The 126,573-nt window shown below is 39.7% G+C and overlaps 5 protein-coding genes and 1 long non-coding RNA gene across 16 annotated transcripts; 3 read left to right on the top strand and 3 right to left on the bottom strand.

Annotated features, from left to right (window-relative positions):
• The first annotated feature begins 4,928 nt into the window (after positions 1-4,928).
• CWH43 (cell wall biogenesis 43 C-terminal homolog) lies at positions 4,929-31,188 on the top strand. The gene is made up of 16 exons (XM_035324909.1): positions 4,929-5,109; positions 6,068-6,259; positions 9,804-9,924; positions 10,063-10,217; positions 11,548-11,749; positions 12,939-13,027; positions 14,403-14,657; positions 17,825-17,950; positions 19,929-20,008; positions 21,264-21,369; positions 22,448-22,583; positions 23,529-23,678; positions 25,872-26,016; positions 26,638-26,699; positions 27,779-27,934; positions 29,395-31,188. The coding sequence occupies exons 1-16, from the start codon at positions 5,067-5,069 to the stop codon at positions 29,480-29,482; spliced, it is 2,106 nt and encodes a 701-aa protein (XP_035180800.1). The 5' UTR covers positions 4,929-5,066; the 3' UTR covers positions 29,483-31,188.
• Positions 31,189-34,726: 3,538 nt separating this feature from the next.
• DCUN1D4 (defective in cullin neddylation 1 domain containing 4) lies at positions 34,727-73,658 on the top strand. 6 transcript variants are annotated; one of them, XM_035324292.1, is made up of 12 exons: positions 34,727-34,854; positions 43,267-43,337; positions 44,247-44,286; positions 50,184-50,213; positions 51,568-51,682; positions 59,746-59,837; positions 62,263-62,333; positions 63,258-63,349; positions 64,224-64,332; positions 68,668-68,772; positions 69,207-69,309; positions 69,419-73,658. In XM_035324292.1, the coding sequence occupies exons 1-12, from the start codon at positions 34,830-34,832 to the stop codon at positions 69,472-69,474; spliced, it is 909 nt and encodes a 302-aa protein (XP_035180183.1). In that variant the 5' UTR covers positions 34,727-34,829; the 3' UTR covers positions 69,475-73,658. The 6 variants fall into 6 exon arrangements, with proteins under 6 accessions (XP_035180183.1, XP_035180182.1, XP_035180185.1 ...); XM_035324291.1 differs by having other exon boundaries at positions 69,204-69,309; XM_035324295.1 differs by having other exon boundaries at positions 34,746-34,850; positions 69,204-69,309.
• Positions 73,659-76,794: 3,136 nt separating this feature from the next.
• Positions 76,795-84,814, bottom strand: LRRC66 (leucine rich repeat containing 66). Its single transcript, XM_035324027.1, has 5 exons — positions 84,719-84,814; positions 83,995-84,492; positions 81,452-81,621; positions 80,311-80,641; positions 76,795-79,543 (listed from the first exon to the last, which is right to left on the bottom strand). Exons 2-5 carry the CDS (start codon positions 84,485-84,487, stop codon positions 76,827-76,829), a joined length of 3,711 nt encoding a protein of 1,236 aa, XP_035179918.1. The 5' UTR covers positions 84,488-84,492; positions 84,719-84,814; the 3' UTR covers positions 76,795-76,826.
• A 166-nt stretch (positions 84,815-84,980) lies between these two features.
• Positions 84,981-94,147, bottom strand: SGCB (sarcoglycan beta). Its single transcript, XM_035324035.1, has 6 exons — positions 93,996-94,147; positions 91,779-91,988; positions 90,694-90,879; positions 90,391-90,582; positions 89,084-89,215; positions 84,981-88,017 (listed from the first exon to the last, which is right to left on the bottom strand). The coding sequence occupies exons 1-6, from the start codon at positions 94,017-94,019 to the stop codon at positions 87,814-87,816; spliced, it is 948 nt and encodes a 315-aa protein (XP_035179926.1). The 5' UTR covers positions 94,020-94,147; the 3' UTR covers positions 84,981-87,813.
• Positions 94,148-94,695: 548 nt separating this feature from the next.
• Positions 94,696-109,810, top strand: SPATA18 (spermatogenesis associated 18). Of its 6 annotated transcripts, none has more exons than XM_035324032.1 (12): positions 94,696-95,001; positions 97,314-97,419; positions 97,527-97,642; positions 99,090-99,208; positions 102,840-102,974; positions 103,600-103,831; positions 104,604-104,762; positions 105,313-105,488; positions 107,400-107,523; positions 107,972-108,037; positions 108,246-108,291; positions 108,776-109,810. In XM_035324032.1, the coding sequence occupies exons 1-12, from the start codon at positions 94,915-94,917 to the stop codon at positions 108,781-108,783; spliced, it is 1,374 nt and encodes a 457-aa protein (XP_035179923.1). In that variant the 5' UTR covers positions 94,696-94,914; the 3' UTR covers positions 108,784-109,810. The 6 variants fall into 6 exon arrangements, with proteins under 6 accessions (XP_035179923.1, XP_035179925.1, XP_035179920.1 ...); XM_035324029.1 differs by lacking the exon at positions 94,696-95,001 and adding an exon at positions 95,514-96,578 and having other exon boundaries at positions 107,972-108,016; XM_035324028.1 differs by lacking the exon at positions 94,696-95,001 and adding an exon at positions 95,514-96,578.
• LOC118165780 lies at positions 100,250-118,213 on the bottom strand. The gene is made up of 3 exons (XR_004750236.1): positions 118,203-118,213; positions 105,554-105,560; positions 100,250-100,382 (listed from the first exon to the last, which is right to left on the bottom strand). It is a non-coding gene; the product is annotated as an uncharacterized LOC118165780 (long non-coding RNA).
• Between the last annotated feature and the right edge of the window lie 8,360 nt (positions 118,214-126,573).

The raw sequence follows: 126,573 nt of genomic DNA, 5'->3' as shown, positions 1-126,573 counted from the left end.
CCTGCCCTTCCCTTCCCTTCCCTTCCCTTCCCTTCCCTTCCCTTCCCTTCCCCAGGCCCCGGCCCGCTGCCCGGCCTCCACCGCCATCTTCTGGCCGCGGCCGCCGGGGCCTCGTTGCAGAGGCTGCGACAGGTTCCCCCTTCGGCCATTTCAGAGCGACCCGCGTTGCTTATCCGCTTTGGTTTGAACGCTATGATTAGGCAAGTCGATAGATTTTTATTTTGCGCTTTAATAAAATCTGTCCTGTTTCTTTATTTTACCGTGAGACAGTCGTTTTCAGTAGAGTAGCCTAAATGACGATACAACACTTCAGTGCTTATCATGAAATTAATAGCTTGTGAGATCACCATTACACTGCCTTCCCTTGCATAACCTCAGTGTCTATATTTCATAATAAACATGACAGGTAAGTCACGGTTTACTTTTCTTAGGTCCAAAAAGGCTTACAGCCTCCAGAAATCCTGGCTATTTGAAGCCCCTTTCCCCAGAGTATTATCTCACTCTTACCAGCCAAGCCAGATCATTGGCTTTGCTGCTGCAAAATGTCCTCTTTGTGTGGGGATTTGGCAAGAGTTATGTCCTACAACAGCTCTTATAAATCCTACTCTTATAGGTTAAAACCTACATCTCCTATGACCTATGAGGTATCCTTTAAATCACACAGGGAAAGAAAAAAAGAAAAGAAAAGAAGAAAAAGAAAAGAAAATAAAAAAAGAAAAGAAAAGAAAAAAGAAAAGAAGAAAGTAGATACTGCCTATATCCTGTTGTGAAAAACAATATTATACAAGCAAATCCCATGTGGTTTGAGTCCCTAAAAAACACAATTATTTCTTAGCTTGTTCAGCTTAAACTGGTTATAAAATGAAAAAACACTGGAACAATTTCCTTGTGGGACATATTTGTTCCTGGAAGTAGCATTTGCTTGGATTCTTGTACCTTCTTGTGCAAAAGTGCCTATTAAAAATCAGGTTAGAATTCTTTTTAGTTTGAACTTGGAAGACAGTTGGTTGTCGTAATTGAATATGTCCCTCAAACACTATTTTTCCTCAAGATTTACCAGAAAGTACCTCAGAGCTATGAAAATGGACAGAACTTGATAGATAGAAACCAATAAATGCAGGTGCTTCAGATTAATAAACACAAAACAAAAAAGAGATCCTTGACCCTCCAAGGAAGGCAAAACAAAACAAAACACCTTTATTTAAAAAGATTAAAAGCAAAACAAAACAAAACAAAACAAAACAAAACCATCAAAAATAAAACAACCAACAGGGAGTTCAATGCTTGGCTGTGGAATTTTCTATTATCAGACTACAAGGATGTCAAGGTGCTGAGACTTCACAAAGTGAAGATAAGATGTACAGGATTTGTGGCTGCTTCTCCGAAGAACCTTTTAGAAAACCCTGCAGGTTTGCCAGGATCCTGAAGTTCATCACATACACCAATGGCAAAGCTTTCCCATTGTGCATATTTAACATTAACACTCCACATATGCATACAGCAGATGAAAGAACAGGAACTATTACAAAGCATGATAAAAATGGTTTGTTGGTCTATTAGAAAAACATGAAGACTGTTAACTGCTTGAAAAATATCCCCAAGAAACAAAGACCTGAAGTAATGCAAGCACAGTGTGGTTAAAAAAAAAAAATATCAGTAATAAAAGCATTTAGAGCATGGAAAACCACATAAGAATTACACTGTAGGGCATTGTTCTCATGCTAATGGAAATAGGAGTTCAGGGTGAATGAAAAGACATCAAAAGTCACAGCAGGGAACAGTCAACATACTTCTGAGTAAAACATTAAACTCTGTCCTCACTATGCACAAGAAGTCTTGTAATATTATTTTTAAGCCCTGGCTTATTATCTGATTCTTGGATATGCTTGTTTCTATTTTACATGCAGTCTGGCCTATCTTTCAATAGAGATGAATGGCTGACAATTATCAGATGTTCAAGTTTTAGGTTTTTCACTTTTCAGTGTAAAGAAGGCAGTGAAATGACCACAGGGTTTTGTCTTCTCTAAAGCTGTACAGCTGTATGCATACTTTCTCTTCTACAGCAAAGTCCTGCGATGCCAGCAGATTCAGTGGGGTTATAGGTGCTCAAATCCTCTAATCAGACGTGATTGTACCTGACATTTCTAATACATACTAAAGTGAATTAAGACCCGTTCCACTGAGTACAGTACTGGAATGACTGTGGGGCAATGTTAGTGTATGTCCCATCGTACATTTTACTGAAAAAGGTCTCTAGTGAGTCTCAGTATTTATTAGTCCTGTTTTTATGGCTAATTTACAAGAGGTGAGGTTATGCTTCAGCACAGGTGCAATAAATGAACAGTATTTTGTTGGGGCCAACTTACTTTAACCTTGAGAAAATGACAACCAAGTCTATTTAATGGTTATAAGTATGAAAATACATATGGAGATTTGCATAACAGTGCAAATAATTACAAATTACCAAGCAGTGGTAATGATTAAGAAGTTTAACACTGTTGTGTAAACAGGCACCAAACGACCTGCAAGTCTTTGTGCTTCCACTGCAGCTGTGGCAGGTGCCTAACTCTAAACTCAACCACAACATTTTTTTTCTGATATAGTGTTGTTAACCCTCAACGTGTACTTTTATGCTGTTTTCCTCTATTTCTTTGGCACTTTCTTCTGCTTCTTAATCATGCCTTGTCAGACACATCTCTATTGGGCAACATGCAAAGCGATTTTCTCCCAGGTGTCTGACAGTTCTATAAAATTCAGTGTTTACTTCGGGTTTCAAAACATTCTTGCTTTACAGTTTGAGCCCAAATAAAGCACTGGCTTTTAAAATCACTAGCTTTGGAAAGGTTTACCCCATCAATACCTATTTAATCATGGGGCTGTGAGTTCTGTTAAATTCAGACAAGATTTTATTTCTCCTTCCGTTCAGAGTACATTAAACACTATTATAAAATACAGATGCCCCTTATTCTGTGAGTAGAAACTCTTACTGTAGTTTGCTATCTTAGTTTTGCTGATTTGCCATAATTTTATTCCTGTGTAAATTGAATGCTATTGCTTTATTATTATAAAAAGAATAAAAAACTATACTGAAAAAGCACTCCTATGCATACATGTGTAACAAAACACCCTGTAAGTGTTGAGATTTTATATTTAAGACATCTGTTTTCATTTCAAAATACATTAGACTTAAAAAATCCCCCTTCCCTCCCAAGTGCAGTTGCCTGTATGTTTGTCAGCTCTACAAAGAGAACTGGAATTGTAACTTTGTTATGTTGTTTGAAGCCAAACTTAGTAGCTACTAAGAATTTCAGAGAGAGAGTACTCAGGATACAATGGCTAAATTTGCCAGGAATTGCATTATTTTCATTGCATTATGAGTTTAACGGAAGCCACACAAGCATGTCAGGTTCATGATTCCAAATCTATCTAGTTTTATTGGAACTCCATTCCTAAACCATGAAGCAAGATACTATAATTACAAAAAGCCTTGCAAAATTGTTTCAAATATTTATTGGCTGAATATGTCCTGTGAGCATGACAGTTGTGCTGTGCAGCTACAGAAGCAGCCATGTTCTGTTTACTCTGATCTCACCTTATGTGTTCCCTTGGCATCATGCCACAGCCAGATGAAATGGTGTCATCACCTGCATAATCCCGAACCAGCCATAAATTAAATTTTCTCAAATAAAGAAAATGAAAGAAGCATTTAGTGACACAGATCTTGAAGAAGAGAAAAGAGGAGGGCCATTAAACCTGAGTCTCACTCTTCCTGCCCTAGAGAAGTTGACTTTTCCATCAAAATACTGGTGTTGTTTTTTTTTAGTTTACTCCTATGGATATAGAATTTCACAAGCAAAGCAAAGAAAATGCTTATTATAAGGTTTATTTAGAGTGGGATAGCAGTTTAGCAGAAATTATAAGATACAGCTGGCAGCTTCCTAGGGTAATGTTTGAAGATTAATAGAACTTAAGAAGGCAGTGTATTCCAACAGCAAAAGCACTTCTTATTTCATAGTTATAGATGTTTTATGCCAAAAATGAAATTACAAAAATTAGCTTTTGTTTATGTAAACCTTTTGCCCTAAATTGGCTGTAGTGATCACGGCTAGGTTTGTATAGTGGAGGGTTTCTTCTAAAATTGACAAACATGGTGGCTTAAGCCTCAACCCAGAAATCTCAGCAAACTAAATGCTAATTTTGGTGATTTCTGCAGATCAGGAGCCCTTAGTGAGGGGACATGTCATTCAGGTGGGCGCAGCACTCATCTGGAGACACCACTGACACTCCCCCCATGTATTAAGGGGTAATCAACCATGTATTTATGCAAGCAGCAAGTGAGTCACCTCCTGCTTTCCCCAGCAGCCTGTGGGATGGCAATCCTTTGCCTGTTTTTGTGCTTGCCGGTGGGCGAATGTTCCTTCAGTAGCGGTGAGGCAAGATCTACTCATGCTTTCTTGTCACCAAGCAGTGAAGAATAAATTTGGGGTGTCCATTTCTAACTCGCAAAGTGTGACTTCCACAAAGGAACACCTGGTTTAACCAAACATCTCCTCACATCACATTGACTCTGCCATCCCCTCACCACGGTGCCATCTCAGCACATGCCTGGCCACCACGAGCACCTCCAGCTGCACCTCTGCTGGGGCTTGCCCATCTTCGCAGCTGCCCTGGGGGCTGCAGCGTGGTCAGCGTTCGCCCTCACCAGCACGGGAAAGAAAGAGGAGGGGAAAGGAGCAGGGGAAGGGAACCCCTGTCCTCATATCCTCAGCCCCCAGCAGCCGGAGGCGTGAAGGAGCCGCCATTTGTGCCAGCGACGGCTGCGCGGGCTGAGGCGGGTGAGCAGCGGCTGCTCTGGGGGAGCAGCTCCCTCAGCCCCCTTCGGAGGCTGTGCCGTGCCGGATCGAGCCGTGCCGAGCCGTGCCGGGCACTCCAGCAGGCGTCGCTGCGGCGCCCGGTCCCTGTCGGCCGCGTGCCGGGTGAGGCGATCCGGGCGGCGCCTGGCACTCGGCTCCCTGGCGCTCGGCTCCCGGGCGAAGAGGGGCCGAAGCCCCAGGCGAGGCGGAGCGATGGGCGCCCTGTGGAGGGACGCTCTCTCCGAGAGCCTCCTCGGTAGGTGGCGGCGGGTCCGGGGAGAGCCTCCTCCCCTCACGGCCGCGGAGCAGCCGGCGTGCCCTGGGGGGGACGCGGCGGGGAAGGGGCGAGGGGCCGGGAAGGCTTCGGCTGAGGGGAGCCGGGGGGCTGCGGGGCGCTCCTGAGGGGCCGCGGGGAGATGCCGCCGGCGAAAGGCGTTTTAAAATAAGATCACCCCTTGGAAGTGAATAAACGGCCGCTGGTTAGCGTTCTTTAGGTTTAGACCATTACACTTCCCCTTTTTTCTAGTGCCTGTTGACCCTTGGGTCAGTCGAGGAACCCTTGCATGCTGGCGGCTGATGTTTGCACAGGTGTTCCTAGGAGCAGCATTGCCCTGACCTTGTAGGACCCTGCAGCCCTGAAGGTGGTCACCCTTGGGTCACACTTGGGGTTTCTCAGCCTCAGGTGCTTGGTGAGCCTCCTGGAGATCCCACCGAGTGCCTGAGCGAGGTGTCTTCAGGGGAGCGGAGCAGAACGCACTGTGCTCACAGCCACACCGGGGCTTCTCTGGTGTGCAGAACCAAACAGCCTTTCAGCACCGACACCCAGCCCGTGTGCTGTGTGAAATTTAGTAGAAAGATCCATCTAGCCACCCTCTGAGGAGCCCTGGGGTTGTGGGTGGGTTACTTCTTTAGGCAGCTCTGTTCGCACTGAGTGCTAACCCTACCCTAGTCCTTCTCTGAAGATCGAAATAGGGACCACTGTCACCTGACTTGGAGAAGAGCTGTTTTCTTCTTGCCGTTCTATTTCCTGGGAAAATGTTTGACTTGAAGCAGCAAATATTTCCTCACGGAAAGTGGCTGCCGTTACTGGAACTACTTTCTAATATATTTAGTATTTTATATCTAGAGGTATAAAATCACATATTTTTAGTAATCTCCAGGAAGCCTTGCTACAGAAAATATGTGATGTATTTATTTCTTCTCTCTATTTTTAGGCTACATTTCTTGGTCTCTTTACCATGCTCTGCCACCGATGATCTATTACTTCCCCCTTCAGACGCTGGCACTCACGGGTTTAGAAGTTTTTGCAGTTGCCTTCTTTTCTCCAATACTGTTGATAATCGGTCCTTTTTGGAGGTTGGCTAACAATAAGTACGTCCTAGCCCTTCTGAGACTGACTATGGTTGGTAAGTATGCACTGTAGTGACTTATAGATTCCATATTGTTATCAAGGCATAACAATAAACATTGCAAATTGCCTCAAGACTTAGAGGACTCTGGAAAGACACAGGAATAAGAAGTTCTTGCTCTCACAAACTGGGGCTTTTTTTTTTTTTTTTTTTCTCTTGAGCCTGTGGATATGGTCAGAGGAACATTGTTTGCATCAATTATGTTGGCTTTTAGACCTGTACTGCATAATTCAAGGCAAATCTCATTTCACTTTTATTTCTAGAGGCTTTTAAATTAGTACAAGTAATGCCCAACAGGAAAAAGTTGTCAATATTGCATGGAAAAGAGTAGAGCAGGTGTTTTGTATAGCGGTTCTGTGTCTCTGACAATGGCTAGAGATGAGGTGTTACAGAACAGCTGGGGGCTATGTAACGTAAATGTAATGTGCTGCAAGTGAAATGTTCTTTAATACGTTTACTTTTGAAGCTCTGGAATATATGCTTTTTCTCTTCATTAAATGCAGCTGTATGCCTGTAGCATATTGCTGGGGCTATAGACTCATCCTGAGTGTGAAATGACTCTCATATTCCATCAGTTGCACAGGCAGAACGTTTGATATTAAATTTAAGATACAACTTCCTCACAACCCGTTGCACATGCCCCTTCCTAAGCCAAGACCTGCCGGGATTCCCTCTTTCCCTCTTTTGTCTTCAGCAGACTAGCACAAGTCTTATCTCTTGCTGATATTCTGGAAGTTTGTTGGGAGATTTGGCAGCTACCTCCAGGTTCAGAAGCAGGTTATTGCTAATGAGTTGGCAACACCTGGATGAACTCAGAGGAGATGAGAGTATCCATCCTGCATAGAGGGAAAATGCTGCTGCTAAGTGATGCCTTGCCTCTTTCTGAAGCAGCAGTTCCTGACTTCTCATTTATCAATATAAGATGATAATCAGAGAATCACTTTCCATATGATTTTCCTCTTTTATTGGTAGAAGACAGAACAGGATGATCTTATATACTCTCTCTGCATGACTTTCTTTTCTAAGAATTCCCGTTTCTTATCTCTAGAAATTTGCTAGAATAGAACACAGCTTATTGGTGTCATCAGTTCAGATGAAGAGTAATTTCACTGTGTTATTTTCATTTTTTGCTCTTTCCACCTTATCCATCCTAATACTTCTTTGGTTATGTTTTTAATAAGCTTTTCAGTGAACAGTCTTCTGCTTCACCTTTCTGCAGCAGTGCTCAGTGCATTGCTTTCTACAAAATCTGCTTTTAGAGACTAGTAGCAACGTGTAAGCATTTCAAATTGCACTCTGCATTCCTTCAGATATCACGGTAATGCAAACTCTGCTGTGTTTAGTTAAGATTAGTCCTTCAGATCATCTTGCTGCTGTTACTAGTTCACTTTGCCTAAAGAGATGAAAATTGCTTAAATGAGTGTAATTCTCATTCTGCTAAATAAAGAGCAGTGGTGCGTAAAGTCTGCTGGTTTATGTTTGCTTACCTGCATCACAGGCTCCTGATGATACGAACAAGATATTGAACAAGAAGCTAGCGCCTTTGGTAATAATCTGGGGAAAGGATGTGTTAGTGGAGATTGTCGTGGGAGGACTCTGAAGCTGTAAGCATTCTCAGGCAGGGCTAACCTGAGCATTGCTATACGCAGATGAGATCTCCCCTTCATTCCTGCTTAGGGTGTCTGAAGCCCACAGTGACCATGTCCTTCTGCTGCTTCCATCTCCCAAACACTCCTAATATTGTCCTTCCCTCGGCAACTCTACGCCATATTCTCTACCAGCTCTGCTGTACTGTATTCACCTTTCCTGTTGCTCTACAGTGAGAGTCAGTATTTGGGGAAAATGTAGAAGCATGTTCTTCACCCTCCTTGTCCCTAGCAATGAGTTTAGCAGCTAATGGTAATTCTCACTCTTTACTTTCCTCCCTACTGCAGGTTCTCAGACCACTGTAAGTTATGTGGATGCTCTTGCACAGGCAGCACTGAGCTTTAGGGCTTGCCATATATACCTTCTTACTTGGTTCTCATCACTTGTCTCTTAAATTACTTCTGTCCAATCATACTGTGCTTCTGTCTCTCCTGTTCCTCCAATCTTATTGCTTTCTTTCCATCTTCATACCTAGACAATTCTTGCTTCTTTCTCTTTTTGATCTTTTTTTCCTCTTCTCAGAAAGGCTTCCTATGGGGCTTATTGAACAATGTCAGGCAGAGCAACCCATCCCATGCAATCATTATTGTTCACGTTTTTTTTATCTTTTCAGGAAGATTTATTTTCTCTGAAGCTTTTCTTTTGATTTTTGTATCCTTTCACGCTACTTGATTTTGTGTTCTAATTAAAAAACACAGTACAACAAGAAACAAACCTTCTTCTAGTGTCTATTTGAATCTATGTCTTCAGACAACACATGGAGTGGATTTACATGTTTGGATAGATGTATGTACATTCTGGGTGTACTTGCTGAGCAGCCAAAGGTGTGCAATGTAAGCATGCAGACCCATGCTAGCGTTAATCTAGCTAGCACAAATGACAAAAGATTTGAAGAGGCAGTTGTGGATTTTAGCACAACGTAGCAAAAGAAATCTGTGTGCATACACACAACCTGTGCTGAAGTCCATGTAAGCACGTCATTCACTACTCTTGACTATTTCATTCTGACATTTTTGCTTTTAGCTTTGCATCTTTTGCTGTAAGTGGAATGAGGAAATAGTTGGAAGATTCCTAGCATGCATTGCCAGGATCAGCAGCTCCATTTCTACCCTTCCTTGCTTAATGCCTCATGATGCTTGACTCATACTTTCTTAGCAAATGGCTGCTAGCAAATTACATTGCTTCTCCCATTGCTTGCTGCTAGTCAAACTTTGTCCCTGGGCCAGAATTTGACGCACTGACTGAGAAGTTGTGAGAACGTGCATGACCCACTTGGGTCAAGCACGTGACTACACTTGGATTGTAAACCTGCTAGCTGAGTTTGAAACTGCCGATAAAGGTGAGGTCATTGTGCCTCGGGAAATGGGGGAGATGCACACGCAGCATCTCCTCAGGGGCTGGAGGAGTCATGGTTTTCAGTAACAGGATGGAACAGGCTGCTGCTGCTGGCTCTCAAGCAAGATACTGGGCCAGAGAAAGTCTTTTTTGCACCAGTCAAATCAATTCACTAGTAATCCCTATGCAATGTATGGTGGCTGCTCCTTTCTAAAAAGGATAAACCTCAAATTTTATGGCTTTTGAATTATGTGCATGGTTCTGGAATATCTGTCTGCTTAGATTCTTGACCATAAGTATTTAAAGTAAGACATCACTGGAGTCTTGGATAATCTTTTTTAATCTTTTTTTTTTTTTGTGTGTGGTAATTACTATAATGTAACCAGTTCCTATCCAAAACTTTCTTTGGTTTGTTTAAAAGTATGTAGTGGCATTTGTTCTCATATGAATGATGTAGCCATTCAAATTACAAACAAGATTGAACTAATGCACAGGAAATCCTTACTACCTGATCCCCACTGCCCATTAAAGGAACCTCTGTGTGTGTCTTTGTTTGTAGGCAGCTTAGCATCGTACCAGGCACCAAATGCTCCGATTAGACTCCTCATCTTGTCTGCAGGTGTTTCTTCCTCGTTGCTGGTTCAAACAGTAACGTGGTGGTCAGGAAACAGTTTACAAAGGTATTTCTTTTTATACTGATGGCATGATAAATGACATCTTTCTATCTTAAAAGGTGTGGGCTTTTTTTTTCCCCCCCTCAAAAAATAAGGTCATTTTTACCCTCAAATGCATCGGTATTCTACAACTGATTGTTACAGGTTCATCAGGGTATGGGGCTTCATACTAGGCAAGATAATGCTCCTTGTTCTTCGCATCTGGTATACGTCACTGAACCCAGTCTGGAGCTCGCAAGCTGCCAACACAGTCATACTGACACTTGGTTTTATAGCAGCGGTGGAGCGAATCTATTCAGGTAAGTGCATTGTAGCAAAGAAAGCAGTTATGAAAACATCCTACAGGAAACCTATCCGTGTGTACCTTTTTTTCCTTATTTTTTTCCTCAGCAGTCTGTTTTTAGATGAGATGCACAAGCAGTATAGACTTTACAAACAACAGTGCTTTCATCTTCCCATAACATGGCAGAATCAGTGTCACAATTCATACAAGCTGTAGTAAGTTGGAAATACCAGCTAATTGCAGTATCAGTAATGCAGCAGTAAAACAAACAGAAATAAGAAACCTATAATAGAAATATCAGACCTATAAACCCAGAACAGATTGTCCTTTCTCCAACAGAAAACATTGTTGTGTCACTGTTAGTTTCTTAATTCAGTCTGCTGTTTCAGTTTCTCTGCCACTGCATATTCTTTGACAGAGACAAGGCAAAGAGGAAGAACAGCTGATGTGGCAAAATAATCATAAGAAAATGGAAGTGTGCGCTAATTGTCCTCAAAATTTGCCCAAGTTCTTGGAGTGTCTGGACAGAGTTACACAGCAGTGGGGGCTGGCATAGGCTAGTTGCTCTCTTTAAAACTGTGAAGGTAGCATTGCCAAGGAAGACAGCGAGGCTGGGTTGGTTAGTTAGGGCAGCTCATGTTAAATCCGCAGAAGTGCCTTCCTTCTCAGTATAACCTGAATGAATTAATTGAAAGGTAAAACCTTGTCTATGTGTAAGTGGCTATAAATTGTCATCATGTGTATTGTTTGTAGACCTGTATTGCATGACACAAGCAAGCCTCGACTTTCATAATAATTTAGAAAGTGAATCTACTGCAGGAAATTAGGAAGGGAATCTCTTATTCCTAGGTGGCAAAAGATGTCTATGCAACTAAAGGCACTGCTTTCTCCTTAGATGAGTCTCAAGTGATCATCTCCTTAGATGATCTCAAGTGCATGGAAAAAGGAGAAGAGAAGGAAGGGAGTTTTCTGGCTTCTCTGAAACTCTAAACTCTGATAAGAACAAAACCCGACACTTCCAAAGAACAGAATCCTCTGAACAAATTCTTATAACTTTTCTGCTGATTTCCAAAGCCAATTTAACAATTTAAATTCCAGTAGTATGAAAGATAATCATAAATCATATGAGCAGGTTGCCATTTTTGTACACTTAAGGTCAGTAGCTTTTCCTGACAGACCAAGGGAGATTTTTTTTCTTTTATCAATTTTCATGAATGATCAGATAAGTTAGCTTTTGTGTCTGAGCCAGTAATTTATTCTGGTAATTTTGGCTATTTCTTTTTCTCAATAACCCTTTTTGTTCTGATTTGACACTTTGCTGAGCTATATTCTTATTCTTAATCTAGGTGGAGACAAGAGGAAACAAGAAGCAAACAATACTGGTAATGGAGTCAGAGAGATTGTTTCCCAGCCTAATTGGCTTTTGTCAGGAATTGCTTTTGGCAGCCTCATGTTCCTCACCGTGTGGATATTTGGCGAGGTCTCGCTAATTTCTAGATGGGCAGTAAGTGGGCATCCACACAGAGGTCCAGATCCTAATCCATATGGGTAAGTGCCTGTTCTTGTTTTTTTGTTTTTAATGATTTGAACAAAACAGTAATCAAAACCCAGTGCCGTAGTGGGTGACAAAACTCAACCAGATCAATTAACTTTGCTTATTCTTGCCTAAAGGAAGAGGACAGACGTGTTAAATTTCTTATGCATTAAATTTCCATGCATGATTGGAAGGGGCTTTGTTACTAGGGAGAGGACAATGGTATAAAAATGAGTATAGAACAGAAGGTACTTCATGCAGAAGACTTGTGGATAGAGGCCTAGGAGTATTCACTCAGTCCTTCTTTTTCCTTCTTACTCCTTGTTTTCAGATATTTCTCAGCATTACATCTATACAAAAAAAATCTTATATGTTTTGTGTTCTAGAATGATTTTTATTTCAACAATAATAAAACCTGATCTGCCACCCTGCAAAATGATTTTTAAATTAGGACTGAAATTGAAGGACTTATGAATGAGGTGTATATACATCAGGCAGTAAATGAATTTAGTGGTTGTCTTCATTGAAAAGGTTGTACAAAATGATATACCTTGGAGATGCATGCAGATAAAAACCCAAAAGCAACAGCAACAAAACAAAAAGTGTGCAATATTAAAGGATATGCCTCTGTAGAAGTTTTAGGCATTAAGAATATAGTTTTAATGCTGTGACTTGCTCACTCACGTTCCAAAATCTAGAAAGAGAGTAGATTAGTTATTCTGATAAACACCTATGTGTAGCTGCAGGTGAGATAGTTCATAGTTTGGAATTAGCACTCACAAGAGCCGCTCAAGATTGCGAGCCATCTTAGATGCTGCAGGGTCCCTATCTGAAGTGAAGAAAATGCTTCTGTTCAGAGAGGATTTCTCTCTCTCACTTGATCTGAGGAATTTTTTTTTTTTTCCTTTTGTACCCAGTACTTCAGCGATAAGCTTCTGCTGCTGAACACAGCTTGCTTATCCACTATGATAAACTGCCATTATTTTCCAGATGGTTTTTACAACCAGTAAAGGGGAACTAGTGTAGCAGGGTGTGAGATGAAGGTATTTTGTGCTCACAGTGAGAACTATTTAATATAAAAGGATTATAGAATAATACCAACCATCCTCACTTGTATGTCTAAAAGTTTATTTTTGAACATCAGGTGTTTATAAAATTACAGTAATGTACAATTTCTTTTCCTTTTTTTTTTTTTTGTATCAGAGGTACAGTTCTGTTGGGCCTGGCTCATGGACTAATGCTTTCATTTTGGAGTTGGTCTTCTGTTGCCAATTTTGCCTGGTTTCTTATAGGTAGGAGCAAATCTGGAACAGAATTTTTGTTTCTATTACCTTATTCCTTTTAGTCATGCCCTCGCACCCTATGCTGCTTGTCAGCGAAGTCCATCGTTAATCAGAGCTTCCTTTTCTCTGTCACTGCCTGTAGCATACCCACGTCCGCCCAGTTGACTAAAGGTTGCAGGCTGAATTTCTAGGCAATTGCAGAGCAGCGTTGTTCTCTTAGGAATCCCCTGCTGAGGCTCTGTTCCCAGGTGCAACATCTCAGTTCTCATCATCTGCATTGTGTAAGCCTACATCTAGGTTTCCACAGGAGGCACAGTAGCTTGTAGCATAAAGAGCATTTCACCTGAAGGTAGGGTTACCTGCTTTCTTAGTTGCCAGGATCTCCAGGCAGCAAAATAATACGAACATCGAAGCAGTTCTGCTGAAGTAATGTATTTGTGAATCAGTCTGCATACAGCAGGTCTTGGCTGATGGGAAAAGGGATCTGAGTGCTGGATCTAGACATACGTTTTCAGTTGGAAGGAACAGATTTGCTGTGGAGCAAGTCAGAGATGGAAATTGTTCTGCTCTTGACTGGTGGAGAAGTGTGTTTTTCCATACTTTCTCAGCATGGATGTATGGATACAGTTTGGTGTAATTTGTAGGCCCCTCTAACAGAAATTTACTGGTATGCAAGCTGTTGTTGTTGTTGTTAAGTCTGTTTTTTTTTTTTTTTTTTTTTTTGGTCTTAGCTATTTTAGCTAATTGCTTTTGGATCTTTTTATCCAGAAGACAAGGCAGTACTTTCTACAAAGGTTTAGTAGTAATTGGGACCTCAAAATATGGAGCCCAAAGGATGTGATGCATTATGATTTGCTTTTTTCTCATTCACCTTCTCTTTTGGAGCATTCAAGAGCTAACACTTCCAAATTATTCTCTGCAGCCTTGAAAACAAGGAATTTAATGCAAACTGCGTTTCTCCTTGGACTTTGTGGGAGCCAAAATAAAATACCAAATATTGGGAAAGCCTTAGTAAAGACATGAGAGTTTGGCCATGCTTAAACCATCATTTGCCCTGATAATTTACCTTTAGGTGTAGATGCTAGGCTTCAGAGATCTGTATTCAAATTGTAATACAGTTCTTGGTGAGGTTTCTTTGCAGTCTTTTTGCTGCACCGTTGTCAGCTTGAGAAGCAAACTTGAAAAGAATGCAGCTCTGAGAAAAGTGAGAGGCTAGTTTTGGCTTTTGGGAATAACTGACCTTCTACTGGTACAGTTCTCATGTCTGCAAAGCACAGTTGTATTTCACAGTCTATTTTAAATATCTTTCCTAGAGAGAATATTTAAAGGAAGAGGACAGATAATACAGCTGACTGACTCACTGTTCTTTTCTACCCCTTTACAGGTACAGTGTCTTCAGCTGGTCTCCTGTATTTACAGACCTGGAGTGCTGCTGTTGCAGGCAATATTCTTGCTGTCTTTACGATGTGTGTGTGGCCTCAGCTGGCTGGACACTTTGTTAGCTGTCCGCATCCTGCAAAAGCCATGAGTACAGCCATGTTTGCCTATGTTCTTGAATTATTCTTCTGTGTATGGTGTACAGCTTATAAATTTGTTCCTGGAGGAATTTATGCCAGAGAAAGCTCCCATCTTCTTTTAGGTACATTTGCTACTATGAACTGCTAGTAATATGCTTGCTTTAGCCTCACATGTTTAAATTGCATCTAGTGTATATTATTTCTAAATGCTCAGCTCCTGTTTGATTTATTCAAGTAAGAGTTTCTATAAGAAAATTATTGAGACATGAAGAACAATCAAAACACACACACGCAAAAACAAAAGCCCAAACCAAAAACAAGGAAAGAAACAAAACCTCACTGCTTGTTTCTTTACTGTTAGAAATAGTTCAAAATGTGGGTAGACAATGGAATTTAGTTGAGGGAAAATGAAGAAGTGAAAAGAAAGCCTGATAACTAAGTACACATCTGAGGAAGAAATGTGTTAATCAGTCACCCTAAAATATGGCTGCTCTGCAATTCAGGGTTTGACTGCACCTGTGTGCTAGCTGCCTTTGATAGCAGTTTGGTACCTCAGGTAACAATGCGGTTGCTGGAAATTCAGGAGTTTAGGAGGGCTGTGAAACATTGCCAGGGCAGTAACATAATTCAGTGCATTATTTAGTCCTGCTCTGAGGACCGAAGTGCAGCATCCTGCTGATCTAGCTAGACTGCATCTGAGACCCGGGCTTTGTTTCCCTGTAACCACCTTATGCTGTGTGGACGTACCTGCAACGTTGGAGGAACGTTGATAGTCCTGCAGTGTCAGAAACATGCAGACAAACAGGAGGGGGATGGGAGAAGAAAATAAATTGTCGGGTATTTGCCAATGAGGAAGAACTGAGGTGAGCAAATATAAAGGTTTTAGCAAAATGTTCCCTTGATGAAGGTGGGGAGGTGGAAGGGAAACCAACCCTTTCTGCTTTTGTCTCCAAAATAATTTTCTTAAAAGGTATTAATGTGTTTCAATAGCATATTTCACCAATCATACTAAGACAATGCTAAACATCGTCTTGGGCTAAGCGCGTGGCACATTCTTAAATGTGATACTTCATCCTATATTTTGTTTCAAAAGGATTAAGGAATGCTGAGTTTGACTTGTTGCTTCAGTGGTTTTATGTTTCAGAAATGCCTTTGCAACCACTTTCCGTCAGTCCAGGTTCTTAGTTTGCATGTAACCCTTCACGTGTTACAGCAATCACGCTGATTTCAGTCTGTTGTGTTCTGAGGAGTGCTCCATTACATTTATTGCAGTTTGCTGTGTTCTGAAAGCAATTTGGGTAGTGTGTAGAAAAGGTTGCCTCAGTTCGTTTCATTTTATTTTTTGGAGTTAATGGGAAGAAAGCACGTGGTAGAGAAATGTCAAATGCTTTCTTGATAATGCTTTGACAAAAGAAAAGCTATGACAGAATCTCTCTCTGTCACTTCCTTTGAAATACACTGGTGATTAAGTCACCTGGCTGGATCATGGGATAGTAACCCAGAGATGGCCTTCTTTAACTTTCTCTTTGGCTAAAAGAAACTGGTGAGCTGACCCTCTCTCAGCTGATGGCACTACATGAGCTTATTCAATCTGAGAATCCAACTTCTGGCTTTTTGATGGCATCTCATAGCTATCAAAGATACACAAATTACACTGTGAGGCTATGTATTTATTGCTGTGCTTCTTCCCTTACAGCCTGGCTTTCTGGCAAACTGCTTGTTTTCTTCTGCTTTCTTTCAGGTGCAAGTGTTGTTTCTTGCTTTCTCCTCCTGTCCCATATCCTGCCTTTCTCTTGCCGCAGTCTGGGTAGGGAACTGCACTGGGAGAAGTGACAATGAAAGTAAGATCATTCTGTTCAAAACTTCTGGGCTACTTTGCTGTGATGTAACATAATGCTCGGGGTTGGATCCCTGGTTGTCCATTGACTTGAATGGCTTTGAAGTAGTTTCCCTTTGAGAAAGGTTTGTTTGGGCCCACTTCTTCATTAGACTAGACCCAGCTTCCTGGTTTGCCCTTAACAGAGCAAGTGAGGGCAATAAGAAAACAATGAGTAACAAATATTTTATCTTCAGCTATAACTCTGAAATATAATGTGGCTTGTATAGTTAATGACACAAAGGTATAGAGGTTGCATACCTTTTCCAGCAGAGCTCTTTGCCATTTCATTAGGCTCCCACATTTTCTTTGCAGGTGATGGAATACTTCAGCTCATAAGGGATGGGATAAGAGGTTGTAATATTAGTCTGCACTACCTATGGAAGGGAAAATGTACCATCACTGTGCATTGCAACAGTTAGTGCCCTGAAGATTTACTAACTTTTAAAATCTAAGGTGGGCTTAGCTGTCTGTTCTTAAAAAGCACAGCTGCTTCTGCTGACTGTGGAGCAAAAGAATACAAGATGCTGCCTCCCATCCTACTGCAGTCTGCTTACACGATGTCAGAATGCACTGTTGAGTTGGTTCCAATTGCTCTTGGAGTGCCTGTATAAAAACGTTACTTTTATCTTGGTGACAAAGCAGTTCATTTGCAGAGTTAAGAGGCATCTAGAATCATATATATATATATATATATATAAAATTTCATCAAACTGTTGCTGTAAGAACTGTAATATGTGTTACTTAAATGCTCTTGCCTGGATTAATTCTGGAAAACTGAAAGCACTGGGCTGATCTGAGAGCTGGAGCTGCCAATGGGAGTCTGGAAGTACTTAGCATGTTCTGCCCGCTGTGCACCAGCCTTTTTGGCCTAGAACCACGAAAATGTAGTGCAGTGCTGTTAAGATCAATCTTTGTGTTTGCTGGCTAAATGTTCTGTGGAATAACGTTTTGTATAGAATAGGTGTTCAGTGGGGTTTTAAATCCTCTTTTAGCTTTGAATTCTTCCTGCAGTGTTACTGTTTTGAAATAACGTTTTTGAAATATTTGTCATTAGTGCCATGCTTCATGTCACAAGCGGATTTTGTTGGAAGCAGAGCTTGTGGCAGCAAGTGCTACAATGTAAATTAAAACTATTAATGTTGAAGTGCTGCAGGCATAGATGAGGTGAATACTGACAATGATGAGTTAGATTCTTTCTGTCAATTAATCTCGTGTTGCCTGCATTACTACATTTGGTATGGCATTTATCTGTTTGGGCTCTGACTGAATTGTCTTTGTTGGTGAAGCTGTAAGGTTGAATGTAACACAGCAGCTGGGAGTTTATGAATGATGCATGTATAAGCAATGTTTAATATGCTAAAACTCTATGAAAAAAAACCACCACCAACAACAACTGACATATTTTTACAGGTTTTATTATGTTATGCATTGGGCTAGACTTTCTGACAGGATCCAAGAAAGACCTTAACTCCATTTTTGAAGTGAAAAGCAACCAAAAGCCACTGTTCAAAAGGAGTAAAAAGTATATTAAACTATGTAAGTATAATTTTTCTCCCTCTCATCCATGACTCCAAGAATACTGCTTGAGGTAAAAGAGTACAGCAGTGCAGTGCTTTGCTCAGAAAGGTGGGATTTGGTGCTGGTTCTAGAGCCAGACCTGAGGTCGATACTGCCCAGGTTCCAGTCTCTCAGTGTTTTGAGATCTATTGCATGTGTACACAGAAGAAAGACTTGTCAGCCTGTGCAGTATGTTGATTTGGGCATGGCAGCCCTTTATGGAGCTGTGTTGGCTGGCTGGAAAGGGGATGAGTCCTGGATGGCTCAGGAGCTGCTCTTCTGTGGGAGGAAGCAGTCCTGCAAAGCTGATGGTGAAAGACATCCCTACCCCACCCTGATTCCCTGCTGTGCGTTCAGACCAGGCCCGTCATGAAACTTTTGTCATCTGCCTGTGAAGTTTCCAGATAGTATGTTTCAGGTCTGATTTTGTTTTTCTTAGGTTTTGAAAAGAAACTAAAATATTTTGTTTTCATTATGCATTTTAAACCTCTGGAATTCATCCAAGTGATGCTTTCAAGTATTTGGCTGTGGTTATTTGAGCCTCAGATTTGTTTTCATTGTTAACTTTTTTTAAAGAAATCATGCAGCATTTTTCTGCTCTATTGATATTGTAAAGTTTGGTAAAAGAAAAAATGGCTAGTGGCTAGGGCATGATAACCCCAGAGATCAGGATGCTAAATGTATGCTCCTGCATCTTTTTTTTCCTTCTGTGATTTTGGATCAAATTACCTATCATCTCTGTGCCTCATTTTACCCTGTTTGGAAATTGGAGGCAATATTGCTTCCCCATTTTAAAGGGCTGTTTCTGAAAGCTTTGTGAAGTTCTTTACCCTAAATACTCAAGGGCCAGAAGAATATCAAATAACATGTTTGTGTATTAGAGGAAATGTGAGCACCAGTGCAAGTGGTTTAAACATCACTACACATAAAAACATTCCACGAAAGTGAGTAAATACTTTAAAATATTGTCTGTGACAAAGCAGAGCCTTTGCTCAGCTAATTTTATGACATTACAACAGTAAGTCCTGTATTTCTCCATCATGCGCAGACTTGTATTTTTTTCTCAGCTTCCCCTTTAAGCACCTTTGCATTTTACAGACCATGAAGTTGCTGAAACATTTAGTAATACAAAGAGCATGTCTGTCCTTCTGACATCATCCACAGTAACATTTATTTAAATCTGATAAAGTTGTTCCAGTAAACTTGCATAAAAATAATTACATGTCTGTTTAAAGATTTGATGAAAGAATAAGCTAGGGTTTTACTGAAGTCATTGTAGATTCTGTATGCCACTGTATAAATGAAATAACTGCAGAGGAATTTGATCATCAAATTACAATGTGCCAAACACTGATGGCTTGGAAGTGTCCACTGTGGTTATTTGGCAGGCGAGAGGAGCAATAGGAAAGCTCTGAATTTGCATGCTGTGAATCCACAGTGCCTTTCCAAGAACCCACTCCACTAATGCAGGTACTTAAACAAGAACTGCCCTGGAGGTCTGGCAGGGATCGTATCTTTCTGACATCTAGAGGCTTGTGAAGTGAACTAAATTTTATTCCACACATTATGTTAATACAAAATAAAAGATGCATGCTACACATGCATATCTTGAACACAGAGAGGGAAACACCGGAAAGTTTACATGATGCACTTATCTCCTATAACATCTTCTTCAGTATTTATGATTTTTAAAATATTCCAGGCAGTGTTGGTGTATTGTATCTGCTCAGCCCATTCTGTTTTCAGAATGGAAGTGTGTATCTGCAAACATACAGATATTAAGTACACAACTTTGGAATGGTGCTATCACTGTCGTGTGGAAATTTAAATATATGCTTTCCCCACTCTATGAGTAGCACACCTTTGAATGACTGTATATCCAGTTCTGTTTAACTGCAATGACAACTTTATTTCCTCTTGCTTTAAAATAAACTTTTCTGTGTTTCTCTGTTTCAAGTGTTGTGGCTGTTTGTTGGTGTTGGTTTGCTAGGATTGGGTCTACGTTATAAAACTTACAAGAAGAAGTTGGGCCAAGGGGTGAGTAGCGTGTTTGTGGAAATGGTAACTTTGAAATATACAGTGAAATGTGCTTGTGATATCTTAGGTTTGTTGGTTGTCTTTATACCAGTATGCAAATATTCAGCAGCAGTAATTCAGAAATGAATATGCAAGAAGTTTACTTTGTGTATTCATGCTGAATATAGGAAACGTTTGGGTCTTTGGAGGTTTATTGTGCTGCTATGAAGGAAATAAAAACATTCTAGAAAGCTGAGAGATTCTTGCCTCATACATTTGATTTGAATATTACTTTTATAAATTAGTTTAATTATATTCAAAACTGGACTGGTCAGTGCCATTAGCAGCTTGATCTTGCATCAGAGAGGTATGCCCGGATAACTTCCTGAGGCCCTTTCTAGCTGAAGGTATTCTTTGTTTCTGTATTTATATGCGTAAGTCTGAACTGAACCTCTCTGACAAGTTGGTTGACCTAGATTAGGCTAATTAAGGAAGTTGGATAAAAATCAGAAGATTCCAGTTTCCTATCTAGTAAAAAATCGAGTATTGCAGAGACATAACAATTAAGATGCTTCATGCTCACAAAGTTTAGCAATTAAGTTACTTATAAGTTGTCTGAGAGTGTTGTTTACTTAGTTAGTAATTTTAACTCAAAATTAGAGCTGTTTTTATCAGACATAAATTAACCTTTCCATTCCACGACATTGCTATTGTAAAATTAAGCTTTTGGTGCAAGTGGTTGCAATTATGAATTAAACTTGTTTTCTTTTGGTGATAGTCCAGAAATGGTCATTTGGAGCTTGCTCTTGACGTGTTTTCCTATTGGTAATCTCTTTCTTAGAGAAGTCTCTGTTGCAGGAAAAGATGCAGGAAAAGATGCACAAAAGATGATGAGAGCTGAGTAGAAAGTATGTGTGTGCGTATACAGTTGGCTTTCTTTTTAAAACTCATTGAGGATTGTAGTACAGAAAATGGGTAGTTACTCTTAGAAAGATGACAATATTCTTGGTCTTTTTCATGTCCATATATTTACTGTTACTTGTACAAATTCATTTTAACTACAGTGACTTTTCTCCTCTTGATAGCAGCACAGATTTTTCTCAAAAATGCCTGAAGACTTTTGTAATCTTGACAGCTTTATTAGGAAAATATATTGGTTAAAATATCTCCTCTTGGTTGCCTTTTATGGCACCATGTATCTGATACTGATGGCTGTAAATGTACAGTACATGGAAGTCTAATCATAATTAACTTTTTTTGCATTTTATTTTTTGAGGTTCCAAAAAGAGACTTCTCTGCTATGATCTGGCCTTTTAGATTTGCATATGACAATTCAGGATGGTCTAATTTGGAAGGATCAGCTAATTTGCTCAATCAGACAGGTAACTGTTTTCCTACTTAATTTATATGTGAGAGGCTACATATGAAGAAACAGAGAGAAGCAAAACATCTAGCTGGCTGAGTCTGTTCTTGCATTAACACAAGATCTAGGGGTTTTCTCCTGAATTTGTGAGCTGTTCCAGTACAATCTCTTCAGTTAAAAAGATATTTACAGAGATGGTCATTTTTTTTCTTAGATATTAAAGAGGTTTTTGGTTGGTGGAAACACTCCGCTGTCTGTATTTTTTTGTTTGATTGATTTTCATTGTGTTGTTTTCTCTTATATTGCTAATGAGTCACTCATTTGTACAGAAATGCTTTGCATAAGTGAAATAATGATAGATAACCTTCCTTCAGGCATGGGCAGGCCTTTCCTAGCTGCTGGGTTCTGTCAGGGACCAGATGTCTTCCTGTACTTGGCAGCTAAATCTGTAGGAGAACCTGTCAGGTGGCAAAACTACACCTCAGTATGTAAACAGGGAGTAACAAGAGTGCCCTGAGAAAGTGAGATGGCTGTGGGTAGTCTGCACTTCATTGGAGCTGGGAACCTTTCTGTTACCGTGCCTGTGTGCTGGTGCCAAGGTGCTGCAGGCTAACGAATTGTTTGGGCAGCAGCAGCCTGCTTCCTCTTGCACACGAGCCTTTGGAATGGAATAAGATTTGGCAGATGAAGGTAAATGCAGACGTACTGTGCAGTGCTTGTTCGTTAAGTTCAGCAGTAGACACCCTATTGTGCTGTTAATCTGTGCACACACAGAATACCTAAATGCTTTTGAAACGCACCACACTACGTATGTGTAGGCCAGCTGTACAGTGCAGTCTAATGTGTCTGGTTATGTGGCAGCTTTGGCGTCCAGGCATGAGGATGTCTCCATCAGAGGCTGTGTAGCCTGTGGCAACTGGAGGTCTGGGCATCAGTTTATTGCTGGCGTAAGACTGGCCCCAGTTGACGCCTAAAGGACTTGTGTCCATCCCTGTGTAATCAAAAGGGAAATAAGTGCATTTTCTAGTCATTTATAAATTGTGTTTGTAGGTCATAGTTATAGATTTGTAAAGATTTTTTTTTTTACCTCATTTTAGGTGCAGATTTTATCACTATTCTGGAGAGCGATGCCTCTAAACCATTTATTGGGAACAACGATCCAACAATGTGGCTCGGAGAAAGACTAGGATTTTACACAGATTTTGGTCCAAGCACAAGAGATCATACTTGGGGGTGAGTCATCATTACGTGTACAGTGACAGTAAATAGAAGTAAATATTCCACTAAAACATGGGAACAATAATCACCATAATCACTTGCTGGAGCTTGTCTTTATCAACATGTTCTGACTCCCTAGCCTTACAACACAATGCAGATGAGGTTTTCTCTTTGTTAAAAGTGATCAGTTCTTGGTGCCTGTGCCTGCAAGCTGCCTTGGTATTGGTGATGCAGGGTACGGCATCCTGGCCCTTAATGGAAGTTTGGAGGTTGGATTTGGAAGTGTGACATTCCAAATTATGTTTCTGATTGGCTTTTCTTGTCAGCTCTGAGAACTTTAGATTTCAGCCTTCAATGTGTGATAGCAGTTGGGAAATGTAACTGCACTTGGAGTAATTACAAATTTTGAATTCATTAACTTCAGCTTGGTAAATATGGTGGGAAATGGACATAGAAAGGCACATGTCTGTTTGACCAGAACTTCTGTGTCTGCTTTTACTTTAATTCTTGACCAGCTACCAGTCGGAGTATTTTTGCAGTCTGGAAAATAGTGGCTTATGATGTGGTGTTTTTTTTAGGGGGACTTGCAGATCTCTGTGGGAGGTGGAACTTCTAGTGAAGTTGCAATGGCTATTTTATTCTTTCTGTATGCGAGGAGAATTCAGTAGCTTTCCAGAGCCTGTATCTTTAAGTGGTACTAAATATGATTATTTTTTTTTTCCTGCACGATTTATGACCGACTCATATCACCTTTGTTACCAATTTCTTGTGAGGTGAGAATGAATTCGCTAATGCTTTTTTAGATGTGTGATTAAGTAATGCTTTAGAGAAAAAAATATCTTAAGTTCAGAAAAATCCTCTAGAGATGGTTTGAATTCTTCTGGTCCCATTTATCTGCTTAGTTCAGATTAGCCATGCTTGTGAACTAGAAAAAGTAACTCTTTGCCTCTTTCCATGTAGCATTATGGCACTGTCAAGGTATCCAATTGTAAAATCTACCCACCACCTTCTTCCATCTCCGGAGGGAGAGATTGCACCTGCCATCTCCATGACTGTCAACTTCACAGGGAAACTGGTTGATTTTGTTGTTGCTCACTTTGGAAATGAAGAGTGGGTATTCTATTTATTTCCTGTTATGTATGTTGTGCAAAGTTAAACATAATTGTCATCAACTTCTGGGGTTCATTTTGTATTCTTTAAAATCTATAGTGCTGGTTCTAGCAATACACATTGGAAAAAATACTGTGACCAAACTAGTGGTTAGAAATTCTAAAGCCTTTTTTAAGGGATGAATGTGTCATGCAAAACTTGGCTGAGCTTAATATCCAACTTAGTAGAGATATGAAAAAAATACTGTTCTGCAAAAACAGGAACAGGGCTACCAGTACATCTCAGGCCACGAGAGCATCCTTCTGACTTTCTGCATCCATTATATTCCACAATGAATGCAGATAGTTATGGATAGCTAGCGTTAATGGACAACTGATATTTATTGAAATAAAAAGTAACAATTCTGAAGCCTCCAGGAAAGGACAGTATCAAAGCAACAGCAAAAATACACGTTCAGGGTCTTTCTGACTATATAAAACTGGAAATATAAAATCTGATCTCTGGATTCTGAAATAAAGAATTATTTTATCAGTAACTCAAATACATAATGAAAAGGACTAAGGTATGTCTTTCAGTTCTTTAAAGCAATGTCTGAGTTACCGTGTAATGAATATTAATAAGGGATAGTTTTGTGATGCTCCATGTAGTTGTATTTTCTATTTGCTGCAATATCTAAAATTATGTTTGTCATTTATTTTAAATTTATTTTAATTTACGGAGTGACAAATTTATGGATTGGGTGCAGAGTATAATAAACAAAGAAGCTGCTCAGAAAGCAGTAGGAATTCTCATTATCCCATACCAAGCTTCCTCCTTCCTTTTCCTTTTGTAGAAACTGTGCTGCAAATATGCAAATTGTTTATAGATCTCCCTTTTCCTAAATATGTCAGGAACCACTCCCAGTCTGAACTCTACAAAGAAATTCCATTCTGTGTTTCACACAGATTAGACTTGCCTCTCTGAAAAAATGTTTGTCAAAGCATAAGAAAATAGTTCTGTATTCCCCTCTCACAGAGGGCTAAGATAAAGATGGAGGAGAAAATAGGAGGAGACACTTGGGAAATAAGCACAAATTAGATTGTGTTTTGAGATTCATGGATTTTATAATTAAATGCCATATACAACTGCTTGTTTTTCATCTGTCATTGCTGCTTAGAATGACGTAAACTAAGATACTAGATAACTAGGGTTTTTTTTTAAAGACTGTTTCTAAAATGTGGGAATATATCAGTGGTGTCCTTTAAAAGAACCAAACTTCTCAAGAGGCATATGTCTAGAAGGAACAGCTAACTGAGCAGGCAACTTTACACATACCTAAGTCAGGCTTCTTTTGAAATGGTCTTCATCTCCTCTCCATCTGTACCTTCTCCCTTATGTGTTTGGTCCACTCAGAAGACTGCTATTTAAAAGCACAGTATTTCAGCTCCTGTCTTCTCAACTTGCCGTCTCAATACTATATAGTCCAATCTACCAAAATATAGAAGAGAATATGCTTTGTGCAACTATTTAAAGTGCAGCATCATGGAAAGAGAAGCATCTTTGCATTATATTATGACAAATCCAAGGGTAGGAACTGGATTTCAGTGCAATATTCATCCTACAGGCTCTGCTTACACTGTCACTTTTGGTCATGTTGGAACTGTTGTGTAAATCTTGTTAAAAAGATTGGAGAATACCCGGCAAATATTCTAAGTGTTAATGGGATGACATAGCTCTTAAGTTATGTCTCATAAATCATGTGACTCAGACTTTAAGACTATTTTATACCACGATCTGTTCATCATAAAAGTAAAAGGTTTTGTTGGCATATGAACTCTTTTTATTTTGCAGCAGTCAGTCTGTACTAGCACAATTACATTTCAAGTGCAGGCAGTGACAAAGCCTCAGATAACCAAAAGAACTTACACAGACACTTCCTAGTAATGAGATAGGTATTAAAAATCAAAACAGAAATAGAAAAAGTTGCTTGTATAATGGTTAGGAAGAGAACCATGATTACATCCACCACTACCACGTGGCTTTTATTCAACACGGTGGTGATCATTTGGAATCGACAAGCTTTCTGTTAACTTCCATATTCTCTAATACTGGGGAATAAAAAAGGTGTCAGACCCATTTTTGGTGTACTATGATATATCAGACAGAATCTGGGCTTGAATATATGTGTACTAAAGTCTTTCCCAATTCTTTCAGAGAGGACTTGGACAGAAAACTTCAGGCCATAGCTGTTTCAAAGTTGTTGAAGACTAGCTCTAAGCAAATTGTATTTCTAGGATACATCACTTCAGCTCCTGGATCCAGAGATTATACTGAATTAATAGAAAATGGAAATGTTCAGGTAATATAAAAGTAGTGCTTCTTTCAATAGTGAGAGAGAATTGTGTATTTAAACATTCAATTTAATGTTGCAATCTGGTAACTTAGACACACAAGAAGGTGCACACAGATTTTCAGATACGGTCTTCAGCTGCCTCATGAAATGCTATAGCGAAGATGGAGTTTTGTGGTGAAAAGACAAGAGACAATGGACTCCAACTGCCATGAGAGAAATGTCAATTAGATGATAGAAGAACAAATCACAATGAGGATTGTCAAGCCTGAGAAGAGAGGCCCAGAGAATTTGTTAAATCTCTGTCCTTGGAGATCTTAAAAGCTTGGCTGCATAAGGCCCTGAGTAACCTGCTCAAAAGGTCCCTTCCAACCTCTAATTCTGTGATTTATTTATTTATTTATTAAAAAAAAAAAAAAACAGTTCTGCAATTTAGCTGTCTGTCAGGAGGTTTAAAAAGTCTGATCTGTCTGTGTCTAGCATAGTGGATTTTTTCCTTTCTACCTTGCTGTCACATCTTAGGCAAAACATTTTTCTACACCAGGTTTATACATTGGTTCTGTAACTGATTTAAAGCCTAACCATAAGGAGTGCTTCTCTTATTTGACTTCTTTTTTCTTTCACTCACAGGATATTGACAATACAGATCGTGACAGATGGTGTAGTTATATTATGTATCGTGGAGTAATAAGGTATGTTAAAGAGGAACATTTAGAAATTGGATTTAAGTATCTTTATGACAATAAATTTTACACCTTTCTGTAGGTAATTGTGTAAGAGTCTTACATCCCTTAACAAATGTGCATGGAGAGTTAGGTATCTTATGAAATAATGTGAAACATTGATCTCAAGAATAATTGGTGTACTTTCAAATATAATTAGCAAAGGCAGTGTTAGTTTCATCCTTCTGTGTCAAAAGCCTTTGGATCTCAACTGCTTTGGTAATATAAGAGTACTTTTTTTCCAAGATCCAAGCTCTGGCTTTGCAGCATCACTCTAAAATGTGAAGGCTAAGCCCTAATTTGTATGTGACACAGAAGATACAAATTATAAACTATGATTGTAGGGTTTGTTCAAGCAAAATGCTGATCTAATCGAACCATGATTTATGCTGGATTTAATGGAAATTTTAACTGTGTAAACCCGTATCAGAGCACTTTCCTCTGCTGGGACCTATGCTCTCCACGTCTTGTAAATACCAAGCTCCTTATAAATCATTCTTTTGGCGATGTATGTACCAGAATGTAATTAAGCTTATTCCAAATTAACTATGTAAATTCTGCAGTGTTAAAGGAGTAAACCCGGTAAACTAGATGACTGTCTTAAGTAACTGTATTGGGTAGAAATACCCCACCATTTGCAATCTCATTGTATTAAGTTATTCATGTCGCTCATGCTTGAATTCGTTTCTTGAATTTCAGAATCTCTTAGAATCTCTTCAGTGAAGTTGGTGGGCTTACAGGATTATGCATATGCTAAAACTGTGTTTTTAAAATTGAAAAGTTTTAAAACTGAAAAAGTGATTAAGTTCCTATATCTAGAAATAATTTTTATTGTCAAGCACTAAAACTTTCTCAGTTGTTCTGCTTGTGACATTGTGTTACCATGCACATGTTTATGGAGCACGTTATGATTTTGGAAGGTGAGATTCACAGACATGAAAAGTTGCATTGATAAGTTAAATAATAAGATTAGGAAAAGGTGTGTGAATTAAGAATGTGGTGAGACTGCTTTGAATTATTCTTCAAGCTAAGTCTTCTTGATCTGACAGGTTGGGCTATGCCCGCATATCTCATGCTGGTTTAAGCGATTCAGAAGTCCAAATGGCTAAATTTAGGATCCCAGATGACTTAGATAACTATGTTGATAATGACAGAATTGTTACTGATCCCAGCCAAGTTCCTGAGGACATCCATTTCAATCCCAGGTCAGTACATCTCATAAGAAGTTAAGGGGATGATGTATATGACATCTAGGAACAAAATAATTCTCAAAGTGGGAGGTACTGGTCCGTACCAATTTAGGAGACAATAACTTCTGATTTGTAATTCCATTTTTACCATTAACTTGGCATGTGCCTTGGGAAAATACATCTGCGTTGCACCATAAATTGAAGGTAATGTTTATTTCACCCAGATAATTAATTTTTGAGATTTTTTGATAGGGATATTTGCCAAGGGGTGTGGCGACTCTTTTTATAGATGATGAGAGATCTCCTACATTTCTCAGCACTTTGAGGATCAGGACCGTAATATACTACTATTTAGAACACAAAATACAATGTATGTGTTAAAATACTTATGCAAAGAGTATTTAAAATATACTATATACCTGGAGCAAATGTCAAACAGAATGCCTAATGCTGTTTGTTACATATGTCCAGAAGAAAGAAGGATGAGGTTTTAAGCTGATGTTATTTTTCTACTAGCATTGCATAACTAAGAGAAACATGGAGAAGGGTGTTTATTTTGGATCAAATATCAGCAGAGAGTCACAAGGTTTGAGATAGATGTTGCCACAGAGTGACAATTTCCAACAATGCTGAACTTACTAAGTTAACTTATTTTTACTTTACACGGTACAGGATATATATAATATATATTTTATATCCACTAACAGTTGAACTTCATTTTTGTTAACTATTCAGTCACTGGTTCTGCCTAAGCAGGGCTTTGCCTAGTCTTTTCCACATGATGAAACTTGCCCAAAGTTAGAATTACACTTCCAAACTTTTCAAAGTTGATTTCAGCACAGACTATTTTTTGGTCCTGATTTCTTTATGGCTGCCTATAAGCAGAAAAAAATGGTCGTCTTTAGAAATAAGTTTAACTTTTTCCCATTAAATATAGTTCATTTGAAGCACAACAGTACTATTTCGGCATGTTAGCACTGATATTTTACTTTTTCAAATCCATCTACTGTAATAGGCAGTGGTCAAAATCTTCAGGTTTAAATACAGGATGAAAAAATTGTCACCGTAATTTTCAAAGAAAAATCTGTGATATTAACAATAGAGCTGAGTATTTGGATACTGTGGAGAGCAAAACACTATGAAGTGTTTTTTTGATCCCAGAGCATAGGATTTTACTGGATAAAAGCCCCCCTCACCTTTATCAGCTGGAGTTCCATGTACAGAGCGCCCATAGCATTAATCCAATCGGTGTAATTAAATGTCTCCATCCTCGGAGACCTCTAGCTAGCCAGCTGACATAGATTATGATTTATATGTAAGTAGGATTATGGTCTATTTCTGAAGCAAGCTATCTAGAACATTAATTATACTATCAAGCTATCTAGAAATATTAATTATACTACAGAAGTGTATGACTTGACCATGTGGGTTAAATCATATTTGTAATGATTTGCTTTCTTGAATATTTTTCTTAGGTTTGGATCTTACAAAGATGGACATAATTATGAGCTTATTCACCACTTTCATATGAGCACTCCTAAATATTTTACACAAACAAATTAGAATGAGAAAATAACATATCACTGGGACCAACAAAGGTTTGTTGTTTGAAACTGAACTAGCAACCAAAAAGACTAGATTTTAAGAAGGAGGAACTCCCATGCTGTATAACATTGAACTTCTGTGTCATAGTTGGTGACTCTCTTCTTTAATGAGTTGTCATTACTGTAAGGAAAGCTGTAAACATTTTGATAAGCTGGTATCCACCTGGGCCAGACATCTGTTTTGTATGCATCCAAGCATGGGTGGGAGCTTGATTTGGAATAACTTCCTCAATTTTATTGAATGTATCCTATACTGTACTGTTTCAGAGTTAAATGGACCTATCCTTTTCAGATATGACCCCTTTCCTCTCCTGGTAGCTCCTTGGAAAAAACACATGCAAGAATAGGCAAAAACTGTGTTTGAACAAGAGTGTGCACTTTTGACTTGAATCTGCTGCTGATCCATATTATATTCTTAAAGAAATTTGGTATTATAGAACAATTTGCAGGCGATTGATATTTACAGTATTGGTGAAAAGGCTGTGACTCTTACTTTATTTACACACAATATTTAACAAAATATTAAACACTGCAATGTTTTTACAGAGGATGAAGTATTTCTGAATAACTATTGTTTATGACCCATGGGCACACTGCAGAATAAATTATTTAAAAACTCCTGCTTACCATGACAAGGTTTCTGTGAAAAGACAAAAGTTGATTGTAATTTTTATTTCTTGCACTTCCAGCAGTTTTCGTTTGCAAATGCCAGTAGCCCTGGTCTCTTCCTTCGCACAGCCTGCATTAGCTGCTGATTCTGGCACCAGTGTTGCACAGTGGTGCTGAGTAACCCTGCTTCTTGCTGCATGCACTGATGCTAGCTCTGACTTATGTCAAGCCGCAGGTTTGCCTTTCCACAGCATGCACAAAACATAACATTAACTTGCCACATTACTTAACATTTTCCACAGGCTGACTATACATACAAGTAGCTTGTAACATGAACAGTTTATTCATGTGAGATGCAGGAAATAGTATTCATAAACATAAAAGCTTGAAACCTTTTATTTTTTTAAACGATTAAAGAAATAGAATCAGGGCATTTTTCAAGAATTCAGGCACCAAAGCACAACTTGTGGTAATAGATGAGGCTATACATCATCTCTGTGTGTAATCTTCAAAGTCAGCTTGCATACTTGAATGGATTTTCAATTTTCACAGGATTTAGAAACGTTCTCCCCTTCCCGAAAGCTAAAGTTAAAATACTCTGTTTCTTTGAGTGGCTTGCGTAACGTAACATTGGTGGATCTGTGCCTCATAATGTCTACATATCCCTCTGTATGCAAATGTAATAAGTATCAACTATATGTCGGCATTTGGATTACTTTCTCAGAATGACTAAGAGAAACTATGACCATGAACTGTATGCATACTGCTAAAGCTAAACCCACACTTGATTTGTCCTTGAATCTGTGCGTTGTCGTAACCCCCTGTGTCTGACTGTTTAGAAAACAGTGCAGTACACCTCTTAGTCGCAATCGCTATGTTTCAAACTATGAAAGAAATGTGCTAGAACAGGTCCTGCTGCAGGGGCGTGTGACTAGTCCTGTTGTTTTCTAATCCCACTCTTTTCATTTCAGCTTACAAAAGGTACTGTGTTATGAAATAAAAACGTTTGTGGATCTCTTCCACTGTACATTCAGAGACATTAAAAAATAAAATGTATAAAATAGTCATGTTTTATTTTCTGAACGTTTGAACTTTTCTTGGCCGTAAAAGGTCTGACTTCCGAATAATATGTATTCTGTTGTACTTCTAGTTCAGTCCTCCCTGGCATTCTGTGCATGTTAGTTAAAGTTGACGGGAATATAAAGGAAGAGACATCATTTCATCAGGAGCCTAACAATGAGAACCTCAGAATAACAAGGACTCTATTTAACTTGTAAGAGAGCAACTTTTGAGGGTAATTGTACTGGATTCTTCAGTAGGGTGGAGACTCAAGAATCTTCTTACAGATGTTCCACTTTGAGCCGTCAACCCAGACATTTCTGTGTCTGGTAAGCCTAGCTTCAGAAGCAGTGGCCCAGGTGTTGTCACAGAGCACTCTGAGACCTTGGAGCTGCAGCTCAGAACTTTTGAGCTAAAAAGGATATGAATTTTTTGTTTCCCATTTCCAAGAGAGGTGTTGCAGCTACAAGCTTACTCAACAGAAGTTGGGCACACCCTTCTGTTGAACAGGAGTTGCTGTTATTGAAACGAGTTGGGTGCAGCTTAAGTGTGCAGGTGAGAGGAGCTCCCACATATCTATCTCACTGAAACAGAATACAGAAAACGTTCCAGCTCCTCTGCTTACAGGGAGGGAGGAAGGGACCTTTGTGGCCCCAAACAAAGGTGCTGCTTGATTTACCTCCAGGGTTCGGGCAGAAATTCAGAGCTGCCCTCTGAATCTTGGCCGCATAAAGCATTCCTAATTATGAGTTAAGCAGATTTTTTTTAAGGATCTCAAACTAAAGTTGAAAACAAACAAACAAAAACACCTAGAAATCTAATTCAAGGATTTAAATAGGAGCATGCAAAAGCCCTGATTTTTTTTTCTTATGTATTTAGAATATTACATTTGTTTGCATGGTGTTACAGAAGGACCCTCAGGGTCAAACTCACGTATCTGTTAAGAAAGGGTAACAAAACAAGCCTTTTTACTTAAGCAATGAGCGTGGTACAAGTCCATGGGACATGGCAATTAACATCAGCTGAAGTACTTACGAGGAGGGATTTGAAAGCTGCAGTTACATAATCTGCAGCTGCTACTTTCTGCCACCTGAGGTCCTCTTTTATCCCCGATCAGTAGTGTACTGCTCATAGAGAACATTACAGTATGTAAAAGAATAACGCACTGTTGAGGTGTTTCATTGCAATTCTGGAAGTGAAAAATCTCAGAGAGGTTACATAAAGCTGTTTGTATTGATGTGGGTATCAGTTACTAGATTTAGAACCATGATTACTGGGTTTCTGGCAGACAATTCATCTCTTTTCTTAAAACACTCCGTACTGTGCTTTGTTGATGATTTATCTGCTTTGTTAATGTTCAGCAAATCCTGCTTTATTAACATTTTTATTTTCAATACAGTTCTCTTCCCCCCTCTGACTTGAAAAACATGTAGTGATTTGTGAGTGTGGTGCCTAAAATGAACTTTCAAGTTCATTTCTAAACAAAGCAAGATGAACACAGGCATTTGGGGGATGCAGTGACTTTAGCAATTAGGAGTTTAACTTTTGGAATCAAAGGATTCTCTCAAAGACCTTTCCATGCCATGCTTTCTACGCAATGTTTCTGATAGTGAAAAAGGTTAAATTAAGTGTCGTGTGCTCTTCTGTCTATATGTTATGCCATGTTTTTCACAGTCTATGGTATTTTTTTATGTTGTTTCCATTTTAAACTATCAAAAAAGGCAAGCAAATTGAAAAAGTAAAGTATGACTTTCTAATTTTTTTAATAATAGTGCCTTTTCACCTCCTTGCGAAGGCCTTTCCAAATGAGTGCAGCTTTAAGTTAGTCCCAGCAGCATGTAAATCGGCTAATGCATTTCTTGCCCCTCCAGGTCTCGGTTAATTATTCCTCTTCTGTGTGTTGTTGGGAGCATTTGCATGTGTGTTTGGTGAGCCATGAAAGGATATTGATCTGGTTGAAAAAAATCAAGGCATAACAAAAATACATATAACTTTTTTTCCTCTTTTTTTTTTTTTGGTGGGGCAGGGGCAGCGTTGTTCTTTGATCCACCACGCTATCGAATTGACCAAGTGGCTTTACTGGCGCAACAGAAAGGTGCCAGGAGGGCTAGGATTAAGAGGCTAATGCCGGAACTCCTTAAACTGCCTGTGCCCCTGAGAGAACGCTTGATGAACCGCGACCTAATCGCTGTGCTTTATTCCAAGTGAAGTGTTTCTGTGTTTTGTAAACTCAGGCTCGAAGAGAGGCTGAGAAATAAAACACAGGCCTGATGACATAACATCTCCCTGCCTGGAAGCTTGTGTAGCAGCTTACACCAAGCGGCAACAAGGGGGCTATTTATTCCTAAGGGGTCTATTTATTCCTTCTTGGGTTTGGAACCAAGGTTCAAAGGTGTGAGCGCTTTGGGGCCTTGCTTGTGGGATGGGCCTTGCCTGGCTGGAGCGTACCTGCCATCGTTCGTCAGGCACATGCAGAAAACAAGTCTCTTTTGTTTTTCCCTACGCATTTCTTTGCAGATTTTTGTGGAGCAGAGATTATGCTTGTGCATTCGACTACTCAAAAATACTTTGAACTTTTCATCTGTCAAATTGACAGTGTGATGTCAGTGCTACGGATAGCAGTAGTTAAAGGAACTGTCGTCTAAGGAAAGATTTGTAGAGCAAAGCAGTATCTTGTCATTTTAGACTTAAGAAGGGGAAAAAGCAAAACAACATAAAAGACAATAATGTACAAACAAATGGCTTCAGATATAACCGAATGTGTGATTTTTTTTTTTGCCCTTATTTTGGGTGGCACCTTCCTTTAGGTTTGTATTAGTTACATACGGCTTGGGTGAAGATTGTGTGTGTGTGTGAGAATGTATTCTTATTCTGAACCGAACTCACTTCAGCGTGAGAACGGATTTTTATTCTGTGTACTTCTCTGGTCAGCGTGCCCCCAGCCGGGCGCCCTGGAGGAATTGTTCCCCTCAGCCCCGGATTACCCCGAGGGTTATCACTGGGTGCCTTGCGGAGTAAGAGCTTGGGCTGACAGGCAGATCTGAATGTCTGGCATGCGGGCCGTTGGAAGTGTCTGAGAAGCGAGCCCCAGCATGTGCAGCTTTAAGTTCATTTATTTTTCCTATTAACCAATATATCCGTTTTTTTCCTGTGGAGCCTGAGCTCCTCAGCCCTCCAACCCCCCCCCCCCCCAACGCCTCAGCCTCCTCGCCTCGCTGCCACAGCAGAGCCCCGCCCCCCGCCTCACTCATCCAATCGCAGCGTTCGGTGGGCGAGGCTCTCGGCCTCCGCATCCAATGGGAGGTGCGGCTGACACAAAGTGGCGTTCTCTGCACGCGCTTTCAAGGCCGGCCAGGAGTGGCAGCGGTCAGGCCCAATTAGAGCAGAGGGAGGCGGGGTTAGCCCACGCTCGGGCCCAATAAGACTGCGGGAGCGGTCCGGGGCAGGCGGAGGAAGACTGACAGCAGCGCGGTCCAATCGTACAGCATAACCTGCGGCCTCCACGGGCGGCGCCAACCAATGGACGCCGCCGGAGGGCGGGGCGGGGAGGTGTCCACACTTGTGCTGTGCGATTGGGAGAGAGGGGCTGAGGGAGCCGGGCCGGGCCGGGCCGCGCCGTGCGTGCGCGCTGCACGAAAATGCACTCGGATGGCGCCGCTGTCAGTGAGTAGCGGCTGGGCCGCCCCTTCTCCTCCTGCCGCCCTCACGGCCGCGGGGGAGCTGCGAGGGGCTGGGGGGGGGCGCGGGGCCGGGAGCGGAGTGGGGCCGTGACGCAGCTCCCCCAGCCGGGGGTGGGGGGGGGGCGGGCGTGGGGGGGGGGAGAACCGCTGGGGGGGATGGGGGGGAGAACGCGGTGCATTGTGGGAGGTGGAGTCCCACCCGCCGCCGCCCCCCTGCGAGGGGAGGGGCCGCGGGACTACAACTCCCAGCAGGCGAAGCGGCGACACTCCCCACCTCCGCCCCTGAGGTGCGCGCCCCGTTGGGGGGCCCTGAGGGCGACGGGCGCTGGGGCGCGATCGCGGCTCCCATCGGGGGGCCCGGCCCGACTTGGCTCGGTGCGGAGCGTAGGGACCGCTTGGGGCGTTGTGTGAACGCGCCTGGGGGCGGCCCGGCTTCCCTGGGCTGTGTGTGTGTGTGGGGGGAGCCCGGCGTGCCGGCGGTTACGGCTGCCGTTAGAGCCCCCGTAACCGCCTGGCGCCCGGCCGGCTTTCTAGAAAATGCCTTCTGGGGGGCCTCGGCGGGGTGCCCTGCCTCAGAAGGACACCCAGAGCACTCCGTTACACGCGTGTAAATTGCTCCTGTAGTGCTCCCACGCTTCCTAAAGTAGGATGGTGAAGGCTGCGTAGTGATTGTTTTAAATTTATCTGCAGAAAGCCAAAATTGTGCCTCATCCTTCAGCTGTTACTGCTTTCCCTGTCAAAACGTCCTTTGGGATATATGGATCTCCCACCTCAATGTATATATATATATATTCCATGTAGCTTGTGGCCTGCTATATGTGGTATTTTAACAAGGAGTGTTTTCCTAAATTAACTTGCTTCATTATCAGTAGATTCATAGCAGTATTTTTTTTTCCACGTTAATAATGCTTGCAGCGGTAAGTGGCAGAACATTCCTTGTGATCCTTCTCTGCCCTTAGGATGTAAGCTGTTGTTACGTTTTTTGCTCATTTGTATTTTCTTTCTGAGACTGAACGTAATGCTTTTTCTCGTTAGATGAGAAACACAACTTTCCTTTTCTCCGTGGCAAACATCTGCTTAAAAATTTCTTGTAACTCCGATAAAAATAAACAGAAATGCTTTCTGTTTGCAAGGAATGCAGTAAGCTGCGTTAGGCAAGTAAGCAGTTCTCCTCTCGCTGCTTCTCTTTATTCTTTTGTACCAGGATGGGTTTTTATTGTATCTAATTTAAATATTAGAGCATTTAATGGTGATGGTGTATTTCTTTCTACAATGAGTAACGCTGCTAACAAGGGCTTCAAGTAGAAGCCTTATTTGAAATGTACCTGTTTGCAAATCCCAGAGAAGCATTTTTTTCATATTGCCTAACTAAAACATTTTATTTAAAATTACTAGCCTGAGATTAAATACAGTATCTCATTTTGGCTCGTAAAGCGGTTTAAAAAAAGAAAGAATAAGCCACATCCTAGTTTGCACAGCGATGTGTATTTTATTTTTAAATACGTATTGTTACGGCCACAAGGCTTTAATTTGCCATTGAGAACGAGCTGGCGTGGCACGTTTCTGTGCCACTTGTTGCAGGTGTGTGGCTGCACAGACCATGGGACTCTGCCTACCGCAGGGGCTCGCTCCTTCCCACGAGATTCCTGCTTCCACTGCCCTGCTGGTCAGGGGCTTTGCAGGAGCACTCTCTAATCCAGTCAGTCAAATTTATCTGGGTTAGCTCTTGCCCCCTACTTACGGTGGCTGAAGTGACACATAAGATGTTTGCCTGCAGTGGATTAGGGAATGTGCCCGTGGTCCCTGCTGTTGGCAAAGCTGCGGGATCTGTAATTTTGGCAGCCGGGGGAAGCAAACAGCTGGGGCTGTAATACTGGGGCCTGGCATGGCTCTCTGTAGGCTGTTGCAGCGCCATCGTGCTGCATAGTGGGTCTGTGTGGTGCTGGATGCCCTGGCAGCACGTGCTGGATCTGGACAGGGTTGCATTTCTGCTGAACCAGCTGGAATACAGGATACAAAGTTTTTATTAGCTTTGTGCCCTCTGTAGGATGACAAACACCACCTAATCTGGTGTGAAGTTGAGAGTGGTGCTGGCAAACTGCTTTGTGGCCGTAGGTCTCAGTGATTCAAAATTAACTCACTGATGTTTCTCAAAATGAATTTGGTGGTAGAGTGAGTTAGGCTGGATGAGCCCTTCCATCAAATGGGTGTAAAACTGGTTCTGTATGACAAGCCTTGTAACTCAGCTGTCCGCAATCTTGAGCTGTGGGCTGAAAGAGTGTCTGTTCACAACCTCAGCAGCACAAAATCACTGAAGGGCTGCTTGATTTGATAATAGATGCTTTAGAAGGAGGTTTAAATTGGTTCTAATTTTCCACTGCTTTTACTCATTCTTTTCCAGCTGTGGCGGGTCATTCCAGCATTGTTACGTTCTGGCAGGAATCTCCCTTAGGAATGCTTATCAAATACATTCAGTGGGTACACAAACAGTGGTATTTGCAGCAACAGCAACGGACAGATTGCACCATAAATGCACTCAGTGCTGGGTCTTTTTTCTTTTTTTTTTTTAAAAAAGGCCACAAAATGTGAGGCAGTGTACAGGGTTTCTAAGGAGTATCTGTTGGTATAGGCCTGACTTGTTCAAGTCAATCAAGGATAAATGGAAATACATTCAAACTAAATAGTAGCTGTGCAACTTCTGCGCTGCTTAAATTGCTCCAAAATTCTCAATGAACTTTAGTCACCAGTAGCTCTTTTTGTAAACAACGAGCCTTTGGGTCAGGGTACACAGTAAACACCTAGGTAAAACAAGGAGTTCTTCCTGCGGAAAAAAGACAAATGCTTTTCTCTGTCTGTGTAGCATGCAGTCATTTTGAATTATTTTGTTACAGGTAATGTGGCTGATGGGTGATGTGGTAAAGTTGCAGGGAAGGTTTAGGTTAAAGTGATATGTTTAAAGTCAAGTGCGTTTTAGCGTGTTGTTATTTCAGCTGCATTTTGGTGGTGGGCCTTTATTCCAGTTACTTACACCGCTCTGCTTTGCTTCAGAATGCTTTAGGGTGTAGCATTTGGAAAATGAACTCAAGTTGGCGCGTGTGGGTTTCGATACAGCTGGTGTCAGCAGTACTTCTGAGCTCGGTGCTGCTCCGCAGGCATGCGTGCACGCAGGAGAAAAGCCCAATGGCACCATGGCTCTAGCTCTAACGGCTGGCTCCTTCTGGACTCAAGTAGGACAGGCACCCCACTTCTCTGATCGGTTCATTGGGTGCCCTCATAGTCCTGTGGTGCCTGGAGTTCAGCTCTAATTTCCTACTTTCTGAACCACGCCCTGTGTTCAACCCTGTCAAAGCAAGGATGTTCCTCTGCTTCCCAAGCCTTTTTCTCTGCCTCTCCTTGCCTGCTTGCTGTGGCGTGGTGGATGGGGAGAGACACATCTTCTGCAGGCTGCCCATGGTACAGGGTGTCGCTGCCTGAGGCGATTCAGCTGGGGATGGTGGAAACCAGTTCTTAATCCTGGCTTTGACAGGAGCATGGGGTCAGCTCTGAGCTGCTCTGTGCACTGCACTGCATTTGGGGGGCATCTCTGCCTTTAGAGGTGTTGTACTTCGGCAAAAATGAAAGCAAAACTGTTCCTTTTAAAACAAAATATGCTCAGTAATGAGTATAGTGATTCTGCTTTCTGAATGTAAGTACTGAAGACTTTCACCAAATGTAGGCTTCAGATCTGAACTCCAGAATTCATTAGTCAATTACTGTTAGGATAATTCTGTAAGCAGAGTACAAAGCGTGACATCGTGGAATTCAGAGATGCCAAAGTGATTCCTTTCTTGGAAAAGTAAAGCTTATTTAAAACTGGTGAGGAAGACAGTGCTTTGAAGTCTTATTTCCCCCATTACGGCAAATTTTCTTCAGTTCTGTTATTTGAAGCCAAGAATTGATTATATTAAATAAAAGTAAAAGCACAAACATTCCCCTTTAATTTTCAGGAGTGAATCTGCCTAGCATGTGTTTCTATCTAATTGTTTTCTGAGAAGCTTACAAAAACAGTACAGTATTTGTGCTCAGTCAGAGAAATCCTAGCAGTCACGAGAATTACTCCTACAACGACTTTCATAGCAAATTTTTTATGCCCAGTTGTATCTATAGCATTTAAGTGTTGCGTCTGTCTAGGATAATATTTTTAGACTTACTGTTTAGCTATACAGCTACTAGAGGTTTTCTATGTGCTGAAACAGTCTAGAAGCTTTTAAAGGAGACTCAAGAGGCTGCTGCTGGCCTGTGTTAGTGCTACTGCAAATTTTGTAGGAGATGATAATCGTGTGCCCAGGGGCTGGGGGTTGTCAGAGCTTGGAAGTGATAATTTTGACAGTAGGAACTAAGTTAGAGATGTCAGGCAAGTACGTGTCAAGGTGTGGGTAGGCTCGTAGCCGGAGATACTCTTTTTCTAGATTTTCATTTGTGATCTTGTGTGAATAGTTTGCCAACACATTGTTTCCTGTAACAAAAATTAGAGCATGGTCGTCTTTATTCCTAAAAATGTGACTTGACAGGTTTGAATTTGACATTTCAGATCAGAAACTAGGGCATTCTGCTTTGTTCACCTCTGCCATTTGCTTATACTTAAGATACGTATTGAGGTTTTTATATCAGATATTTTGAGGTTTATGTTTGTTCATTGCATTTCTAGGTGTGTCTGGCCAAGAGGAGCAGAACGATGTTTAGCTTAGTTTGGTAAGGAAGCGAGCCCAGCCAGCTGCTGGTTCTTTTGTCTCTCTATAACCATCAGGTCTGTGGTGTAAATTTTAATACTAAAGTATTTTAAAGGTTATTTTTAAACTTGACACTTTTTGCATTTAATTTTTATGTGATTGGGACTAACTGACTAAGCTGGAGTTCGGCACTTGTGCATAGTGCTAACCTGCAGACCAGGTTCAAGTCCTGTGGTGTTAGGCTGGTTCTGGCATTTCTTTCCTTTCTAGTTTCCGGTGGAACTGGAATTGTTTTACTCAGATGTATATTTTTTTCCTTAGGTGTTTCATTGTGGAATATTTCAAACTATTTAATAGAATTTGGAATTTCCATTGCTTTAGTCTTTGCTAAAGATAGGCTAAGACCTGCAAGAAAAATAAGCACATATATTTTTGTTGATTGATCTGTTTGACGTGCACCTCTTGAAGTTTGTACCTTGGGAAACATCCCAGCATATCTCCTATTTAGTATTTGTGAAGCAAGCAGGTTTCCTTCTTTTGGTCCCAGGTCAAGATTTTTCCTTTTCTGCAGGAATAAAACCAGAATAGTTTCAGCCTGACTGATCTGCTTTGAGATTCTTGAATCCAGGTGAAAAAAGGCTTCACACGTGGCATCTTTCTTCGTGTAAAGCTTGGAGGAGCAGCTGCTGGGTGCGTAGCCTCACATGGCACCCTGCTCTTCCCTGGGGGGCTTGGCAGGCTGGTGACAGAACAAGTCAGGAGAGGACGTCCCCATCTCTTCCAGTGTCATAGCAGTGAATCTCCCCACCACCAGATTTGGCCCACTGAGCCAGCAGTGCCGTGTGCTATTTGGGGGTTGAGCAGAGTTTTCCTGAGGGGATAGTGGGCTCTGGCTGACATGTTGCCTGTGCCATTGGCCCTGTGCTCATTCTCAAGATGGTGTTTGATGAGCATGGGAGGAAGGATTTTTCACCCCTTGTTCCCTGAATTTTTTTTTTCTAGGTATTCCTTTTCAGTGGCATGGGATGCTTTGTGTGCTGTTGCTTGCAATACACATACAACAAAGACTGAGAGAGGCTCAGAAGGGGACTTGAGCTGTAATTTAATTGTGTAATTCATTGGCAGCTGCTCACCTTTGCTTTCGTACCAAGAACTGGAAAAGAAGGCTTGTTTTCTGTTATGGATAATATCCTGACTTTGCCAGCTTCCTGTGTGGAAGAGAGAAAACTTGAGACGGGTTTCATTCTTGAAGCCTCAGTGCTCATGTGGATAAATCAGTGCAGAACTGAGGTGTGATGCTTGTTGTGTAAGAGCTGTAAAATATATCTGTGTAACTTCTCTAAGTCCATCATAATTAAGTACCTTTTTTGAAGTAATAGGTTAAAATTGTAGGGGTATTTCCAGTGGAGGTGTGAAACATGCTGGTATGAGTGATGTATTTGGAAGTGCCTAGGAATGTTTTATTTCAAAGGCAATACCTACTCTGTATAATCCTAGTTTAAAAACTATAGAAAAAATATTTTAGAAAGTACCATTTTAAATTATGTATTATTAATTTATAAGAAAATATTTGCTCAGTGTTTTCAACTTGTTACCTCCAGGTGTAACTGCTTTCTCTAAAGACCTGTGTTCTTTGTAGGTCTTAGGCTGGACAACAAGGGAAACTTTAAAATTACATTTTAATTGTTAATGGTCGTCTGTCTCCCCCCTATACATCTGTCCCCTCCAACCCCCCTTTTTAAAATTCCTTTCTCATGTTGGATTGAAGGCTGGCTAAGAAACTCGGGGTTGTTTTTTTTCTTTTTGCAGAACGGTTCTGCTTAGTATTGTTTGACTAGCAAAAAGTGGAACTTAATTGAGCACTTAATGCAGAAAAAAATGTAGCGCCCTGTTCAAGATGCAAGATCTTCCTACCATGGCGTGGTAAGAAGATATGGCTTGTCTTTGTCTTGATATAGATTATAAGTACATCTAAAATTTGAATTTCCATCTTTGGCATGTCTGACTTACAGAAATTGTCTTGCTGTGCTGGTGAATTGGGGAAAATGCAGTAAGAAGTAGGCAGCTATTACTGAAATGAGACTTTCCAGATAAGACAGTAAATGCAACATGTAATTCCTAAAGGTATCTTTAGAAATTTTTTTTATTCATTGTGATGAATAGTTCCATGCTGATGTGTGCTACAAGAATGGTTACAGCAGGCAGTTCCTTCAAATGCACTTCTTAAATTTATAACGTTCTTTTGCTTTTCGGGGGATCTGGTATTTCATAAAGTTGTAGAATAACCTCAGCTGGGACCCAGCTCCACACAGGACCACCCAAAAATCAGACCATGTGTCTGGGAGCGTTGCCCAAATGCTTCGTTAACTCTGGCAGGCTCGGTGTCATGAAGACCTCCTCAGGAAGCCTGTCCCAGTGCCTGACCACCCTCTGGGTGCAGAACCTTCTCCTGACACCCAGCCTGACCCTCCCCTGTCCCAGCTCCATGCAGTCCCATCGGGTCCGGTGCAGATTGTTTAGCCATAGATTCTGGGTCATCTCCGGTGTATCTTGAGAGCGTTCTTCTCAAATGCAAAGGATAGAAATGTGGGAATTACAGTTTTGTCCTTAGTTGCATCTTAAATCGGAAAGTCAACTTTAATGTTTCCCAGTAAAGATGCGTCAGTGCATCAGCTGGTAGCAGTGACGCTGGGCACACATGGGAATTTTGCTTGGGAGGCTGTGCTTGTCACACAGAACGTGTCTCTGGCTGTGTAATCAGCATGCTTCTTGGCACAAGCTCTAGTGGGGTTGCTAGTTTGTTTTCAGTTTAAAGGGAAATATCTTCTAGTAGTTTGCTGTTTGTATCTCTCAGCTGGTCTGCGCCCAGTTTCTGAGATTCCTGCTGGTTTGCATCCTCTCTGAGTGGATCCAAGTTGATCTTTTTTTGTAAATTACTACTTTTCTAGTTTTGTTCTTGGCACATTTCTAGTAAAAATAGGTGTTTTAAAAGCATACAGAAAGATTAGTTTGTTGCTTTTTTTTTTTTTTCAGCTGAGGCAAGCTCAAGTGTTTTATTTGTGGAGCATGGAAGCAAAGTTGGTGCCTAAGTTAAGGCTTCTTTCATGAAGTGTCAGGATTCTTTTTTTTTTTGGCTTTGGTCTTAACTGCTGTGTTGTGACTTTTGGTTCGTTAACACAAAAGTCATGTTTCAACTGTGTAAGTGTATTCCAGTAATTCAGTTTTGCAAAGAAAAGAGCATGGAGGCAAGTACTTGTTTATCATCTTTTAAAAAAACAAGTATTTTTACTAGTGATTTTAGAATGTTATTTCAGAATTGAACTATTTTTGGAATAGATGGAAGAAGAGGATCGAGAAGCATGGAAATTCTGTGTAATGATACCTGATTTTAAGGACAAAAGTTGTACATACTTAAATTTTTCAACTTTAATGTAATTTTGTACTTAGGTATAGTTCTGTTTTGCTGGGAATCATCCATGCCATAAGAGCAATGTGCACGTAGGATCTGCAGATTTAACTTTCTCATTTCCATTTGATGTTGAAAATGTTGATGCTGAAAGAGAATTGAGTTGACTTTGGTTTATAGTCTTGTGATGATTTTATTAAATTACCAGAATATATGAAGACCTTGGTTGCTACAGCTGGAAAACAGGCAATTCAAAACTTCTTTTTTTCTTCCCCTCTAGATTTTCAACTGAATTCTCACCTATCAACACTGGCAAATATTCACAAGATTTACCACACCCTCAATAGGCTGGTAATGACTTGCCATTTTCTCTCAGTGGAATAGCTGGGGTTATGGTCCAGAATGTTTCTGTGCTTGAAATCATTGCATGATGATTACTCTTCTTAAAACTATGACTGCCTTTTTGTCTGAGAGGTTGTGGATTTCAAATAGAAGAATTAGGAGATGAGCAGTATTAGTAAAAGTTGAAAGATTATTCACCAGGGGTCAGAGTGGAGTTTGAGAAGTGTTCGCTGCAACATTGGATTCAGAAGTTTTTTTCAATCCGAGTTTTCCTAGATCTATCAGGTACTGATAAATAATCATCATTACCCAATTTTTTACAGTTCTTGTGGAAGATATTGAATGAGTGAGCTGTTCTCTTGCAACCATGCAAAGGGTGAAACACAATTTTTGAAGTGTCCCTGCTGCTTTTACAAACGTTACACTGCAACCATATCTGGAAGTGCCTATATAGCTTCTGTTTGTACATTGCAAACTTGGTGGAAAAAATACTGCCTAAGAAGGGGGTAATTTGTTTCCAAGATCTCAGTTGTTTGTAACCAGTATTCTTGGGAACAGGTATGGGTGCTTATCCTTAAGCAAAGCCACTTCTGTGGTAAATGCTAAATTTGATCTTTTAAATGCTGCATTTTTTAAATGGAATTGTCTAAAACAGCACTGCAAAGTTCCCATTCAGTGGATAGTTATTTCCACTCTTCAAGCATAGTTTGTTTTAAAAAATATTTTAAAATACTTTTCAATTGACTTACAGATTATCCTTGGATTTCTTAGATAAATGCAAATCCAAAACACAAAGTCTCTGCAGTTTTAGCTAGATGCTCCCTAAATAATGACGCTGAATATCAAAATCAAGTAAGGGTTAAAAGCATTATGAAGGTCGCTGTCTTGTTTAACTGTATCATTCCTCTTCTCTTACAGAATCTGACAGAGGACGTTGGTCAAGACGATCACCAGACAGGTATTTAATAGGGATGTAGTAGAAATAGACCAGAACAATGTAATCGTGCTTTGTGAAATAAGTCTCTCTAACATTGAAACTGAAATTTTAGGAAGCTAAGGGAGTTCTAGAAAGCAACTGCCATTTTTATTTTAATTTTTCTTCAGAATACCTGTACATGCTTTCAATTTCTCCACTTGTGAAGAGCTCAAGTAGGTTTCAGCAGGGTGACATTTTGATATTTCTGTGCAAGTTCTTTAGAAGACTTTATGAAAAATTTATCTCACTCCTTGGACTCAACCCATTAGACTAGCAGAATATCCGTGTTCTTCCAGTGTTTTGACTCTTGAAAGAGCATCAGTGAGAACAGAGCAGAAGCAAGACCTCTTGTGGTAATTGTGTTGCCTGTGACCGAGTTTAAATGCTGTGCTCCAAACAGCCCAACCTTTTTTTTGAGTAATTTTGATGGAGGGAACATTTTCCTGGTTCTTGTGCAGATTTTTCAATAGATGTTTAAGGGCTATTAGTTCCAAATTTGTTTTCTGTTCTATAAAACGTCATCATTTTTGAGTCTTTCATTTCAGGTGCCTGGTGCTAGCTTGCTGCCAATTCTCCTTCACCAGCATTTGAGCTTTGTGGCTTGATAACTTGCAGCATTTGTTGCCTTCTTTTGTGCTTGTTCCTTATGAGCTGGCATCTGCCCTGATTTCTTTTTCTTCGTTCCTTTCTGTGTTCAGGCATGATACCTAACGAGGAAGGGAAATAACTTGTTGGCTTCAAGCCCTGATCATTCAGCAGAACAGTTCTTTAAAAGTGGCCATATCTGTCCTACCATCTGTCTCAAAGTTGCTTTCTGTCCTGGGGTGCTGGCTATGCGTGCTGATGTTACCCTGAGTACTTAAGAGAGTGGGGAGAGCTGTCGGCTTCTCCTGGAGAATTCTGGGACAACCTTTTAAATTTAGCACACTCTTACCCTAGAGCAATAAGAAGAGTTATATAGGACTGAAGTTGTTTGGGATCTTACAGAGCTCACTTACGGCTTGTACACCCTCCTCCATACTGCAGCAGATGTCTTTATTTCATAGTTGTGTTGTCTGCCCGTAAAAGGCTTCTATCAAATATTTTCTGTCAGTGTCTGCAGTGGTTTCATATTTGAAATTAGTTCCTCACATAAAACCTCATCAGAAGAGGCTGAGGCAGCTAGTTCCAGACAGACTTTTACTGTCTGTTTGGTAGAACTGATGTCCTCTTCCATCTCTTGATGGAGACTTGCAGTTTCCCAGTGGTGATCTTGGTGCTTGAACTAAACAGATCCATCCCGATTTTGTGTATAAAAAATACATTCTATAATCTTTGTTTACTTTTGATCACAAAAAGCTGTTGTGAAGCGTGAGGTATTGGTCTCGAGGCAGTCACCTTCTGTCACTAATCGGTAAGAGTAGGTGTGCTTAATGTATTTGCAGTTTGTCCTGTCTCTTGCTTGCCACTTCTACTGCGAAAGGTTAATATAAGAAATCAGCCTCAGAGCTCTCTTCATCTCTCTTGGAAGGTGTTTGAGCATGTTGTTGATTTTAATGAAATGTTTTATTCTGACATTTGTAGTTATCCTATTACCTGCATTGTGTTTGTTTTAATTAAGCTGTTTCAAAAGCTTGAGCATGTTCATTGAATGACTTTGGGCAAAAAAAAACACTAGAAAATATTTTTTTACAGTAGCTATGAAAGAACCTTTAAAACCAGGAAGTAAGTATGAAATGAGAGTTGAAAATAGAGGTTGCTCTACAGATGAGAACATCTTTAGATTTCATTTCAGTGTTTTTTATGCTTCTGCCCTGTTTTATCTCATTTTAGAAAAAGATGAAGCCCCAGCGTATGCATAACTTCTAGCCTTGAGTTCAGTTGAGATATGCATTTGGTTTCCCTCGTATGAGGACAAACAGACATGCAGGGGGATGTTATGGCCATTGTGAATGTAGCGCAGTGACATCTTGTGTCCATTTCATATGGGACTTGACAATTCTGAAACATCTTAGACAAGAGTCTTATGTAAATCTTAAAAAGAAAAAAGTTACCTTCACAATTTCTTTGATTTTGATGTACTTAAATTTTAATAATTTCTGTTCTCCAATAAGAACTGTCAAGACCTATTCATTTTGTTACAGACTTTATAGTAGTGAATAGATGATTTGTATTTATTTGAGTTTTTCCATCCAGAACTCATTTGGCAGTCACGTTAGGTCTGCAAAATATTCTTTGGGTGTTATCAAACCAATCTAGAGGTGATTTTTGTTTTTTGAGATTTGTTTTTCATGCTTTGAGTCTTTTGGAGCAAGCCTTATCCCTAGAGATCACTATGCTTTTTCAGATGTGTGTCCTGGTTAACATTATTACAGTGGGGGCCCAGTTTTGGGAATGACTTAATACACATCTAAATTGGGTTCAGGCTTCTAAAAGCTATTAAGAAAAACAGAGTATTTCAATTTTAGGTTAACATTTATAATGAACTTTAAATGCTTATTACATTTATTTTAAAGCAGTTGTTTCTGAACTAACAGTAAATATACCGGACATCTAAATTACTTTGGACAGTTATCTCTCTTCGAAGTATTAGTGTTTCTTTTCCTGGAAACAGAACTTAGGTATCTAAGAGCTAGAAGATGGAATTTTCAAAATTCCTTCAGTGATTTGGGAACTAACAAGGACCTTACTTCAAAATATGTGTCACCTGCTCTAATTACACTCCAATGTGTTAGCAGTCGGTGTGTTTGTATATATCTGAAAAATAAAACTGTAAATGTGTCGTGGGACTTTATCAGCTGTTAGTAAGGTTAAGAATCACAGGCATTCATTAACCATTTTTTTTCCTACTTCGTGTATATATATTGACTTGGAAAACTCTTAAATTTGAAATATTAGTCATTTTTGGCATGGCTACAAAATTAGCAGCTTATCAATAGCTTACATTAATAATAGTTTGATTATTAAATTGTAACTTGCTTACCTATCTAGACTACAATGTCCTGAAAGTAAAAATACATATCCTGTTGTCACCTGGCTGGTTTAACATAAGAAGGTAATGCCTTCAACAAAATCAAGGCTTCATCGTTTTTCTTGGAACCTGGGACAGAGTGGCAGGGAGATTATTTTGCCACTACTTTTTTTTTTTTTTTTTTTTAATTGGTTTAAATAAGAAAATTCTCTTGAGTCCAAAACAATTCTGTAGTCTGGAATTCAAGTTAGAGGGGAGCTTTTTTCCCGTATACCTGCTTTTACAAGAAGATTGCAAATTGTTTGATGCTTTGAGTATCTTAGTTTTTTCTCATCTTGTGTCTGAAAAAACAATGACTGTTAACTGTTTGTGGCAGTCTTTTGCATCATTAAGTGAGCAGCTGTATCTTTCCAATTGCTTCAGCATTCACAGTTTGTAATTATTTTTCTTTTTGAAACATCCATCTACTTAAACATCAGAAGAGCAGGAGCATTCACAGGCATTATTTAGAAAGAAGGTGAAAGTTATGTCAGCAAATCATTATATACATTCAAACCAAGAAAGACTCTATGGGGACACAGCTTGTAGAATTTGTTTTTATTGACCACTGTTTTTTCTTTTTTGCTTATTTTGGTTTTGTTGCTGCTCTAAGAGTGTCCCTCCCTGTGGTGCTTATCTTGCACATTGTTTTAAATTTCTTGGGGTGGATTTTAGCTCTTGAGTTGATATTTCCTGTTGTCTCCTGCAAATTTGGAAGTACCGAATAGAACGTTTGGCAAACAACATTTATACTCGGCAGGCTTTTGGCTGATGGTGGCTTATTCAGCAGCCATTTGGAGGCCCTACCTTGCAAATGCTAGCTTCAAGTGTCAAAAAAACAGTGAGAACTAGGAGGGTTCTGCCAATCTTGAGTTGAGACCCAGGAGTAAGAAACTTTGAAGATAATCACATCAGAGAAGCTGCGCTTGGTAAGTAAAGTTCCTGTAAACTTTGCATGAAGTCAGAGGGAGCTGCATGTGCATTTGCAGGTGATATGGCCTGGAGAAGTGAAATAAGTTGTGAAAAGCTAGACTTAGAATTTACGTTTAGGATTAGATAGGTCTGTGTGGAAAAGGTTAATAAGTTATGCTGTAAAATAAGAAATTGCAGGAATTGAAACAAACCCAAACTCAGATAGTTTTTAGCATTAGATGGGGGTAAAAGAAATATCCCACTTTGTTCACCTTCTAGAAATTATTACAAGGAAATTATAAATGCACTTCAAATTCAATATGCCGACTCTGGTAACAAAAGTGTATATTGCTCAAGTAATGTTCTTGTAGTGGTGTTCTTAAGTTAATAGATCATTCAACAGCTAAAACACTGTGAAGATTTGGTCCAAAACTCAATAAGTTGTTAAATCTGACCGCACTTCTTTCAGAGTATGTTTGTCTACCTAGTGTCTGTGTATGTGTCCGTACGTATTTAATAGCCACTTACCAATTTCTGAGCTCTCTCTTTTCTTCCCTTTTCTGTCAGTTTGAAAACTGCAACTAGATACATTCAAACCAAGAAAGGCTCGAAGTTTTTTGTATGAGTTATTGGAGAAATTGGGGTATGATGAATTCTATTATCACTTTAAGCCTTTATATCAAGTTTGGCAATCTTCCTAAAACTGTCCTATTATTTAATGAGAAAAGGACTTCAAACAGGAATTCTTGGATTATTTTTTTTGGTTTGTCTGGCGTTGCAGAGCTGACAAAATGATTGTCCCATTCTGTAACATTATTTATTTTCATCCTTTGCTGTGCATCTCTTTTCACAGAAGCCTTTCATATTTCTTTTCCCAATCAAATAACAAGCATTAGTGGGAGTAACTGGGAAAACCCTAGAGGCTTTGGTTTGGTGCTTTTTGTGGCCATCATAATTGTTTTTTAAATAGAAAGGTATTTAAAAAATCAAATTGTTGTCAAAGGTGTGAGATCGTTACAGGTTGTCTTCCAAGTACTCAAGAACATACATATTTTTTCCAAATTATGTGTTCATTAGAACGTATTTTCATTTATAAAGTTTAGTTTGTGTATGGGTTTTGTTCATAGATCTGAATCTGTTGGCTGTCTTTGGCCATCTGTTAAGTTCTGCTGTTGTTTTAAGTGTTTTTAGTTTGTGTAGGTTTTCAAATAAATACTTACTGGAAGATGTAAAATTTGATTCAAAAAGCCATAAAGCATCATCCTTAGAGTAACTCATGGGAATACAGTTTTATGGTACCATTAATTAGCAGGCATCGTGAGATGGAACAGGTAATGTTTAGCAGATTAGGTTCCTTAATTTCTTTAATCTGGTTAGTCAAATGTTTGGGGCTTCCTATGAATACTTGATCATCTCTGGTTTACCTGTTTCAGCTATCCCTGATATTTTTGAGAAGATGAATATTACTATTGTTAATATCCAGCCATTATTCTGTTTTCACATGGTAGGAGTTTATAGGTATAATGCTGGGAAGCTTTCTTCTGAAAAGATAGTGTAGTTATGGTCATACTTTCCTGGGAGGGTGCTATTACAGGGAAGCTTTAGTAAAAAAAAAAAAGGGGGGAGGGGGGGAAGAAAATAATAATAAAAATAATTAAAGAAAAAAAAAGTATGTATAGGAAGAATTTTTGAACTGGAAAGAGTGGAAAGAGTATTTTTTGAACTGGAGAGATTATCTGTTCTTAATAAGAGATTGTAAAGGTAAGATCAAAGAAGGCATACTAAGTGCAAAACCTTTATTAGTTGAAACCAAGTTAGTTAATGTTAATAATTGGTTTGAACATCTTGCTTAACACTAGAAAAATCCTTGCTTTCATATGCATAATAGTTTCAGTGCATGTTTAAAATAAAGTACATGTAGAGTACTTTAAGGCCTGTGAGGCTGTAAGGTTCCTTACATGTGTTTCTCCTATAACAGGAGAGAGACTTTCAAAGATACGAAGAATAGGTAAGCATAAGATTGCTGTTAGTATTTGTTGGGAATTGGGCCTCTGGTTTCAGTCTGCTCCCTTGTTGTCAAAAACCAGTAAAAGTGTTTTTGCTTGCTTCTGTGCTGTGTTTTAAAGTAACAGATTTCGTGAACATCTTAATAAAGCATAGCTAAACTTTGGATGCTGTTGAAGCTAAGAGAAGGCAGCCTAGGCATGCTGTATTTCTTCATATTTCTTGCAAGTTTCTTTGGCATAGCTTTGTGTCTGGATTTTTATACCTCACCTCTCCCTTCCTTTCCTTTTAAAATTCTCTGCATAACACTTATAGCTTTGGTAGCTCGCTGAGCTTCTCTTACACATACCTTTCTCAGGTGTCCATATAGTCTTCACTGTATAAAAGTAGGACAAAATTCTGTATGAGTATGTTAGCCTGTTGCTTTCACGAGGCAGCAGAGACAATTAAACAACTTGCTGTGGTCAAAAGTCAAAAGGGCTGATCCTGTGCTCTTCATTGTGCTAATGCACAGAAAGGATTATATGTTTTTTTGTTTGTTTGTTTTGTTTTTGTTTTTGCTTGGGTTAATTTTTTACAGGCTTGGTGAGCAGGATTACCACACTGAAGCTGCCAAAAGGAAGAAATAGGAATAAGCAGCTGAGAGAAGGGGAGTGAAGGACTGCCACTTGACTGTCACCAGTGTTTTAAAATGGCAGTTTCCTATTTTTGGAACTGCTCACTGTTTGAGAACTATCCAATCCAAACAAATCCAAATGATACAGCAACTTATTTTTTCACTTGTGGTGGTCAAGTGTCTCTCTTCAAAACTAACAAACAAAGCAACAAAAAACAAATCACCCAACAAAAACCAGCCTCCCTCACCAAAACCAAATCAATTAAACAAATGAAGAAATGAACAAACCTTCCTTTCCCCTTGCTATCTGTATAACAAAGAAAACTTGGGGCTTAAAATTAAAAGGTTATGTTTTCTAGAGGTACACTGCTCTAGTTTTTGGGTCATGTCTGTATTTAAGAAAATAATGAACAACTCTGAAGTTCTGATTTGAATTAATTTCAAAAAATTGGACTGAAGACTGAAATACTTGTTTAGGATAGTCTTAGTTCTTGCCTTTTGTTAGACTGAAGTAGCATTAGCATAAATGTATATTTTGGCATAGTGCTGACTAACTGAAATCTGATCATAGAACACCATGTAAAACAGATTTTGCTCTGGAAAGGGGACCATTTATTTTGTATTTTAAATCCACTAATTTCCTCCCTTCCCTTTCCTTTGTAATATGCCTATTAGTGGACACAGTTTATCTGGTCTGCAACAGTTTCATTTCTTGTACTGGTGTTTTTAATTCCCTCTGTAGGAAGTCTCCGGTCTTGCAGTTCATCAGACTGCTTTAGTAAAGTGATGCCTCCAAGGAAAAAGAGGAGACCTGCAGCAGGAGATGATTTATCTGCTAAGAAAAGTAGACATGATGGGTATGTCATCTTACCATGGGCTAAGACTGGTGGAATATCTAAAGATGAATAGCTGATATGATCATATTTTCAAATACTAATGGGAATGGTATTCAAATTTGATTGGTTTCTTGATGTGGAACCATGGCCTGTGATTAAACTATGGGATATTAGTAAGTACATCTAAGTTCAGTTTGCTCCTTACCTTTTTCTAGTCATACAAAAAGCTTATAGGGAACTTCTGCTCTTGTTTGCCAGCTGTCAAAATAGATGTACTTGCTTGTTCAAAGACTTCCAAGGGATACAGTAATACCTTCCTCTATATGTGCATAAGATCTAGATGGGGCATTCTCAATCTACAGCCTGTCAGAAAAGTGAGTGTAATGGTAGCCCCTTTGCAGCCACAGTCTTAACCTGAAGTTCTGCTAGTCTGTCGCTCTCATGTTGGTGTTCTGCTGAAGATTGCCAGGCAAGGTGATAGCTGATAGCCGGGTGGTGATTGAGGTGGTGCTGCTCAGCTTCCCTCTGAGCAATGCAAGTGGGTTCTAACTGTGCACACGATCAGTGTGCTCCTAGGCAGAGGTGCTGCAGTTCTGGAAACGGTGTATTTTCTGTGTGTGTTCAGTCAGCCTCAATCATGCAGCACCCATTAAGTGTGTGAGGTGCAGCTGTTGCTTACGTGCACTAAATTGAGAACTTGTGGGAGTACAGGATGGTGCGCTCCTTCATGACAGGTGCCATCATATGTTGGCAGGAGGGCTCTAGCATGTACGGGTGTCCTGATGTTGAAAAGGGATGTATGCAACCAGAAAGTTTGGTTGCCAGTAGAATTTGAGCTCTATTACATTCACTATTGCAGGTGTCTCAGAAAATGCAAGTTTCTATAACAAGTAGGCAGAAAGATGCATTTCTCTCCTGTGAGCCAGAAACGAGGCTGTGTACTTTCCTTTTCATTCACTAGCATGAGTAATCATAATGCTGGTAGCCAAATTAAGCCTCTGGTTATGCCTCTATAACTCCATTGTGTTTAATAGGGTTGCACAACTGTAGCTGCTCTGGTATTTATTAAGTGATCTGTTGGAGCAGAAGAAAGATTTCAACTTTCCCTTTCATTGCTTTGCATATGTAAAACTAGCGAGAGCAAAGAAAGCAGTACATGTTCTTAATGTTTTATCTGCTTTTGATAAATGTTAAAAGTGAAAATAAAGTTTCTAGAATCTATGTAGAGAGGTTTACAAAAATTAAATCTACATCCCTTTGCTAAGACCCTGATAATAAAACAAGACAAGCCAAAGCCCCCAGAAAGTAAGGTTGTCTGTAGTAAAGATACTGAAATGTAAGAAACGATGAGAAGCTGATATCTTACTCTGTCAGTACTACATAGAACCTTTAAGAGCTTTTTGAAAGCATAATTGGAAGTATTTTTTGTAACTAATGGATCTGGTCTTCGTTCTACTGCCATTGTAAGTTTTCTTAAGGGGAAAACCTCAGTCTGCTTTTAGAAGTGGAGGTGAAACCGGATTTATTAACCATGGGCCACAGGGGAATATTTCGTCATGATGTGTTTCCAATTTTTGTGTTTCCTTCTTAACTTTTAAGGTTTTAGGGCTTTCTCAGCTTCCCTGTGTTTAAGCTTCCTTTCTTTTGTTTTGGTCTTCAAGAAAATAGTTTGAATTTCATCATGACTGGCGATATGAATTCGTTTGCTGAATATTCAGCTTAGTCTTAGAACTATATTTTCTTTCAAGGAAGGATTTCTTCAAATTTGGCTTATGTCCCAGTAGCCTATGAACAGGTTAGACAAAGAGCAAGTTATCCCTTACTTCCATGCCTTTTAGACAGAGCTCATGCCTGTTCTGTTCAATCCGTCAACGTTGGACATCAGTTTGTTAAGCAGGAATCTATTTGAAATCAGGAAGAGCAGTATGCTCTTGGAGACCTATTTGCAAAGCTGTTTCCTCTGACATTATATACAGAGAATGCTGAATGTAATAAAAACAGTACAATGCCAGTATATGGAATAAAGAGCTTCTGGGCTCATTTCTTTATCATTGCTGCCATTTTAGAGGCAGACTTGCCAGAAGCTGCGTACAGGTAACTCATGTCTCTCTTCAAGGGACGTTAGCCTGTGTAGAATCTATATTGTCAAGCAAAAAAAGGTAGTTGGAATCTGTTCTTGAATGTCTGCTTTCAATGGAAAACAGTGTGCTCTGAAGGACAGACAGCACTTCTAACAGAGGGGTGACTCCAAAGGTTTGTGGAATGATCCAAGTTTTGTATGTTTCTGAGTTGTAGTGGCCAGCTCAGAGTGGGAATGTTAACAGATAAATACAGTAATTGTTCATCAGTTTGCTTTCAGTATGAAAATGTTGGGTAGCGCTCTGCGGGTTATCAAAGGAGTGCCATCATTAATGGTGTCATCACAGCAGGGGACTGAATGTTGATGTTTTCTCCTGGTTTGTCTGTACAAAGAAAAAATCTTACATGGATAGTTTTGTTGGATGATATTTCAAGTTTTCACTATTTATGTTCCTGTAATCACTTTAATTATGGAAATACTGACAGTAATATTTTTGAGATACTCATTCTTTCTAGAAAGCTTTCAGCACAGAGCTCTGCTGAAATAAAAGATTTCTAAAGGCTCTTTAAACTCGCAAACCCTAAATACATATGGTAACGGAGAGCTAATAGCCTTCACTCTCAATTCCAGGCTGTTACAGCCTCATCTTGAAGTGATTAGTGGAATAATGATGCTGACTAGTGAAGAAAGAATTTATAGGAACAAATCTAGATGTTAGTGAAGTTATTTGGGAGTGCTGATCAGATGTTAGTGAAGTTATTTGGGAGTGCTGATCTTGTGCATAGACTACCTATGAAAAAATAAAGATCCTGTTGTTCTTTAGCATCCTACCTGTACACAATAAGAGCTTGGATTTTATTCATATTTTCACCTTGAACCATGAATGTAGTATTTGAGTGGGAGGGAATTTTTTTGCCAGATGATATATAGTGAAAATAATTCGGTGTGTTCACCTCTGGATCACAATAAGATTCATCTTGTCATAGAGAGTGGTATTAGAAGTAGACAGTTTAGCACACGCTTAGAGAAAATAATGACTTGAAGACTTGGTTTATATTTCCCTCTTGGTTTGACAGTCCTGACCTTATTGTTCTTACAACTCTCACTGTCTGGGGTATTCTGAAATTGGACTTACAGATCTATATTCTGTATGTTACTCTTCCATCATTGTGTTAAAGGTCATAGAAAAGGTAAAAACAAATTTCATCTGAAGATAGTTGCTAGGTAAGAGTATATTTCTGTGTATCTGTTATGCCAAAGATTAGATTTTGGGAAAAATGAGCCTTGTAACATAATGTCTTCTTTCCAATAGTCTCATCTAAAAAGAAAATAATTCTACTCATTACTCCAGAGTCATGCTGAGGGGAAAAATCTGACAGTCATGGATATTTGGACTGTAGAGTGATTAAACACAGGGACGTATATCTGCTTCCTTGAAAGCTATGTCTTTAAGCAATTAGATCTACAGGCCTAATATGTCCTGGATGTATGTGTGTGAATCACATAAAGACATAGTAATATGTGCTGTAATATTATTTTTCCTCTTTTCAAAATAAGCTAATGACCGGATTCCATAATCAAGAGAATGTTTTGTATGACCTAAGCTTCATGCTTTCACTGATCTCATTTTGAGTATTTCAGAGCCATGCAGCCCAGAATTGCTGCTGTGGTAGGTGGAGCTTTAACAAAGTCCAGTACAGTTGAAGCTTGCTCAGAGCAGGAGTGGATTTGACTGTAATAAATTGAAGAGAATTACCACTTGTTCTTTTGGCTGGAAGTATCCACGTACTCTTGAGATGGGGTCTAGTCATCCTATAATAGCTAGGAGGAAAACTCATGCTTTTGCTTTCCCACCAAATCAGGTACATAAGGAGGAAAATTATGTGGAAAAGACATGAATGATCATCTATTGAAAGAAATGTGAAAGACTTGGGTTTTGTATTATTTTGTTTCAGTCAAAACATAGCACTTTGAATTATGAACTGAATGCCTCGTCTTTATTGCAGGGACATTGCAATTACATAGCTGATAAGAGTAGTTCAAAAATAAGTTAAGAAGTGAGTGTTAGGAGTCTGCTATGAGGTGGTTGTCTGATTTTAAAATGTTTGGATTCCTTGCCCAGTGTGCAGTAAGTCAATTCACACACTAGGTCAAGATACCGTTTATATCAGAACTGCACAAGTCTGAGTACCAGGTGGTTTCCTGCAAAGCTGGCACCCCTAAGGGTTATCTGTGCCACTATTTATACAATCCCTTATCTCTACATTTACGTTTGTAAACATGTAAATGTTTACAGTTCCCCTAGCCTCCAATGGCTACTAATTAGCTGACATGACAGAATCATTCTGCCTATCCTCAGAGAGGGAGGGTCTCTTGTTGGTCTGGGGTCTCCCATCCCAGGGTGTGATTTTTACTATTATAATGAGGCTAGTTCATGGATACTTCACATTAGAATACTCCTAATCTTTGTTTTTCAGCCACCTATTCAGGTTAGGTTGATTGGTGACATGTTAAGTCAGGATGTTTCCCTCAAAAATGTCAGTATAATGGTCTTCCTGATGAGCAGTTCCTCAGTTAATCATCCTTTAGATGTCTCCAAGTCCTGGGCCATCTTGGCCTTTCCTCAAAGTACAGATTTTCTCTCTTTGACAAACAGAGTAAAGTATATAGGGGTATCAGTGTATACTTGGGCGGTTAGTTCTTTTACTTCTGGTTTGTGACTGAAATTCTACAGGTTTCTCTTACAGACCATCAGTGCATAAGCAAATTGCCAAACTGTAGTGTCATCAATGTAATCATCATGCCTCTCTTTGAAGGTACTGTTGCTGGGCATCTTGAGACAGCCGTGAGCCATTGAGGACTTGCTGTTTAAACCCTCAGATCTGTTCAGTATATGTTTGGTGCTCACAAAGTATTCAGACAGCTACCCACTGCACTTTGGCAGTTTGTATTCATCTATGTACCAAGAGACACTATTTTCAGCGTGAAGACAAAGGCACATCATCTTAGAGTATGTACAGAGACATTCCGAAGGCGAGATATATTCTAAGATACAAAATGGCTGCCAGACTTCTCTGTCAGTTTGTGGTTTTCGCCTCTGCGCATTCGTTTCTCCAGACAGTCAGATCTGGACTGATGGTAGTTCAGAGGACACAGTCTCTGGAACCACCTCTACCCAGGGCTGCCAGGTTGGGCTGGCTGTGACAATTGAACTGGGCTTTCTTCGGCTGTGATCTCAGATACTTGTCTAGTGACTTGTTTGTAACTCCCTCTCATCTCACTTCCCGAAGCAATTCAGGGATTAGGAGTCTCTTGCTAGTAAAAATAGCTGGTTTGTCTAGACTGGGAGGGGAAACTCATTTGGTATTTAGAGTAAGTGGGGTGATAATGGGCTTCATCTATACATGAGAGCTAACTAATACCAGGTTTGCTTCGGTGTTACCTGCTTCTGTCATTTTCCTTTTCAAGTGATCCTTGTCTCACAGAATATGTGCTCTGCTGGTAGTTCCTTTAGGTGGAGAGAACATCATCTATGATTCATCCAGACGTTTTTGTTGCGTGGTTTTGTTTGTAGCCTGTTGTTGTTATAAACCCGATACAGTGTCATATCCACTTGTAATCGATGTCTTGTGATTAGCTTGCAGCAGAGGTTAGGATGGCCCAAGATGATATCCTTTCTGTTTTCTGAGTTTTGTGAAGTAGTTTCTTACCATCATAGCTTGGAGGATCTATAATCAATTCTGGTTTCTGAGAAACAAGATTCCAGCAGCCAGATAGTACGTTTCTTGAACAGTAAGTTAGAGGAAAGAGCATTTCGTTTTGAGTTACTTCGCTGCGTGTTGGGCACACATGGACACTACTGAAGACTATTATTGTTTCTTCCAGTTCCTAACTGTCTTTAGCCTTTAGTACAGCAAATGAACTGCAATCACTTATCAGTCCTATGAAACCTTGCTACGCTTAGATGCAGTGAAGGTATAAAAAGGGGTGCTTTTTTGTTCTAATTTTCCATTCCTCTTACGCATACTGTTTCTCTTACGCCAACTATTATTGTTGGTGTCTCAGTTCAGGCTACAGTATTAACTCTGCCACTTGAAGATTCAGGAATCCTTTTTCTGAAATACTTGGATGATCCAGAGCTCTGTCAATAAATGCTTCTCAAGGCTTCCTTTCCAGATCTGCTGTTCACCTACTGACAGCTAGTGTGTTGATGAGTTCAGTGAACAAGCAGGGGAAGCACATTGTTATCAACCATTCATAAGAAAAATACATTTATTCTTGTGGTGAATGTCTGTCTTAGGGAACCACGCTAGCTTTCCATGTTCTAGGCTGTTAGACTAGGTACTTAGACTCCTTGAATAAAAAAGTAGAATAGCTCTTGCTACAATCAGTTTTCAATTTTCAAGTTTGTATTCGAGTTGGTATTATGAGTCTTGGGTATGTAAATATGTGTTTCTGAAACATGGATGGATGGCATTTGGCTGCAGGGTTTCAGTTTGTTGCAAGGTCAGCATGCTTCAGTACAGTGGTAATTTTCCTTTCAGTCTTGAAATTTCTTCAGATTTTCATTTGTATGTGTCTTCCAATTAGCAGTTTATCATTTTGCTGTGACCAGTATTACTTTTCTAATAGTTAATTGCTTTTAAAGATCTATGACACTACACATGAAGTAGATTGTGTACTCTTGTCACCATGATGTGTCATTAACTAGATAGGGTTCCTTGTAGCTGATAGCTACAGGCACCTAGGTAGAAGATGCTGGGATCGGTGTACTCCAAGCTCCTAAGTATAAACATATTTTACATGCCTTTCGAGAAGGGCAAAGTAGTGATGAAATCAACTCCAAATTAATTTTCTCAAGATATTTCAAATTGGCTAATTGGTTCAAGGAGAATTTTGTTGTCCTCCCCTAGCAGGGTTTGACACCATAAGAGGAAGGGGCAGCATGCATGGAGCATTTACAGAGCTGTTCTTGGCTACCTCCTCTAGTCCAAGCCATTTGTTACTTGGCTCTTTTCAGCTCCTGAGCCCGAGCTACTGCAGAGTGATGGAAATGGTTCAGAGAGTGTATATGTAGCAGTGAGCAGCTCCTTGGACTGCTGAGTCTCTTACTTTTAACAGGCTGGCACAAGTGGTATTGTCTCTGTTTCAGAACAGTCTAAACAGGATGGAGTAACTCATCAACTTCTGTTGCACATTCTGTGTTTGAGATGTTTCAGATACTAAAATTCAGGAGGCTCGTACTTCACTGGCATTTCTTGAATGCAGGCAAAATTCCTTAGGCTTCTCATCTGAGGAGGGTATTACCCCAGCAGTCATCTTTGTGTGGAAGGCAGTGCTGCTGATCTAGCTTTTCACTTAATTGTTTACCCCATGATGAAGTTGTCAGTGAGGACCTGTAACCTGTGGGTTGTTTTCTGTTGTTGGTTTTCTTTTTTTTTTCCTTTTTTTCTTGTGTTACCACCTTACTGGCCTTTTAATAATGTTAGAGTGTGGGTTGTCTGTTTTGGTCCTTATGCTTCTTACAGAATTTTTGAGGAGGCAAAAGGAGTATGTTAAGTTCTCAGTTAATAAATAATCACAAATGCTTGAAGTGTGTGTATACCTACATGTGGGACCTATATTGACTGTGACATTGAATCACTGTGGGTTTAGACCCACAGCCGAGTTGCAGCCTATCAGTTGATTATGGTGATTGCTAGTATGCACAAGTCTTACTTGGACTTGCACTAAGCACTTTGGGGTTGAATTTGAACCAGACTATCTGTTGTTAGGAAAGTTCATGCACATGGATAACTTACGGGGCAGTTGAATTATGACAGGCTGAGCAAATACAGAAGGTTCAATAATTCTTACTCTGCTAAGCAGTTCCCAAAATGACTGATTATGAGGTCAGAATGTTGAGTAAACTAGTTAATGAAAGAAAATGTGTTGCTGCTTACAGTGGCTGTTGACTAAAAGGTTGCTTTAAAAAAACTGATGAATTCTTTTTTCTTTTTTAAAGTATGTATAGAAAATATGATTCAACTAGAATAAAAGCAGAAGAAGAAGTCTTTTCAAGTAAGAGATGCTTAGAATGGTTCTATGAATATGCAGGTAAGAGTGAAATGCAAATTTCTTGCTGATAACAATTTAATCTACATTGGAATATGAAAATTGCATTAACGGATCTTTTCCAAGACTAAATACAAAGACTTTTTTTTTTGGTGAAAGATTTAAAGAAGCTTTTCTTATGTTTTGCATAAAGTTGAAGAGTTCAAGGGGCAATTTTGTCTTTGACTCTATTCTATAAAGAAAATGGAGGAGGTGTGTACCTTGAAATATTTTAGAATGTGAATACTTTACTATTCCAGTTTATAGTAAAGCTGTACTTCTGTCCAGCTGTTACCTCTCTGGCTTTAGAGATTATATGAGCTACCTTGTAAGCACTGGGTAGTGCAGAAATACGCTGTAGGGGAAGGTATGTCTGTGATTCAAAAATAACTAAATAAAAGGTAGGGAAGGTAATAAAATTAGTTATGTTGCCGCCAAATGCGGTTCTAGTTTCCAGCATAGAAGCAAATAAATTCAAGTACTCCATAACAGTCTTGTCTTTGAGCATTTTTCCATTACAGAGTATATGGAAGGTTGACTGAATCATTGCCCTTGTGTATGAGAACTTTCTTCACATATTGCCTTGGGGTTATTAATTCTTATCTGTGGTCATGAGATGATCCTTTAACAGTAAAATCATGGGGCGTTGTTTGTCTTCATTTTCTCTACACATGCTTTTCTGAAGGGGAGGACTTGAAGTATGGGGAAAAATAATCTCATGACTCTAAAGAAGACCAAAGGAAATGAAATAGGTGGTTGACAAAGGAAATGAGGTCATCTTGCAGTTTTCTGCCGTTGTTTTGGATAACATTGCTCACAGTTTGTTCTGTTTTGTCTGCTTCTTACATGTAATGAAGATTGACTTAATTTGATGTAATAAAATCATTTTTCTCTTCTAATAAAATGGTATACACTAAATTAATTAGTTTGAGATCTCGCTTGTCTGTTGCAGTCTGTGAGAGGAGATTCAAATTCAAGCCAAATTTGACCTGTTAGATTCTGCGCCTTTCTGACCAGCTTGATTTATTTTTTTTACTCTAGCAACAGGGATAACTCATTTTTGTCAAGACTTTGGTGGAGAGAAGGGATGAAAGGAAGGCTGTGTATGAAAGAACTTTTGGTTTTCCATTGGCTGCATACACCAAGATAAAACAGAGAAAAGTGGAGAGTATGATCTTGTTTACTGTATTGAATAACACTGTAAAAAATGAAACTTCAAATAATAATCTCTTCTGTTCTCTTGCTTTAAAGTCTTCTCCTTTATGTATGCAGACAGTTGACACTGCATTTGTTTTTTTCTTTTTCCCTAGTGTGTCTTTACATTACAGAATGAGTGTTTTTTCTAAAGGTTCTTGTGTAAACTCAGAAGTGTCAGTGGGAGGACATCATAGGAAGATGGGAAAAGATATTATTAAACCTTGTTATTTCTAGAATAGTGGGTCACCTAATAATAAAACATAGACTGATATTTCCTCTATAAAACCTCTTTCTTGCATATTTGATCTTTACATTGGATGAAAGTAAGGATTTCTGCCTCTAATGTTTTTTTCAAAATGACCCCTTTTTAATGAGAATAATGTAATTTAACAAATATAGTTCAAATACTCATCATGCTTCAAAAAATACAACAACTGCACAATGCAATTAAGGCCTGTATATTTTTGTCAACAGCACAGGGGAGAAGCTGTGAATATTTTGACTTAATAGCATCTGTTCTAATGGTAGTACATTTTAATAACATTTGGTTTTGAACCTTTTTTCGTTTAAAGTCAGCAAAGAAATAGCTGCATGTAATTCATATCTTCCTTCCCCATGCAGTTACTAAAATTCACATAATGTGCAGCTATGTTATTATTGCCATATGAATAAACAGGAGCATGATTTTTTTTATTTCAGGGTCTTTTTTTGTAAATGACATTTTATAAAGATAGAGTATAAATGAGACAATAAGGAATAAGGTTCTGGGAATGTCCATCTCATGTATCATATATACATACTTAAACATATTCTTATATGGTATGATTTTATGATAACAGTAAAGATTCAAGCTGAGAGATGAGTTCCAATAATCATTGTTTGCTCATTTAACCACGCTAATATTACTTGGATGTTCTGCTAGTCTTAAGTGCATTCTTAAAGATCTTACTTGTTTACTCTTTCACGATTGTCTCAGTAACTGGATAGAATAAAGGATGCTTGCAAGAGTGAAAAGTTGTTCTCTATTTTTTTCTGTATTTGTTTGCAAAGGTGTGGTAAAGATACAAGTGTATCCAAGTCTGATAGTAAGTGAGGAAATACTGCATGTCAAAACAAAGCAAACTAAAGTGTATGGAAGTTGACATTGTACTGTGTGATTACATTTCCCTTGTGCTCTAAAGATCAGTCCATTTTAATTTTCAGAGATATATAAAATGTATTTTGTTTGCAGGCACTGATGACATTGTAGGGCCTGAAGGTATGGAGAAATTTTGTGAAGACATCGGAGTAGAACCAGAAAATGTAAGTTAAAGCATCTTTTGAATGCAGCTTGGTGTGCTAGGATATAGATGAACCTGTCTTAGTGATGTTAATTTTCCATCAAAAATTACAAATGGAAATTTTGGAGGAAAAAAAAAAAAGAATTTAAACCAGAGAGGTTGAAATACACTTTTGGAACCAACTTGCCTTTATTCTAAACCCAAAGCTCTTAACTTGAGTAAAAACCTATTTTGGCTTTGCTGTAACCCCTTCTCTTTCCCACTTCCCTCCCATCACAAAAAAAGAAATTAAAAAATAAGTTAAAGAAAAGGTGATGGTGTCTTTTCTAAGACAACACTGGAGATGGAATGTAACAGCTACAAACTAATGTTTTGTAGGGAAGAAGGATTTCAGACATTGTGAGCAATGTTAGCACTCCCATTATGCTATATCAAAACCCAAATAAGGAGAGTATGTATACATTTTCCAGCTTCTGTATACAATAAATGTTTTTTTTTTTTTTTTTTTTTTTTAGTTTTTCATGTGTATATCTATATTCCTCTTTTTTTCAATGTAAAATGTAGCTTGTCTCAAATTAGTGCTTAGATTTTGTAAAAGTTTTGGTAACCTTTTTTGTAGCTTGTATACCATCTCCTATCCTTTAAGGCTGCAATGAACAATATGTTATTACAGTGGCATTTTATGAATGCTGCCTTGAAGAAGTAAGGTGGCTACTGGTAACCTGATTGATATTGCCTATCTTTGTGCTGCTGTCGTTTTGTTTGAATTGTCTAAATTTGTGGTATTTTTATTACTTAACTTCTAAAGCAGTTGTTCATTAGCAAAGTCCTGAGAATATTGTTTATATGAATAAATATTTGTAGCCTACTAAACAGTAATTGCTTGAAAAATGGGGGGATGTTTCTGTTAATATTCTTTGGTCTTTTTTTCCCCTTCTTAAAACAGGTAGTTATGCTTGTATTAGCGTGGAAGTTGGATGCACAAAACATGGGCTACTTTACATTACAAGAATGGTTAAAAGGAATGACATCGCTACAGTAAGTGCTTTGAAAAAAAATCTACTTTTTAAAATAGTAAATGTAAATAAAATAGTAAATATTTTAAGAAAAAAATACGCCTTGATGTTTTTAATCATAAAATTTAGAGCAGATCAGAAGGAATCAGAAGCAGATCAGGAGGAGTATGTATTTCCTACTGCTTATGGTTACTCAGAGACAGCTTGAAACCTGACAGCTGTGTGTTAAATAGGTTTAAAATGTCTACAGTCTCAAGAAAACAAATGTCACGAGGTACATTGTTTCTGTCCCAAGCTGCATCTGTCTTTGTCACTGGATTTATGTATTTGACTTTCTAACCTTTACTGTTGTTGCATATGAATTAGATACTGGTATGTTGTTAGATTATGTGCAGTTTAAAATGCTGAATAGTGGAAACCTTTTTTGTGAATGGATTTTCATTTTCTTTTCTACAGCTGAGACCTTTATGGCATACTTAACATAAAAGTAATTGAATAACCATGTTTCATAGAGTCTGGGGGAAAGACTTACCTTACAAAGCAGAATCACTAAAACTGTGTATAAGTTCTATAGTTGTGCAGAAGGAATAAAAGTATTGTTTCCCTTCTGTGGTTTGCGGTAGATTGCTTTGTGTAGACAAGATCTTGGTTTAATCTATTGGAGAGTACATTTTCTGCAAACCCAAACAACTTCTTATCAGAGTAAAAACAAAGACTTTGCTATTATATCTAAATCCATTTCATGCTGTGGGTTAAATCAAGGCATCTTATGCATATAAACTCATACCTTTGTGTTTGTAGAGTTATGGGGACACATTTTACAGAATCTCTTTTAAAAACACCAGGTATTTGTATAAGAATGTACACTGTAAATTCACTCTTTGCTTTTCTTGTAGATGTGATACTACAGAAAAATTGAGAAATTCTCTGGATTACTTGAGATCTTTATTAAATGAGCCTACCAATTTTAAACTTATTTATAGATATGCATTTGACTTTGCACGGGTGAGTACTGCAGAAGAGCAGCATCTGAACTAAAGCTTTGATTTCATAGGTAATGTTTAAGAGACCATATACCTCTAAGTATGTTTCTCATAAGGTACTCAGGATTGCTTTTAACAATTGGAAATGTCCATGTTCAAAAAAAAAAATGCAAATTGACAGAATTGGAAAGGAAAAGTATATAGGATGCTTGATGTTCGATGTTATAGTGTTTAGACATTTTGTTAACTTTCTGCTTCAAATGAGGAAAAATAATTTAGGCCTTATTCTGTTGAACTTAATTCCACTAGCTTTATAATTACCCTATTTTTTTTCTTACTGTTTAATTTTTGTGAGCATTGATGTGTTTAAAATGAGGAGGCGTTTCAAGCATTTCTGCAAGCAGTAAAAATAATAAAAGGTTATAATACAAATATTGGTTTAGAAAATTGTTTGAAGGTCATTAATAACATTCTTAGCATTTATTGACCAATATCCTGTTATCAGCCTTCCTGCTATAAAATACGTGTTGATACAATTGTACCTAGAATTGGAAACCTTGATAGGCATGAGAAAATTCCTACTTAAAGGGAGCAATAAAAGAACTTAAGTTTCCTGAATTAAATATTTTGACATGAAATATGGACATCCTTGATCACATGATGGAAAGTTTGCAAGATCTAGCATAAAAATAATCTTAGCTTGCTTGGCAAAACTAAGATAAATTTTCAATGCAGGAGATCAAAAGGCACTAAGAAAATTTACAGCAAAAGAAGGTAATGCAAGAAAAAATAGTAAAAAAAACAAACAAACAAACAACAAAAAAAAAAAAAAAAACAACAAAAAAAACCTGCTAGCAATTCTGATAGTTAAGACTCTCTTAAGTAACTCACACTGGTACATCATTGCTTCCTGCATGTCAACATGAAGAGATTCTTGGCAGTTCGCTTTTAACCAAGCTGGATTTGAGAATGTATGGAGTTAGTATGTGAGAAACAAAAGACATACCAACATCTTAATATCTCCTTTTCTGTGTGCTGTGTACTTAACCCTGGTAGGCAGCTAAACACCACACAGCTGCTTACTCACTTCCTCCTCACCCTCTAAATGGGACAGGGGAAGGGGAAAAGGAAGAGTAAAAGAAAACAACAACAACAAAAAAACGGGGGCTGAGATAAATGTTTATTAAGCAAGGGAGAAAAAGAAGAGAAAGAAAAAACAAGTGATGCGAAGGCAATTGCTTACCACCTCCCGTGGGTAAACCAATGTCTAGCCAGTTCTGGAGCAAAAGACAGCTAACTTCCCTGAACTTGTTCCTCTCTCTCTTTATTCCTGAGCACGCTGCTATATGGCATGGAATATCTTTGCTTGGTTTGGGCCATCTGCCTGGTTGCATCCCCTCCCAACAGCTTGCACTACTGCAGTCTGTTCACTGGGAGGGCAGAGAGAGAAGCAGAGAAGGCTTGATGTTGTGCAAACACAATTTAGCAATAGCTAAAACATTGCTGTGTTATCAGCTTTGTTTTGGTCACAAATGTGAAACAGCACCAGAGAAGCTGCTGTGAAGAAAACTAATTCCATCCTAGCTAGAACCCATATGCTGTGTGAAGGTTTATTCTGCTGATTTTGCTGAAAGTAAAATGCAAAGGCTAGAAAAGCCTAGCAGTGACAAAGAAGTTCAAGATATTGATGAAGTATTTTGAACTGATTAAAAAAAGTCTTACTAAAGCAAATCTGTATCAGCTGGTGGTCCATCAAAAACAAATGAGGAAACTTTAAAGGAGGACAGTGGGTAGAGAATTTTCAAGAGGTTCCAAATTGATTTGACAAACACAGGTCTTGAGAAGGAGTTTTAAACAGACAGATACTGTGATACTGTTTGAAAGAAAAACAAAACAAAGAGCCACAATTGTAGAGCTGCAAGTTGAAGTTGTATCAACAGTGGAATTGTTGAGACTATTTAAGACTAATAGAATTAATGTTATTAATTATTTTTTTTAATGGTATGGAGCCAAGGGAAGTCTATATAGGTAGTGGCTTCCTGTGAAAACAGAAATGAATGCTAACACAGATTATATTTATCTAGATGCAGCAGATGAATTTGATCCTGATTTTTATCAGGATAATGGAATGGTTGAAAGAAAAAGCTGATGGGGACAACTTTTGATTGGTTTTGATGGTTTTGATTGAGATTTGTATAGTTTCCATCAGAGAGGTAGTAATTTCAGGGAGGTGCTAAGTGGCAAAAAACAGTTTTCAAAACTTCCCAGGTTTTAAGAGAGTTTTTGAGAGTGTCTGTTATGGTTTGGTATTTTAGAGTTGATCAGTTAAAAATAAGTAGTTTTAAGTCAACATTAATTGGACTTGAATTAATTTGAAACACCATGTGTAAGTAGGTATTAAGCACAAACACATTCCTCACTTTGTTTACCATTGTCACTGCTAAGTTTGAGAACATACAGAGGCGGCAGGTGTTTCACAGCTTAGTGTTTTATCCAAAATACTGGGGGGGGGGGAAGATCTTGAAAAGACTAGCAGTACTGTAAAACAAATAATGAAATTTATCAGAGGTTATCAATAATTTCTCTCTACTGTATCCAAGAAAGATTACAAGTATCTGGGACGTATGTTAATAATGAAATATCATGGGCAAAATAAAGGCAATGGGGCCTGACTTCATTGGTACTAGAGTGTGTGGGAGGACTTGAAGTATATAAGTAGTTCTGAAAATAAGATGCATGCTCACAGCAGTGTGATTTCTATTTAAAGATGTTGGTGACAGAGGTAAGGGGTAAACTGACTTTGGAAAGAGGATTAGTTTTTAGAACTACTTGACACTGGAAATAAGTGAAAGGTTTGTGTCATGCTAATACAAAGATGCCTCTGCAGGTTTGTCTTTCAGCATTAATACTAATCAAAAAGCTTTGTTCATCCTAGAATTTACTTGACTCTTCAAGGTCAGATTGAGTGAAGTGCCTCTTATACTTAATGATGAGAACGTAAAATAGTTTGTGGTGTTTTTGCAGGGCTCCCCACTTCCCTTCCAGAATGAATCTGTGTTAAATTCTGCCTGTACAATTTTAGAAGTGAGGTGTATTTTGAATGGTTTCAAGAAGATAGAATAATCTTGCAGCTAAGGCATTAAGTTGTCAGCGAACTGGGATCTTGCTTTACCACATCCTTCCTGTGTGATAAAGACATTCACTTATGTTTTGAGATATTTTTAAAAACACAAAAAACTGTTGTTTTGTTACATGTAAACACGCTACTGCATGTCCAAAGTGAAGCATAGGTCTGAATTCTCTTAGTCTTGTGTAGCTGTCTTGCGTTGTTTTGTTAGGTGCTCCTTATATCCCTGCTTTTTCTGAAGTTAGACATTCCTGTTTGCAGTCATGAGTGCAAAAGATATCAAGGTCAACAGTAGCCCATCCAATTTTTTTTGGTGACTTCATTTCTGAATTTGAAGCTTAATGCTGTAATCAAGATATAAAAGGGTGGTTTGTTATGTTCAATCTGTCATGAAAGTGTGTTTAATTTCAAGGCAACAAATGTAGATAGTTAAACTACTTAAAGTAATGAAATAGACTCTTAGGTTTATGTACACGTTGCTTTTGAGATGTGTAGAAGTCATGTTATCGCATACATTAACTTTCCCACTGATCAGATGTAATAAATCTGCTAGGTACAGATTATTCTTATTCTTCTTTAGAAGACTAATCAAGCAAACCAAAACCCCACAAAAGCAGCAGCAATCAACAACAACAACAAAATCTCCTGTCTCCGCAAGCCAGAACATACTGCTGTGATGTTGACATAAAACTGTGTTAGTTCTGAGATGAGTCTGCCTGTGTGAAGTGTTAGGATATTGTGTTCCCTCTGCTTGTAATCAGTAGAAGAGCAGAAGAAAGAACCTCTTCTGGGCACTCTCACGTAGTGTTAACTGATAGCTGCTCAGCTATCTTCTTTTGGTTCATGTAGTTTTAAGAATACCTCAGGAAATACGTAGTGGTACTATTTTAAGACATTTTAGGCTATCCAGATGCATTCATGCAAACATCGGTATGGGTGTAATGACCATTGTTCTGTAGAAGGGTCTAAGTCATGAACAGGAGTATGTTCCTCCTCTGCAAACTTTCTCAAAAAATTGTCAGTGCAATAGAAAGCATCCTCTCTTTATAGCAGGCCGTAAGCTGTGAGGAAGGAAGTCTTGCTAGGACATTGGATTTTAATAAAAAACAGGGTTAGATACTGCTGTTTGTTAACATGGTTTATGAATGTGTGAACTGTAGGCAGTGGGGGGTAATTGAAAAATCCCAAGATCATGCTTTTTTGTTCCTTGACTTTTTCTGTTTGACACAGGAAAAGGACCAGCGCAGCCTAGACATAAACACTGCCAAGTGTATGTTGGGCCTTCTTTTAGGAAAAACATGGTCTCTTTTTCCAGTATTTCACCAGTTTCTAGAGGTAAGAAGGTTGAAACAGAATTACTTTATTTTGTCTGCCTTCTCTAACACTATTTTAATTAGATATAAAATAAACAGCCAAGGTTTTTTTCTGATTTTTAAAATATACCAACCCCTCCAATACTGCACTTTCTTCCTGTTCCTTAAATCCCTATGCTGGTTTATTTAACGTGGGACAAAGTATAGAATGTCTTTTGTTTGCTTCTGGAGTTGCATTCTATTGGTGCATGGTTGTTCAGTGAAAGATACCTTAGTGGGAAACATGAGGTATTCAACACTGAGTTGACTATTTAGTGCCTTTTTAAATCTTGCTTAGTTTTACTTGATACAAATAAAATTGTAATTCATCACAAGGCTTAAATTTTCTGTAAGCAAATCTGAATTTGAGGGAGTTAAAAATATATTTCAGTAATTCATGTTTCTTGCCTTAAGCAGCAATCAAAATACAAAGTTATCAATAAGGACCAATGGTGTAATGTTCTTGAATTCAGCAGAACAATTAACCTTGACCTCAGTAATTATGATGAAGATGGAGCCTGTAAGTACTGCCACATGTTGGTGTTGTAAAATAATTTATTTCTCTGAGATTATCATTTGGTGTCCTCTTACAAAATTTTGTAAAATACAGTTATTTGATCTCTCTACAGGGCCAGTATTGTTGGATGAGTTTGTGGAATGGTATAAAGGAAAACAGATGACATAGGAGTTTAACTATGCACAGCCACTCAAGAGTCACTGTTACCACAGTTATGTCAACCATTAGCCATAAACTGCTATTTGTATCAAAGTGCATGCTGCTTTTCTTGCACTGCGTCCCTTTTGCAGGGAACTTTTGATGTTTGCTATTTAACAAGCTAGCTATGCTTGCTGTGTAGCATTGTTCTCTTTGAAGGCTGCTTTGCATTTTGTATTTACACTACAGATTGGTGAACTTGCCAGCGTCTTCACTGTGATTATGTGTATATTGCTGTCTAAATTTTGTATATGTGTATAAAAAAGCTTCAACTAGGGATTATTTCTGCAGAAATGTATTGTAAAAATAATTGTGGCATATTTCTAGTCATCACTTACATGTTGAAACTTTAGTTCTTTTGCTTTTCTTTTGGTCTCAAATGTAGCATTTCAGAAAACGAAATGAACAGACTGCTCGGACATAGTTACGGTGAAGAACTGTTGTCAATTTTAATGTTACTGTTTGAGATGCCATTTTCTGAGGGGAGAAGACATGCTGTGACTTTCTTCACGGGAATTCGCCAAACAACCTATTGCTTAATAGGAATGAAACGTTGGTGTCTTAAAAAAAAATCGTATATATATATATATAAATATTAAAACACTGTAATAGTTGTATATGCCACAGATGATTTCCATTTGAAGAAAAGAGTGACTTTTTAATGTTAAAACTGCAGTAGTCATTACAGGTACAAATGAACAAATTAAAGTACCTTTTAAAAATGGGTTTTAGACTTTTGTAAATTGCCTTTGGCATACTCCTTTTAATTTTTGGTGTACCAAGAGTGTTTGGACTATGTTGCAATATAGTGAAATTTTAAAGTTCTAGATAAAATTAGTGGTCTGGGGAATAGTCTGCTCACCCCTATCACATAGGTAGTGCAGATTTCTTTTTTTTTTTTTTTTTGATTTGTAGTATGAATCTTTCCCATGGTCTCTAACTTTGTGTTTCTGAGTAATTAAACCTATTAGACTGAATAGTTAAAATGTTACTTCTTCTTTCGCGCTGGGGATTGAAATTTCCTAGCAGAATGTCCATTGCAGGCAATGGGCATGCTAAACACCAGCAATGCATGACAGTACTTTTTTCTTAGGGACCACATACATCATCCTATTTTACTAATTTCCTTATTTGTATAGGAGAGTTTTAGTGGTAACTCTGGGGAAGAGGAGTGAGTGGAATGATGTTTAATTTCTGTATTTTTCTCACATTGTCTTTGCCTTACCCTTCTTTACTAAAAAAAATGTTAGTGTTGATTTTTATAAATAGGTTCTTGAAGTATCCGGTGCTACTAAACGTAGAGTCCTAAGGATTTAGTGAAATGTTCCCTATTCATTCACGGAACATTTAACAAAAAAGGGCCAGTGGATGTTTTGGAACAAGGAATAACATTATTTTTCTGTAGAAATATTTGACAAGGTATTGGCGGTTTTGGTATTTCTTCAGAATGCAATCTAGGGTGCTGGGGGGGAGGATGTGTCTTCGGTTGAATGTGAAATTTTCAGCTGTATTGAAGGTCCTATTCTATTATAACTGAGTTTGGGAACAACTGTCATTAACTTGACTACTTTGGGGGCAAGGTCTAGTTTAGCAAATGCACATTCACTGCTGTCCTGGACTGGGAGGTTGAACCTGTGCTATGGGGTGGTCAAACTGTTCAAATCTCTGTTTTGTTGTTGATGGTTTTTGTTTGTCAGACTAAGCTGCCAAAGACAAAAATTGTTTGTGTGTGTTTGTGTATATTTGTATATACATAAATATACAATCTGTATACATATACAAACCCTAGAATTTCAAGATGCTGATGAGAAATTACTACCTTTCCTCATGAAATATTCATGTCTGGATTTCCATGAAACTAAATAAATAGCATTCTGTAAAGTTAGTAATGGTAAAACATACATAGTCATTGCTTTTTTCTTGTCCTAATACACATAACCTTAATTCCACATTGGATGCCAGTTTGCACAAGAATCTAATTCAGTGGAGTGCAGTATTTAATGTTTACAGTAAGCCTCTTACTAAAACACACATTTTATTAAGACTTCTGATGTAAATGTGTACATTACCATAGTATAACCATAGTAAATATCAGTGGAACTGCTGGTTTAGTTTGTAAAACAATTAACTTCGAAGTAATATAACTCCTAACATTAGGCTAAATTGTGTTTGCTAAAATTTTAAGTGAAATACTGGAGTTGTTCTTAAAAGGTAGGCTAGTTACTGACTCTAGAAGACTGTTTAGCGCAAATTGGCGTGAATATTGCTAAAATACAAGGTTTGCATAAAAAGTTTTGTATGGCACAAATAATTTGGCTTCCAATAAAGGAAGCAAGAGCCAAAGACACTTTTAATCTATTATTTTTATAGGTTTATTATTTTCACATAACAGGGTCAACAGAAATCTCTTCAGTTAAGCAGGTGTTCTTTTTCCAAGTTTTGCTAAAGTTTAGTGGAATACAAAATTTGACAGTGAAGTAAATGGAGGAAAACAAAGCTCAGAAAGTATTCATGCTGTATAAACAAACTCTTCATTTTTTTTTCTTTGGGTAAAAGTGATTGGGATTGATGGAAAGGAAGAATGTGTTTAGAAATGGATTAGATACTGCAGATACTATCTTCCGATTGCAACCAAGATGAATCTGTAGTCTTCAGCTGGCTTATAACAGGTAACTTCATAGAATAAATCACAAATGCAAGTTGACAACTTACAGAGACAGAAATGGACTGAAACAGACATGTATGGCTTGATAACTGTCCACGTGTTACTCATCCTTCTGTTTTTGCAATGTTTGCTGACCAGCAAAGGAGCCAAACATTGCTAGTCATGTATTTTGCAGAAATTCCCTCTAGTTTTTACATAATTGTGGAAATGTAACGAAGCCAGACAATTTACCTTGTATTTAGTACAAGTTTGGTGTTTGCTTTTTTGTTTGTTATGCTGTCATATAATTAGTGTGCTGTTCCCCTCCCTCCCCCCTCCATTTGAACAATAATATCCAAAATATCCTGATGCCTTTAACAAGATACCGAGAGGTCATTCTGGCAGAAATGCCACAAGTCTTGTGCTAATCCTTCTGGGGTAATATAACTGCACTTATAGCAGAAACTTGATAGTCTGTGTTCAATTCATGCTTGGTATTGGAAAGAAGTAAAGTAGAAAGCCAGTTATTTAAAGGAAAACAGCATCCAGAGACACTTTAAGTTGATAGATGACAAACATTTGGAGCTCCCTACTATTCAAGTAACTGTAGAGAATATTAGTAACAGAAACATTTCACAAATTAAATTTGTGTATATTTCATTTTACAGCAAGATAATATAATTTTAAATATTAATTTTAATTCTTTTTCAAGAAAGTTGAGGAGGATGGAATTTCTTGGAATTCTTTACATACTTGAGCTTTCAGCTAAACCTGTTTAAGGTTGCCTTTAAGCTACGATAAATATTTGGGTCACCTTTGTGTGGCTTTTTGACACATGTAGAGGACTGGAGACTTGCTCCATTTTATCACAAATACATGCATTTTATTTCATCACAAATACACTTGCACAATCAAAAGTAGTTTTAGCTCATTGTTACTTGGTTAATATTCCCAAGTTACCTTTTTTGGAGGCCAAAAAAGTGGATTTCAGTTGTGTTCCGGTTTTCCCAGATTTCTGTGGACTCTTGGTCACAAGTCTAACATTGTTGAATACTCTTGAAATTCATGTAGACAGCTTTAAAGGTTAGCTTGTGCCCTGCTTTTAATTATAACTGCTAAAATACCTCTTTAGAAGCCTTATAGCAATATGAAAGGATAAAATATAAAAGCATGTAGAATCCAGCCACCAACTAAAGAGTTGTCTGTAATTGAGACTGAAACGTGGGGTTGTTTTTTAATATTTTTTCCCCTCTGTGTGTATGTGTGTTGTCACCAAATAGTTCTTACTGACACTGCTGTTGTAGGAACAGCAGTTAACCTGTAATTGTGAATGCTTTATGGTTTAGCTACTTGGATATTACATAAGGTGTGCTAAACTCCTGTGACTTACAACCTAGTGAAAATACTGTTACGCCACCCAACATGAGTTCACCTGACTGATTTTTAGGTCGTTTGCTGGTGTTGATGTAAAATGGCATCTCACAAATAAACAGTATTTGTGTTGGTTTCAGAAACTGACTTCAGGTTTTTCTGTGGTCCACACTTCAGAAATTCTTTTATGTGAACATGCCTGACCTCAGCTGGTGACCTTTATCATTTAGCAGCAGAAAACTTCTCTGGGCTGCAAAATTCTGTTAAAAAAGAATACATGCAATCATATTGTCCTTATTCTTAATATTACAGCAAATCAAATATTTAAAAAACTTTGTTGGAAAGAGGAGTAGCTGATACACTAGAGGGTCATGCAGATTTCTACAAGGACCTGGACAGGCTGGAGAAAAGGGGTGATGGGAAGTTCCTGAACTTCAAAGAAGGACTTTGCAAAGATTATACCAGGGCTGGACTGGTCATGAAGCAGCTTTGTGGGAAAGAATCTGGGCATCCTGCTGGACACCAAGTTGAATATGAGCAATGCTTTTTGTGGTAGAGAAGGCTAATGGTATCTCAGGCTGCATCAGAAGTGTCACCAACAGGTTGAGAGAGGTGATTGTTCTACTTCATTCAGCACTGGTGAAGCCACACCTGGAGTGCTGTGTCCAGTTCTGGGCTGGACACCCCAGAGAGACACAGAGATGCTGGAGAGAGTTCACTGAAAGGCTGCTGAGGTGATGAAGGCACTGGAGCACTGCTCCTATGAAGAAAAGTTATTAGAGCTGAGGCTGCTCAGTCTGGAGAAGGCTCAGCAGGTGGGGGATTTCATCAGTATGTTCAAATACATGAAGGGAGGGTGCAAAGAGGAGGGAGCCAGGCTCCTTTCAGTGGTGCCCAGGGATGGGACAAGAGGCAGCGGGCACAAAGTGGAACACAGGAGGTTCCATCTGAACATCAGGAAGCACTTTGACTGTACAGGTGACTGAGCACAGGTTGACTTTGACTGTACAGATGACTGGCACAGGTTGCAAAGAGTTTATAGAGACTCCCTCCTTGGAGATCTTCAAAAGCCACCTGGACGTGGTCCTGGGCAGCCTGCTGTGGGTGTCTCTGCTTGAGCAGCGGTTGGACCAGATAGCCTCCAGAGGGCCCTTCCAACCTTAGCCGTTGTGTGATCTTGAAGATCTGAAGCATCAGTTCCAGATACTATTCATATTGGAAGAGAACATCAGTCTAGTAGTATTTGAATGTGGTGTTATTTATATCTGAGGCTCTGTTCGTGACCTCAAATACTCATGTTTTTCTTAGCATTTAGAAGAGTTTGTCAATTATTTGACTTGTAATGGGCTGTTGAGTTGACCTTCAAAGCAAAAGTGGTAATATCTAAGCAGAACAATAGAAAAGCTGCTAGCAATAAGACATGGAAATTGCAGCCTAAATGTCTCTAGTATGTTCATGACTTAAGTTTTTAAAACAGCCGTTAGTAAACCTTCCTACTTAATATTGGCTGCAGAATTCCAAATCTGGTGGTGAATAGGAAGCATACTTGTAAAGCCTGACAAAGAGAATAAAGGAAGAGGCTTACACCCTGTAAGAAGGGTGTGCCCAAACTATTACCAGAACAGTCAGCTCTTTGTTCTTCATTTGAGAATTCATCCAGTATATGCTGACTGCTTTTTTTGGAGCCTGTTCTGGGACTTAGTGTACTTGCTATCAGCTGTGGTAGTAACTTAAAACTTATCTGAACATGTTTTTTTTTTGGTACCTGAAGTTCCTGATGAAGCTAAAGAAGTTTCAACATCCCTAGAGCAGTTGCAGTTACACCTCTTTGCAAGTGTAACTTCTGTGCAGGAGGAAAAGAAAAAGTACACTTACACTCCTATAACTGCAACTGTTTTTGTACTAGAATAAGTATTCTAGAAAATGTGTAGTGACCAAATGAGCTAAATGAGCAGTGTTTTCAGTGCCAATGAGATATGGTTGATTACAACAGCTGAAAGGCAAAAAAAAAAAAAAGTGAATGATGATAGAACCTCAGAGAGATTCAGTGAGTGGGGGATTGCGTACCTTTTGGGCACTGAAGGGCCTGGAGAAATAGGGTGAAGGGAAAAAAGAAGAATGTTGAAGGCATGCAGTATAAAGAGTATTGGCTGGAAGCCACAGGAAATATATAAGGTCTTGTATTATTTCTGAGAGCAGTTGCTAATGACATGAGGAACTAATAAAAAGGAGAAGGAGCTGAATATTTGAGTTTGAATGAATAGGTGATGATAACGAGTGTCTGCAGTGCTCAGCAGCAAAGCAAAGGTGCAAGATTTAGACAGAAATGTGAAGGTAAGTTTCAAACAACACCAATATTCTGACAGTAGAATGAAATACTTAGTCACATTAAAAAACCGTGTATGAAGGAGCAAATTTGTTTTCTTTGTGGATGTGATGAGAACAGTAGATAACTTTTTTTTTTCCCTGTAGCTTTATGGCACAAAGGGAGGCTTAGAAAACTTGCTGCTCCTCCTAAGTAGTGTACTGTACGTATTGCTACTGCAGCTTTCGTGTCAGAAAAAAGATGAAACGCTTTTTCCAGTATATATTTTGAAAGCTGGTTAAACTGTAGTAGAAGCAACTGAAAAAATATTCCTGTGTTGGCAAAGGCAGTGGACTTTAGAGACTTCTAATCCAGAAATTTGGTTCAAAAAAGCAGAAGATGGTAAAATATCTTATTTCATGTATAGTGGGATTCCAACAGGAAAACACAACAGCAAAAATGTAATAATGTCAGTGTTACATTTATTTTAGACAGAGAAATAAAACAGTGCATATCAGTGAGAATTTCCAAAGGAAAGTACTATCTTTGTAACTAGAATAAATAAGAAAGTGATTATATACTATTACTATAACTCAACAACGCTTTATTAACACTTAGAACTACTGAGTTTACTCATTTGAGTATCCTAGAGGAGTTTTTCGTACTCTGTACCCCCTTTTTATCTTTTTATTTTTTTACACACAAATACCCTTGTAAGCACAAGTCCGTAGTATCTGGTTTATTTGTACACAGGTGTCTGTGTTAGCCCAAATTGCCCTTTGGAGCCAGGGCTTTTCTAAAAGAGATGAATCCAAGCTTTATACTTCTTGGGATTAGGTCTAGTTCCGTAACTTGTATTTCTGAAGTTAAAGGCAGGTAGTTGTACTGAGGAAAGACAGAAAAAAGCATGGCATTTAAGTTATTAAAAGCCAGAGAACTTCATTCTAAGACACAGACATTTTTGCACCCGTAGTGTGACAAAAACCCTGCAGGAGCCTAGTGTTACACTTCTGTGTCTGAACTACTGCACTCTGTTCTGCTTTGCAACATGACTGCAAATCCATCAAATGCTCTTTTCTTCTTAGCAAAAAACTGGCCCTGTCTGGTCTGAGGCTTTAGAGTGAGTTTTTCACTTGCATTTGGGAGGCTGACAGCTGTTGTATAATTGTTCTTCAGTCCTGGCAAAGTAGTGTCATCCTCCTTCTCATTGGAATCAGTGTTCCTGGAGTTATCCCCTGTACTCTTTTGGGGGAATGAGCTGTATAGGCTTTCATTAAAGAAACTGGATGGGACTGATAAGGAATACGCATTCTCTTCACTCGGATCCAACTGGAAATACTTTCCTGTGTTGAAGGCTGGCTCTGTTTTCCTAGAAGATTCAATATGCAGCAAATCTGCCAAAACGCTACGAGGCTGCATTTCTTCAGGAGAGCTACAGTTGCTGCTGTCCTGTAATTCTATGTGTTCATCATGTTCTTCTTCATTAAAACTTCTTTGCATTTTATCTCCCCAAGTCTTAGTTCTGTTCCCATGCTCGCCCTGTGCTAATGAGTCTTCTTTCTCACTGATAAACTTAAAAGGTTTTTCAGTTCTGTCTTCCAGCGGGGATTGAAGAGGTGATTCATTGCTGCCTATGCTGGCATGCCGTAGTGGTGCTTTTTTAACAGTTTGATTCAAACCAACATCAATGGGAGTAAAAGTAAAATAATTATTCTCGGATGTACTGCTGTTTTGTCTTAATGTAACGTCCCCTTCATCACGATCACTTTCGGAGGAACTCCCATCCGTGAGCTCTTCTGTGCTTACCTCTGGTGCATGCTCTTTCTGTTCAGTGGGACTGGATCTGAGGAAATGCTGTGGTCGAATGGGGAACTGCAGCTGCAAGTCAGCATCCTCAGGAGTATTTTCTGTATCTCTTGCATACACAGGAAAAGGTTTCAATAAGAGTGACGCATTACTAAAGTCTGCATCATGTTTGTGGGGAGAATCTGAAATAGAGTTTTGTACTGTTGACTCTTCATTGGTAGAATAGTCAAATGTTTCAGAAGCTTTTTGACTTGAACTAATTGAGTCTGAATCTGACATGTTTACACGATCGCTACACTTATCAGTGTCAGGGGATGCTGCTTCAGGTGTGATAGTATCTGACCCATAGTAGTGACGTAGTAGTTGATAGTATCTGACCCCATCAGTAGTGTTTTCGAGATCTACATTGTGCTTGTCTTCATTTTTTCCAGCATGCTGAAGTTTAGCAGCAATGTTTGGATGCTCCGGCAGTGCTGAGCAATAATCACTTCCATTGTCAGTATCAGCTTTCTCTAGTGAAGGCTGAGGGGCCGGCAAGCTGCTGCTAGCACCAGGTTGTTCCAGTTCAAAATCTTCTAAGGAGCTCCCATCACTCATTGTGAATGCAGTCCCTTCATCTGAGGAGCTGTCACCGAAGAAATCTGCTAAGTTACCTCGTTCATTAGTAGTTTCTATTGTGCAGTCGTACTGTGCATGAGGAGAGTTTTCTATTTTTCGGAAGTCACTTAAATCCTCAGTCTTTGTATCTCTCGTACAGTTCCTAGATAAAGTACATTCTCCTGCATCACTGGTTATATTTATATTGCCATTTAGACCAAGTTCTTCATCACATCTTTCCCTTCCAGGCCTAAGTTTTGCCGTGCTTAGGTGTTCATTATGTGAAACAATACCTTTTTTTAAAGGAGAGTCTGGTGCGGGCTCTGTAATTTCAGACTGCAGCTGCTCAGCGTTGTTTCCCACCTTGCTGTTCCTAGAATCCTGTGCACTTGTGTGGGATTGTCCTCTGGGAAGTGGAATGCCAGTTTCTCTTGCGTAGGATAAATCTGAATCTGAAGAGTCAATGTGAATCGAGTAAATGTTGTCATTCGTTCTGCTGGGTATGGGAGGGAACCTGCTCTTCTCTAAGTCTTCAGAATTTGCATGTTGTGAACGTTCCCATAATGAAGTGTCATTGCTTATTAAGTTCCTTGGTGTTATTTCTTTGTTATCTGTCCTTGCAGAAGGTTGCCCGAAGTTCATGTATTCAGAATTGCTGGAATTAGCTTGGATGTCTGAAAACAGCGGGTCTTTCTTCACGTTAATCTTACTGTTTTGGTTTGGGTACTCCTCAGCATTCGGTGTGTGCACCATGGTGTCAGTGACACACGCATACAAATGATCCGTGTCTGTAGGAACAGTGCGTGTGCGTCTGGAAGAATTCTCATAAATAGCGGACAGGTTTTGCTGCCTGTTTGGGGGTTGGCTTGCATAGCGTGCTCTGCTCAGGGTTTCGTCTGAAAAAGCTTCATTGCAGTAAGTATGTTCTGAACCTGTACTTTTGTTTCTGCGCATGTACATCCACAGGTGCGCAAGGTAGGGTCTAGCAAAAACGCCCAGGCAAAAGGCGCAAAAAAACGTAATGAACACGGAGAGGCAGATGGCCAGGGTAAGGTCTTGCTTTGTTCTTTCTTGTCTAAAAACAGGGTTAGCGTCCCGGGTTTTTCTAACCAAAGATGTTGAAACCCGTTCTTTCACCTGTACGTTGTAGATGAGGTACTTCTGCTTTGTTGTATTAAAAATACACACATACAGTCCTTCAGCAGTTTTTTCGGCATTGTGTATTACTAAACTGCTCCTTTTATCCAGTGTCACGTGAGGAAGACTACTTTCCTCTGAAATCCTGCCTTTAGGTGTCCACCAAGAGACTCGATTACCTGAAATAAAAGAAGACATAAATGAAAACGTTTTTAAAAGTACAGGATACTTGGCTTGCAGGGCCAGATTATTTCTATAAAGTGATACTCTGACCTGTGATAATTTTAATGATATTTTTATAAAAAAGTTTTCTTTTTATCCGTAGTTACTTGTCGTTGTGCCAAGTATCTGTCAAACCATCTTCAGTTTTTCTCTACGTTATAATACAGCACACGGCGTCTTAATAGCAGACTTTCCAAGAAAACTGGTGTGGGTGAGGGAGGAAGTCCCTGAAACGATGTACGCTCTTGGTCCTGCTAGAAACTGCTGCTGGCTCTACTCTCTCACATGCAAATACACTTCTGTTTCATTCTGCTGTGACTGAATACTAGAAACAATATTGTATCCTCATTTTTCTACGTGTACCCAGAATTACTACCCCACAGCTATTAATCACGATAAGAGAAAAGCCTGTTCTGTCCTTAGTTTGCATTCAGTAAGTAATGCACGCGTTTATGTACTACATACTGGAATTTGGGTGTGATTGGGCGTTAGTGGCACTTACTAGCTTAATGTTACCAATGAGATGAAGACTTCGTTGGGAACTAGAACTTGCAAATATTCTGCTATAATGCTGTCTACGTAATTAACTGGCACGTTAAATTCTTACTCAATTATTTTTAAAATAGCATCCTGAGAAATCCACTTTTCAACCCAGATTTCTTTGATCGTTCTGCATGCATTTGGATGTCAGCAGCACGTGTGGACAAGTCCCTGTTTTACGTACCCCCTGTGTTACCCATGTCACAGCGTAGCACCGATGTCTGCCCCGCTGGGATTGCAGCTGTCTTGAACAAAATGCCCTCACTGCAGTTCAAATGGAAACGGGAAAGGTACAGTACAGGTTTCTGCGAGTTGGTGGCAGATTTACTGTGTGAAGTACTCAATGTTTTCCTCATGGAGTCAGAAAGAAAAGGAATTAAATGCTTGAAAGCGTTCAGTCTGCAGTTAAATATCCAGGAATTACGTGACAAATCCACTTCAAGTTGAAAGATGTTCAAATGGAGTATTATCTGAGGCAGGACAGTTGTCAGAGCATTGTCACGGAGATCCACAACCTGTGTGGAAATAATTCGTTCAGAATTAATTTGATAAGCCTTAGAATGGAGTCTGAATTGCAGAAGCAACAATAACATTTTAATAAACAATTTTAAAAGAAAAAATGAACAATACATCTGTTTAACGTTTTCAAAATACTGCACTAAGCTTTTTGATTTAGACGAAAAGAAGGGACTGTGGTATGTTTAGTAGTTCCTTCACTGGGGACTACGTCTGTGTGACCAGGAATCTGCAGGGCTTGCACTGTGGGGTGCCTCCTGTGTGATGTCCCTGGGTGCAGGAGAGCAGCCTCCTCAAGGGATTTTTCAGTTGTGAGGATATCCCATGTTTTTTCACGACTTTCTAGCCTCCTTGGAAATAGCCTTTTCAGCCTTATTTCCTCTGAAACTCATGTCATTCTTTCTCAGCTTGGCTGTGACAAAGTTGATAAGGGCCCATGACAGCATTTTAGGGCTTTGTGTTTCTTTGAGAGAGTGGAAAGGGTGTGTGGGGGTGTGTGTGTGTGGGTGCGCACACACATGGGAGGAATGGGGGAAGAAAAGGAGGTGTATGTGTATGCCAGTTATAGATGGGTTTGTGGCGTAGTTAACTGGGTAATTTTGTGGTCATATTTTGTATATTTACAAGTGTGTGTTCCTGTCTATACAACCAAGTATTTGCATATAAATGTTATTTAAACTATTTGCGTTCATTCATAATTTTGTACTCTTATCATAATCAGACCAATATAATTGTCACCGAATAGTTGATTATTAACAATCTTTACTGGTGATTAGCACAAAACACTGAAACAGTTGTAATGTTGCAACCTGTAAGTTGTTGAGACCCTGGAAGGCATCCGGATGAATGGTAGCTATCCTGTTGTTCTGTAGGTAGATAGTTCTCAGCTGTGAGCAGTTCTGAAAGTCATTCCGGTCAATCCGCAGTATGCCGTTGAACGACAGACGGACAGACTGCAAGGATCGCAGCAGGCCTAGCCCTAGGAAGAGCAAAATTATTTTACATTTTATGTTCTTGTGTTTCCGGGTGTGCCAAGGAGCTTTTAAAAATTCTTTGCAAGGAAATTCATTCTGTTACTGTCTACTGCAAGTAGTGGCTGCAGGCTTTGATTTATCATGCCTTTTCTGTTGAACAGGTGGCCCATCCGAGAAGTTGTACAGCATCTACAGCAGGGAGTTTAATGTACACACAGTCAAAGCATTTTATTACTATTTTTAATTCACGTTTCCATAAGAGCAGTAACGTTCCTTCATGCTGTGAAAATCATTTTGACTGATCTCTGTACTCTGAGCATGCTACTCTGGAGAATTAGAGGTGGGGAAGGACGGGTGTGAAAAGGTGGAATATACACAGTTCATAAAATCCAAGTATGTTAATTGCAAATAAAAGATGGAGATACAAAAGGTGATACGATTTCCCCTATTCACTGCCAGCTGCACGTTTGTGCACGTTTCTCATATGGGGAATTATTGAACTATATTCATGGGACACACACCCAACTGAAAACAAAAGCATGCTGTTGCTTATGCCTGTCCACCTGTGAATGCAGCGTGTCAGTATGTTTTATGGCATATCCAAGTTGCAAGCATCTGTCTTGCATAACTAGTTCTTCTGAATGCTAGAAATCCCTTGTTTTTCTCACACAGGGAGCCCCTAAAGCTGTAGCCTGCAAGTTCCAAGGGGAAGGCAGGCACCCGAATGCTCAGTGTCACCAGAGCTTTGTAACACCTACACGTCGCTCTCAAGTGGGTTTTGGTCATAGAGGACTGCTGAGAAGCTGCTACTACTTAAAAATTTTGCCCTTGGTGCCATGTGGCTTACAGGAAATGTGTAGTTCCTCTGTGCTGTTCTGTTTGCTGAGTAATTGATCTCCGGTTTATTGTGAAAAGCAGAGAGAATGATTCATTCCTGCTGTAAAGCTGGAGGTAGCTGATAGAAAAGGCATTCAGAAGTGCTGGCAGTTCCATCAATTACTCCTTGTACCTGGATGAAGAAGGGTAGTTCAGATGCAGCCCTGAAGCTAAAGGTATGCTGTAAGTACGCAGTGATATGGCAGTAGGTAACAGCCCCATACCTGGAACGTCAGCTGTGAGAAGGGCTTCTTTACGGCCCAAACCCTCTGCTTTAGGTTTGTGTTTTCTTGTAGAGTCTCCAGTACAAGAGCTTTCAATACTGGTGAAGTGTTTTGGAGAGGGAAAATGAAGCTCTGAACATGTATTTAAATGAGTGTGGGATTTAAGTGCTACTTGAAGTATGGTGGTACGATGCACAGCAATTTGACTTTTTAAGATCTAAAAATTAAATTTTGACTCTCAGAGAAAAAGATTAATCTATGAAAAGGGGTTATGTTTAGCTGTCAGAACAATCAAATCTGCATCAGTGTATTTTACAACACAAAATTGTTATATTTTCCATGTGGGAACCATACATATAGATACTGCAAAAAATCATGAACTGAAAGTTTCCTGCATGGCAGAGAATACTTAAAAAAAAAAAAAAAAAAAGGAATGACAGAACTTGTAGGACCCTGTGTAACTGCAAAATTACTCCCTTCCAGTTTGTTTGATAGGTGTGGTGGTTTTGTTTTCTCCTGGTGTTTTCAAAGTCTGTAGCTAATTAATCTGATAGTATCAGGGACTGACTAAATATAGCAAATGGTGTGTAGGATAGCATTGCTTGTACTGCCGCTTTCACTTCATTTAAACACTTTTTGGACAATGTGGATCTTCTGTTTTTGAAGATACAGACTGTCATAAAAGCTGTGATGCCCAGCATGTTTCAGTTACTAAAAAGCACTTTCTAAAAGGTTAGCAAAGCCTTAATTCCTTCTCTTATTAATAGAAGGTGTCACTTTGGTTGGGTATTAGCAAAATTGCTTTGACTGAACAAAATGTATTTTCCTGTCTTTATGAAATACCGAAATTGGAAGAAGTTTTATTTTAAAGGCTATTGACTTTCTTCTGAAGAGTAGTATGAAATTCTTTATCTGTAATTTTCTTAGATGTTAAGGTTCATGACTTCATAACTTCGTAAGGTTATGAAGGCTGGTTTTTTTCCAAAGATCCCTACTTCCCATTCTATACAAACAAGAAAAGTTGTTCCTGTGCCTCTCGGAAGAGAGATTTTGCTTATACCTGACTGACATTGTTACGATTGCTACGACTGTATAAAACCAAACGAATCCCAAACAACACACTGGCTTTAGCCTGTATTTGCATGCGGGTGAAGTCTGGCCATACCTTAAACATGACTAAAGGAGACAGTCATATTCTAAATTTAGTAACGTACCATATCATATCCACAGCCAACTTACTGCTTGGAGTGGGATCCTTAAAGATTTTGAGATGCTTACCTCTTGGAACTGCATCGAGATAATTTCTTTCAGCCGACAACACTTTCAAAGCAGGCAGGAAGTGATGGACTTTTCCATACGTGTCAGATGCACGTGCAGCTGTAGAGATGTCTAGCGTGAGGGTGTTGATGGAATTACTGTTGAGGTTTAGAGTTTCTAAAACGGGTAAATTTCTAAAAGCAGTTACGGAGAGTTCAGAAATCAGGTTGTTACTGAGATTCAGATGTTTTAGCATCCAGTCTTCATTTCTCCCGGTGGTGTGCAGTAAAGTTGTAATGTTGTTGTAGCTTAAATCAGCTGTTATTGCTGTTTGTGATATATCTTCTGGAATAGCAGATAGTCCAGTAAAAGAGCAATTCACTGAGAACTTCCCATCCCACCGGCAGTCTGAATGGTGATGTGCATTAAGAAGCTGCTGTGACTTGGTTCCCACTGATCCAGGAATGTTAAAGTAAAGGACCACAGCTACGACACTCAAGTGAAGGTTATCCATAGTCTCTCTATATAAGATGTGAAATTATGGTAAGTTCAGCATAACAAGAGTCAAAATAGGAAGCGGAAATCCTTGGACGCTAAAAAACGTCAACACTGAAGGAGACACCCAAACCACTACCAGAGTTCTGTCTCAAACATAGTTTTGGCGTGTTAGATGTTTTTCAAAAAGCAAGTTCAGAAATCGGTAAGCTTCCCCCTCCCTCCACCTCTCCCAAAAGACAATCCAAACCTTTTCTTTCTTTTCCAGCACTTCAGTCAAGGAACGCAGCTTCTCAGGTATACTCCCCAACTAAACGCAGTAGAGACTTTTGAACTGTAACTCCAGGTATCATATGCAATTACTGCTGAGCAAAGTCCACTAGCTATAATCCGTGACGAATAGATGTGGAATGAAATTCATACTTACAGTTAATAAAACACTAGTTTCACTGTCAATAAAATGTCTTTTAATCAGAGACTGTATTATTACAACAACACTTCTAAACCACAGCTGTGTCTTAGAATTTGTTTCATTTCAAAACAAAGATCAGAAATTCAATTGTCTTCCACCTATTGAAACAACAACCACCTTTACAAATGCTGACACGTAAGTTGTTTCAGCATAAACAGTATCGTATTTTTACACAGTGCGTAGAATGTACTTTAAAAACACAGAATCTCAAGTGCATCTGTGGGATTTAAATAAACAGTGTGCCACACGGTGTTTTAAATAAGCATTAAAAATGTACTTTAGGCAGTTAGAAGATTAAAAAAAAAATACTGCACAACACAGGGCGTATATGCTGTCAGCATTTCTCAAACCCTGTAATGAAGGCAACAAAATACATGAACACCACATGAACAGTGGCCAGCAAGTCAATAATTTGTATCACTTGGTATTTATATGACTGGTTTTGCTACATTTGACTAAAAATCCACACCTCAATTCTTCAGACCATGATTTAAAAGTACCCTTGTGATGCATCATTCAGCCATGTTGCATATAGTATTTGAATAAGAATTCTTAATAATTACAGGTCAAGAATCCCATCCTAGCATGTAGGTATGTCAATATTTACCAAAGAAGAGCTATAATGTGCTCTTCTTGAGTTCGCTACTTGACTGAGGCAGTGTCTGTTACTGACCAATTTCTGTTTCAGTTTTGGAGGATGCTGCTGCTTATATTTATGCATGCACGGATATGTATATGTCAGGATGAATTAATATCAGATAGGTATGTTAGTGTTTACGTGTATATGTATAATATATGAATATAAGCAGCATTATATACTGTACATATATATATTTGCTCATATATGTAAGTAAAGTGACAACCTGCCATTGTCAACTGAGTGAAAGTTCTGAAAATGTAACCATTTTATTTCCTTCTCCTAACTGAAACATCCTAACTGGGGCACTACTGAAAACAGCAAAGGTGCATGTTCTCAACAAAATCTATACTGAAGTGATAGATAAATATTAACTGCAGTAAAACCATGAAGTTCATGAAGGCAGAATGCAAAACATACCTTACTACTTTCCCATAATCTTTCATACGAGTAATTCAAGGTGTTTTGCTGCATTTTTACCCCATTTTTGTTAGACAGCTCCACTGCTGCCCACCCCCCAAAACCCCAGCTACATAGCATCAAAATGTGGCTTTGCCTTTAAGCAGTGAGGGAAATGTGACTCCTCTGACCTCCAGAGCAGCCTAACGCCTGACCTAAAGGTTCCCCTCCAAAAATCACGGCCACCCATCCATATACATCCTGTACGAGGACTTACTGACTTGTAGTAAATGAAGGAACTGGGACCTTAGACAGGACGTTCTTTGCAGCAGGAGCTGACTTGTCTGTGGAGTTTGCATACTCTAAGAGCTATAAAACAAGGGTAGGTAATTTATATTCCCATAACAAATGACCAATTCTGAAGTTAATGTATAACATTTGCACAGCTTTTAGGAAGAGAAGGGTGTGCTTAGCACTTAGTGTCAAAAAGGTACTTGCAAAGTCACCTTTGTGGCCTTCATTATTAAGGTTATTTGATTACATTGGAAAAAAAAAAAAACACGCACACACAAAAGAAAACCAAACTATTTCAAAGTGAAGAAAATACATGGGAATACATGGGGGAAGGAAGAATCTTATAATGAGCTAGTCTATTTTTAGTACAGACCACAAATTTTGCCTCTACAAAAGCAGTTCCAAGGCAGTAAGAGTTTTTATAAGACCCCAGCTCACCCTAGACACAGTTTCACTGTTGACAAATTCAGATACAGGTGTATTTCCTCTGCTGTAGTGGCATCCACTACCATCACATTTAGAATTGCAGGCCCACAGTTTAGCTTCAGAACTGAATTATCAGATGCTCAGTAATGCATCAGGACTGACATTCACAGGAAAAAAGAGATCTTAGATGCTGCTGCTTACAGTCATGCTTCAGATTATTAGCTGCTGAGTAACAGATTCGTACACTGTTCCCATTAAAGCACCCAGGAAGACACTTTTTTGGGCACCAAGTAAATTATCAGTACATCTTTGAGAACGTACTTTGTAATAAACACATTTTATAAATACTTCTCATAAATTAAGCAAGTGTAGAATCCCTAGATTCCACAGACAGGATGGGAGCTCAAGCAACACTTTGGTAATTGCAACTTTCACTGTTACCGGCTAGACTATTTCAAAACTGAAGTTACATTTCCATACTCCATGTTACTTTGCAAATATTATTTGTGCTAGCTTATTTTTTAACTATACGAGCATAGATGACAGAAGTAATACAATATTATCATGTGCCATTAGCCAATCTGCCACTAGCTTTCTTTTAGTACACATACAGTAATCCACATAATTGTGGGGGGAAGATCATTACAGCAACCTTTGGCAGAAACTGATGAAAAGACAAAAATTTGCCACTTCAGCCATCCTGTGGAAGAATCCACATCCAACAGTAAACAGACACTCCTGTTGAAGTACTTCAGATTGTAGTTGTGTTCTCAGCAATCCTCGAGGTTTTGGGATGCAAGCCAAAAACCTCTTTTAGGGGCAACTGAATCCAGTCAAGGTTGTTGCTAAAATCATGTTCTTTAAATGTATTCTACTGATTCCAATTCAAGAAGGTATTTCAGTGCGCATGCAAACTGAAGGCTTACTAAAACAGGGCCACTATTATGGCTAACAGGATGGTGACATAATACTGTTGAACGTGAGTCTGTGCTTAAAAATAGTATGTAATAAACATTAGTATAAACTCCTGTAGAAACAGAAATCCTTGAAGGCATGCAGTTACTTCATACAAATATATGTAAACACAGAGGGAACTCTCCTGGTAGTGCTTTCTGTTTTAGTGCGTGGCTCCACATGGATTGACAGAAGTCTGACAACCCATGTTATGACCTGTCACTTGAACCTTGAACAGCGTTCCATCTGCACACATACAGAGCTTGAAGCGCAGCCAGTTACCATTGTTAAACTGTTCCCCGTAAGAGGAACTTGGCAGTCTCGATGGGCTGACCATCACAGTTCCATTCAGGATAATGCTGTTTTCCTATTAAGAAGGAAGAAAAAAAAAATGTAACTTTTTAGTTAAACAAAAGCAGACTGTTTTTAAAAAGGACAAACTAGTTTAACCAATAAATGACATTTTTAAGATGGCTGTAGAAATCTACAGAATAAATAACATATCATAGAATCGTAGAATGTCTTGGGCTTGGAAGGGACCTTAAAGATCATCTAGTTTCACCCCTTTCTGCCATGCGCAAGGATGTCACCCACTAGATCAGTTTGGTCAAGGCCCCATCCAACCTGGCCCTGAACACTTCCAGGGATAGGGCATCCACAGCTTCTCTGGGCAACCTGTGCCAGTGCCTCACCACCCTCTGAGTGAAGAATTTCCTCCATATGCAAAGTTTCACTGTTTAAATCTGTGAATAACACCCACCAGCTTCTCTATTATAGCCAATGTACTTTGCTATTCCAGTGGCAGATTGATATTGAGAGAGACAGTAGTAGTGCAGTAGACAGTTTTTCACTATACAAAACTAAAAGCAAATGCAGTCAATGTAAAAATATGTGTATGAAATGGGAACCAGTGTTTGAATTCATACGTGAAATTCATTCACATGTGAAATCACAGTGCCTTTTTCCCCCCTTGAAACTTTTCCATCATTCAATGTGCTCTGTGTCGTTAATAATCTCCCAAAAGCTTAAATGAATGCCAGTGAGCCTTGCTGTGATGGTGCAGAAAGGCAGTACTCCTAATTTTAGTCTCTGCTCCTCTGTCAAAGGTTGCTGTCCACAATAAAGACTCCAGAAGATAATATATATTCCCTTTGGTATCCATTTCAGTGCAAAGACCTTAATTGCTTACCTTAATTGCTTTGTGGGGTTTTAGTGTTTACAGAATTAAATCATTGTTACCTAAAAACTACTGAACCACTAATTAAAAGCTAAATAATAATCTACCTTTTAAAAATTCTACTAAATGTGCTGACCGCAAGTAAACTTTTATGCGTATTTTATATTAAATTTGAATCCATACAAAGCTACAAGAGTTTACTATCAGCTTGAATTTGCAACTAAGATGTTCAAAAAATGCTGTTTGAAATACTTACTGCTTTAAGTTCCATGTTACCCCCCATTCGAAACTCAATGGTTTTGCCTGTAATGAAAACACCTTCATTTCCACGGACAATAGCACGTCCATCAACCTTTATGTTTAGATCACTGGTTGCATTGCTAGTAATCTAAGAATGTAAACAAATGAAAGTATTAGAGATAATGAAAATGTACAACTTGGATTTATCTAGGTAATTTTAATTACCTTAAGAATGTTACTCAACAATTTAATAAAAAAAGCTTCAATGTATTTTATGCCCCTCTCACGTTATGCCTATGAAGCTTCTGTCCATTTTTTTTCTACGTTTATGTCTATAAACATGGCTTGCTTAATTTTGGAAGGTAAGTAAAATTGTTTGTTTGCATATTGTTTGATTGTGATTAAAGTGATTTGTATGACAATTTCATGGGATGTGCAATTAACACTGCTAGCAAATGCAGGCTTCCTTTAGAAGAAGTGGTTATGTAAACTTATTCTTCTGTTTTTATTTAATCTGTTCCTCTTACATATTTAAGGATATCGTTGTTTTTCTCGCTGGTGTTTGTTAGCCTGCAGAGATAACATGAAGATCAAACTAAATTCTCCTTTTTGTTCCTATGACATACAACCCTCTGTAAAGCCACCAGTACTGCTCCATTAGTGTTGCAAAGCAGAACTGTGGGCACTGCTGTCTAAAAAGCCTTTATTATGAGTGATGTTGAGTGCAAGAAAACTCAGTCTGACAGTAACTGACATTTGACATATATGCCTGCCTACCAGTATGTAGGTTTTCAGTTCTCTGATAACTCAAGCATATTTAATGTAGCAACAAAACTAAGAACACATTTAACCTGGAAGTCATGAACTAACACAGCTCTTATAACGCTGTGATTGTTCTCCACACTTCCACTCAGGCTTTTGAAATTCTGATTGTACTAACATTTATCACCAATAGAAGCATGAAGTTCTGGTAGCTACTTCTGGAAGTTCTTACTAGAAACAAACAAACAAAAAAGCTTTTCATAGTATTTTTATTTCTGGAACAGTTATCCACGTACAAACAAGTGCATAAATGCTTGATAAAAAGTCACACAAGTTTTCTAACCCTGATAATGGAGCTAGCATGGTATTCCAAATGTCATAATCATTTAATAATGTCAGTTTTCATTCCTAATTTTTAGCATCAGTTATGTTTTCAGAGCTGCATTTTTAGTCAAATTTCTAAATATACTTGAAAGTAGTATTTTTTTTTCCTTATTCTACAACTAGGGCAATTCAGTAATTAGCATTTAGAAAGAGTTTTAAAAGTTCAAAATGACATACCCTCTCTGTAGAGGCCTTTTGCACGTTCAAGATTTTAACTCCATTTGGCAGATGAAACTCGTGAGTTTCATAGTCTGTGCTGAATAGGGTGTTCTGTGTCCGGGGGTCAACAAATTCCATGCCAATATCACTAGTAATGGAAGTTTTGTCTTTTTCCACACTAAGCTTGGTTGTTCCTTGCTGAAATACAATCTGCAGAAACAGTATTTTAAGTTAATGATGTTTCAAATTTAATGTTTATTAATAATGCAAGTGCAATTCCGTAGTGTTGCTCACACACTTTCAATTCGTGATATAACTTACAGGCTGATTATTTCCAGTGATCACCAAATCTTCATTACGTCTGCCTCCTACAGTGCTTTTATATAACGGATGTATAACACCCATGTCAGAAACTTGCTTAAACCGCAGTAAGCCACTCTCATGGAACTCCATACTGTCACAGCCATTGGGACCGATTCGAATCACAGCCCAGATAACAAGTGTAATCTGAAAGAGAAACACACATTTTCAAAGATTGCTTTGATTGTTTGGACAGTCTCACAAAAAGTATTGTATGAATTACATGTTTTATTTGAAGTAATTATTAATGTTAGCATTTAAGTGAGCTTTTGGCGTGAATTTACTTTAGTGTTTGTAATTCCTACTGGAAACATCAGAATACCTGTAATTAATAAAAGCATTTTCTGTGATTTCTAGACTCATCTGAAAGGGTAACTAAAATATTCATATATATAAATATATATGCATATATTTATATAATTGAAATTAAATTGTGTCCTTAATTAACCTTTTTCCCATTTAAGGGTAGCCATGGTATCATAAGCCAAACAAATTCCCTGAACAAAGTATCTCAGCTTAGAATATACTTTTGAACTACAAGAAAGGACCTTCTGATGTGCATGTCTCATTATAAAAAAGACAACCCAATGCTTTTCGCTGTTTAAGCAATAAAAAGGCGGTAGTTATAGCAATGGATGTTTAAAGTGCAGTGGCTGATTAATTCTGAATGCTCATGTTATTATACATACAATATTCCTGGCTTACCAGTTTATCCCAAGTACATTTGTACTGCACTAATAACACTTTGCACATTTGGTGTTGTTGAGTTTAGAGAAGGGAAAGTGAGTTTCAAGGTTCCTTCTCCTCTGATAATTGTAGGTTTCTTGTGGGACCATGATACTTAAGTAATGATGGCTAAAATGGTAAGATTCTTCTGTCGAATCCTGCTCAGAGTACAAAGGAGCAAAAAGGAGAGGAATAAAATGAGAAGTCTCCTTCATTATGTTTTAAGTCCTTCTCAGCCATAGTGGAATAAGTTTTCCTTCTCTAATAAATAGACAAAATAGACATCTTAACATTGCTTACAGCCTAAGTATTATACTCACAATCAAATTGATGACAGCCAAAATAAAAAGAAGAACAATCACACAAATGGCCAAGTTGCCTTTCCTGCCACGTAAGCCTGTCTTATGGAGACGGTCTTCATCAATTGGAATGTATCCAGCTTTAAAGTTACTGTTGTGCTCCTTATTAGCGTTCCTTCGTTCTACAGCCTTCTCACGCATAGATTTCTTCACTGGCCCATTGGAACTTTGCTGTAATACAGAGCATGGGTTAGCTGTTGTAAGCCATGTAAATCCACCAAAATGATCCACGTGCACATATGCAAAAAATACAAAATTGATTAGTGGAACATATTAGATATTATATTCAGAATTATGTTATACTGCAGTCTGCTGCTATGTACTTACACTATACAACGACTGCAATCTCCTCTAATGCAATGACCAAAATGAAAATCCATGTATTTTCAGACAATTTGTAAATTGTTTTTATATCTCATTTTTATCGTGACAGGAATTACAACTCTGCTGCAGTACAAAAAATTAGCTGTAATGAACTTCATCTGGCTTTTACCTCTTGGGGATGATATGGAATATGATCCTGCAGGTCACGTACTAATAAACAGGATTTTAGTCCTCCACACTAATGCAGGAGAGTCTTAGGGAGTCTATCAAAACATGCAGGAAGGAGTATGGTAGAGACAGCTTTTAAGTAGCTTTGATAGCACAAGGTTTGCATTCAAGTTCTATTACTTGCATGCAGCATTACAAAAAGTACTGGAAAGCTTCAAAGCTGACATGGGGAACTTGACTGGCCTAGCTTTAACTTACTTTTTTTGTAGTGCTTAGATTGCAAAGCGTACCCCTACAATTTGACATATTAGCACGTAAAGAAAATTCTTGTGGGTATTCATTGGGAAAGAAAGAAATGTATGATGTATTTCCATAACTTTGTACAGTATTTTGTTCCACCTCTCTTGAATAGAGCAGGTTGCAATGTAAGGCTCCAGTTCTTTAAAAAAGGGCTTGATCTTTCTGATGACAGTAGGTTTGTTCACCTGAAATTAATCCTGAAGCTGCACCTTATTGTAACTGCCTGTGTACATACTGGGTAAAAATGGGTAAAAATGTCTTCTTCTTGTTCTATTCCTGAACAAGGAAATGGTACTGAGAAAGGTGCTTCATCTGAACAAATTTATGAAAGGCTTCCTCAGTGACATGCTCGAAGCTGCTGTAACCCTACACAAACTCACAACTGGGTTGGCAGGGAAGCGGAGAGATGTCTGTACTCTGGGGAACTGGAAGCTTAGCACAACAGGATCGTAAGTATCTTGTCCTGAGGTTCCTGGAAAGGATCTGATGACCAGATAAAAGGCAGATGTAGTATGTCACCCGGCAAGGCAGGACAACAGAAGACTGCAGCAGGACTGGGAGAATATTGCAGAGATATTATTGCTGGAACATCCACACTAAGCAGGCAGTGCTTCCCGAGGCACCTGGGACTAGGTGAGTCCCCACAGGAATCTGGGGCATCCTCCCCACTGACACCACAGGACTGTACGTCCATGTACAGCCTCGCTCTTGCAGTAAGTCCTGTGGAGATCCGGGAGCTCTCAGAAGATGAGCTCTTGCACGGCTCTGTTCTCTTCTGGCTGCGGCTCACGTGGCATTGACGGCACCCCCGTCCCAGCTCTGCAGCCGAGGGACGATGACAGCCCTTCTGACAAATTTAGCTTTCACTAAAGCATGCGAACTCAGATGCTGAGCCCGAGACTGAATTAGAGCTTATGTCTTATTTATACATCGCCACCGAGCTCCCGTACTGGCACACCCCAATTCGATGACTCACGCACCAGGTCTATTTATACGGACCGAGCAGCTCACGGCTCTGAGTCACAAACTAGCGGCTGACACCTCCCCGCACAGAGCCGCTACGCTTCTGTGCAGAAATGTCACAACGCCTCACTTCGAAAAGGGAAAGCATTTTTTCCTTTGGGCGGAACGGGAGACGGGTGGGACGCGCCACCCGCTCCTTTTCAGGCGCTGCCCAAGCCTCGCTCCTCCTTCCCCCCGGGCACCGTCTCACGTCCACGACAAAAAGTCAAGATTTTTTTTTTTTTTGGGGGGGGGAGGGGAAGACGTTTATTTGGCACCGGGGCGCCTCGCCCAGCCCAGCCCCTGGCAGCGAAAATGGCGGCCCCGCCCGAGGCCCCCTCACCCGGCGCGGCTCGCCCCGGCCCCCTGCCCGCGGGGACAGACCTGCTCCGAGGCGGCCGCCGCCATCTTCCTCCGCTGCCGCTGCGGCTGCCCTGGGCTCCCCCTGCCGGAGGGAGGGAGGGAAGGAGGGAGGGAGGGAGGCGGCGGGCCCCGCTCGGAGACCCCCCTTCGCTCCGTTAGGGGGAGGTTTACGGGGAGCTCCCTACCGCCCCGCGCTGGCCGGCAGCGCCATGGCCGGGGGAGGCTGCCTGCGGAGCCGGGCGGCTGTGTGCCCCCGCTCCGCGGTGAAGCACTCGGGGGACGGGGGATGGCAGGGGACTTTGGTCAGTGGAATAAAATGATGGATGGCAAAAGGCGACTTGGAAAGTGTCCACGCACAGTGAACGACCCTTGCAGAGACGCCCACACCTCTCTGCGTTCCCCGCAACAGGTCCTTTCGCAAGCAAGTCACCGTGTTTCTGTTCATTTAGCCCAAATAACTATTATATTTTTATTCACGTTGGGAAATGCCATTTTAGAGTGCAGTTTGGGGAAACGCCACGAAACGCTGCCTCCTACGCCGTCGCCTCCTCCTCAGTCCCACAGCCGCGGGGTACCGCGGTGCTCCTCGCCTCGCCCCTGCAAGCAGAAGCCGCAGGGCAGCGCTGCCCCGAGCCCTGCCGGGCCGGGCCGGGCCGTGCCGTGTCCCCGGGCTGCCGTGGCGGCCGCCCCGTTACCACAACGGAGGCGCGCCCTGCCCTCGTCGCCGTGGCAGCCGGGCCGGGCCCACGTTACAATCGCGGCTATAAAAGCGGCGGGGCCGCGACCCCGCCCGGAGCGGCGAGCCCGGGGCCGGGCCGGCAGAACCAGCGGCCGCCGTGCCGCCCGCCGAGGGCTCCCGGGAGGGACGGGACGGGACGGGACAAGCCGAGCAGCCCGTCCCAAGCCCGGCCCCAGTCCTCGAGCGAGCTGCCGGCCAGCCATGGCCGACAGCTTGAGGAGGCTAGTCAGCGCCGAGAGCTGCCGGCTGCTGCAGGAGAAGCTGGAGAACTGGTACCGGGACTACGAGGTGGGGACAGCCGCGGCCCCCCCCCGCCTCGGCCGCCTCTCTGCGGGGCCCCGCGGGCAGCAGCGGCGTTTCCCCGGCGGCCGGGAGCTGCGGTGGTTGCCGCGGTGACAGCCGGCCTCGGGCCCCGAGGACACGCACACGGACACCCCATGGGCTGCTGGCACCCACTGCTTCGGCTCCCGTGGGTTTATTCTGCCCGTGGCAGTGTTCGCTGACAGCAAAGATACGGGATTAAAAGTGATGTGCGGGCTGCAACAGCCGAGACGGAGTCAAAAAGGAAGAGTCTGTTATACACGGGGAGGCACTAGGCGAAGTAACGGGGGTGCTCAGAGAGAATGAGTGTGGGGACGGTGAGGAAGGCGTGAGGAAAAAGATGGTCAGAAGTGGGAAGCGTGTGAGAGCAGGGTCAGCCGCTCCCTGAGACTTCTCTGGAAGAAATCAGCTGCCAGGAGGGTTTGAGGAGGAGGGAAGCATGAGAGGGAATGGCCTCAAGTTGTGCCAGGGGAGGGAGGTTCAGGTTGGAAATGAGGAGACATTTCTTCTCAGAAAGAGCAGTCAGGCATCGGGATGGGTTGCCCAGGGAGGTGGTGGAGTCACCGTCCCTGGGGGTGTTCAAGGAAAGGTTGGACGGGGTGCTGAGGGACATGGTCTAGCAGGCGACATTGGTGGTAGGGGGATGGTTGGACCAGGTGATCTTGGAGGGCTTTTCCAGTCTTAACAGTTCCCTGACTCTGTGATTTCAGGGATGGCGTGAATACAGCTGGAGGCAGATGTGACAGGGTGAACAGAGGTTTAGGGGTGAGAGAATGGGAGATGGACATGACAGGAGACCAAGGAGGTGACACAGTGGAAGCAGGAGAGAAGAGTTTAAATTTAGGGGAAGATGAGGCAAGGAAGGGAACTGAGATTTGAAAATCCTAAATTCTCTCAGCAAAAACAGTCTGGACAGGATCCTCACTCCTGTATCCCCATGTATCCGATGCCTCAGAGCACTGGCCGTGCTGCAGTTGGTGAGTGAGGGCACTGAGCAGAGGTGCAGCCTTCTCAAGTCAGTTCCTCATATGTAGGCGTTATAGTGCCTGGCAGCCTTTCTGCAGGATGCATGGCAAAGGACAGGACTAAGGAGGAGTTTGAAGGTAGCTGGTAAAGACATCGCAGAGTGCAGGGCACTGGAGGATGGAGAACAGAAGCACTCGTGTTAAAGTCTTGCAAATGGATGGTGGAGGTTGGCCTTGCGGGAGGCTGATGGTAGCGGGAGCTGAACTCTCCATGGTAAAGGAAGGTAGGTGAAGGTAGTCCCTGAGGTCTTGGGAAATGAAGACGAGCAGCTTGAGTCTGCTGTGGTGAGAGGAGCTGGCAGATGGGAGCACCGTGGGTGTCATGTCAGTGTAATGAGCTGGAAAAATGCAATTTGCGGTAGTGTTCTAGTGGATGCTAGCAGGGCAAGACTGCTCCTGGAGGACAGAGGAAAGCACGCTGCAGCAATCACAGTGCAAGGTGACTGGGGCATGGGTGAGATCTGCGCCTGTTTTCAAAGCTTGAAAAGCCATATGGAGCCATTAAAGCCTAACCACGTGGTGAGCGATCCCAGTTGAAGGTGATACCCGGGTTATGGATAGAGGTCAAGGTTGTGGGTACAATTTTTTTTTTTTTTTTCCCTGGCAGGTGCAGTAGCATCCTGGACTCCATCACTTTCTTTTAGAATTGTATTTGCTGAAAGTGGTGCAACTTTACTGTTCTGTTGTTTCCTTGGCTTAATGCTGGGGTTTGCCCATTCTCGAGTATTATTTGTTTCACTTGATAACTCTTAAAAATCGAGTAAAATTGCATGTAGGCCTCGTGGCTGTTGATAAAGCAAGATAATGGCCTTATTTATGTTATTTCAGCTGATACACAAAGTCATAATTTGGACTGATGTTTTATTCGTCTAATAATCTCCTATCTTATTAAGCTAAATTCAGCGTTGAAAGATTTTAACACATCTTTATGATCTTTCTTATAGATTTATTTGTGGTTGCATCTTCTTTATTACTGGGGAAAGGAATACGTTTTCCCCAGCGGTGAATTAACGGGGTGTTAGGAGTTCTGATGTCTTGTCTGTGTGCCTATTAACAACGTAAGACTTTTGAAGATGAGTTTTCTAGAGGATGCAGTAAGAAAAGGATGAGAAGATGTAATTATCGAAAACAAAACCAAAAAGCAACAAACAAACAAAACCCCCCAAAACAGCCCTTTAATGTTGTGATCATAACTGGAATCATTCTATGCAATAAATCCCAGGCAGATATATTAATTTACACATTAATTTATAGATTAATACCTGTGATCAGAATCTGAACCGATGCTGTGAAATAATAGAAATGAACTCTGTGATTCAAGGGCAGCTCTTCACAATCCTCAATGAAACGTCTCAAGAAGGTAAAGCAGTGCCTTTTCTGTACTCACACATTTCACGTGTCATCTTTTTCTGTTCTGTCTTCCTCTGTAGGTGTTCTCACAATTTCTTAATGCTTGTGTTTTCTTAGGTGGGCATTATGCAGGTGTAGAAACAATAAAAACTCGTCTTCTGCCATGGCTAGGAACTTGTTTTTCCTGTGCTGCTTCAGGAGGGCTCTTTGAAAGTGGCCTCTCTTTCATTCAGGTACTCAGGGAAGTTATTTTAAGGGAATAGAATGGTGTAAGTTTTTGCCTGCAGGAGAGCATTAATCACTTTCTGTTAATAATAGCATCCCTCCTTGATTTTGCTTAATGAAATATGTCATTGGTTGCTCATGGTGACAGCTATGTTGTTGCTCTGTGTCATCTTACATTTCCTTTGAATGGGAAATCAAAGAGGTCATTATAGTTACTTCTTGGTAAGAGAAGAAATGTTTTTGTACAGCTTTCATTTTCTAGGCAAAGAATTCAGCTACATTTACACTTGCGAAGACATTATAGAAGCATTTCCATCATGTATCTGTTGGTAAAAACTTATTGGTATATGAAAATCCAGATGTAAGCTGAAGGTGTGTATAAAACCCTATGCTTTCATCTGTGAGCTCCTTTTATTTTATTTATTTATTTTTTGAAGAATATTTTCTTAGTATCCAAGCATTATATTAATCTCTAGAAGGGAAAAAGAAAGTGCTCATATCCGTCATGATACCACCACCTGCCTGACTTGAGATCTGGAGTTAGTATGTACTTGGTATTTACTGAAAGGGTCATATTACTAACACTTTGCAGGGGAAGACAGATCTGTTGTTGCTCTATGCTTGTGTGCTTTGAGAGAAAATAAGAGTGTAGGCTGATGCAGATGAGGGGAAAATACTGAAGATCTTGGGATCTGGCAGTGATGTTACCATGCTCTCCAACTTCTCATTTTTAGACCTCTTCTATCAAAATCTTTCACAATTAAGATAAGGACAAATGAAAAGTAATATCCCTTAGTACATTTCTCAGATTCTAGTGTGCTGCAGAATAGGTTCTGACAAAAGGCAAAATGTAAAATTATGGTGTTAATAAATGACGATGTACCTGTTACGGATTTGTCATTGCACATGACATTCAAAATATAAAGAAAAGCCTGCTGCACAGCTGCCTATTTAAATCTGATAGTATGAGTCAAATCTGTAGGGTGTTAAAGGCATGGCTACATGTATAGCAACGTGCTTGTTGAATTCCAGTAGTTGCCTGATCTGTTCTAGTAACATTTTCTGTTATCCCGCGTATGGGAATGCCCAAAAACTTTACTTGAGTTGGTCAGAACACTTTATTAAGAAAAAAACTTAGCACATGTGCAAGAACACTATGTCCAGATGGTGTGTACACAGGTAGTAAATATGCATATGCAGACCTTCTGTGGTCTCTATTATGAAGTGCATGTGAAGTGAATCTTTTTTCTAATACAATTAAGTCTTTGTTTTATGCGCCTTGAAGTTATTGCTTATGTCCCTCGAAGGTATGCAAATGCTTTTGTTTTCAATTACCTTGGAAATGATCTTTACATAAATGTTTAGAAAGGTGTATGCTAATAATGCTATGCTACGTTGTTGGAGGATTCTGTAAGGTAGAATAGTCAAGCAGTGCCATTTTGTGTTTCATTTCAGGATTCAGTTGAGAAAGAGAGGCAGCTGAGGCAACTGGCCACCAGTCAGACTTTTCAGCTGCAAGAGCTTCAGGAAGAACTCACTTCAACACGTCTAGAGCTCAACCATGTGCAACAAGAGTAGGGAAATTAACTATGATTCTTTTTTTCCTTTTCAATAAGATATCTTTCTCTTGACATCTAAATACTAATAGAGATGTGTGCAATGTTTCATTTCTGGCTCAAAATCAGTGCTTCAAAATATGTCTAGGCTCTGGATTGTCCATGTGTGCCCAAAGTACGGTACAGATGATATAATCATACTTGCTTTCATCAATTGACTTGGTGGGTTTTGCTTTTGGCAGAAGAGTTGGAAAACAGAACAGTGGTCCAGCCAAAAGGACTGATTGTCCCAGTTGGATTACAGTTGACAGACTGTTGTATGCTGAGCAAACATTGATAAAACTCAATTGAGTAGCTAGAGTGCAACCATTATTGAAGGACCATGTCATAATTAGTTACGGTATGTAATTGCATGTAAATATTTAAGAAGATCAAAAGACTAACTAAGATGGAGGAAGAAAGATAGATTTTTCACGTAAGTCGCTAGGACTGAACAGTTGTCATCCAGTTGCATGAAACACTTTGTGGAGCACTGTAGTCTCAAAGAGACTTAGAAACAAATTGGTCCAGTTATTGCCACCTCCAAGGACATTTTGGAGGTGGCTCCCAGTGACAGATGTGTTCTCAAGCATTCTGCTAGCATGAGAACAATGAATGTTCACAGGCCTCTGTGATACAAAAAGTGATATAAATTAATGTGTTTAAGGGATTCCAAGAATATCAGGTTCTCAAGACTGCAAGCTGCACAAGCTAGATTTGAGGAAAGAGATTCAATAGAAAGAATATTTAATCCTGTATCCTAATCTTGCAGCTATCTCCTGCTTTCATGTTAGTATCTGTTATGCCTCATCTTGTATAAATGCAGACATTCTGATTCTTGACTATGGAAGAAGTCTGTCAGTACCCCATTTATGGACAGTGAAGTCATTCTGAGTGCTATAAATTGCTGAAATAGATGGAGCAACTGGAATTGAGCCTTAATGAAAAATAAACAGTTGTAACAAAATAATTCTGTTATGACTTAGTCAGATATGACTCTTATACACTGCTTGTGTGCTGACAGCCTGCACAAAGGCCACTGTGATGGTTTTCATGTGTTCCATTGATACAGACTTGGTCTGCTGACACAGTCAATTTGTCACATTAAATTCTCTGGTGGAATCTCTGCCCTTACCATGAAAGTTATTAATGTCTGCCACAAACCCAGTTGGCTCATGAAGACAAAGACCAAATCAGCCACTACTCTTACGGCAGCAGAAGACTGAAATTATTCAGCTAGGAGCAGCATAAGAAAAATCTAATCTTAAAGTATTTGTGGCAGAACGTCAGCATGCAGAGGCAGTCTGTCATCTACCTGAGTGGATTCTGTTTATTTTACACTGTCCTAAGCTACACAGGAAAAACAGGTCTAGCTTCTGGACATGTGTTTTATATATATATATATATATTTTTTTTTCTCTTTGCATTATAGGAAGAATTAACATAAGTTAATCCATGTGAGAAGAGCATTTGTTCTTGCTGAATTTGTACCCTTTTGTCCTTAGGCTAGAGGAATGGTTACTTTGAAATGAGCAGCTATCAAACTACCAAGTATTTGAGTCTTGTAGATGAAGTTAATAGGAGAGATCCACATTCTGAATGCAGCAAGTTGTAAACAAACGTTTCTGTCTGTGATGCTCTTGGAAGCAGCATAAGTGTTAGAGAGAATTAAATGTCTTTTGTCCATCTTAAGATAAGGTTCTTTAAAAGGCTTTTTCTTTCTGACTGTGTTTTCCAAATCCTTTTGCCTGTTTGCACAGAAATAGACATGGATATTAGTACAGTTGCTATCTCTGTTTTAAAAATGTTTTTTGAGTTTCTAAGTGTTTTGGTCACATCTGGGAAGTTAATCTAGATCAGTAATAGTGCAGCTGGGGGACCTACCTTTTCACTTCAATACAGTTTCTGAAAGCATTCTTCATGGTTATGAAATGCAGCCTAGATTTTTTTTTTTTTGTTATAGCATCAGAAAAGAACATGAAGTTAGTAGAAATTCCTCCAACAGCATGTGAATTCTTGTGATAATTGTCATTTCAAGAAAAGAAATAGTTGTTTTTAAAAAATGCTTGCAGCCTTGTAGTTAAATAATGTTAATGCACTTCAAAATGAAGGAGACATGGCTTGGATCTTTCCCCGTAGGAAGGTATAACTGTCCATGAGTTTCCTTCATTTTAGGGCAGTTAAGGGGATGAGCTAATCCCAGTAAAGATGAACAAAGAAAAATCCTTCAGGTCATTATAGTCTCAATTTATATATGAAGTTGAATATCACTTGTTCATTTCTGGATATCTATCATTACTTGTAGATTAATACTAATTGTCAGATTTCATCTGTGGAACCTCTGCCAGGAAAGCCATTGCTTCAGACTTTAGTTTTTTTTTGAATGGATACATGGGGCATAAACTTATATTCACATAAAATGGCCTCTTTTGATTTGTTGGTTGAAAAGTAGCTCATATAACTCCTTGATTCTTAGATGTAACTTGAATACTGTCTTCCAGATTAAAGTAATTCACTGAGAACAAAGCCTCTCACAATTTCCGTGTGTAGGTCTTAATGCAGACTGCATAGAATTATGGAATCATAGAATGGCTCAGGGTGGAAGGGACCTTAAAGATCCTCTAGTTCCAACCCCCTGCCATGGGCAGGGATGCCACGCACTAGGTCAGGTAGCCCAGGGCCTCGTCCAGCCTGGCCTTGAACACTGCCAGGGATGGGGCATCCACAGCTCCTCTGGGCAACCTGTGCCAGTGCCTCACCACCCTCTGAGTGAAGAATTTCCTCCTAACCTCTGATCTAAATCTTTTAGTTTAAACTAAACTCTTAAATCTAATCTAAACTCTTTTAGTTTAAAACCATTTCCTGTTATTCTGTCATTATCTGGTTGAGGAAAATGTTGCTCTCCATCTTTTTATATGTCCCATTTTAAGTACTGAAAAGCGGCAATGAGGTCTCCCTGGAATCTTCTTTTCTTCAGGCTGAACAGCCCCAGCTCTCTCAGCCTTTCTTTGTAGGAGAGGTGCTCCAGCCCTCTGATAATCTTTGTGGCCTTACCTTTGGACCTGTTCCTAACATTAAGTAAGAGTAAATGTAGCTGGTTGTCTGCAAATGTTTGAGAAACATTTTTTATATGGGGAGGAGCAAGGGAGGAATCATTAGCTTCTGATATTATTTGAAGAACATCATTACGAATGTCCTCTGACCAAATGTTCCATCAGGAAAAGGACCTGAGGACCTGAGGTAAAACCAAGTCAGCTCAGTTTTCTGTCCTACATTTCTGACTCTCGATGTCAAATATGAGAAAGAAACAAGTCTTTCTTAGGCTTCATCACATGAGCTAGTGCATGAATGCCAGAAATTAGTGATCTTTCCTGTAACAAAATTTGGTGTATCTGGCCTCTTGCTACCATGCACCGTTACACTTTAAAGTGTAGTTATGAGTATGCTTTGGAGTTTTTTTACACTTAATTTCACAGTATTTCATCATAAGGAGTCTGGCTTGCTCAATACTTCTCCTATTTTTCTGTTCTTGTTTGTTAAGGATTAATTGATAGCTGGTTTGCACTGGGAGAAGGGCATCTTGTGACTAACTTTATTCCATGTGGTTAAGTCTGAAGGATTCCCGTGCCCGAGAGGAGGACTCTCTGAGGAAGTTAGATCGTTGGAATGATTATGAGCAGCAGATTCAAATGCTGCGGGATGAGATTTCTATCCTGGATGCCCAAAAGTCTGTTCTCCAGAGCAGGTAGGGCCTTATTCAGAGAAGTAACTGGATTGGAGAAATTGTTCAAGTTAGGTAGCATGAATTCTCTCATTATTTTAAATTGAAGCATGAAGAAAAGTTAAACTTCTGTACTTTGTTGTAAGGGATTGTAAACACTTCATCTGATTTATCCTAGTGCCCAGTGTTTTAATTTTGAGCAGTAATGTTGAGCTTACAGCAAAGAAAGCAGCTTTACAAAATAGACTGAGAGCAACGGTACAGGAACAGGTGGTTAGTTTTTGTTTATAAGTCCTCAGTGCATACTGTACCCAGGGCAGAAATTATTATTATATTTGTATTTCTTGGACTTTACAGCTCTTCAGTGCTACTGGAAGACAAACAGATCTCTCAATTTTTAGTTGTTAAAAGTGTGTTTCTGCAGAACACAGTGCGTGGCTGCATACAGTTTTGGAGTCAGTTTAATCTTATCATTCCAGATGTATCCTGTAAGATATACTGACACAAGTTCCTTCATGCTAAGCTAATAGTCTGCAGCTTTATTTCTCTAACTATCTTGTTTTACCCTGATAGTAATTAAATTGGTGCAAAAGTCAAGGCATCTGAGGATGCTGAAGTGACCTTATGTTTCTTTACACACCTCTCCTAGACTTGCGCGGAGCCGCTCTCCTTCCCCGAGACGCAGCAGGTCGCCCAGTCCGCTTCCCCTGAGGAGCTGCTCACCTGGCCGAGCCAGGCGGACCAACGCTTCCCGTCACGCCTGCCTTGTAGCTCGCTTCGGTGACATCTATGCTCACGAACGCTTGGATGCAGAGACCCTTCTGAGGACATACATCGCTGACAAAGAGATGGTGCAGAGGATAATATACACTGCAGCTGTGGTAAGGACAAAATTTTTTCTTGTTTCACAGAAGTGGTCTGTAAAATACTGTGACTAGATTGGATTAAGACATAGGAAGACTCTGAATGGCTTTCAAAGGTAGATGATTCCTGCACTAAAAAGCACTGCTGCATTTAAATAAATACTTTTGGAAAGATTTCCATATCATGCTTTCCTCTTGCCTGCAGCTATGTGTTTTTCTGTTTTTCTGGGTCCCTTGAAATTACCTACATACCTCACGCTTACTATGAACACAGCCTGAATAAATTTGTTTGCAAATTTTCTTGTCTATAAAATCAGTGTATCAGAGAGGCAGTGACTCTCTTAATGTATATGATCCCAAGCATGTCTAACTTAGTGCATTTTTTTCCACGTTCATCAGTCACACACCCTATGAACCAATGTTTCTTCCCAACAGATGAAAGGTACTGTCTGACATGTTAGGCTGTGGCACATAAAATGCAAATATTATATTCTGTTCTTGATGTCTCCAAATGTAACTCCATTGATTCTGTGCGTGTATGTGAGGGAATCCTTTATAGAAATAGGTTGAGTGGAAAGCTTCTTAATCCTGTCTTCAGAAAAATAACTCACACTTGGTTTAATCAGAAGTCCTCCCAAACTGAGGACTATTTTTAACATTCACTGCTACAGCAGTGTTTTGTCTTCCTCCTTAAACTGTGATATTGGTTTAAGTTCATTGTTTCAGATTGTTGCTAAAAATCTAACCTCACAATCTCCAGGATTAAACTAGATGTTTTGTACATTTCCAGGAGTCTTTCCAAGCAGCAAAGATGGCCTACAGGCAATTCAAAATGCGTGTAAGAAAGACTCTGTCTTTAGGTCACACAGGGCTTGAGTCACTTGAAGACACTGTCCTGGATTATATAGTTCGCCATGAGGATCTATACGATGTTCAAGCCAGTGTCAATGTAAGTCAGGGTGGTGGGGAAGGGATGTGTTATTCTGTTTCAGGAGCTAACTTCACAGTGCACAAACTAGAAATGTTCTGTAATCTGGAGTAGGAAGAGAAGTGTCTTGCATGAATTTTGTCTTGTAGCAATTTATTTTTCAAAATAATATTGCAGTACGGCCCAATTTTCACTTGTTTTATTTACCTGTGACTATAATGTCTGTTTCTGTCAGAATAATTTTGTTGACAAGATACAGTGTAACTGTACGAGTCAAGTAAATATAAGCTAAATTTTAGTATTTTTCTTAAACTTTACATTGTGCTGAAAAACTGTATCTCCCTCTTAAGACTGATGTCAACGATGTAGCTCATGTTACTTCTAAAATAACAGCACATTCTTTCTGAAGCTAATATTTTCTCAAATAGTCTAAGATAACATTTCTGGGAGTCTTTTATACTGATTTTTAAGTGCGGCAAAGCTGAGAGGCACATTTAGGAGGGATTTCCATACTTCCTCATGAATAAAAGTGTTAGTGAGCTCAAATTATTTCAATTGTGTTTCTTTTCAGGAAGTAATTCGCTCCATGAACACGAACCCAAAGATTTCATTCCCACCAGAAGTCGATTTCATTGTGATCAGCAGTTTGATTCGAGAGCTCTGCCGTGTGGCTTTTTCAATGCAGACCCTCATCCCTCCTCTTGATATTGCCTTTGGTTTGGATGGCGAGCTCTTCAGTGAGACTAAGTAAGAATTCTTTATTTTCTTTAAAAGACAAAGATGGAAAAAATCCACCAGGTTGTATAGTCTACTTCTTTCCTAATTAATGTGAAGGTTTAAGATTGATGAACATTAACTTGGGGCAAATATTCCTGGTCTATTGTCAATTTGGTATGTCTTTAAGGCTTATAATGGTATATAAATGCCAGGATGTAGATCAGCATTGGTAGCTTTTTTAATGAATAGCAGAACAATTTTCTGGATAAACTTCAGTCTCTTGAGTTTATTTCATTTATCCTTTAAGAGGAAAATTATTATTTTTCCTTTCCTGCTTAGTCTCTGTCTGCCTTCTCTGTTTATAAAAATGCTTGCATCTTTTGGCCCATCTGGTAAAAGTAATTGCTACTGAGGTCTGGCTCTAAGTGCCTGATACCAGGATCATCAACGTGTGCAGTGGCTGCTGTATGACATACAGATCTTAATACACTCCTGTCTCTTCTGTTTTAAAGTTGAGCAAAAAGGAAAATGCCTTTTAGAAATATGATTCTTGTTTAAAGAAACCATAACATAGTTTTCCTTTTTTACCATGGGGTTAGGACTGGCTGCTTTTTTAGCCGACAGAACTGTAGGGTACTCCCAGGCCTTCAAGAAAACTAATGGGATTGATAGCTCCAAAAAACACTGCTCCTGAAAGCAAGAGATGCCGCAGAAATGAGGAGGTTTCTAATCATAATTTAAAATAGAATGGAGCCCATATAGGAAAGAGCTTGAGAAACCAAGGAGAGAAATAGGGAAGGTAAAAGTAACCCTTCAAGAGAGTACAAAGTTGTTAACTAGTTAATGGTCCTGTCCAAATATTGGGCAGTTAGCTATTTGATACCTAAGGCAACTCACTGAATTAAGAAGGTAGCAATGCTAGAGTGTTGTCTTAGAATACTTTTGCCACCTACTTGATGTGTATGGCCTTCAAAAAAATGGGTATATGTGTTTATATGTGCTGCTGTGGGAGGTGTGTGTGTACATCCACACATAAGTTTATCTAACTATCTGTACAGATATATATGTGGCATAGATATGTTTACATGTATATCATATGTGTTCTACACTTACATGGAGCAAAACTTGTGGAAATTGAAATAGCTGTGTTAGTTAGGTGCAATGCCATCCTATAAAAGGGTTAGCCAACTTTCATTTCACCTTATACCTTCCTCCAGCAGAGTTTCATGCCTGTTTATGACATTGTTCTTACGAATTACTATTCTGTATACATTATTAATATATATATGCATTGCTACTTTCTATTTCAGTTATCTGGTAATTGTTTTGGGTTTGAATTCACCAAACCATACATGTATTATTCAGCCAATTTTGTAGACTTTGGGAGGTAATGGGGGTAATATATCTGCTGCATTACTACAGCATTTCCAAATAATTTTTGGAAAAGTCAATATTTTGTTATCAGTATCTGAAGATCTTGCTAATAAAATTGCCTCTCATGTCACATAGTCTTGGCCATAAAGTTACATCTTAGTATCTTGGGTATTTCTGTAATGTCCTTTATATGGATCTTGTTTTGACAAGAAATTTCAGGAAGATAGGATGACTGACTGCCAAAATGCTGCTCAGGAGATTTAATCAGTGGTCCTAAGACCTTGACTTTTGTGGGGGATATGCAAGAATATCATAGCCAAATCAGCCATCTGAAGTGGGAGAAGGTTTTATTGAGGTGACTGTATAAATAGAAAATATATTCTGTTAAATCGCTCTTACAAATGCATTACTTCTGTAAGTTCACTTAAAGAAAACTTATTTTTGAGATATGCAAATACTGTCAAGAAAAAATATGAGCTGTACTAATATTCTGCCTTGGTAACTCAAAGACTCGTTTTTATCCTTTGACACTTACATGCAGATATATCTTATATTCTGTTTCTACAGGTACCATCGTAGTTTTGACTCTGATTTCACAGCTGCTTTGGTGTCCTATCATGTATGGCCTGCTCTGATGGAAAATGATGTTGTAATTGTGAAGGGAGAGGCAGTCACCAAAAGAGGAGCTCTGGTATGTACTTTTCCTTAGGAAACGTGTTAAGGGTATTCATTGGATTTTAACTCTGTTTTCAAATTTAAAAAGATGAATTCTTGATTATTATTTTTTTCCCTGTTGTGATGGTTTTACTTGAGTGCAGAGCACAGCACTGTGTGGGCTGCTGCAGGGAAAGGTGACTCCATCCCACACAGACCCAACACACCTGTATGGCTCGAGTGGTATATACTATATACTGGTTAGATTTAAATCCTCATCCTGTATTTAGTTCCATTTACCTTATTGTGTATTCATCATGCAGTAAAAGTTGTATGATTGTTGGCAGAGCCTTTTTTTAGGAAGAAAATTTAGTGTGTTTACCCTGTCCTCACGACTTGTCTCCAGCATGACAAATCTACTTGCAGAGTCTGCCTTTAATAAATGCCCTCTCTCAAAAGAGGTTTGCCAATCTCATCTCTTGTAGTGGTCTCGCAGGAGCAGAAGTAGAAGCAGAAGCCGGAGCCGTAGCGTGAGTCCTCTTCTATCTCATGTAAGCCCCAGCTGAATGCTGTTAGTGTAAACAGCATCAGATATTTTAAACTCAGAGAAACTAGGAACTTGCTGAATTTTATGTTGTACCAGTGGAGTTGCACTGATGTAGTAGAGTGTGCAAATCTGAATGTTGATGGGTTCCCAGATGCCTTTCTTGTGTACAGTATTTTGGCACATCTAAATTCCCTTCTCCTTTTGTCTTGCAGCTATCTCGAAGCCGCAGTCCTTCACCACTGAGGAGCGGAAGCACAAGTATGTGGGCATATTAGTTCAATTAGTTCAAATTGTTCAAACTCACAATTTTCAAATTAAGCCCTTGAAAGACTGAGCAAAGATAAAAAATAATATGCTGAAGGTCTTTGACTCTATAATGCTTGTCCAAGTCTTGTTTTTAAAATGGGTAGTTCTCTTTTTCTGTGCGTGGGAGAGGGCTGAAATTTCTGCGTGGGAAGATGGATTGCTTTTCATTCTTCTCAGGTCATGGTCACGTGCTCTGTCTTTGCTGATTGCCTTTACCATGGCCAGGTCTATAGTAATAAGACTTCTCTTCCCCACAAGAGATACAGTTAGCTGCATGCCTGCTAGCTTCATGCCTTTTAAAATCCAAAGAGATAGCTAAGTGGTGAGGTTGAAGCGGGGGGATTTCAAACAGTATGAATGTGTGCACACTGAAGGCAAGGCAGTTCGGAGACTTAGGAAGAACAGTTGTACTGAAATGTGCATTTTTCTCCAACAGGACATTAGGATAACTGGATAAGTTTCTGTGATTCTGTACATCTGGATCCATCAACTTTGCCGGTGCCTTCTCCTCTTCAAGGAATACCTCAAATGTAACAATGTGAATGGCAATTGTCCCTCCAAAAGGAGCGTTATATGTTGTGTGTTTTTTGTGTGTTTTTGTTATTATAGAAGGCTTACTTAGGACTTTAGAAATTAATTCAGCCCTTCTGATTTGAACAAAACAACAACAAAAAAGTGCATGCAATACAGGGTTGTACTAATTATCAAAGTTTACAGAGCACTGAGGTACCCATGCTGTAATCTTATGGATGGAGATAGATTTATTGCATCTAGAATGGCTTCCCTAGATACCAAATGATACAGTTTGACAGGATGTTTAATGTAACCTAAATGGTGAATGTTACAGAATGTTGAGGTTAGCTGTTAACTTGAAAACAATTTAATTATCTGGTGCTTATTTACAGTTTTAGAAAGCAGCAACAATCTTGCGATGTGCAAGTCTCAGCATCCTTTGAAGTATCTCTAAGTAATCTTCAGTAATCTGAATTTTCTAGCTACAATGCAAAACTCACACAGAATAGTGATAAACTACCAATACTCCATCAGTCCCCAGGACTTTATTGACTTTTACTTTAGAAAGCATGGATATGTGGTTGTAGCAAAGCAGTAATAGTCCTTGTTAAATTCACTGCTACTTACATTTTTATATTCATTTCTAATTTGGACCTTAAAGTATTCTAAAAATGTGCCAATGACTACATGTAGGACTGAAATATTTTCTTGAGGTAGTCTATTCAGTATTGCTTTTGGTGGACTTCATACCAGCCTGATAAATTAGTAGTTCCTATAAACACAGTCAAAAAACTTGTCCAGTTGTCACTTACTGTGGGCATTTATCACATCTTAAATGTAAAAATTGAAGACCTGAAAAGGTCTTTAATTCTTCCATTTTAAAACTGGTTGTTCCACTTGTAAAAGTTGATTTTAAGACCAGCATGTTTGTTTTCCGGAGAACTGATAGTCTTTCTCTGAACCTCATCTATCGGGCCAGCCTTAAGTACAAGCCACACAAGTGGCCATTTGGGGTCGTCTTGTGTTTTTACATAGAAACATAGGGTTTGTCATAATGGATCTGATCTATAATTCATCAAATCCAGTCTCATTCCAGTCAATACTTGATGTTTCAAAAGAACGTGGAACTTCCCAAGAATTTATCTGCAATTTTTGCATATAAATGTAAAGAATATAAATAATCAGAATCAAGAAGAAATCCTTTCTGCCTCCTGTTGCAGTAGCCTATGCAGTGGAACATGACAGTTCATTAGTATTCCTATAATAGCATGAACAAAAATATTCTTATTAGTTCTGAAGTTCTGAAATTATTTAGTCCTTAAAATTATGTTACAGGAACAAATTATGTGATCCCTGGAAAGATCCCTTGTACAGATTTACACGTCCATGCTCTTTCTCTCTACTTCTTGTGTGGTTTAAGACTTTGGCACAAGGCTCTTTGGCACAGGGACAAACTTCAGGCAGACTTTAGCACTGGCCCCCATGCACCATGGATCAGCTGTGACTCTTGTTCTACAGATGTGTTTTTGTTGGAATTAGGCCTGTTAGGAACGAGTGAGAGAAAAATGCAGTCCCAAACAGAAGGTCGTTCACAGAGCTTCTCTGAATAAATGAAGGCTTCTCTGAACAAATGAAGAAGACACAAAAAATGAAAGGTGTATGTATATAGGTACTTTCTTGTTATCTGAGAAAGTCACAAGAGAAAATGCAAAGTGAGATGTTTCATATTCTAGGAGCCTACTTGTTAGTCTCAGCCATGGATCTGGGCTTGCAGTAAACCTGCATATTTCTGCACTGATCTCATGACTGAAAACATCAGTTGTGGAAAAACTGAGCACCTGCAACTTGTGTGGCAACAGAAGATAATTAGATATCCCAAGTATGGTTTTGAGCAACAAAATGGAGAAATTTGCAAAACCTTTTAATTAGGAAGGGCTAAAGACATGTAGGTCTTTTTAGACTAGAAAGTATATTTTTCTCTTCTGCATGTAATTACCAAGGTATGTCTGCGTTGCTATTGAGTTGAAATAGCTTCCATACCAACTCAGAAAACTTAAGACCACGCCAAGGAAGTATGTTTTTTCTTGACAAGCATGAGAGGCAAGCTAGTTCCAGACTTGCACAGCTATAGAGATTCATAGTGCTTGGTAAAATAGAAAACCAATGAAATGACTAATGATGATTTGTTTTTGTAGTGACAAAGCTCTAGGATTTTTTTTGCATGATGTTTCAGAGCAGAGCAAACAATTTTCAGCTAAATAGGAAGTCGGTCTGCAGCATGGTAGCACTTAATTAGTTAAACAATTCTTTCTCTACTCCGTTGTACTTTGCAGCCAGTCATTTTTTGTATGAATACAGAGTTCTGTACTTACTGCCTGCACATCTGATTTATAGCCAATAAATCCATTGGTCAGACAGAGGATTGCTGCTGGTGTCATGTTAGAAGCTCCTGTGCTTCCTTCTATCCACATGAAAACTGCAGAGAATGCATACCAATAAAGATTATAGGAAATTAACCATCAAACGCAAAAGAGCTTGTAAGAGACTTTTGCAAAGAACTTTCCTTTACAAAGGATTTTTGTAATTGCTTTCAAGATCCTTTGAAATAATGGAGAATGAATACAAAATTAATGACTTGATATTTTAATAGGAGTTTTTAAAATCTTAATATTATTATTTTTTAACCATTTTCTCTAAATCACAAGCCTGGGTAATAATGCCACAGTTGTAAATACAGCAAAGTATAAACAGTACTGTAAGGATGGATGCTAACAGGTGACCAATAAAAAATCAGTAAGGCTTATGTTACAAGGTAGTTTTAGAATAGTATGACCTATGACCAAAGTGATAATCAGGAGAAAGAAGGTTAGATTTTGAGCTAATTTAAACTTTTTGGAGATGGACTTATGGAAGTGAGACTGTACAAGGTATAAAAACGCACCACCTTTGGGCCAAGATATCCATGAATGTTTGTAAGGGATTCTGAGGTTGCTGGAGAATTCCCACCACACTTCAGCTTTGTGAAGGCTGATGATGTCTGGCTTAATTCAAAGCCTGACTCCCAGGTAGTCTAAACATGTGGGTGTTTTATTGCACATTTCTGGGAAAATACAATGTCTTCAAAATATCTTTGGTCTTCCTTCTTCAATATTTGCAGCTGAATGACATGAAGTACAAATGCATGCCTAGCTAGCAGATACCGAGGACAAATGGCTCAGCTAAATTTGCTACTGCATGATGAAGATTCAAACTCAGAAATTATCCTAGATGAATTCTGCTAATAACCTGATAGGAGAAACAAAGCTGGGAGCTGATGGAGCCCTCCCTCTTAATCTAGGTGGCTGTGAGTGTGCTGCTGGTTCAGCCTTGTGGGAGGCTCCAGACGTGAGTGGTAAGTTGAAGCAAACATACCCTACAGCTCCAAGAAAGTAAATGTGAAGGCAACAATTATCCAATGCTTCCTGGAAAAATGTGCCTATACATCGTCCAGGACTTGAGCCTGTTAACTTCATTTTTATACTGCATGTGTGTAATGCAGAAGTTAGTCATCCAGTAACAGTGCCATCAGAATTAAATACTGTCCTTCAGCTTTATTTAACCTTCACCAGCTAGCTTTGATTGGCGCTAACTGGACAATGATTTTCTTATTGTAGCATTAAGTAGTCTAGCATTGTATTAAAGAAATGAAAATCGGTTTGTTATGGCTTGCAGCTATATGAGCATATGTTCAGATTGTTTTAAGTTTCAGGACTGTACTGTATTTCAGCATACTAATTGGTTTTACTAAAAATGTACGTTTCATTTTATGTTTGAAAAACTGGAAGCAGTTTTCTGATAGCTTAAAACAGCACGTGTAAGCAAAGCTGGCAGGCTGATCTACAGGTGTGTTCTCTATGTAGAAATTACCTTTCACTCAAGAGGCAGAGCACAAACTTAGAGCTCATCCTGTAATACAACCTCTAGGAGAGGAAAGCATAACACAGATGAAGTGGGTAGTGCATTTACATTTTCTTACGGCTTTGAGAATACAACCTTTCTGCCTTGCAGACCTAAAGTTCTCAAGGAAATGTTAACTGTTTTAAAACAAAGTGTCAGCGTAAAGATACTACCTAGCACTGCTAGTATTGCTTCCCATGAATCTGTTTTTTCTTAATATGCTTTGGTCTGCGTTCAAATGAATTGTTTTAACAGAAACAGTTTATACAGAGGGATCATTGAGCTATTGTCTTCTCTTTGTGGTCACTGGCGTTCAGCCTTTCTGAGTAGAGAAATATAGTCTGTCACATAAAGTGGATATAACACCTTTGTAAACTGCTTTCAGGACCTTCAGTGAAAACCTGCCTGTGTGATACATGCACACACACACACCAGCATGACAAGACAAACGTTTATTATTTGGAAGCATCATCCTGTATTCACAGAAAATGTTGTGCCCTGTGACCTTTCCTACAGTTTGTATCTTTTATGGCTGACTCAGTTAATAAAAGGTAAACTTGATCATTTCTACATGCAATTTGGGCAGGAACCTACCTAACCAAAACCAGGCGCAGATGAGCTGTGCCAGTCTGTTATGTATAAATACAACTAGTGTTTTCATTTCTAATCAGCGTATGGTGTATTGCTTGACCTAAAGAGCTTGTGGTTTAAATGAAGTATGTCATGTCTTTTTGTCATTGTCATGTCATTTAAATGTCTTCAGATTCTTCAGCCATGAAATCAATGAAATGCATATGAAATTCTGAATTTCACCATTTTCAGTTGATTGATACCAGTCAGTACCATATGTTTTCTTACCCAGTCATATTCTGGGATGACTAACTGCAAAGTGAGTAATGTTTCCATTTCACTTAGCCTGAATAAATGGCACGTTTTAAACTAGTAGCTCAAAACTGGATTGTGAATTGGTTAGTTTGTTAGAGAATTAATAAAATACCAAGCCTACCCTGTCTTTGTGTCTTATGCTAACAGCACCTGGCCGGCTTTGCATGGAGCTTAAAATAAATTAAGCCAGATCTCAATTGCTGTTGCTGCAAATGGGCATCGGGTGCTAGACCCCAGGGTGACATCTGCCATCGTGAGCTTGTGGTGTTTTTTTTTTCTCGGTACCGCTGTAGCTAGGCTGGCACAGCATGCCAGCTCTGTTGCCCTCTCTCCCCTGGCGCTGCTCAGGAAGCAGAGCGCTTCCCACGAGGTGGCACTGTTGCCTTATGCACCGAAAAAGCTCTTTTCTAACTCAAATTATGGTTTTAAAAGCAGGCTGCCGAGAGAGGTTTGCAGATACGTGTATAAACGTTACAGATCTGAGCAGCTGATCTACAGATGTCAGACAGAGAGGTAGCTTGCCGAGTGATCTGGTGAGGGTTGCTGCCTGATAAGAATGGGAAAAACCCTGGCATATGTCCAATAAGCATCACTGTCAATCCATTATTCAGAGAAGCTGGTTTTTGCTTAGAAAGTTTTGGGTCATTAAAAATAATAATAATAATAATGGGCCTTTCCAAAGGATATGGTATTTACCTGGTAATAGTCTGAGCTTTTCAAATAATTTTTACTTAACATGCTACCCTGTCCCCGAACTGAAAATCACATTGAAAATGTAGTTGAACTACTTTCAGCATTTTTTCATTTTTGATCATCTCTAGTTCTTATCTAGTTCAAGAAAAATGTCAGGTGACAAAACAGCTCCGTTTTGAGTGATTGTTCAGTTGTAATGGTTGGCTGGAAGGGTTTGCTGTTTTTCTCCATGATTGAAAGAGGTATTTGCCTAATAATTTTGTGAAGTCTTTAAATCAGAAGCACCCTCCCTGCCTTTAGCTGTGCCTTCCATTGATTTTCTGATCACAGACAGGCTCAGTCGCATCTCCTGAGCCATCAGTGTGGTGCTGGAAGGAGCAACACTGAGCCTGACTGTCACAGTAACTGCTTTAGCTAATTGTGTCCTTAATCTTATTAATTGCTGTTTTAAAAACAAGTTTGTTTTGCACCATACACTATCTCATTGCAGTGTTGGAAAAAAAGTTGGAAGCTTTCTTCTGAGTCCCAGCCCAAATTTGTTCACTTCCAGGCTGTAGCTCTTTGTTCTCCTGCCAGTATCGCTCTCTATCTGCAGGAGTGCTTGTTCCCTCCTTTGGCATTTGCCCTACCGATATGTTCCTGGAGACCAATCATCTCTCCTCTAGTTTTTGTTTCTTTGGTCCTAAAAAGCCAAATCTTTCCATCTCCTCTGGAGGTAGAGGCTCTTCATTTCCTTGATTGCCCTGCTTGAATGGCCCTGAGTGTATTTCTCTTTGAATCCATCTTTCTTGAGCCCAGATGGCTGGGAATGGTGCTCAGCATTCAGGATAAGGTCCAACAAGAAGTATGGATCATGGCGTTTATCAGTTTCATTGTACTATTGCAGTGTCCCTTCAGGACATGCCATATAGGATCATATTGATCAAGGGCAATATTAATCTTTTCTACCACACACTGATGTCTCAGTATGTGTGACCAATTAATAAGTTTTATTGTTCTCAATTGTTTCAAATTGATGAGCCTTTTTTTTTCCTCCTAGAACATCAATCCATCACCACACTTTTTTTGTGGACTCTTGATCTTCCATCTCTAAATGCCTTCCACAGTTATTTTAGAAAATCAAAGCTTAGGCCATCCATTTGCACACACAACATGTCAGTGGTGTCTGTGGATGCTATAATGCATCGTGGTGTGTGCCTCTGTTACTAAAAATGTCCATGGGGTGGAACAGAGTTTAAAAACAAACCTTACAGTCTTGGCAGCAATAAAAGAAACTGCCTGGTGCTTGATGTTACAAGGAGAAGTATCTGATTTATCACTATTTACATCCACTTTACAAAGAGGAGAAATAAATGCTAAAAGCGTCACTACAAACTTGTTGAAATACAGAGCATTGCTCAATGGGGAGAAAGTATCTGTCTGTTAGCATTCACAGAATGAAATATGAGAAATTCCACGTGCAAAGTATGTAACTTTGCTAAACTGAAATAGAAGTCTATTAGAAGTAAGTCTAATAGAAGTAAGAAGTCTAACTCCTTACCTCTTCACTGACTCATGACATGGCTCTGGTTTCTTGAGAAATGTTTGTTTTTCTCATTCATATCTACCATCTTTTAAATTCTCCAAGGGACATTGTGGCCACCTCTGCAACACATGTATGTTACCTGTCACAGACAAAATACCTCTGTGAAAGTGTCTTCTGCACCACTCCTGGGTTTGTGCTGCTTCCCTGCAAGTCCCAGGCCACCCAGAGCTTAGAAGACTGCGTTCCCTTGGTCAGATGGCACCTTCCCCAGGCTGGGGATTTGTTTGGTCCACCAAGTACCAACTATGCAACCATTAGTAGCCAAGACGTGTGTGGGGCTGTTGTTGTCACTGGAACAGCCTGTTAATGCATCTGTGTCTCTGGGCATCCAGCATGCTTTCTTTGTCCCTGCTGTTCTCCCTCCACGTTTTCTCTGCCTATTTGCTTTTACAGGAGGCTCCTTGCCTCTCCTGGACTAAAATCAGGCAGGGAGGCAGGACTAGAGGGAATATGCTCAAAAGGCAGATTGCCTCTCTGCAGAAAGCTTCCCTAAATCACCCAAGAAACACAAGTGTGCCTTTAAGCAGTCCTGCAGATAACCAGCCCCTTTACCTGTGCTTTTGAACAGGCGTAAAGGTAGCCTGTTCTCACCCTGATGCACGCCATAGTGCCTCCAGTGAGCAAAGCTGCTTGGGAGATGTGGCTGAGCCAAGGGCAGGAGCTGCTGACCAAGAGACTTCTCAGAGCCTGAAAAGATGGGCTCTTCTAATGTTTGTTGTTTTATTTTTTATTTTTTTTAACCCAGCCTTCTAATAATAGCAGATAAATGAAGACTTCAACGCATGCTGAAAGATGCCTGAGAGAAATTGCTTTTGGCAACTGCTCCTTCTAATTAAAATGAGTCTGAAAAGCCTCAGTCTTTGAGAACAATTAATAGAAAGCCGGCACTGGATAAGATACAGATAATTCCTTGTGCCTGTTAACTGTTTCCTACAATTAGTACACGTGCTCAGCTGAATGCGGCCTGACCCTGCCATGGCATGAAGGAAGGTCTGACTGAAACAAGGGCAGCACCTGTTGCTTGCCCTTTGCTGCCTGCCTACCAGCAACAATAACTAAACTAGCATGTTTCAATGCCCAGAGAACCCTAAAACTGTGAAATGTGATCCCAACATGGGAGAATGAGCTCCTTGAACGAGGCAGAGCAGCAAAATGGTAGGATGGATGCAGGGCATTGCCTGCAGGTGGTGTTTTGTGCGCTCACACGCAAGGAACAGCTCCTTTTTGGGCTGTTGTCACTCCCAGGCTCTTGCATTTTTTGGTGGGCCAACATTAAAGTTGCATCTGAGAATGTGTAGTCAACGTGTGGTGTTCAGACCTTGTCAGACACGGCGAGCTCAGGAGTGCTGCCTCTTGTTTTCAAGCTTTTTTTCTTTTGCCATCCAGGCTGCAGCCCAGGCAAACGTGCTCAGAGGAGGTGTGTTGAGAAATTGCAATTAAGCAAGCCATAGATGTCAAGTCTATGTTGAGAGTTGCTTTTGCCACTGCCACATCTCTAATGGCTTCCAAATTGACTGCCCAGTAGCTGTGCTGTTCCTCCACTGCTGGGCTTTGGTTCTGAGGTGGGATTTACTCTGGCTACGCTGCAGCTCGGGGTGCCTGCCCTCGCCTGCTTGACCCTCTTTTGTGTGCAGGAATGAGGGCCTATGGCTGCTCTGACGAGGCTCATTCCCCAAATAACTCCTCTCCCAGCCTCCTCTGCCCCCAAAGAAAAAACACCCTTAATCAAATATATAAACACTGGCAGCTTTCAGGTTCGTGTTTCTTTCTGAACCTAATTTAAATGAACAGCAGACATTTTATGGGCTTTTCCAAGTGAACCTACAGGGGCTTATTTGCTAGAGTCTGACTTTCTGACAGCTCTCTGCGAGCCTAATCAGAACCAGACTTACTTACTATATGAAGCAGACGAATATGTATTCACCCAGCTACAAAGAACCAGGCTAAATGGAGCAAGTCATAAACCACTACCATGGCAGCAATCATTCAATTGTGCGCATTTACCGCACCAGGATTTTGGAACAAGGGCTGCGTTTGTTTTGTTCCCATTGTAAATGGAAAGTTGTGGTGGCGAGGAGCCAAGTGAATGTTCCTCGTGTCTGAAAAATGCCCCACATGTGCAGTATGGAGCTTGCAGCTACAACTTGGAGGACACCTCTCTGCTCCTCAGCCCACCGGTGGAAAGGCTGAGCTGATGTCTCTCAAGCTGGAGGAGCTCCCAGGTCCCTTGGGATAAGCTGTTGTGGGACACAGCCTGGGACAGGACAGACTGGACAGGATAGACCCCACAACCAATCCGGATTTATGGCTGATTTGTCTTGTCTTTGCAGTTTGTCATTCTTCAATACATAGAACATATTTCTGAAGTGTTCCCAGGCCTTTATTTAGACAAATTCTGGATGAGATAGCGCTGGGAGTAGTGCAGAGACATTAAATACTTAAAATGACTTCAAGGAGATTTAAACCTTGACCTCTAAAAGAAGACTTTTTTCTCTTTCTAATTATCCCAGAGTGTTCCCATCACATAATATCACCTCTGTCTGTTCAAGGATTTGTTAATTTTCAGTTCCCGACATCTGGAATAAATTTCTCCTTATCTCGCATGTGCATTTTCAAGTGAAATGTGAAAAGAGGTGCTGAACTGATAAAGCAGGGATGTACCTTTGGGCTGGACCAGATGGTGAAGTGCTGTGAAGGAGAAGGCGTTTGGCCTAAAACAAGGAGGACCAGCAAGGCAATCTGCAGGGCTGGGCCAACCGGGAGGACTGGTAAAATCCTGTGCACATCAGGGAGACGTTGCGCTGCTGAGACGTCCTTCACCTTCTAAGAAAGGAGTTAAGGTTGTTTGACGTTAAGAGAGGCTTCAAGCGGCTCTGGAGCGGGTGTTTTTCTGTCTAGTTGAGATGTCAGTGCTTCCAGCTTCTCGGTTAAACTGCTGAGTGACTGAAGCTCTTACCAGTTAGAAGGCAGCCGGCACCGATTGCCACTTTCCAAGTATGGTCCACCTGCTTTCTTTAAACATCTGGCCTTTCAATAAGGTCAGCTATTCCGTGCTGAAGTCACAGTTTAACACTCGTTGTACTGCCTTAGTGATTTTAAGGTTGATGATGGTTGTTTTTGCCTAAAAAACCCACATTATTTCCATTTACATATTGTAGTTTCTCTAGAGGGAAGTTTTCAGCAACATCTTTCCCAGGAAGGGTGCAGTGGTGTGTCCTCCAAACACTGCTTGTCCAAAGGCTGGCTGTTGACCCGGGGCTTTGAGACCTCTTCTGTGATTTGGAAGGAAATGTCTGACCCTAGAGAAAAGTTGTCTTGTTTCACCCTTTCAAAATCAGCAAACCAATATCTTTTATTTTATTTTATTTTATTTTATTTTATTTTATTTTATTATTTTATTTTATTTTATTTTATTTTATTTTATTTTATTTTATTTTACTTTATTTTACTTTATTTTATTTCCTTGTTCAATAAATGTGTGCCTGTTCAGTGCCATTGTGCAGAACACATCCAGTTGTGCTGTTGGGATTTGGTGGTATTTGAGGTCCAGCCGGCACAAGACTCAGAAGAATGTGTCCTGTGCAGAGCTGTAACAGGACCAAGAGGTGAACTTCTACATGGCCACATTTAATCACCATAGGGTGCTTTGGGTGGATGTAAAACTGATAACAAACTGATATTGGTTTGTTTGTTCTTTATACTGACTTGCCTGAGTTGAAAGTGAGTATCGACTTCATCTGTGTAGATTAGGTTGGGATTTGTTTTTTCCTGGACGCTCTTTGAGAGCGCTCAGCTCTGAAGTTTTGACTCAGGGTCTGTTTAATTGAAAATTTCAGGGGATTTGATTTTTGCTTTTATTCTTTTGGTGTTGTTGCTTTTCACTTTATACAAAGCTAGCACACAGACAAATGTCATCAGCTGCATGGAACCGGCATTTTATTTGAAGTCATTTTTTTCACTGCTTTCTGCAAAGCATTATCACTGAAATTTTTTTTTTTTTTTTTTTTTTTTTTTTTTTTTTTTTACGTGATGTAGCCATTTGATGTGTTTTCCAGGTTTGGTGTCTCAGTACAATGCATTACAGTATAATAACTTGCTTTTAGAAGGGTGGATGACTATAGATAAAGCATTATCTTGCTTTAAGAGTACAAAAGTGTCTTTTATTCTCATTTTTACGACTAATATCCACTTCTGGCATAAGAACACCCATGCGGCATAAATCAAATGCTTTTAGATACTTAGGCTTTTCATCATTTTTAAAAATGTGGAAGTGTTGCCTTTTTCTGAAACCACCTTTAAAGTCTGTTTGGATGGGCCATTTATACTGCATCGTTTTTTTAGGCTTTCATTTGAATCTTTCAGTCTGTCCGGTTTCAGTGGTGTCACGCAGATTCTCGGAAACAGGAATTTCTGTTTCTTTTTGTCGCTGATATAAACAGACAAAGTGATAGCAATACCTGACTGAAAAACATCAGACTTCAGGAGGATTTTTTACCTTTCCGTGTAGAAGATGAAATAATTGGGACCCTCTGGTCAACCTTTTAGCAAGGCTATTTTCACTCTGGACAGAGTCAGACAAAGGCAATCCCATCACTCTATTGCATAAGCTTTAAAGCATTTTAATGGTGGTTGTTGCACTAAATTGGAATTAAACCCAAACTCTTCTCTAAGAAATGATTATTAAAATTTTAGTGCCCGGTTATGCATGTGTTTGGTCAACACTTGAAGGTTCTCAGTGGGAATTGATTGGCAGCCAGACGCCTGGTGCCTTCCTGCCACTGAAGATGCCAGGGCAGTGCGGAGAGCACGAGGAAGACATTTTTACAGCTGTACACCCAGCTTTGTATCCTGCAGGCTCACGGACCATAAAAATCCTTGTTTAATAAGAGAAAAGCCATTTCCCGGGAATGCTTAAAGAGTGGCACTCAGTATATCAGTGGTTTCATTTTCAGAAAGTTGGCTGGGTAGGACAGCCATAGAAATGGGTGCCAGGAGAATATTCCACTTGCATGTGCACCTGGCTACATAGAGGACCCCACTGATTTTTGCTCTCCCTTTTTTATGAGAGAGAAAAAAAAGTCAGACTAGGTATTTTCATGCAGAAACTCATCAAGGAAATCTTCAAATACCTTTTACAATGAAAAACAAATGATTTTACCTGTGTACTTGTATTAATGATGAGTATTCATGATGAGGTAGTGGCTCTTTTGGAAAATGAATTCCTGACAAAAGATGGCATGGCAGAAGGTACTTATTGAAACCAATCACACTAAAAGAAAAAAGCAGTTTTGTGTCACTTGGAGGGGGCAGGTTCATTAGTAAAAAGGAGGAAGGTGTTGTAACTCACAAGATCCAGCTGATAAAACCAGCAGTCTCATCGACTGGATTTAGCCAGTCCCTGGCCCAATTAATTCCTGTGGGAAACCCTGATCCCGCAAGAAGAGAGTGCAGGCACACAAATCAAGTGCGAGTTTCCCTGTTTTTAGCAACCACAATCATTTTTTTGTCTTGTTTGAAAGAAAATTTGTGATTTGGGGTAAGCTTTTTCTGTATTGTGTAAATAGCATTTCTCTCCCATCACGCCAAACCTGAACCAGGACATCGAAATCCAAACTCGCTTTTCATGCAGATGATGCTGGCAGCCATTATCAGTGCCTTTGAGTATTTGCAATGATATAAATACTGCTTGGGAGCTCTTTGCAACTGCAAACCACAGCCCTGTGAAGACCTAATAGCTGAATTTCTAACTGTACCTTTCATAAAGGGGTGGTTATTGATCAGTAACAATAAGTAGGTCTTCTTCTGGACATAGCCCATGAAGGCACATGTTTTTTGGACTCTGTCTCTACCTAGACATATCTCAGATGTGTTCCTTTTTCCTTGGCAGTCACTGCATCACTCAGATAACTCTGTGATAATAGTAGCAAAATCCTAGTTACTGATGGTGTACATCAACTTTCCAATACACAACAATTTTCTGCTTTAAAGGAAGGGGACCCCAGTATGTTTTTTTGTTTCCTGTCTCACTAGGAGGATTGTCTTACCTACACCTCTTTAAAAGAAGGATAACAGAAAGCAATACATACACAGACTATATTTTTGCTTCTGATGGCCAGCTGGTAACAGCAAGAGGCTGGTTTCATTTCTACTACACTTTTAAAATTTATTATTTAAACCTGGACAGTATGCCAAAATTCTCTCTCTCTCTCTCAAGTAAAGTATATGTAGGGGAAAATTGAAGTTTTCTGCTGAGTTATTTCTTGCCAAGCTTTTTCAGCTGCAGGATATAGTGAAGGCCAAATTGTCTGAAACATATTAGGACTGTCAGTATAATCAAGGGGAACTGTAGTGTGATAAAGTTATGAAGCTGTGCTGTAGCACCCTCATGTAATGGATATCTATATACATATATGTGTTTATTATGCCAGGGTACTGTGGCATAGCTCCATATTTTCTTTCAAATGCAATTGGTCTTGATTGCTGTATATGTGTGTATGTGCACACACGGGAGGGAGAGAAAGAGAAATCTCCTCCCCCTACTTAGTTTTATTCTTTGAAGGCAGCATCTGCTCATGATGACATGGCAAGAGGCAGATGTTCTAAAGCTGGGTTTAACTGTAACATAAATTGAGATTTCAACAATTCGTTGATATTTGGATATGGCACTTTCCAAACAATGTATATTTTGAATTTCAGAAAGAATAACTGCTTTTATTTCAACTCAGATTTTAGCCCTAGTAGTGTTCTTTTTTTAAAAAAATATAATGGTGAAACCCTTTGTCAGGAGCCACGTTTTTTGCTATAGCCACAATTCCCACTGGAAATGAGAGCTGTGATTTGGGTCATTTGTTCAGGGCTGTGGTTGTGCAGGTTCTCTCTGTTTTGGCTGGTATGTGCAATGCACCATCATCCTTACAGTAATTCCCATCAGGATTTATAAGGAGGTTTTTGTTTACCAGAAGTTATTGTGAGGAAGATATGGCTTCATTCAAATAAAACACGCAACAAAGCTCACAGCCAAATCAGCTTTTACGACAACAGTTTCAAAGGTCCTTTTTTTTACAGTAGAACATGTCAGGAAATGCTTGCTTGAGTTGGAAAGTCCAACCTACACTGCTTCGTCTTGCACCACAGGCGGGGGAGATGGGGACAAGACTAAACATAGAGGGGTCACAAGAGGATGTTGCCTGCATTACATCACCTTCCCTAAACCAGTGGGAATCTTCCTGCTGGGATGGTACAAGCAGCAAGTTTCAGGCTGTGAAAGGGGCAGTTTCCCACGAGGTAAGGCTCAATGCTTTGCCAAGCGTTGGCCAGGTAAATCCTAGCTGCATGCCCTCCTTGGCTTGCCAGCCACCTGCTTTGAGAGAACCACATCTTGGGCTTTGATGGGATGCAGATGGGGAGCAGCTCCTTCTGGAGGACAATCTGCTGGTGAAGGGTGTGCTCTGGCCCAAGGATAACATGCACTCCCCTCTGTAGTGAAGCAGGGTTGAAAGACTCCCCTCTTTTTATCTTGAGGTTTGTTACACTCTTGGGTTATGAGGTTTAGCTCAAAAAGCAAGCCAGATGGTTTAATTGTAAAGCTGAAGGTCTTTTCCAGGATTGCAAAGCTGTATAGGTCTGTGCGATTTGGTACTGTATATCTACGTGGTACACGTAGTGGGATTCAGCTGGGCGTGGGCTCCAAAGCAATATTTCATCTCTTATTGATAATTATTTGTCATAGACAGATGAAGGAAACAACTCCCCTCCTAAAAAAAACTTGTTGGCTTTTCAAGCCGGGAGATAATTTGTCCATAGTTAAACAGAAGATATTTATAGAGACATTAACCGGGTGTACAAAATGCTTCAGAAGTTTGTTTAAAAGTGATTGAAATCAGCTGTTACTGAACCAAAAAAAACAACCACACAAGCTAAGTCTACAGCCCTTGGTCTATCTGTTGTCTGTTAATGCAGTGCTTTATTCCAGCAACATTACCAGCGAGGGCAGTAACATGAATCCTCTGCCTTTCATTGGTGGGTATTAATAATTCAAGGATTAAATTCATCATCGAAAAAGGGTGATTTCAGTGGGTTTTAATGAAAAACTGCTCTAGCAGTTATATTAAAATATATTAAAATATTGCTGTGTTTGAAAAATCGAGCACTGAAGCATCAGGAGAACCAAAGTGTCCCCCAGGCAGAGCCCTCTTTTCTGGCAGCTTGAAAACCCAGCCAAAAGTGCATGGTATGGGAGGTAACGGAGAGCTCTGCCTGGAAGAGTCCCTGAAGGTCCAGTTCTGGGTCTGAAGCTGCTGGGCTCTGCAGCCTCTCAGCGAAGCCATCAAATAATTATTCATTATAGGGAAACGAATATTTCTTCCACATCTATTCAGAGTGCAGAGAGGGCAGTTAGAGTAAACTACTCTCAGTTAAAGAAAATACGCAACATGAAGAATTTAAGCTCAGACCCTTAAATTTTGCCAACATTTTCAAAAGCTAAAAAGAGAACTGTATGGTGGAGAGAATGGCAACCTCATTTTCTAGCTACTGACCTGATTGCAGTAAGCTCAAATTAGGACAATGATGGTGAACCAGACTGCTCTGTCCGCATCTCCACAGAAGCCATGATTGCTTTTGTTCTTGCACCCCTTCGTTTACCTCTCAGCAAATTGTGGGCCCAAGTACAAAGGTGTGTTTTGTACAGGCTGAGTGAAAAGAGCAAAAAATGTCATTAGAGTAATGAATGGAACCTGTCTCATGTGGAAAAGAGCTTTCCAGATGATGCACTGCTCACCAAAGGCAGCCACGCTCCACTGGTGCCCTTCCTCCAGGCCACTTCTAGAGTATATGCTTAAACAGAAGCATTGCTTTGGCTCCTATAAAGTACTAAAACAGATCACTGATTTCAGGGAGCTAATCACTAGGCACCAAGTTTGTGATATTTTCATTTTTCTTTTCTCTTCCTTGTACTTTTTTCTTTTTCTTTTTTCCTTTTTCTTCCTTTTTTTTTTCTTTTTTTTTTATTTCTTACGTTTAAGTAGTTGTCATTACTTAAATAACATATCTAACTTGAGAATATTTAAACACCCCAAGACACCCCTCTTACAGCATCCTCACTTCAGAGATACCAGTGACACTCCCACAGCAGAGACAGCCATCTGCAGCCCTGCTAAGTACCTGAGCAGCTCAGAGCTGTGCTCCTCCTTGGCATATTCCTGGTGGGAACGTCACAGCCTTGATCCCTGTTGAGGGTGTCTGTATCATTTGTTGTCTCTGATGGTGGCTAGGTTCCAGGGGACATGCTTCCTTGATGAATAGCGTGCAAAATGCATTCATAATAAAAAATGCCAAAGATGCCTTTAAAACATTTTGATGCAAGGCGTCTGAGTATGGGGTAAGAAGAAAAACTTCCCCATTTTTAATCTTGAAGTCAGAAGTTTATTGCTGATGTTTACACAGATGCCATAGAGCTGGAGCCACTGCACATCTGGGGAGTAGGCGGCTAAATCTCCCTTTCAGTTTTGTACTGGAAACGTGGTCAGAGGAGGTTGCCTGACAGCATGAATAAATCAACATGTTGTCCACAGGAAACAAGCAGATAGCTGGAACGAAGCATAAATAATGTAAGACTAACATGGAGAGATTATTTCATACCTTTTTCAGAGGGCTGTGGTGAATGGTTTGCTGGAAAAATTCTTAGAGAGCCGTTCTAAGTGCACTGTTAAGAATGATCTCTTCATCTTCATGCAGAGGGGTGGATTAGCAGAATTCCTTGTGGCTGCAGACAAGAAAGGGAAAGGAAGAAGCAGGAGACACAAGACGACGCAGAGAGATCTTGTGATATGTTTTGTCCTATCTTTGGTTAGGAGGGTGAAAGAACAAAGATTTCTTGGTTTCAGCAACATGAATAAAAAAAAAAAAAGATTTTATCTTTTCCATAAAACCTCCCAGATTATAAGAATGAAGAAGTATGCTATTTTTTATTCATATGTTCATCTGTTTATTTGTAAAAAAGTTCCCATGTCGTATCTTTGACAAGGGCAGAGTTGCTAAAACTCGCTGAGTCAGAACACTTGAAAACCTATTCCAGCATTTTTCTTCTCAGTGGGAGCCATGTCCCTCCTCTGCTTGCTTACACTCGGACCTGGAAGGCAAAGCACCGGCCCGAGGGCAGTGAAAGCCATGTCAGCAACGAACAGCTCAGCTATTGTCAACACAACAGATGGTTTGGTGCTGCCAGAGGTGCTGCTGAGGTGGTGTCTCGGCTCGTGGCCTTGCACATCCAGCAGCTTGCCAGGAGTGTCAGGAGGCCTCCCAGGAGCCCAGGAAAATGGTGATGGGGAGCGCAAGGCCCTGTTGTTTCCTAGGGAGCTGCAGCAGGTCCCACGAAATCAAACCAAAAACATCTTCAGATCTTACCTAGGCTGTCTGGCTGCTCTTGGTCATGCCAAAGCCTTTGTGTGGCTTTAAAACCATAGTGCTCCAACTTTCCCAGACAGGTAGCAAATTGTCCCTTTGTACTCCTGAAGACTGAGAGACCTGGCAGGGAAAGAGGCTCTGTCCTGAACGTGACTGTCCCAGGAAAGCTGTTCCAAGGGCATTCTATACTCATATGCTTCTCATGGGTAGCATAACTA

Source organism: Oxyura jamaicensis, chromosome 4, assembly GCF_011077185.1.
Source record: "Oxyura jamaicensis isolate SHBP4307 breed ruddy duck chromosome 4, BPBGC_Ojam_1.0, whole genome shotgun sequence".
Taxonomy (NCBI): Eukaryota; Metazoa; Chordata; class Aves; order Anseriformes; family Anatidae; genus Oxyura; species Oxyura jamaicensis.
This window is presented reverse-complemented; position numbering and strand designations above follow the sequence as displayed.

What these genes read in the sequence shown, in the direction of transcription:
- SGCB (XM_035324035.1), bottom strand. Translation starts at nt 94,019, where the DNA reads ATGGCGGCGGCCGCCTCGGAGCAG. An exon ending in TGGCTGTCATCAATTTGATT is followed by an intron (nt 90,880 to 91,778) that starts GTGAGTATAATA and finishes TTTCTCTTTCAG; the next exon opens with ATTACACTTGTTATCTGGGC. An exon ending in GTAACATGGAACTTAAAGCA is followed by an intron (nt 88,018 to 89,083) that starts GTAAGTATTTCA and finishes CCTTCTTAATAG; the next exon opens with GAAAACAGCATTATCCTGAA.
- CWH43 (XM_035324909.1), top strand. Translation starts at nt 5,067, where the DNA reads ATGGGCGCCCTGTGGAGGGACGCTCTCTCCGAGAGCCTCCTCG. An exon ending in CCAGATCCTAATCCATATGG is followed by an intron (nt 11,750 to 12,938) that starts GTAAGTGCCTGT and finishes TTTTTGTATCAG; the next exon opens with AGGTACAGTTCTGTTGGGCC. An exon ending in AAGCTCCCATCTTCTTTTAG is followed by an intron (nt 14,658 to 17,824) that starts GTACATTTGCTA and finishes ATATTTTTACAG; the next exon opens with GTTTTATTATGTTATGCATT.
- LRRC66 (XM_035324027.1), bottom strand. Translation starts at nt 84,487, where the DNA reads ATGGATAACCTTCACTTGAGTGTCGTAGCTGTGGTCCTTTACTTTAAC. An exon ending in TCTCGATGCAGTTCCAAGAG is followed by an intron (nt 81,622 to 83,994) that starts GTAAGCATCTCA and finishes TGCTCTTCCTAG; the next exon opens with GGCTAGGCCTGCTGCGATCC. An exon ending in AGGGTCTCAACAACTTACAG is followed by an intron (nt 80,642 to 81,451) that starts GTTGCAACATTA and finishes ATTTCCACACAG; the next exon opens with GTTGTGGATCTCCGTGACAA.
- DCUN1D4 (XM_035324291.1), top strand. Translation starts at nt 34,830, where the DNA reads ATGCACTCGGATGGCGCCGCTGTCA. An exon ending in TTCAAAGATACGAAGAATAG is followed by an intron (nt 50,214 to 51,567) that starts GTAAGCATAAGA and finishes TTCCCTCTGTAG; the next exon opens with GAAGTCTCCGGTCTTGCAGT. An exon ending in ATGCATTTGACTTTGCACGG is followed by an intron (nt 64,333 to 68,667) that starts GTGAGTACTGCA and finishes TGTTTGACACAG; the next exon opens with GAAAAGGACCAGCGCAGCCT.
- SPATA18 (XM_035324028.1), top strand. Translation starts at nt 96,393, where the DNA reads ATGAGCTGGAAAAATGCAATTTGCGGTAGTGTTCTAGTGGATGCTAGC. An exon ending in CTCAACCATGTGCAACAAGA is followed by an intron (nt 99,209 to 102,839) that starts GTAGGGAAATTA and finishes CATGTGGTTAAG; the next exon opens with TCTGAAGGATTCCCGTGCCC. An exon ending in TAATATACACTGCAGCTGTG is followed by an intron (nt 103,832 to 104,603) that starts GTAAGGACAAAA and finishes GTACATTTCCAG; the next exon opens with GAGTCTTTCCAAGCAGCAAA.